The following is a 122,785-nucleotide window of genomic DNA, read 5'->3' on the forward strand; positions in this document are numbered from 1 at the left end:
CTCTGAGTGAAAAAATCCGCTGACTGCGACATGAGGAAACTCCTTGGATCCCGTAACCAGGTCACGGTATAGGGACAGTGACTAACTTTAAAAACCCAAAAGGCAGAAAAGCAACAATAACAGTTTAAGTCTCAAGATGTTTTCTAATATTTTGGGACATCATTTTACAGACAACCTTAAACATTACTTATTAGTTACCACTTTGTTGATTCTTGCCAATGTCTGAGATGAATCAGAGGATAATATTGCTTGGAACTGTCTTTATGGATTATTAGTTCATTTTGTATAGATTATATTATAAAGTCATCTTCCATTCCTTGTAGTCATATCAAAAACATGGGCTAGCACAAAGAAAAAAAGAAAAGTGCAAGACGCACTGAAAACACTGACCTGTGCATCTCAATAATAAGAAAAAGAAACTACACAAATGTACAGTAATAACTCCTCGGACTAGCTGCATCTTTTCGTGAGGGTCTCCATGAAAGATGGAGAGGTATTTTGAGCCTTTCTGACACAGCGCAGACATGAGGGGTTAGAAAGCTTGCGGCAAAGCACAAGGCTTTACAATGGATCAGTGCCAAGGTCTTAAAACTATTCAAGTCTTGAGAAAATAAGTTGCCTAGGAAAGCCTTCACAGTCTGAGGCACTTCTTTGGTGGAGTGGGGCTCCTGCTGCTGCTGTTTTCCTTTGTTGTCTTTCTCTTTGCACCCTGTGCAAATACCTTCAGAAACTGGCAGACCACCGACACGATAACTCTGCCCTCTGAGTTGTAGTCCGTGACTCTCCAACAGTTTGTCATCTCAGTGTCTTCTGTCTGATAAACAGCAGAGATGACTCTGGTGACAGTGAGTCCATTGACATCCATTGTGCGGACACAGTTCCTCCCATCTGCCTTCAGCACAGGAATATCCGCCTTCTCTGGATGTAATGGAGTCAGGATCCGAGAATAAAAGCGGGGGCCTACAGGTGGCACCATCATACCAGGTGGTGAGTCAGTAGGAGGAGATGGAATGGTGTTCTCTCTTTGACTCTCCGGCACGTGGGTAAAAGGTATTGTCAGCTGCAGTGAGTCAAAGATAATTCAATTTCAATTCAATTCAATTCAATTTTATTTATATAGCGCCAAATCACAACAAAAGTCGCCTCAAGGCGCTTTATATTGTACAGTAGATAGCACAATAATAAATACAGAGAAAAACCCAACAATCATATGACCCCCTATGAGCAAGCACTTTGGCAACAGTGGGAAGGAAAAACTCCCTTTTAACAGGAAGAAACCTCCGGCAGAACCAGGCTCAGGGAGGAGCGGCCATCTGCTGCGACCGGTTGGGGTGATACCTCTGTATGCAATACTAGGAAACTCCTTGGATCCCGTAACCAGGTCATGGTATAGCGAGAGTATTGGGTTGTTCATGGTGTCCAAATGGCTGGGGTTCAAATGACGGTTCCTCATGTTACTGGACTCACTAGCTCAGCTACAAAAAAATAAAAAGGTTATCTATGTTAATCATGACATAAGGATTTAAATGGCAAGACATGGCTTCATATCATCTTATGCTATTTCCAAATGCAGGCAATGAGAGGCCCATAGCAGAACTCATTGTTTATGAAAAGTGAGAACAATGATTTTTTACTGTGAATGGCTGAATTGCATTTGCGCTTTAAACCAAAGATCACACCAGCAACTTCAAAGTCAAATCCAAACTCAGCTTGTTGGCATGTTGTAAAAACACTAAAGTCCTGCTGATAGAAATCATTTGCAAAATTATCATTTTAGCTGCATGTAATTTAAAAATTTGCAGCTCGCAGTAAAGAACAGCCTTGTGTGTTTTTGGTGACTGTGAACAAAGTTTTTAGGGAGTATATCAAAATTTGTGATAAATGAATAATATTTGTGAATTATGGACATTGTCAATGACATTGTCAGTAAGGCTGCATAGAGTTTAAGTGATGTCTACTCATGACTTCATGTTCAACGCTTAGGATTTCATATTTTTATTTTAGTTAAGTATCAATCTGTTGAAAATAAATCAGCTAAAGTCAGGTGAGATCCTCGAGCCTGCTTATTGCATGTACACACTGTTTCAATTTCTCACCAAGAACTGTATAGACACCGCAATACTAAAGTAAATCTAGCATAATGCACTCAGGTAAATATTACATATTTAATTAGATCAGCACATCGCAGTAGACGAAACTATTTTGCACATGTGTACAAGATCAAATTTGGCCACATATCCGAGGACTCCCTAAGATCCCTCAAAATTAGGCTATATCTTAAAAAAAATAAATTCTATCGTTGTAAACTTAACGAGTGCCTCTGTGAACTCTCACAGCTCCATACAGATTTGTAATCTATTAAATTTATTGTCCTAATTCAGGGCCAGTTGCTAAAACATGTAAACTCGAACCCTCCACATACACCAGGGGTGTCCAAACTTTTTTCACTGAGGGCCACATACATAAAAATATAGGAGGGGCTGGGCCACTTACTAGAAATTAGGTATATAACCTTAACTTTAGTGTATTAAAGTTAGAAAAGTCACTTAAAAGTGGTCAAATATGTTATATTGTTGAATATAATTAAAGACAAAACTGCCTTCATCACAGCTTTCCATAAATGGATCTTTATTGATTTATTCAGAAAAAGCTTTGGTAGCTCATTCTCAGAACAGGAGCCTCAGATTTCTTCTTAGACAGAAGATTTACAGTACAGAGAAAAAACAATAAAGGGGAAAATGGGACGGGTAAATTTCAAGTTTGTTATTTAAGTTATTAGGCTTAGCAACACACCTATTAACGTTCGTTTGAAACTGTTATCAACATTAACAGACTGAACTGGACTTAATAACAGGAGTGCATATAATTTTAGTAAATTATTCTGGTGAGTATCAGCTGCGCTGGGTATGTAAATTGGGCCATCCAGCTGCGGTGCTGATCCGACGCCACTCGTGCCAAAAATCTGGACAAATGTCACTTGATCAAGGACCAAATCTGCATCAGATGAGATCAGCTGACTTTGCGTGTGCGTGGACTGTGCACAGCGGTGTGTACTCTGTGTGTTAACAAGAAAACCGCATATAAGAAAGTGGTGCGCAAAAGCAGGGTAGTGACAGAATTGATGCGCATTATTGATATTTGAAGCATGTGTACCTGCACATGCATGCTTATTAACGCACGGGTACTGTGGAATATATTTTTTACTCACCTAAAGTGCTCGTGCTCTCGTCCACTCCCCGCAAAAAAATTAGCAGCTGTGCGGTTTAATGTTGGCTGACAAGTCTTCAGTGCGTGGCACAACTGTATTTCTGGACATGCTGTTGTTGTTGAAGTCCTGCACTTTTTCCGGGCACATTATTTCGGTGACTTTAACGATGCAGTGTTTTATGAGGTCTCCATCTGAAAAAGGCTTGCCATGTCTTGCGATGAGTTGGGCGACCTCATAGCTGCTATTGTAGCCTTTTCCTGGACCTTTGGAGCATGAAAAAAATACTTTTGCTGACCCTGCAGGAGAGCTACCCTTTGCTTTAATTTCTGCTCTGGCTCAGCACCAGTGTAGGATGCATAGGCCTGATGTTTGGTTTCATAATGATGTCATACATTATACTCTTTCATAACTGTCACAGTTTCAGTGCAGATCAAACAGACACACTTCCGCTTGAATTCTTTGAAGAAATATTCACTATCCCACCGTGCCTGAAATTTCCTGCACTCACTTTCTACCTTTCGCTTCTTTGGTTCTGCCATGTTTAGTAACTTGGGGGTAAATTTCTTCTGTGATTGTCCTTTTTGGTGGAGCAACTGCCTTGATCATCAGTAGCTCCCCTTGGTGTTAAAACTAAGAAGTGCAATACACTCAAGCAAAAGTTGAAGTGCGGGCCATATTCTATTCTATTTATAAAATTACTTGCGGGCCAATTAAAAATGGACAGTGGGCCGCAGTTGGCCCGCAGGCCGGAGTTTGGACACCCCTGACATACACAAACAGGACTCCGGGATGACCACACTGACGTCAGTTGCAGCCTCTTGCTGGTTCAAATGCCTGATGTCGTTTCCATGGCGCGTGCATTAAAAAGAGTTTTCTTTCACTTTAAAGCAATAAAAAGCCAGTCAAAGGTGTATGTGTTTGCTGAAATATTATATTATACTTATTAGCTTACTTAGCTTTACCATAGTGTTCATCAAGTATACGGGTGACACCAAGGAAGAACAGGTACTGCTCACGGCGTAATCCACGGGCGTTCATTTTGGGTTGTTGAATTGCGGTTTTCTTCAAGGTTATAAAACTTTGAAAGTTGCTCGCAAAATGTTTTCACAGCACTTGTAGAAAAATCTCCTGTTAGCGATTGTTGGCTTCTGCTTTTATACCTGCCGCTCAACACGTCATCCTCATCACCTTGACTCCCAGTGTCGCCCAAGCCACGTGGAGTGATAAACATTTATGCTTTATTTATTCAGAATAAGTTTCCTATAATTATCATATTTTTTAAAATAATAATTCTCTTTTAGTTTCCATTTTGATTCATAAGTATTTTAATATTGTATTATTATAATATGTAATGTATTTTTTAATCATTAATTCATCACTTTATAAACAATAAGTATCAATAACTGAAATTCTTAACGAAAATTCATCATGTTAGTTAAGTCTGCTTTTTTGTTCAAATTAAATGACAGTCCCTCAATTTTTTAAAAATTAAAGAAAAAAAATCATCTTCATGGGGAAAAAAATAATTGAACGACTAAAAAATGAATGTATAAACAAACAAAACGTGTACAATAAAGTTGGTGTACTGTCAAATACGCAGGTTGGATAAAGATGTTTCGGTTTTTCTTCCCCGTTGTAGTTGTAAAGAGTGAAACTTACTTGAAATGTGTTACAAACGCTTGTGTGTTTTATGCGCAAGTTTTGGGGACTCTGACCACACTTTAAACTATTTTGCAAACGCAAATTTCAAACTTGAATAAATAGCGATCCGTTGCGCTTTTACAATAGCCTTTAAATATTGGCATTTAAACTAAATAAACTGCTGCGTTTATAATGCACCAGCTTCATACATTTTTATTGACATTTCTCTCCGTAAATGTTGTAGAGTCAAATAAAAGTCAAAATAAAGTAACTCTCTCCACCGCACCAAACTCTCTTTATCCACTATAGCCTTATAAAATCAGAGAGCTGTGACATTATTATTCTTATTATACTGTGACAGTACCAGAATAACGTGAAGAGTATAGAGAAGGATAGAAAAAACAGCTCATAATCCAAAGCATATACTACACTATCTGTCAAATAAGATGGAAGCAATGTTATAGCGTAGGACTGCCTGCAGTGGAATCAGGTCACTGGTTCCCCTTAAGTGATGTGACTGCTGATATAAGAGCAGCAGGATGAATTCAGACGTGTGCAGTACACCATTAAAATCTCTGCTCATATTCAGAGATTTGGCTGATTGGACTGCATTTAACAGTGCAACTCCATAAGGACCCAAAATGTACTGCAAAAACAACTCAAAATATCCTAAGGCAAAGAAATGGGATAGTCTTAAATGTTCAAAGCAATCACATGATCTGAGGCCAACACTCAAAAAAAAAAATTTCTTTAGTTTACCTAATACAGTTGTGTCAAAAATTTCCACTAAGCTGAGTTTTGTTCTAAATAATTCCAAATGAGTATTAAGATGCCATGAATTGATTTATGTGTCCAGAGTGTGCTTTTTCTGAACTACAAATTTGAAAATTTCCAGCGCTGGATGAATAATAATTCATCCATATAATAATAATAAAAATAATAATAATAACTGATCTCACGCTCAGAAAAGAGAGCTGGCCACCTTCTTTTGAAATCGACAATGGAAGGCTTGTCTTCAATCACCTCATCAGGAATATCCTCATGAAATATCCTCATGACACACCAACCAGGGTCCTGGTTGGTATGTCGCCGGGGTTGTGGGCGGGTGGGTGTATGAGGGCTCAGCCCTGGCGCTGGGTGCCGCCGGTGCATCAAGCCACCTGAGGGGCTTTTCAACTGGTGGGGGAGGCTGTTACATCTTTGCATGAGGTCTCCTCTCTCCAGGAACTCACTCTGCAGGTGGGGGAGAGATATAGGAGAGGTGGAGGAAGAACTCAGCCTGGGTGTCTATTGTCTTGTGTAGTCTGAGAGATAAGTGGATGATGGGGTAGGTGCAGTTTTCTCTGTGGTGGGTTCGGGTTGGTTGCCCCGGGCTCTGTGGGGCCGGGCAGCACTGCTGAACTGGGCCCTGGTCCGGATGGGCCTGGGCCCACTTGCCCTGGTGGGTTCCAGAGTATGGGGGTGCCTACTGGGGTCAGCGGGGGAGCTGCCCCTCCCTTCCTTCCCTCCCCATCTTCAGCTGCCTCCCTCTTCCCGCTGCACCACAATCACCCACACATGCAGGGCCTTGGGGTGAAGGTGTGTCACCAGGGTGCAGGGGAGGCATCCCCCCCCTCTGTCCCCTTCTGGCTGCCTGTGCCTCAATTTTATCCCACAACTTAGACATTCACATTACTCACACTCTCATAACACATACATATAGGACATTGGGGATGGGCACGCTACACGGCATCCAGAAGACCATCAGGGTGTACAACCTCACCTCTTGCGCCGTTGCCCACCTCTCAATTTTAAATACATGTTTACATTGAGGGGTATCGGGAGGGGCTATGCACTTACCTGCTGCTCTCTGGCAGATAGCTCCATGCCCTCCTGGGTTTTAAATGCACCTTAGAACACACATGCATCAACACTACATATGAGCAGGCAGAGGGAGATTTGGAGTCTTCACACACCCCCGTTCTCTGTTGCCTGTTGGGGCGGGGGGAGGAGGAGTTTGCCATCCGACTGGGGTCTGGAATGTGGGGCCTCCCTGCTGCTGCGGAGTCGGAGCGGTCTGCTTCTCTCCACCCCAGGGAAGAGGGTAACACTACCTGGGTCTGGGTGCAGTTTCCCCCTCTAGGGGCAAGGGTACCTAGACCTGGGGCTTAGAGTACGCTTGGGGAGTGTGATTGTGTGTACAGTGTCTATTTATGTCTGTCTCCACGTTGGGTGAGTGCTGAGTAATTGCATATGAGAGCATGAGGGTGGGAATGGATGTTCGTATCTGTGTGTGCCTGTATGTCTGTGTCTATATGTCAGGTCGGGTATCAGACGCCACCTCTCTAGGGACATCTAAGGCCGTCCAAGGTATGGAGGCCTACCTCCCCCCGCCATTCCCCCTGCCAGTGGCAGATGCCCTCAGACATCGGTGCATTGGTGGTTCTTTTGTGTCCGGGGATGGGCATTCAGGTACACACTGGCTCACTCCTGGTGGTTGCTTGTCGGGGCCTGGAGCCTGGGGCTTACTTGGGCCCCTTCGGGGGGTGGGGTGCCCTCGGCCTCTGGGCCTGGGGCTCGGTCACTCTGGCACAGCTGGCTGCCGGCGGAGCTCATGGGCACGTCACTGCAACCCCCCCTGGCTTCTGCTCCGCGGCTGCTGAGTGATCCCTCATTTGGGGCTCTCCTCAGCTCTTTCTGGGATAGTGGCGCGGCTGCCCCTCTGTTGGTCTTCCTTGGTCTCTTGTGTTCTGAGGGCCTCTGGACGTCTGGAGCCTGGATCTCCTCCATACCTGCTTCATGCCCTGGAGGACGGGGCTATGGCTCCCCACACCCTCTAGCAGATCATTACATGAAGGAAAATTTTGAATACAAGCACGCTCATGCTCACAGGTATACACACGGGTGCTCACAGACACAAACTACACCCTTTTTGGCTCCTACCTCAAAGCACACTGTGCGCTGTCGATCCTACGTGCTGCACAATAATATTCAATATTTAGTATTTACTGTTATATTCACATAGATTATCGCGATGATGTTGTTTACTATATTGCTCTCTTCTTTTGCTTGTTTTCTCTTTTTTCTTTCTCAACAGGTGATCCAGGTGATTGATATATGTATTTTTTGTCTGTTTGTTTTGTTTTTGTTTTTTGCCCTTTATCACCGTTCCTCTTCCCCGCTGTTTTTCTTTCCCTACCTCTCTTTCTTTCTCCCTTTTCTTTCCCCCAGTCTGATCAACATGTGATCTGCATAGGTGGCCGTGGTTTAACCTGTAGTGCTTCAATAACTAAGATCGTCTAGTCTCTTGTGCTGCACACTCTTTACACTTTCACATTCATGTTACTGAAACTGAAACAAAACAAAAAGACACCATATCATATATTAATTGTTACTTTAAATAATAAGTGATGGCATTTTACTTACCTCTATGTGAGCCTCTAATGAGTTTTAATAATTTATAATCCAGTTTACAAAAGATAACAGGGAAAAACCACTGAACTAAGCTAACATAGACAGATTCAACAACTGACAAAGGAGAGCAGGGTTTTTATATATACACAGAATCTGATTGATGATTAAACCCAGGAAGGTAATGAGACATAGCTAAATCTAATCTACATAATGAGACAGGGGAGGAAGTAAAACTTCAAGCAAGACAGAACTATCAAAGTAAAACATGAACCATAACTGAAACAAGGACATGCTACATGCATGCAACATGGATGAGCTAACAGAGAAAGATGAGACAGAGGGTGGATATAATGAGTGTTAGAGCCAAAGCATGGAAGAACATTTTTGGTAGTATTTGTGTTATAGTGGAACTGAATTGTTGTGGCACATGTTTGATTTATATAGGACGTTCATGGTGGAAATACATGCTGAATGTTTAATTGTATCGGTTAGGATAAACATCATAGGGAGCATGTGTAGTAGCTGTATAGTATGAGCCAGAACAGCATTGGAAATGTGCACTGTAGCAGCAAATAGTTTTTTTATGACCGTGACATTGTGATACTGTAGATTTGTTTGTATGTGTGAGTCAGAAATAAACCTGGAAGCTCACACGAAGAAGTGGAGGAATTATTTTTGAAAACTTGGAACAGAAGTTCACAACTACAATGACCATAATACTTCACACAAAACACAGTAAACCCAGTAACAGTATAACAGAGAAACAATGTCACAACAGAATGATGAAAAATAAAAACAATAATCCAAAACTTTAAACACTGGATCAGAAAACCTAAGCAGAAACAGAGTCCCACCTGAAAACAGAAGATCAAATACAGGAAGCGTGACACTTAAGGTCCGGTTTTGACACCGGCAAGTGTTGTGTGTAAAACCACACCTGATATCATGGTGGCTGTGGCTCAGGAGCTACAGCAGGATGCCTACGAATCAGAAGGTTGGCTATTCACTCCCTGTCTTCCCCAGTCTGCATGCCAAAATACCCTTGGGCAAGATACTAACCCCAAGTTGCCCAATGAATCCATCCAGCTAATGTTAGATAGAAAGCACTTACATAGTGAAAGCATAGAAAAGAGTGCTGGTGTGAGTGAGTGAATGAGGCAAGTTGTATAAAAGCGCTATATAAGAACCAGTCCATTTACCATATGGTTCAGCTCAGTGTCGCATGACACAAACAGCTGATTATTTCTACGAATTATAGCAAAATGGCAACAATGAAATCATTGTGAGATCTGTGAAACACACATTCAGCTTATTCTCTGCTTGTGTTGATTTCACATTTAGTTTTGTTGTTTTGATAAAGCAAGGGCGAATGTAGTTCTAGAGGGGCTCAGCCCCAAATCATAATGTATAATGTCATTTATACAGTGCCTTATAATTTATAATTATGGAATATACTACTTTCAAATGTAGTGAGCTCTTTTCACATTTTCAGTAGAATGTTACCTTGAAAAGCAACTTAAATAGTTGGATGACGTACTGCAGTGTCAAAGAATTATTCAGAATGAATAATCACATTATATTCAATATAATATACCAGTTATAGGGTGGACACTTTAGTTATCAAAGTCAAAGGCTCAATCATGTTAGCCAGGATTTTCAAAGTTAAGAACAACTTGTGAGGAGAAAGGAGAAACACGCACAACATATTTTCAGTCTCTTAAGCACATGGAGGCAGTCCACCAAATTGTTAAGCACTTAAAGTAGCACTAGAAGTGGAAAATCACACTGCCAAGAAGCAGACTGGTAAGAGAGCTGCTTTTACATTAAAGTTGTTTAATTCGTAGAAACCCTCCTTTTATTGTGCAGACAAAGCATAGAGCATCACCATGTATCCTAAGTGGAGAATAGATTTGTAGTCGGTGACGTCAGTGCAGTTGCAACTATCCTGTTTACTCCATGTGTTTACTCCATGTTTAGAGTGATATGAATCCTGTCGAGAGTTTATGGGATTATTACCATCTTGCCCTATAGTTCTAAATGTTTAATAAACACTGAAGCCAGATTCGACCAGAACAGGAATAAAAATGAAATAGAAAGCAACCAAACTTTTATTTAGGCGATTAATGGCAGTGCCTCTGTTTGAGCGCATTGTAACATCGAGATATCAAGAACACCTGACAGAAAAAACTGTTACTAAAATACATTATGATTACTAGTACTATTGCTTTAATTATTTTTAGGGGTACTGTGATGAAATTTAGAGATGCTTGAGCACCACCAACAGCATCTAAACTAGCCTATGCTCAAGAGTTTCATCACTAGATGGAAAACGTGTTCAGAGACTTAGTAAAAAAACACACACACACACACACAATGCAGGCAAACAGAGAAGAATATGGAGCAAAGCACAAACAGAGACAGCAGCAGCGCCCCCTGCAGTTTTTTGTGTGAAGAAAAGCTTACAGCACCTGGTATTCCCAGGCGGTCTCCCATCCAAGTACTGACCAGGCCCGACCCTGCTTGGCTTCCGAGATCAGACGAGATCGGGCGTGTTCAGGGTGGTATGGCCGTAAGCGACAGTGGTGACGACAAACACCCCTTTTATTACTGCTTCAGCAGCACTTCTCTGAATTATCTTGTAGATTGCCTCCAAACAGTATGGTTTTTACTTAAATAAACGCGGTGATTTTAACAGCCAGCTGCACATTATTCTGATCTAAGATCAGTGATGTGTTACTGTAAACAGCTTTCTATGCTGAAGCTAAAGCTGAAGTGAAAGGTTTATCGTAGGAATAAGTGTTTCATCACTGGATGGAAAACGTGATCAGAGACTTAGTAAAACACACACACACACACTCTCACACCCATGATGCTGATTACTTAAACCCTGAACTGTCCTTCCTTCATAACAGAGGCGATCTACAAGATAATTCAGAGAAGTGCTGCTTAAGTATTAATAAAAGGGGTGTTTGTCGCCTTCACTATCGCTTACGGCCATACCACCCTGAACACGCCCGATCTTGTCTGATCTCGGAAGCTAAGCAGGGTCAGGCCTGGTCAGTACTTGGTTGGGAAACCGCCTGGGAATACCAGGTGCTGTAAGCTTTCTCACTTAAACACACAGGGAGGGGGCGCTGCTCCTGTTCCTGTTTGTGTGAAACCACAAATTGCAGAAAACATAAACCGTTTCTTTAAAAAGATATAATAGCTTGTCATTTATTAAGTAAATGACATAGACCCATGTCTGAGCCCAAACTGTGCCAGCAACATATCCTCCACACCATTACACCAGCAGTCTAAACCGTTGAGACGCAGGATGGATTCATGCATTCATGTTGTTTCTGATCCTACTATCTGAATGTTGCAGAAGACGTTTTTCCAGTTGTCTGTTGTCCAGTTTTGTTGATCCTGTGAGAATTGTAACCCCAGTTTCCTGTTTTTAGCTGACATGAGTGGCACCTGGTGTGGTCTTCTGCTGCTGTAGCCCATCTGCTTCAAGTTTCAACGTACTGCATTCAGAGATGCTCTTCTGCATACCTTCATTGGAACAAGTGGTTATTTGAGTTACTGTTGTATTCCTATCAGCTAGGAGTCTGACCATTCGTGCCCATGTCTATGTGCCTAAATGCACTGAGTTGATTGGCTGATTAGACATTTGCAATAAACATTTGAAGAAGAGGTGTACTTAATAAAGCATCCGCTGTGTATGAGGTTACTAACACAAATACGTTTAAATGTTGTTTTTAGATACAATGACTTTGCTTGAATGCAGCTGTTTAAAAAAGTACTGAGGTCTGATATGCTGTTTTTTGTGTCTGGATTTGACAGAAATGAATTTTACAAGGTATAAATGGAAATTTTGCACACATAATTTAACAAACTAGTTTATGAGGTTTATCAAATTTTATTCATCACAACTTTGCTGATAAAAATGTAAAAAGAAGACATGAGGTTGATGTGGAAACACTTGAACAGGCAGCAGGGCTGTCACAGAATATCCTCAGCATTTTTGAAATGTTATTTACTGTACATCACAATGAATATCCACCTAAAGTGACTTAATACTCATTTTATCCTGAAGTCTCGAAGTCCAGGACAGGAATCGGGTTTTTCTGATTTTGTATCTGATTTAAGAACTGTGAATTTAATATTTGATTCGGAGTATAATCACAAGGGCTTTGGCATAACCGCAACACTGAAGATGAGGATCATTAAGGAGCGAGTGGGTTCGAGCCACATTCACAAAAAATAAAACATTAACACATTGTAGCAGGTAACACACTGCGACACTCATACTGCAGACAAACAGACGACAGAGATAAAAACAAAGCAAACGATTGAATGCTACACTCTACTAATCATCACGGTGATTAAAAAATAGCAAAAACAAAATAAAACTAGAGAAAATGAACAGACATGGTGTTTGATCTTTTAAAAAGTACGTCATAATATTGTTTTTCTTTTACATACCAGGTGAGCTTTTTAGCCCCTCGCTCATGGAGAAAACCGATTGAGGGTTTTGGGGCCGGCGACATTAAAAAATAACATTAAGGATTCAAGTAAATAAAGGTGAAAAGAAAACAGAGCAATGATGTTCAACATGTGCCACACCGCGAGATTTCTTGGACAATGACGGCTTAAAGTTCTTCTCGTCGATCGCCTTGTCCTCGTCTTTGTTTTGGAGCTCGGGTGGCGACCGTGAATCCTCCGTGTCAGCGAGGGAAGACTGATAGAAGTATTTAAAAATGAAGGAAAACGACTACAAAACGACACTACAACAATAAATTAATGCAAAAAAGTATGGCCCGAGCACGTGACAAGACTTTTTTTCTTTTTCTCATGGTTGGTTTGTTTCATTCTCACCGTAATCCCACACTGAATAGAAAGATCTTTCATAAAAAGTTATAAAATAAATAAGCACTCTTTCCCTTTGAGTTTCGAGTAGAAAAAAGTTGCAGGCCCGAGAGGAGAAAGAGCGATGAGATTTCATTGATTACTTGCAGTAATATCTCTGCCCTTCGTCTTCTTTGGCCTTTGTGATCACAAGCACACGCACATACACGCATACATGTTGGTGGGTCACTGAGGCCCACGTAGACTGGACAGTGTAACGAGTGGTGCTGGTCCTCAGTATACCCAGTTCACTGGGACCCACTGGGGTTCACTGCACAGTTTGTCCACGTCTGCCTGTAACGTCTCGAAGGCCTTATCCAGGTTGTCGTTAACGATGGTCAGGTCAAAGTAGTGGCAATAAGCCCTCTGGATGCGGGCGCTCTCATCCACCGTCTTCCTCAGATCCACATCCTGCAGAAACATGAAGGACAGGTCAGTTCTGGGGATAAATACAAGTTGTATGCATGAGTGTCAGGATTCCAGCACATAACAGTGAAGACCAGGACAGGCGGACAAATGATGAGTGTATGGATATTTACAGTCATGGTAAAAAGAAACTAGACCCTCTGTCAGTTCTAAGGTTTTACCTTTCAGGTCACAGTAAAAGATAACCTGGTCAAAAACAAAATATAACACAACAGACTGTGTCATTATTTATTTTACAAAAACTAAGCCAAAAATGCAGAAACAGTGTGCGACAAAGACAAAAACTACACCCTTACTTCTTCCATATTAGCAGTAATGTGCAGCTGTCAATCAATTCAAAATCGCCTGATTAACTGATGATCAACAAATGTAAGGACCTCCATAAAGGCAGGACTTTTGCCAGCTTGCTGGTCTGGAGCATTCAAGTGGAAAGCATTCATGACAGTTGCCAGTCTTCCCAGGAATGAACTTCCAAACACATTCACCTCAATGTCAGACCGTTTAATGTTCAAAGTGAGTGTTAAAAAAAAGCCAAGAGCTATATCTCAGGCTCTACAGGCCTCAGCACAATAACTGTGAAAGTTCATGATGATTCAATTAGAAAAAAAACCCAACTTGTTTAGAAGGGTTTCCAGGAGAAACGCTCTCCTCTCTAAAAAGAAAATGGCAGCAATGCTTAAGTTTAAAAAGTTGCATCTGAACAAACCACAAAACATCTGGAAAAATGTCCTTTGGAGAGATGAAACCAAAGTGGAGACGTTTGGCCATAACACACAGCACCGCATTTGGACAAAACCAAACACAGCATATCAGCACAAACACTTTCATATGAACTGCCAAGCACTGTGTTTGAGGCGTGATGATATGCAGCCAGAGGAAATGAGCACCTTGCAGTCATAGAGTTGACCATGAACTCCTCTGTATACCAAACTCTACTAGAGCCACATATGAAGCTATCTGTCCAACAGCTAAAACTTGGGTCATGCAACAGGACAATGATCCCAAACAAAGCAGCAAATCTACAACAGAATGACTGAATAAGAAAAGAATCAAGGTGCTGCAATGGGCCAGTCAAAGTTTTAGACATCAGATTGATTCAAATGGTTTGGTGGGAGCTTCCGAGAACAAAGGAGTTCAAACAACGTTGTAAAAAAAAGTAGAGTAAAATTCCTCCTCAACGATGTGCGAGACTACTGAAGTCATACTTCAAGTTATTGCTGCTAAAGGTGCTTCTACTAAATCAAGGGGTGTACGTTACTTTTAACACAACGCTTCTGCATTTTGGCTTTAAGAACATAGCATAATATGTTGTATGCTGTTGTTCATCTCAGATTTTTAAAAAAATAATTTTAAGACACAGGTAGTTCTTATTATGTTCTGATATGTACAATGATAGAGATGATAGATGGTGTACTTTATTTTCACCACGACTTTATGTAATTTAAGGTACTTTTAGAAGGATTTTCTTTGACCAGCAAGTAACATGATCTGCCTCCAGGCAGTGTTTTGGCCACAGGGTCATTCAAATCGGCATACCTATATTTAGCCACCCTGTTAGTAAGGCCCACATAGAAAGCATATGAGGGTGATTTAACCTTAAAAGTGTTAAAAGCATTAATAAAACCAGGGGGAGAATAAAATCAAATGCCTTAAACAACGACAGGCAAACTTATTCCCTTCAGGACACCAGTTAACACCAGACCCTTTCTTTTCAAATGTCTTTAGTGTGTCTTTTATCTCAGTACATCAGTCATAGTGTTTGTGATTGACTACAGTTGACTTAAAATATTGTAGAGTTATCCCCATGATATGTAAGTGAGGGCTCAAATGTCAAAAAACAGTGACAGATTAAAAAAGAAAAAAAGGCTCATTTTAGCATCTAGTTAGCCGCTCAAAGCTAGCTTTAGCTTGTGTTAGCGAGCATAACACGATAATCTGTTTATTCACATTCCTCTGTAATTCATCTGTAATATGTATAGTTTCAAAAACTTCCTCAGTTAATTTACCTTTCTTAATTTAGCTTTCTTAAAAAAATATAGTAGCCACATTTGGATTTTTTCTTATAGAGGGCAAAGCTGCTGCACACTTATGTTTTCCCATTATCCCTGGTATCTGGAGGAATAATGAGAACAAGTTATTGTCTGTATCAGTTTTTCAGTTCGGTAGCTTTAAAAAACTGTGTTCTATGTTATTTCCCTATAAAGAACCAACCAGATTTGAGGTATTTTTTAGTTTTCTGCCAACAGACAGAACAGATAAGCAGTCAACTTCACATAATAGGACTTTAGTGCTGAGCCACTGGGTTCTGCTTTTATGCATAAGGATCAGTTCTTTCTTTCTATTTGTGGCTAATGTAAGCATATCACTGTGTATGCGTGTGTGTGTGTGTGAGAGAGAGAGAGCACGGTTGTTTGTGTGTGTTTGGTTCATCCCATTGTTACGCATGGGTGTTGTTAACCTACCGTGAGTTGCTTAGTTGTGAGGCCTGCATCCACCACAGCTTTGTGCATGGCCTTAAGAGTATCAAAATCCGGTGCTGCGATGAACACCACATAAGGCATGAACTCTGCTGTTTTCAGTACCTTCAGAGCCTGAAGAGAGACACGGATGTTTTCATTATTATTTTCATTATTTCATTAAATAATAATTGTCAACCTACAGAGGGCTGAATTCAAAGACACCCCAAAAATCAAAGTGAAAAAAATGACACATTTTGGCAAAATTTCATTGCAGCAATTGTTTGTATGCATGCCTCTCAGCGTTGGGGCATGCTTCTTATGAGAGACTGGATGGTGTCCTTGGGGGGTCTCCCCCCAGATCTGGAACAAGGACCTGGCCCTGGGGGAGTTGGATGGACAGAAACATAATATCCCAGAGTTCTTCTCTTCCAGGAACTGCCTGCATATTCTTTGCACATGAGGTTGGGCATTCTCGTGCACCAGGAGGAACCCAGGACCCACCGCATCAGCCTAGGGTCTGACAATGGGTCCAAGGATTTCATCCTGATAACTAATGGCAGTGGTGGACGTGCCAATTCTGGTATTCTACAGGTAACGCCAATCAGACTCCAAGGTGCAGGGCAGTGAATATAGAGACCACTAGAGGCGTTGGGCTTTCAGTCCACCCTCATGAAGTCTGTTTCTGATTAAAGATATTCACACCAGTGTCCTGCTGGAGGCAATTTTGTAGCTCCAGCAGTGCTCATCCTTCTTGCACAAAGAGGCCAATACCGATCCTACTGACTAAAGGTTGATGGGTTAAGGACCTTCCTCAGGCCTCACCAGCTCTCCTAGAGTAACTGCCCGACTGCTGGAATCTCCGACTGCTGCTTTTGAGACAGTGCTTGGAGACACAGCAAACCTTCTGGTAGGGGCATGTGTTGATGTGCCATCTCAAGGAGTTGGACCTTCTGTCCAACCTCTATGGGGCCCAAGTATTATCTCATAATACCAGTAGTGACACTGGGCTTAGCCAAATGGAAAACTAGTGAAAAAACAATCAGGAAACATCAAATACTGCCTCTGCTACTTAACTGATCAGATCAGTATCATAGAAGTTTAATTGACTTGATGCTATACTGCTATACTGATTATTGTGTTCCTTTAAGTGCTGTTGGGTAGCATATTTTTTTAAATCCTTTAACACAAGGTTATTGTAGTTTAAAAGTAAAACTAGATGTGAAATTACAATTGAAAACCACACTGTCTCATGAGGCTTTGGTGCATCTGTTCAATAAGACTTGGCAAGTCTGACTCTGATATATGATGTAATTTCTGAACTTCCAAAATTATGTTCCCCTGACAAACATCCACCAATATTAGATTAATTAAAAAGACTAAATCGAAAAGTGGAACTAATAAAAACTCAACTGAAAGTAAATTTTCTGAAACAATGCAAACTCAACTGAAACAAACAATTCAGCTCTGGAAACTAAATGAAATCAAATTGGGATGAAAGGAAAACCCAAAATGAGCTAAAAAACAAAAAACTAATTAGAAAATACAAAACCATAACTCTGCTCCAAACTCCACCTAACAAAACTCTCCAATGTTCTCACTGAAAGTCAAACACAGTGAGTAAATGCTGCACTCTCATACCTGCGGGTTGACATCCAGGATGCAGGTGCGTCCCATTGCGACCACCTCGTGAATGCTATCAATCTTTGTGCCGTACAGGTTGCCGTCGTACTCGCCGTGCTCCAGGAAGCGGCCGGCCTTCACATCAGCCTCCATCTCTGTCCTTGAGGTAAAGTGGTAGGAGTTGCCGCCTAGCTCCTCATCACGGGGTCTCCGTGACGTGTCTGACAGAAGACATGATTCAGGTAAATGTTGCACTGTTGTAGCAAAATTTGAGAAAAGCGGTTAGAAACCCAAGTGTGGCGTACATGGTATAGTGGTGCCAAAACGCGTGGGATAGAGGACCATCAGTCGGTTCTTGAGGCTGCGTCGGCCCACTCCTTGGGCGCCTATCAGAACCAGCGTCTTCCTCTGGAAAGGAGGAACCTTTGCCACTTCCTCATAGATCTGCAGCTCGTGCCTATCGAACTCTGTTCAAAGACATTTCAAAGCTGTTAGCCACTTGTAGAGAAAGACAATGAAGACATTAACCAAACATCTAGACCATGAAGAATATTCTGACCTGCGTTCTTGGCTGTTAGATACATCATCTTCTTCTTCTTTTTTCCAGCCAAGGTGCCACAAAGAATTCCTGCAAGACAAATATGCACGTTTATATCTTTGCTGTTACAGGATTTGGCCAGATGGGGGCAAGCATGCACTGAAAATACTAACTACCCATGATTTTTTTCTTTTTTTTGCCATCAATCAGCTAAAAGCTTTAGAAGTGATAGAGGTCTGGCAGTAAACCAGTTCACAGGCCACTCCATCCCTTCAAAAACAGCCTCGGCTTAAGAGAGACATTAAGAACTTGGGTGAGTTTTAGCTCAGGAATCTTTCACAGAGTGTTTACACAAACGTCTGGCATCACTGCCAAGAAGTATAGGTAGGGTACTCACCTGATCCATCCAAGTCTCTGGGAACGAAAGCTTTCCTCTTCTCCTCCAAGAACTGACTGGGGATCAGACCCGTGGCACCACCCACTACGTGACATGCCTGGCGCGGATCAGTTCAGAGTTAAGTTTAGAAAATTGAAAGTTCAAAATTCAGTCAAAGACAGTCTGTGAAGGAAGGCTCACCTGCCACCAGTTGGGATCTTCTCTGTTTACAATCTGAAGGATATCACCTTTCTTGAAGGCCATACCTGCCTCTCGACAAGGGATCAAGCTGTCATTGGCGGGGTCATAGTCAAAGTATGGCCGGACATACACCTGTGAGGAACAGAGGAACGGGTGTGAGCTCCTGAAGCGCTTAAATTAGGATTCAAGAGGAAGACGGGCGTTCACAAAACAACAAGAAAGACAAAGCAGCTTTAGCTCAGCATGGTTTCTCACACGTCGGCATGGTGACGGCAGCTCTTTCACACCCATTACGGCCCGTTTCCCACAGCCGCAGCCGACACAGCTCTTCATGCTGCGTCAACACGCTGCACGGGCTTTTGCTAGAAAGGGTAAGTGCTTTGGCCAGAGCATTAGATTAAACAAGCAGCCAGAGGAAGCAATAAAACAAGCCAGTGAAATATACTGTGCAGCGCGCTCTGAGCCACAGAGCAGGAAGTGATTTCGCATTACGTCTCATTCACTTTTACTGCTCTTCATTCAGTTTATAAGCATTTCCAGGTTTATGTGTTCCAAGATTCAAAATATATATATATATATGTTTTCTTTACTCAGAAGACATAACTGGAGCATGTCTGAGGGGAACTGTACAACAGCGTCACACACTACTGTACTCTGCATGTCAGAGAGCATGAAATTACTCCGAACACATGCGCGTGTATTTGGAGTGCGTGCATGACACAGAAACTGCTAGTGTGACCTAGATAGCATCTGGAGTGTTATTAATAGGACTCCCAGAGTTCAAATTCCTGCGCGAGGGATTGTGGGAAGGCCGTAGGACATATCGTCAGGACGGTGCCACCACCCAACATCTGTCACCGGTTACATAAGCAGGAGAGTGCGTGCCTGCGCTCACCTGTGGAGGAGCAGGAGCGTCTCTGTAGCTCGGGAGTATTTTCAAGGTGATCCCTCCGCTGCAGTCTTTGAGCATCTCCTGGAGCTCAGTGGGATTATTGCCAACGTCTTTCCCGTTTACTTCCTTAATGATGTCGCCCACGTGGAGCAGACCCTGTCTGTCAATCATGCCTCCGTGAAGGATTCTCGCGATCACCAAGTCGTCTTTCTCCACACGAAATGTCACACCCTGAGAGGAAGAAGAGGGAGAGGGGTGTTTTATTACCTCTGATTCCTGCGCACACACACACTCACCCCCTCCCTGCGCCTGGAGCCTCTGCCAGAGGTTTCTTCCTGTTAAAAGGGAGTTTTTTCTTCCCACTGTCACCAAGTGCTGACTCGTAGGGGGGGGGGTCGTCTGATTCTTGGGGTTTCTGCTAAGCCTCACCCCTGTTAATTTTAGTAACCTATCGACCATGTTTGTAGTGCTGGCAGCTTTTGGAGCATTTTAAATTGAATTATCAAACAAATAATGTGGCACATTCATGCAAACACATTCAGTCAGCATCCAGTCTCCTCTCACCAGTGGCTCCCCGGCCTTCTTTCGAATGCCAATCATGCGCACGGCATCGGCCTGCATAAGAGCGCTGTTCACCGCTGCGTCATTGGCTGTCTCAGTCGGGGGCGGGGCTTCGTAGCATTTTGAGGCCACCATGTCATGAGCCTCTAAAAGAGACTGAGAGAAAGAAAAAAAGGAGAAGGTAGGAGAGTGCTAAGGCTTAACTACAGCTTATTGTAGAGGAAGAAGCACAATTATACTTTCGCAAAAGAAAAGATGACACATGAGTTCCATTCCCTCAGTAGTTTTATTGTAAATGTCACTTGTGACCACAATGGAAATTTAGGCTTCCTCACAGTAATATTAACAAAACTGTGACTTGATGTTTCAAGTGAAAAGAAAAGCTCTGTTGGCAGACGTTATAACAGTGAAACGGGACAATTATATCTCCAAACAACCAACCAGCATATTAATAATTTAGGTGCAGCTTAAAAAGCAATCATCTAATGGATAAAATCCCAAATATGGATAACCACCCAAATCTAATCACTCAATGTCTGATTCGTGAGTATCCCTCCAACAGCTTTCATTCAAGTTGCTTTTTTCCCACAGATATTACTGGTTCCAAATCACCACCAACCGCTCACTGGTGAAGAATACAAAAAGTCTGTAAAATCAAACACTCAATTTGTGATGTAATATCTGTTTTCCTTTTCCCACCTAGCCTGCTTTCACCCCTCCGCCCTCCGTATCTCTATCGCTCAGTAGGTCAACAGAGTCTTATCTTTCAGCTTACGGCACAAAGAGCTCTGATTGGTGCAGGGGCTTCGCTCGGCTCAGAAATCTACCTCCTATTGGCCCTGCCTGCATAAAGCCCCTGCTAAGTTCAGGCACAGAGGTTAGTGTTCTACTGATGCATGAGCGCAGGCTCCAAAACATCTGATCTGTGCCACTGTAGCTAGTGTCAAAACATTTAGAGTACGGCAAACTGTTCAGATGAAAAACAGTCCCCATTTCACACACATGTGCAGTAACATTACAACAGCTACTGCTAATAAAAAAGTAGAATAAGGTGGAAAAAAGTGTGCATTCAATAATTATATGGAATGATTGCATTTAAAAGGCTGTATTCTTTTCAAGCTAACCACTTTTTTTCAGGTAGCATCAAGAAATGAATGTTGATGCAGAAATAGAAAACAGGATGAAAACATGCAATGTGCCACTCAACAAATGTATGGAGGGTCAATATATAACAGCTAAATGAAGAAATGTAGAGTAGAGAGAGGCCATAACAGGACATTTAGCAATGAAGCAGAAGAGTCAGCAAAGCCAAAACCAATATGAGAGGATACAATTTTTAAGAACTATTTAAACAGCAGCGCTTTAGATAAAACACAAGTCTTATTCCTCATGAGGCCCACAGGGAGACACTGTTCCCAGATTCAGAGTCAATATTCGCTTTGCTTTTAAGAGACAGTGAAAGTTTTATTGCTGCCAACAGAGAGCAGCAACACCAGAATTTATGTATCGATTATGACATAACGTTATAAGTACAGTGCTGTAAAACAGCATCTGGTTTATCATAGTGTTTTAGGGTTGCCACATATTACCTCACAAGCTAAGTTATTAATCAGTGCTTGTGTTAACGGCGTCTGTTCTGCGTTACCTAACTGTGCTCGCTCTTGCTCTGGCTCACCTGGAAGTGCGGCTCCTGGAGGATCCGAGACAGCTCAGCCGCGCTGTCGTCTTTAACCTTGAGGTTGTTGATGTCGCCCAGGATCTCTGTCACCAGCTCGACGTTATTGTCCTGCACCGCTTCCAGCTTCACTTCCTCCAGCTGCTCTTGAGCCTGGGTGAGACAAAGAAGCTCATGAAAAGTGGAAAGACGGCGGTTGCCTTTCATAACCTTCCTGGTTTTGTTGGTATTTATTTGGATGTGCAAAGACTGAATGACAGAAAGTGAGATTTGCTCAGTAGCCGTGATTGTCGATATGACATGATGCTCTACAGGGAGCATTTGAAAAAGCACAACATGACAAGACCCTGTTGGAGGAGCTACAGCTGTGATTAAACTAAACTCAGTGCACACTAGACTTCAAACAGCAGTGAAGGCGTGTCCGTATGTGCATGCACTGTCAATAAAAAAGGCACAAAAATGCAAAGCTGCACAATTTTCTTACAGTCATTATGCATTAGGTCTGATGCACAAAGCACTGTGTGTTAGTCAAAACCTTACTGTACTTCAGTGCCTCAGCCAGAGCAAGCAAAGCATTGCTGGGAGCAACGTGTGGGGGAGCTTGGAGCTGGCTAGTGGTTTGTCTGCTCACTGCTGCTTGCCCTGAGCTATGTGTGTGTGCTACCTTAGCCAAGGAGCGTACAATGGGACTTTCCATGATGCCGCGCAGGAAGAGCAGGTCGATGTCTTTGGCTCCGGCAGAGGTGGGCAGCTCACCCACATTATCCAACACCTGCTGCATGGCTGGACGGAGGGACGAGAAACAAAGATCCAGGGAAACAGAGACACAGAGAGAGAGAAAAGCCGAGTTAGCCAGGCCTGAAAGTCATTCAGAGTGTAAACATCCATGACACTGTTGAAGGCAAAGCAACAGCAAAAAGAGATCTGCTCACACTCCAGTGTAAAAGAAGACCCAAATGTTTCAGATGCAGTGAATGGGCATGCTTTCACTCAGTTTAAACTCCACAGCCAGGATAACATCTGGATCTAATCTGGGATGCTTTTGGTACTAATTACAGCACCGAAAATGATATGTGGCCTAGACAGCATAAGATGGGCCCAATATGGTAAGTGCAGTGTGTGCCCAAAAGTCACAAGCTAGGCTTGAAACATGTTACAGCAAGTATTATCTGGGCCAGCTTTCACCCAAATGTCACAACACAGCTGGCAAATGGTCTATGAGTCAAGGCCACCAGTCTTACCCTGAGTCAGAGCTGTCAGTCAAGAGCAGATTTGGCCAACAGAGACTATGTATTGTTCTCTGGGAGAGTTTTGGATACACATACTTTGTATACACAGACAAGCACCCCAGAATATTAAGCCTGGTCTGCTCAGAGTGTGCACAGTTGTGTATATTCACTTTAAAAAAGCTTAACTTTAAAGCTTCAAAGTGCTTTTTTTTCCAGATTCCCTCAAGGCCCTAAACATTCAACTAAAGGCTCCTGGATTCGGATGCAGTCAGTCTCTATGCTGTTAACATAAACACAGACAGGGAGAGGTGTGGACTGTAGGTATCAGCTAGCTAACGCCCTAATGCCAGGGTCTTAAAGCCAATCTAAGCACATTTTAGCCATTTAAAGCCCTGGAAATGTATGTGTATGTGCGTGTCATTTTACACCTATGTGGGTAATAACTATGTCCGGTCAGCACTTGTGTACAGTTGATTCACTCTATGATTTCACTCTGCGTTTTGCTTCACTAACCCATTATTACTCTTAAACCCCGAGACATGTTCCATGTCATCAAGTCGAGCTGTAGTCTATGACTTCAGCCTCCTCTTTAGAATAAAGTGCCCCATACCAAATTGCTGCTTTGAAAATACAGATTATGAAATGCTGACGTCTATATATTATATTTTTGGTAAGGTTTGCAATCTGGCATGTATACTGATTAAAAAATATTGGACATTTAGCTTTTATTTAAAAGAAACAGTAACAAAAAGATGAAAAATAGAGAAAGAAAGGAATAGAAGTCGTATTGGACTGAGGAGCCGCTCAGGACATTTATACAAATGCGATATGACCCTTTACCGCTTGACCACAGCACAGCTCTGCTGACGTGCACTTTGAAAGTGTTTAATCAGCTTTTCCTTATGTAAAAGAGGCACAAGCATTAAAAGTTTGGAACGCATTTTAACCAAGATAAATTGCAGCATCACACCATGTGGGAGAGTTGTAAAATATTACCGAAAAAAGTAGCATCTCTTGTGTAACACACGTTTCCTTCTGGTTGCTGATTTTTATCCAAATGAATGCCTCTCTGTGATTTAGATCTCAGTTTAATCACAGCTTAAAGTCTGCTTTCTCTGGTTTGCTGCACTGAAACAGTCACAGTTCAACTCAAGCTCTACAGCGTCTGATAACCAGAGGAGCGCAGGGAGACTGCATAAACAACAGGCTCAGTGCAAAACAGACCTTAAATATTTATGATCCTCTTTAAGAAGGACAAATAGGAGGGAAGAAGGTTAAAAACAGCACTGCAGACAATCAAACCTGTATATCAATGAAGCTTTGTGTATTTAAGGCACAACAGCACACTCTAAAACTCAGTATGGACATGTGGACACAATAATTTATTTCTTCTGGGGGAACCACGCACACATCTTCCACAGGGCAACGGTCATTTCGGGAAAAGGCGTATACACACAAACGCAGACACACACAGACAAGACGAATATGGAAACTTAACACTGCCGTGGCACAACTAACTTTTGAACTGTATGCAATAAATAAAGCTACGTTTACTGCAAAACATGAACATATCCGGAGTAAAAGCCTCAAGCATACACACAATAACACACAGCTGAAACCTTTTGTATATCCCGGTGTCGTCTTCATTGACCTTTACCTACTTACTGCATCCCTGACAACAGGAACCCTTACTCGTCCACGCTTCTGTGCATATTACCTGTTAAAACTTCTGTCCAGTAAAACTTGGGAAATGAACTAAAGCCTTCAAACTAAAGTCTACATAATCTTTTGAAATATGACACAGAGATCCAAACGCTGTGGCCTAAAGGAGTTGTTAAAGCTGAGAGAATACAGCACCAAACAGTTGTTTTTTTCCAGATGATTTATTCACATATAATGAATCACTCTCTTTTACCTCCTTGTAATTCCTCCCTCTGTGGCACTTTTGTCTGCAACATCTAACCACTGCCTTGGTATGCACACCTACGAGCACGACGTGCACTGAATGCAGATGCAGAGATCACTGCTCTGTTTCTCAAGGAATGAAATCCCAGGAGAAAGAAAAAACCTTGCAACTTGTATTAAACATGGTATCATTATTTTATTTTATTTTAGCTTGTGAGATGACTGTCAGAGAAGCAACTCCACTGACACATCATCCATAACAAAATATATCTTAAGGTCTGTTTTTTCCTTTTTCAGAAGTGCAGTGCAGTTCCTGGGACTCTCACAGCTAAAGCTGCTGTAAAGCAGCGCTTCTTAACCGCTCGACTGGATCCCAAAGGTAGGCTGAAATACTGCTGTTTACCTAAACTACTTTAAACATAATTACACTTGATTATACTGTGTCAGCTGTAACAGCAAAGCGCTAACTGGGAGGACTGAGAGCATGTTTAAACTGCTTAGGAAAGAATCAGGGATATCTGAAATGCTAACTTAAAGTAATACATAATATAAATGACTGAATTAGTTGGCTTTTACTTGATAAACTGTTGAAAAGAGAACTGAATAAAATGATGTGTGTTAAATATTGTTAGCTGGTTTTAGCTAGCTAAATGTTAGCTAACTAAATGTTAGCTAAAACGGACAATGGATTTAAATAATTAACTGAAACTTATAACTGCAAGTAAAACTGGCTAATTTAGGTTCAAATTCATGTATTAATCAAAGTAGAACTGAATAAAAGTAAAATAAAGTAGTTCTAAAATGAATTAATAAAGAGTGAGTAATTATTGGTTGCAACAAATAACTGCTAAAAGATTTGGATAAATGTTCCAATAGTATTAGAAATGGAAAAATTGTTATATTTATATATATATATATATTCTTCATCTAAACTAGCACTGGTTTAAAAGAGAGCCTGTTTTTTTTGTAGACGGATAACAATACCACTATATTTATGATTTAAAAATTCTACTTTTTTTTTTATATATCGGGCAAAATTTTTTCTTCTTCAGACATATGAAACACTTGTTGTGTGCAGTTATTATTTACTTTTTACCCTCTGCCTGAATCTGTGCCAATAGACTGGTTGTTGTGGTTTTCAAATATGTGCTGTCAACAGGGAAGTTGCAGAGTGCTCTCTCGTGGGCAAACTGTGCAACCTCGTCGCTCACAGTTTTTGTATTTGACACTTTACTTGGTTATTTTTTTTAATCTTCATTTATAAATGATGATGATATCGGCCCACTGATAATTCGATCACAGCACAGGATACCGTTGATTAACGTATGACAGAATAGTAAATACATTAGTGTTACCTTGCCTGTCTGGTAGCGACCAATCATCAGCTGCATTAAATGCACATTAACAAACTGCTGTCCTGTGTGGACGAGGCTTTATTTATTCACATCTGAAACATGGCTTGGTATCCATCACAGGGGACTCAAGCAAATCTGACACAACTGCGGGGACATAAATGTTGGGAACTGTTGTTCTAAAGGTGAAAAAACCATTGGAGTTACCCATCTAAAGCCTTCCATCTTAAATAAAAGATAACAATATCCCACTATTCAAACCAATATTTGAAAGCTCCCATCTTCCTCCTACTGTCCTCACCTCCAGATGTTTCTGCTCCCTGGGTGGATCTTACAGCCGGGGGCCCCTCCACGGCATGCTGTCCCAGGGGTGTCACCTCCTCCTCTTCCCGTACCCCATTGGGACAGGAATCCTCCATTGCTGTGACCATCGCCAAGCTCTGCTTCTTCCTCCCTGTTGCCACAAGTATGCTAAGGCTAACCACGAGTAAACCACCAGTAGCTCTGCCAATATGTCTTCTGTCTTGTCTTTTCTGGCACTGCTGACCCTCCACACTTCAAAAAAAATGCAGAAAGGGGAGAAAGGAGCAAGAGAGACAGAGGGGATTGAGGGCGAATAATGAGAGAAGAGACACAAAGACAGCGACAGTAGAATGGGATTAATATCAGAGGATATTAAGAGACGAGGAATGATAGGGGAGTGAAGAGAAGTAGGAAAGCTGAAGGAAGATATTTTTTTTTAAAAAGAAAGGAAAAGAGGCTGATGGTTGGACGAGTTTGCAAAGACAGGCGTGAAATGAGACAAAGAGAGGCAGAAAGATGGATCACACTCACAGATGTGGACATGCATTCAGTGCCTGCTAGTTCCCTCCCTGTACTCTGACTTTAATACCTTCTCATACTACCACCCCCGCCTCTTTTGATAACACACATAAACACACACACACATAATCCCACGATCCTCCTCTACCAGGTCTGCTTGAGTACCCCTCCTCTTGTATCCTTGACCCCACCCAAAGTCAAGTTAACCCTCTTGTCTAGACAAAGGCACACACACTCACACACACTAGTTGAATGTGTCATTATGTAAGTAATCTTACATAAGTGCTACTAAAGAGGGCCTGACCCTGCATTCCCATTCTTGTCCTCCTTCTTGCTCCCATTCACACTTATTCTGCTCAAAGCCAGAAACTCTCAGTTTGTGCACACTGTGCTCGCACGAATTCCCTCAGTGGTCGTCCAGCTCTTTGATTCTTCCTCAGCCCAACGGGAGCTTTTTCTCTTTAATTTTTTGCTTCCCCCCCTCAAATGAATGTGCCTCTCACCACCTTACATCTCATTAAATGAGTAGACTCGAGGTGCTGACAGGATTATGCACATTTTTTTGGACTGCAGTTTTTCTTGTTTCTGCCTTTAGCCTAAGTACGTCTGCACAAGCTGCTGGCTGCATGACTGTTTCTTAACAGAAATATTATCTTAATAACCGTTCGATCCTCTGTGTCTTGATTTATATTGAGGATAATAAGTAACATTTCACAAAGAATACTTTAACACATCACAGCAAGGCTCTCTTGCAAATAAAAGGCAAGTTATGTTGCTATCCTTACCAAGAACTCTTTGAGGCTATGCAGCATAAAGTTGCTAAGAGCTAAATAAAAGCTCATAATCATAAAGTTCCTATAGATTTCAATGTTAAAAGGCTCAACTTTGAATAGAAATAGCATGTTATCACCCTGGTACAGCTCACATGTTTAAATTACATGCTTTAAAGTGAATACTAAAGGGCACTCTAAGGCAGTTGATAAGTTTATATAGGGATAAAATTAGGAACTGAGCAGAATTCAGTTCACCTTAATGGTGCGGCCCCCAACAACAGTCGGGGGTTCCTCATGTGGCCCCTTGGAAAAATTAATTGCTTACCCCTGATTTAAAGTATTGGCTCTTCCTTTTCTTCAGTAAGTACTTGTAAAAACCTATTTTTTATCAGGTAAAATTAGCATTCTGTTTAATATCACAAGAAATCTCGCTGATGAACATGGTTAAGCAGTGCTAGCATTAGCAGATGCGACATGATGTGATACAAAACACATTATTGTCTCCATATTTTGGAAGTTCTCCCTTATTATTATTATCTGTCATCTAATTATGACTTGGTTTAAAGACAAACAAAGAGACAAACAGCTGCCTGACCATGTCAGCACACTCCAATTAGACCATTTTTGTAGGAGGCCAGCCTATGGGCCATTACTCTATGAATAATAACATAAAAATTATAATCACTATAAATACATTGTGCGCACAAATGTAACTTAGATGTTATGATAACAGCGAGCAAACATTGGCTGATTGCTCTGATGCGTTTAGCTCTAGCATGATGTTACGTAAAAGATTAGCATCAACCACACAAGAACCACACAACTTATAATATCATGTCAGCAGTGACACTACTGTAAAGTACTGCAACTAGCCAACCCTACACTGCTGTATTCAAGACTACTTAACTGGATTGCAGAGAGCAGCTACAAGCAGGTCAATCGTGCCTGTATAACACATGTGACGATGTGCTTTGGTCACCATGTAAAGGAGCACTGACTAGCTGACTAATGACAGACATTCCCATTTTTACAGCTATGCAAGAAACAACAGTCAGCTTGAGACCCCCTGAATCAGTGCAACCATGGCGCTCTATAAGATGCATAGGATATGCTGTGATTTAGCCTGAGATTCAAATCCCCATTTCTGTATCAAGACCAAAATCATGGAAGCAAAAACGAGAATAATCTAGAACAAGCTCCTCCCACTGCCCCCATCAGGCTCCTCCCAGAGCGTCACAGCTGTGCAAGAAGCAAATCTGTAGGCTTTAATCCACCCCGCCTCTCCCTCCACCCCATCCTCAGCAATACCAGTCAACCCCTCCCCCAACTCAGGACGCGGGATTTTAATCCTGCCACGAAAGCACTGGATTACAGAATCTCTCTCTCTCGCTCTTTCGCCATATCTGGTGTTCAAACATGTCCATAGGGCTGAAGTATGCTACATAGCTGTGCTTGGCAAGGGCTGACATGGCCTTTAGCGACACACTGCAACACACTGGCACCAACTCTGAGTGCAGAGGGAAGCAAGAGATTTTCCCTTTGGCCATCAGTGCAGTGTCACAGCACATTTCTCCAACTGAACTACAGGCACTCGACACGGCTGATCGCACACGCAAGGTTTTTTCTCTAAAACGTCGATCTAATTGCTCGTCTTTAGAAAGTAAGGCAGCGACTGCCGACTTCACACAGAATTTAACTGAGGCAGAGCAGCTGCATGAGAAGAACTAAAGCACCATGCCATAAGAAAGCACCCTAGGAAGACTGCACAGACTTAAAAAACAAACAAACAACTGATCCACAAGCGCCAGCTCTGTAATGAGCAAAGCAAGACTGTGCAATAAATTATTAAAGCAATTGTTCTATTATTCAGAAATGAGCAAATTTGTGTATATATAAAAGAATTCATGCTGGTACTTTAAAAGGCGAAGAAAGAGAGAAGCTTTTGCGTATTCTATCGAAAACACAATGACATCTAATAATAGCCAGTAATGCAAAAGCTGTACTTTCTGCCAGTCACAGTCAGGTAAGATTTAGGGACGCTAAACAAATATATACAGAGTTTGGTTATATAAAACTGAGGCTTTAATCCCACGCTTTTAGTTTAACATCAGCGTGGCCCTTTCAAGTACAGAGGAAGTGCTGTCAAAAGTGAAATCCACACGGGTACATAAGCACACATACACACACACACCTACAAGAAAACCAGCTGCTTCCTTACTTATTTAAAAGTAAATCTTTAAAAGTAAAGATTTTCTGACCAACACAGTTCTGCTTCAAAGGCTGGCAGGTCTCCCAGCGAACCGACAAAATCATGTCAGCATGCAAGAAAAAAAACATTTCAACATCTCCGGTGGGTTGAGAAAGTTGTGTTTACCTATGCCAGTCGGTGTAGCCCAAGCCCAGTCCTATTGGCTGCTCATCAGTCAACTGTGAAGACCTGAAAAGACAGGAGAAGGGGTGGGAGATGTGTGAAAGTTTGTGAGGATCATCCGTATGAGCCATGAATATTCAGTCCTGTTTGCTTTGCTGCTCGCCAGTTTTCATCATTCCTCACATAAACTCACTTGAGGATTCAGATACACAGTCGTGCTTACCAGTCCCACCCAGTAACTCCTGTCTCCCTGTGAATTATCACTTGTATCTGTCTATGTCATCCCTTCCTCTCGTGGGATGCCTTTAGACAGAAATCCCTGACAATTTATTGTCCTTAGCTATTCAGCAATGCCCGCATCATCAGCTGGCATTGTGTGGGAAATGGCCACTATTCTCTGAAAGTAATGACGAAGCGGTATGCATTCACACCCAGGAAACCTCTCTTCTCATTTTGACTTGCAAACCCATCTGAGTCTCATGCAGAGGTTTGCCAGCATCTGAGGTGTCGTATTACAGATTTTTCTGTCTCAGCGTGCTGTTGCACACTGTAATGTAGGTACAGTCATTCTTTCACTGTTTGTCCAGCACAGTTTATATTCTGAGAAAGAAACCGTAGAGAAGAAAAGATGGATTGTTGCTAAAGCCGTGCATTTCTCACTTTTAAATTGTATCTTTGAGGACTTTGTTACTAGCAGCCTGTCACAAAAATGCATAATTTGTTCACATTTCTTTAATCGAATCTATGGGGAAAAGGGGGCGGACCTAACAAAACAATTTAAAGAAGATAAACAGTATCTGAAAGTCATGTCCTTAAGAAACAGAGGAAAATACAGTAAAGACAGTCTCAGTGGAAGGATGGCTGTCAAGGAGCCCTTCTTAAGGAAGGGAAACATGGAGAAAATGCTGAGGTATGCAAATTAAACAAGAACTGGACTGAAAATCAGTGGCAACAGGTCTGATGGTGGAGGGACTCCAAATGGGAAATTTATGGTTCAAATCTTCATCAATAGGTACGAAGCAGGTCAAGAGAAAGGCACAACAGTGAGTGTCTGCAGCCATCTGTAAAACATGGTGCATGGTGCAGACTCTATCATGGTTTTGGGCTGCATTTCAACCAGTAGTATTGGGAATATTGCCAAAATTGATGAAATTATGAAGCAGAAAAGTACCGGCAGATTTTGATCCACCATACAAACCTTCTGGAAAGAGTCTCATTGGCAACAGCTTATGTTTCAGCATGACCGTAAAAGCATACGTGGACAGAAAAACAAACAATGGCACACTGTCAGTCATGGATTGAGCTCTGCAGAGTGTGAACCATAGCATTATTGAAGCAGTGTGGGATCATCTTGTTATAGAACAAAACAAAAAGCAGCCAGGGAAGATCCAAACATCCAAAGAAGAGTTTTGAATGTCCTTCAAGAAGCCTGGAGAACTATTCCTGAAGACTACTTAAAGAAAATACAAAAGGATAAGAGAGTTCAGGCTGTGTTGAAGAATGAAGTTGGTCAGACCATATTAAGTTGTTAGAATTGTACAAACCCTGTTTTTGTCTTATATCCTACATTCCCACCTACTTTGAAGGACTCTCTAAGCACACGAGGTATTCAGAACATGGGTGTTTTAAGTCTGCTGATGACTTTCATATATGAAGGAAAATGTTTTATCCTGTTTCCATTGTCAAGAATGAACCTTCAGGTCTAAGTAGTCAGAATTAGCTTTATACACACACAAAGAGGATTTTTGCATCAGCCACATAAAAGCCATTTCAAACACCACATCCTCGCTTCTTTTTCTTTTCTGTCTAAACTGTGAATGCAGGCAGAAAGCACTGCTCCTTCCAGCAACATGCCCTGCCCGCTGTACAATATTTAATTATGTCTAATAAAACTGCAAAGTCTAGCAGAGTTAAACCCATTCACGCTGCCCCTAAGAGCCATTGTGAAATGGACCATTACAAAATGCAAGCCAGCATAAAGAAGAAAAACCTGCTTTGAAATGCTGTTATTCCATATAACTGATAGCTATATTTAACCACAAAACAACAGATTACAATTCACTGCATTCGGCCTCTTTCACGTTCCCTTTATTTTTCTCACCTCAAGCAGTCAAGGCTTTCGATAGTCTAATAAAAGTTGAAAGTTATGTCTGCTTACTTATTATGAGAAAGGATCTAGAAGACCTCTCAAATCAAGAAAGTAATCTTCTTTTATATACTCCCCTAACACACACATCGCACGTACATCTTGGCCTTAAGCTGCTCCCTAGGTAACAAATACCCTCCTGCAAAATTACACTACACAAAATTGCCAGAGCTAACTGGTCACCTACTATTACAAGAGGGAGAGTACAGGGGTCAGTTCATTATACAACACAGATTAAAATCAGGTTCTGCACGCTCATTGGAAGTGAAAGATATCCCCTGGAAGAATGTTAATAGAGGCAAAGTCACCAGTCAGTTCCTCGCCTAATCATCCGCATCAAGGGGCAGGGAGCCAAGATGGACCAATCGAAGGGGCCAAATGAGGAGGGAGGAGCAAAGAAACAGAGCCCTATGATAAATCATTTGGCTGATATCGGACCTTTCCAGATATTTCAGTATTGGTATATGTTGGAAAACCTTTTTTTTTGTTTAATATTATGCAGAAGAAAATGCAAAGGAGCCGTTGTGAAATAATGCTGATTAAAGCAGATCGAGCGCTACTGTTCACAGTACTTCCAGGATTGTCTGCAACACAGAGTAGAAACACAAAGCAGTAGAGTCTTCATGGTAAGTTGGACTGGTAGTTATTTAGCACTCACCACTTCATATACACATCCATACAGTGCCTTAGAGAATGCACTATCTGTATTAATATTATATCTGCCCCCCTAAAAACTAAACTATTAGACGGGAAGAAACAAAAAACAGCAAGGGTCACAATCTGGCCTTTCGAGGAGTGTGTAAAAGGGAGTGAGAGAATGTCAGACGAACGGAGGAGGAGAGAGATTTAGAGCATGACAATAAGGACCAGATAAAAGGCACATTAGGAGTCTTGAAGAAAAAGAGAAAGAACAATCCTTTAAAGATTAGACAGGGTTGTGGGAAAAGCCTCTCAAGTCTTGGGAAGTTCAGAGGAGGAGAGAGAAAACATGAGAGTCTAGAGAGAGAACAGAGAAGAGTGGTTGCTGAACGCCCTTTCACTTTTTCTAGAACCTACCAAATAACCTTGTCTAGCTATAAGCACAGGAATGCAAAAAATCTTTTGTAATTAAAGGTCCATAAAAATCTGATGGATATTTGCTTAGCTTATTTTTTCTGCACAAACCTCCTCAGTGACCAGGTTGATGTGTCTTATGTTGAATTTATGGTTCCACAAATGTGTCTGTTTGCATATGTTGAAGTCAGAAGTTCACACGCACTCATCATGGGCATGAATATCATGATAAATTCAGGCTTTTAATGATTTCTTTAAACTGTTTTTTTTTTTAAGGTGTATTGTTTGTACAGAATACATCTTTAATGACTTTTAAGCAAAAACAAGAAGAATTGGCTGCACATGTTTGGATTTATTTTGGTTTTTCTCTAATCCAAACAGGGCCTAAAGTATCCAGTCAGGCTCGAATATATATACATACACTACTATTAATATTTGGTTTAATGCTCCTTAGCAAGTTGGACCGTAATAAGAGGCTTTTTGTAGCCATCAACAAGCTTCTGAATTAATTCTGGCTGGATATTTGACCACTTTTATTGGCAGAATTGGTAGAGATGAATTACCAGACTGCATTTGCCTGCAGGGACCCTATGGGGAGGGGTTTTAAGCAATGCAAACATGTTTCTGTGCAATTGTTCAAAATCCCAATTTAACAGTGCTTGGATGATGCTGTGCATCGGGTGAATGCTGACTGGTTGAATAGTGGACAGCAACGGGGAAGGGTGTGACATCAGAGTTCATAAAAAATGGGAGAAATATAAAAAACAAAAACAAAAAACATTAAAAAAAAATCACAAATACAGCATGAAAAGTACAGACAGTGGCTGCCAGTGGACACTTTTCTTTGGTGCACTTCAGCTCTTTGTATGTTATAACTTTCCTCTTCTCTTTGGCTAGCTAGGGTCAACAACAGCACAAGCAAGAGTAGCCCACAGACTGGTTATACAACTTATTTTTGACACTACCCCCATCTAAAAACAGATGCTCTCTACAGGTAGAAGGACAGCCAACACGCTAACCCCGCTGAACCATAATTTCCGCTTTTCACTCAACATGTCCTGTGCTCAGAACTCCTCTGATGTCTCAACACCTCTGCAGTCTGATCCTCTTTTCCAACTCTCAGGACGGAAAATCACAGAAAATGGTGATTTGCATTCCTGGCTGCCATTGGCTGGTTAGTATGAAAGAACGAGCCCTCCAAGTTCCTCCCCGTTGCCAAGCACTCAGATGATGGACGGCTCATGGAAGAGGGATTATGGGGAGGATCAGAGGGTTTGTTCTTGTACAAAACATCACTGTCGCTTCACTCATGTAAACATGCGTGCGTGTGCATGTGCATATGCATGCTATTAAAGGCGCAGGCGAACATCAGCGGGATGTGTGGTTTTAATTCCTCCAGTTCTGGTCACGCTAGCAGGAAATCTGCACTCTACCCGAGACCTGCTGTGTGGGAGTGAGCACATTTTGCAAGTTTATAGTCTACGGTGAACAGTGCTACGCCCCTTGGGATTGTGAAGCACAAATGCACACTCAGAACCTGCCCCATAAGGCATCCATCCCGTGAGAACTATTCAGCTGATGTTTGTATATTCTGTCCACCCCTATTCTGTATCCTCCTGTGCCCCAGGCTCTGTGGAGAACAGGGCTCTGAGAGCAGCCGTCACTCTTAGTTCCTCTCAGTGACTTGAGAATCACAAAAGAGGCCAGTGAGCTCTGTCCTGCCTTCAGGTCAAGATGTCACTTCACTGGCTGGTTCCAGGGGAAATTTACAGGGCAATTTGTAAACTTCCTTTAACCCTGAGCTGCAGTGGCAGACTCATAAGAACAGTGTGTATTTGAAAATGTACATGAGTGTGTAATAACTGGCTATTCATACAACCACTCCAATCACATAGCCATCCCCATGCTGTCGTGCCTCTCACCCATCACCTTCTGCCTCCAGACAAACCCTATGTAGGTCACTCCAGCTGCTCAATAAGAGGATTACACTGCGACCCCCTAAGATGGCTATCTTAGCAGATCGATGTATGCTTAATTTTTTTTAATCATAACCATGTTTCCCAAACAGTCATCACTTTATGACTGCAGCTGCAGGAAGTTGATTAAGCCACCTCAATTTCTCCCGATCCACCTCTACGATGAGCAAACCGCTCCATCCTTCTGCTGATTCACACTTGCCTCTGCTCATCACCTGATGCTCAAATCACCACCATTTTCAAGGCAATAAATTTCTGCACTGGAGCGATTTCCACACATCACCAAGAAATGACCTCAATTTCCTCTCTGGTGAGGTTCCAGCTGGTGGGATGTCTGCGCTTTGCCTCACAGCTTGGGAGGATATAATTACACAGCTCGTCAGAAACTCTCAGCGCCCAGCGCGCATCATCTTAATAACGAGTACCCTCCTGACATAATCTAACCCGCCACATGGCCATGCCTGCGTCTTTGCAGCCTTTCCGCCTTCCCAGCCTCCTGCTAGTGATCGTTAGTGTTAAGGAGGAGAGAGGGAGGGGATGGAGCGGGGAGAGGTGATGCAACAGTGCTTAAAAATGACAGCAAAAGTTTAAAGATGAGAAATCTGATGAGTGGTGTGGGATGGTAAAAAGGGGAGAAGAGATAAGGAAAATGAAGGATTTTGTCTTATTTCATATTTGGATTTTTTAAATTATTTTTTGCCAAATACTGCAATCAGATTTAGCCTCCGTCTAAAACTACAGCCTGCAGTATCCTGCTAGCTGAGCCTCCTCCAGGAAATGGACCGAGACTTTGATCTGGTATGCGCTAACGATGGCCTTACATCATCTCAATGCAAATAAGCTTCCAGAAAGAAAAAATGAGGAAGCTGTTGATCTTAGATATTTATTCTATCATCTTCCCTATTTTCATCACTTAGTTTTTGTGGAGTTTGTAAAGGAGATTCAACCTTTTATTTACTAATTTCAGCAAGAAAGACGTGTAAAACCAGGCCGTCTTCTTTGGCAAACGGTTTGTAGTGGCATGCTTCTTAAGGCCTCTGTGATGGATAAAATCTGGTGAATCAGCAGTATAGGCTGCAGCAAAAACTGCCAGACATTCGCCTGGCAGCGATTCTGACACAAGGTTCTTTTCAAAATAATGTTCCTCTGCGCTTGAGGCTTAGTTTGGTGTTCGCAGAGATGCCGTTTGCTCATGATAACAGTTACTATGGCGTCAGTTACACGTTAACAACAGGGAGGTGCAGCCTGGTGGAGGGCAGGGAGGGATTATTATGTAGATGACAGCTTTCTCATACATGTGTTGTTCATAGCTGGGAGGTCTGAGTCACTCCACTTTCCCCAGTCCATTGCTCTACATCTCTACCCTCCCTCCCATCTCCCACACATGATAATTAATAATAGAAACGACGAAGCTTCGGAGGGTTGGATTTGGGGTTCAGTGTGCCTCACTGACCGGGGGCATGTTAACTTGAAATTCCTTGAAGTTCCTCCTCCAAGATGACACAAGGGGGAAATGCATAGCCGGGCTGAGAAGTCTTACTTCAGCAGAACAATAAAGGTCATCCTGAATCATGACTCAGAAGTCTTAAAGGACATCACCAGCAGCTACTACAGACTTGCTCTGATGTACTTAACTAACTCAGTCTCCTTCCTTTCCTCCTTTTGTTTACACTAAGAGAGTCACTAAATCTGATTAGATCATTGACATGAACAGAGAAACACCCATAAGCGCCTGTTAAGATGCAACAAGATACATCTATTCCTCTCAGGGGTCTGCATAGCCTGTGTAGCACCTCTCTCTGGACAGATCCACAATGATGTTGTGTATGTGCATGGGCTTCCCCCGTCACGTGCACGATGCTAAACTGCTTATAAAGCTTGCCAAGTGACCCTGTGCTGTGCTCCTCTGAGCAAGGAAGTCTCCCTGGTTTTATGTTTCGATTAAGTGGCAGCATAAAGTGGTTCTGACATCATGTAAGGACATTATTATGGGATGGTGCACTCATTCATTTCCAGTGGAGGACAGAAAATAAAAATCAATGCAGTCGTCTAGCTGTACCTCTGGTTGGCCAGTTTGTGCCAAGCCAAGGGTCTCATGTGTTTTCATTCATCTTTAGCTCACAGTTCAGGTTGTGCTGATGCTCGCTGGTAAAGTTTTTGTCTAGTCAACAAAATAAAAGAAATAAAAGAGTTTTAATTTGGTCTGATGACAGAGTAAAAAATCTTTCTTTCTCGCTCTCTGTCCTTTCCTTGAGCCCACCCTCCTTTGCTGGTGGATGTTGCAGTCAGTCACACTGGGACGTACGCGTGTTCCAGCCTTCTCATCCTGTCAGCGCTACAACCCGCAGCTCTTTCCTCTTATCTTCCTGGAAACGGCACCGCGCGGATCTGGCGCACGGATCCGCGCGCTCGAACAAGTGTGCCACATCCCGTGCCAAACGCCTGAGCCGCTTTGGCTGACCGGACAACCGTGCGCTCAACCATCTCGCCACACGTGCGGCCATTTTTTTGTTACCCATCCGAGCCATTGTGGCGTAAGCACACTTACGACTACAACCCATCCCATGTATTCCTCTTCACGATAGGCAGGGGTAAAGGGGGGAGGAAAGGACGCGTCCGGGTCCACAGTAAGCGCCCACAGCGAGCTGTTACGTGTCGGAGTGGAGCTTGTTCTGACAGGCAGAGGGGACGAACCTCTCCTTCTTCTGTCAAACTCCACTGCTGTACCTCAAACACACACACGGCTAAGTGTCTTTGTCTCCCATTTATAGTGCCAGTTGATGAATGAATTCCCAACATCGGATATGATCACGAGCAGTGACTTACCTGTGGATGGCGCGTGCGACTTCGCGGTAGTCCGCCGATCGTCACGGTTGGACATTCAGACCCCCCTCAGCTGTCTGTCCCGGTCCCGCAGCAGACTACCAGAGCACACGACGTCAATCAAACCGACACGCCCGGCCTCCTCCCTGACGTCATGACACACAGACCAATGAAAGCTGCGGCCCGGCCCTCGCTGAAGTGGAAACAATGTAGATAGTATTTTCTTTTCGCCACATTGTGATGCGCTCATCCATTCACGTATGGATATTACGTGAGGCAAGTCCAGCTCAGACTGTGCGGGCATCGCATTTCTAACGTAATGCGCGTTATGTAGTAGAAAATAACTAGAGATGGCCGGTGCCATCCTGCTGACCTTCATTTCGCTATTTTTTTTAAAGGAAAGCACAGCTGCCTTGCGCCCTACAGGTGTGCGCCGCATTTATTCATCATTTTGTCTTTGCACGGAAAATACGAGTGAGAGAAAGCAGGGCGTATATTTAACGTCTTCACTCTGAGGCCTGCTGCTAACTGGTGAAAAACTAGTTTTGAAATGTTGAGCAACCACTCTGAACTGAACTCACTAGCTGGTCCTGTTTGAACAGTCCCCCCTCCCCTCCTTCGGTGTATTTCAGAGGATTGCGTGTCGCAATTGCTGTGCCTCTTCACGACTTAATTTGTACTCTCAGATCTGATTGGGTGTCAGGCTGTGGCACCTAACCGCTCGGATAATTGCAATAATGCTCCTGGAAATTACCCCCCCCCCCGGGTAGTTTGAGATGATGTACTTATATTTGCGGCCACGAGAGAGCGCCATTAGCCATTCAATTTTGAATTCAAACGTTTTCTGCGACCGTGTTTCCTGAGCTGTGCGTGCTTAACTCGGTTTAACTCGCTTCCCTGCACAATTACCCTGTCTCATAAAGCTTCACCAGATGCTACAGTAACTAGGAGGCAAGGTGTGGCATAGCAAGTCCGAACCCGATCTCTTCATGGGTGACAAACAGTTTCTGATGATCAGCTTTGAAAACAAGCCCTCATTAAAGCCCTCTGATTACTTTTTGCAAATAATATACAACACTGTCATCGTGTCACCCGTCAAACAGATACCAGGGAATGCCTTTGTTCAAACAGTGAATCTTTAATAGCACAAATATACAATACAATCAGCAGACCCCCCCTCCTCCACTTTACGATCATGTTGCACAGATGACGACTCAGAATAAAGTATTTACAGTTTTATGGCACAGACTTCAAGCAGTGTTGGGTGTGGCTGATGCGTAAGGAAGAGGGGTTGGATATATACGTTGCGGCTCATGGAGGCGAAAGGAGGGCAGAGGCGTGGTGTTCGTTTGGTGTAGGAGGTAAGTGACGGACGTGTAGAGGTCAGAATGTCAGCGCTGGCGGGACAGCAGTGAGCGAGACGAGAGTGATGGCAGCATCACCACATTGATGGGTCATATCTGGAGACACGGAGAAAGAGAGAGACAGAGAGGTGTAAAGATCGAGATACAAAAACAACGAGAGAAAAGTTGCGCCTTTAAACGCATACCTTGACTGTGGAAGCGTGTCTGTGCTTTCCTTCAGCAGCAGCTCTGAGACCAGTGTGTCCAGAATCTCAGGACTGGATCTCTTCCCATACCTGGAGCAGAGAGAGATGGAAAGAAGGAATTAAAAAGGGCGTGCTTAAAAATAAATAACAATAAATATAATTTTCTTTGTCCAACAAGAGCGAACAACTCTAAGTCATATCTCGCTGTGTCCTTGAGTCATATGTCCAGTCATGAGCTGAGTGAAATCTGTGCAGAATCAGACCCAGCAGGCTCAGATAGGAGTTCCATCGCAGGTGGTCACATTTGCCTCAAAAGATAAGCCGTGACGGCGCATTTGTCTCTCTGGGTGGCTGAACGCCTGCAGAGGTATCCAGCCCACTGACAGCTGAAAGCCAAGACCAGCGGGTGACTTGCCACTGCACGGTGACAGTCTGGACTTTCTTTTCTTTTTCTTTCTTTCTTTCTTTCTTTAAAAAAAAAAAAAAAAAAAAAAATCAGTGGTAAATGGGCAGCAGGCGATCTCTGCTCTGTCACAAGAGAGAACGAATAATCTACAAGACCTGCAAGGTTCAGATAACTCCAACAAGTAAAATTCCACCGGACTGCCAGCTTATAGCCTCCTGGCTTTAAATGACATGACAAACACTGTCAGAAAAAGACAGTTCTTTACTGATCAGTTTGACCAGTTGGAAGATACCAGAGAAAGAGAAAGAGAAGAAAAAAAGACGTGTTATTGCCTTTACCCGTGTAACTTGTGGCATTTCAGCCCAGGGTATAACAAAGTTTTGAGATAAAATAAAATAGTCCCACTAAAATAGATTTATTAGGGAAATATAAAAAAATATAAAACCAATGCGCCTGATAGCATCAATCAGTGCACGGAAATGTCATAAATATTAACAACAGAATACAATAGAACAGTGTGGGCAGCATTTGAGGAGGAAAAAAATAATGAGTAAAAAATAAGTACTCTGTTCTATTCTATTCTATTGGGAGGTTTAATTAGTCCGCCCACCTCTGTCTTGTAATGAGGTTGATGTAATGTCTCAGGGCTGAGTAGTACTTGGCCAGCTCCTCCGCAGGGGCGTCCTCCCCGGGGTTCTCTGGTTTCACTGGGTATGCCTCCGTCAAGGCGCCCAAGCAGACCAGCGCCCACAGCAGGAACCCCAGAGTCCCCAGCCAGCTTACCAAGTTAGGATGCATCTGGCAGAGTGAAGTACAGAACAGTTAACTAACATCAGTGGACACCTGTTATGCTGTACTGTAAATTTCCGGGATTTGTCATTTATTCTGGATAAATTTCTTTCTGAAAACAAACAAAGCAAAAAACAAAATACTGCAAACAAGGTTAGTATTCCAGAAACCAGGACTTTCATGGCATACCCAGTAGATACGCATTAGAAGTGCTACGGATAGACTTTAAACAGCTGAAATAATATCATGTCAATCTAATATTTACATACTTACTTTCCCCAAGGGTTAGAGCGAGATCTGCGCGTTGTCCTGTGGCGTCTCTTTTTCTCTTCTGAGCGCTTGGTGCGCGCGGCGGTTTATATGTGTGCGCCAGACGCGCTGCAGAAAAGCGCGTCAGAGCAGCGCTATCTTTGCCTTTCTTCGCGTGAACGTCACCGCTGATGCTGTCATTAGCGCGAGTGTTTTTTTATATTGAGTATTTGAAGCTCTTCCCATTAGTTTAATAGATGCAAAAGAACAATGGAAAGTAGAAACAGAGTGCGTTAATAAACCTGGTTTCAAATGAGAACAAGCAGGTTTAGGGATGGTTTTTCCAGACTTTAGCCAACCCTGCTGATAGTACGCTGGCATTTTAGAATCCAAACCAATTAAGACAAGTTATTTCTATGAAGGAGCATAACATAATTATTGCTCCAGGATAATTAAATTCTAAAAGGTCCACAGCAAGTGCACAGTTAAGCATCTAATGGACAATTTTCCTATTGGAAATATGCTTGGATTATCTTGACTTGTTATTAATGTAACAATATTTTTATTGCACACACACACACACACACACACACACACACACAGCTGCATTCAAACACACACTGTCACACAGACAGGCTGATACACACGTCAGCTCCTCTGTGGAGGAAGAAGGTAAACAATTTCACAATCAAGTAGTGATTCTTCTACATAATGAGATCAATAATCCCATTTGAAGTCACAAAAGAGTGGCAGTAATGCAACACTGTGGGCGAACTTCAAATGATTCCTCTATAGAAGGCCTCCTCAGCAAAAGAAGCTCCTGTGACGGCGCCCTCGGCTGATCTGGAATAAAAAGACCTCAAACCGACTCACATGTGCATGAGCGCCGTTTGACTGAATCAGTCCACTAATTTCATTTTGCCGTTCATTCCCTCAGATGGAATGAGAGACTGTGACTCTCGACGTGAACAAAAGCCCTAAATGTGAATGTCGCGACACGTCAGCCAAAGAAGAGCCCAATCTCCAAGGAACCCACTTAATAAGAAAACCCAAATAGCACTTCAAATGAATCTGTATCACCAAGTGCTTCATTTACCTCCCATTCATAATCCTTTTGTATACCAGCCCGCAGCCATATAATCTGTCAAAATCAGTATTCTTCAGCAGTGCTGCTTTTTTAAGTTGCGCAGAGGATGCGTTAAGAGGTTTTTGTGTAACAGGATGCTAAGAGGGGAGATGAGGGATGGGGCACAAGTGAGAGAGTGTGGAGCACAGAGTCATGACCAAATTGTCATGATCGCAGGCAGGAATGAAAACTTTCAGTCCTCCTCAGGGGATGCGTGCGCGCAAAGAGAGCACTTCATCAGGTATAACGGCGTTTTCAAGGAAACAGCTTGCACATATACGTAGGTGTCTGACTTGTGTGAGTGGAGCAGATGTCTAAAGCACTCTCACAAAGTTGAGAGGTCAAATAGTGTCTGCTTGATTAAAAAGGCGGGGGGTGGGCTTTTAAGTTTTTGACCCGATAATGGCACTAGATAAAACGTTAAAGGAACTAAAACATCTCACCGCTAATGGTGGCACTAAAGGAAAAAGCCAGGGCATCACCTTGGTAGAGATTAGTCATCTAGGATTCGTGCATGCCTGAGAAAAAGTTTGCTGATCCATCCAGCAGGTGTTTAGAAAGTGTACAGCTCTGAAGAGAAAACTTAGGCTTCCTGGTGATGCTTACAGATAAAGTCATGGGATCACTCATCCACTGGGAAGCATGACTGTGTGATCATGAATTCACTGGATGCAATATTGTTGGTGCTCTTTCAGTCTGCACCAAAGTGAATTACAGCCAATCAGTACATTTCCATACGAAGATGTGGAACATTCCTAAGCAGCATTTGCTCCTGTACTATATTGTACTTTTACAGGTCACTGGGGTCATACCTGCTGCTGTTGTACCCTGGACAGGGTGTAGTTATTTGTATGGTTTTTACTTTACAGAGAAATATTTGGGCTTCAGGTGACATTTTTCTATTTTATTCTCTTATTTCATAATGATGTACATGGGCTTCCATTAGTTTAGCTTTTTGATTTATTCAGAACAGGACTGGCATTTGTAAAGCATTTCTTAGTCTTGTTTGGCCCTTAGAAAGGTACATATAGTTACCTTTAGGTCCAGTCAAGGGGGAACATTCATGTGAATTGTTCCTCTAGGGACAGAAATTGACTTTTAGTGTGGCTTATATTTTTGAGAGCATTAAACAGCAACTCAAAAATGTTCCTGCTTCACAGCTTCTCATGATAACCTATGCAGGCCTAAACTTTGAACCCAAAGAACTTCCTTTGAGGCAGTGGATGAATCCCAAACTAAATATGCCTGTCAGACAGTGGATTAGGAGACACATGCAGACAAATCGGTGTCTTTAGGGATACCTTAGAACTTTTGAAACAGCACGCATCCTTGCCAGCAAGAGTCAAAGAGCCTTTAGACATATAGAAAAAGAAGCTCAGTAGATAAACTCAGGGAAAATATAACAAGTGGCAAATAGCACACCACTACATGAAGTCCCCCTCTGCTTGATTGAAAGCTTGATGGAAATGCAATGCAGTTTAAGCGAATCAGAGATATTAATTCTGAGAAAACTCTGCAGCGCAATCCACACTGGAGAGGTTTGATGGGTGTAAAAGGGCGTTACTGTAAATCACTGTTTGAATTTGCATTCTTCTTCCTGTAAACAAGTCTGTTGCTGCACTATGTGGCATGTTGCTTTATCTCCATGAAAGCAGGCATGGCAGCTTTTTTTATTTTTTAAAGCCAATTACACATAGACTGCTTCTGTAGAAATAACCATTTTTGTCAAAAGTATTTATTAATACACCGGTGAAAATAGTCCCCAACAAATGCACTTAGTCCTGCTTGAAGTTTTCTACTAGATATCCTTTTTAAAAAAAAAGAAAAAAAAAAAGGCCTAAATCTTTAATTCATTGTTTAAAGACTGATGAACATATTTTTTTTAACAGTAAGAACTATATATAACACCACCAGCCTTATCATTTTACATCTAAGGTGAGACACGGGATAAAAAATAGTCAGCTAACAAGTATGCAGTTGGGAGACATTTTCCCAGTGACATCTTTGCTTATTTGCGGCTTCTTTCTTACTGCACATACAGAGGATTAGTCTGTGCTTGGGGTTATAACAGTCTCATCCAGTGTTCTGTTCATTAAATATTTACATCATGATCTATAATTAAAAAAGCTCTGACAACCAGGTCAGATATTGGAGGAAATCTGCTGAATTTCTGTACATCACAAAAGAGGAAGAGGACGAGGGCACCGTTCTTCAAACTCAGGGGGAGAAAAATGGTTAAGTGACAGGGCTAATAGAGTTCAGGGGAAATGTGACCATTCATTTATGTTAGCATCACCACTAATAATATCAGTGCTATTAGAAAGATGGCTAACAATCAGCCTAATACAGTCCCAGTTATGCTGGCTAATTAGACAAATTAAAAAAATACCTGCAATTAATTTAACAATGATGTATCAATGCAGCACCTTTAAGGTAACCGCTGCAGAAAATAATTTAATGAAGAGCTGGCGTTATCAGAAATCGGCTCTGTGGAGACCGACTCCTTCAGAGAGCAAGCTGTTTAAATGCAAATTTGTTTTCTCCTCCTCTCATCAGCCTCCTGGTTTGTACAATAAGTTCTCTCCCGGGATTTGTAGAGATGAAAAGGCTCGTAATTTTCGGCTGCTCTGAATGACACTTTTCAAATTTACAGTGTGTATGGGCGCACAAGGAAACGGTGACAAGCAGGCTCTGTGCGTCGTCTCTGTCAGGCAGTTGCATGCAAACAGGCCAAATCCCATTGCAGCTTTGTGCTTTCTTTGGCTATAAACGCCATTTTTACATGCAACTCTGACATCTAAATTGCTGCTTTTGACTACACTATTGTGCAATGGTGACTTGTGGTAAGCAAGCACTACTATTACTTAGATAGGGCACGGCAGCTCCCGGTTTAGCTGCAAACTGAAGGTGATTTGAGCGCCATTGCAGAGGATTGTGGTTTGTCATCGATTAAATAAACCAAGGCACTGGATTAGCGAGTTTAAGTCTGATTGTTGCTTGTATAGCTGTGCTTCATTATAATAACAATTGACTTACATTAGGTGACATTTAAGTTAACAATAGTTTTACAGAAAGATTTCTGCTGATGGCTAACAAACTTCATAGAAGCATATCCTCAAATGGTTCTTCTTTGTCTTGGCTTTGACATTAACTGACAGTCTTTGTAGGCAATTATGCAACATCTCAGAGAAACTTAAGCTTCTCCTCTACTTTCAGATCACAGAAAATACAATACTGACAACCCTCATAGAGGAAACATTAATTCCTTCTTCTGTTTATTCATTTCTTCTTCTCCTTATTAAACTCCCACTGCTTTAAGAGTCAAACTGCTTTCACTTATTTTAATTTACCTGTCTTAACCTTGTCTGTCAGCGCTCCTTGCTGTCTCCTCTGATCTGTGTGAGTATGCGTCTGTATCTGTATGGGTGTTTGCAAGTGTGTCTCATCTGCTTCTGGGGTGAAAGCAGCACCAGTGTCACGTCAAGAGAAGCATCATATAAGGTCTTTTGAGAGACAGATGAACAGAAGGTCACGCTAGCAAGCTGTGACAGGTTGGTTCGGCTCAGGTGTGCAGGTGGGAGTCCTGAGCTTTTATATTAGGAAACCTGATGAAACCCGTAACACGTCAAAGGGCCCTAAACTTTAGTTTAATAAATGTTGCGACCTATGTAAGACCACAGCGGTCTGTGTGCGTCACTGTTATGTCTGCTGTCACATTAAATTGAATTTATCTGAATTATTTTGGCGAGGTTTTAATTTTTGTTTGAGTGGCAGAGTGACAAAAAATAACCTTAAACAACAATTAAAATGGATTCTTTCAATTCTTTTCAAACTTATGTATTTAAACACAAGACACACAATCAAATGAATGACGTCACAATTTCCAAATCATGACTATTTAACATATTAGCATGTCTACTGAATACATTGACAGTACTTTTCCATCCATTTATTATACTGTAGCTGTAAATATATGTTAAAATATATTACCAACTTATTAGATACCATATAGAAGACGCCTGGTAATAGTGTGTAAACAATGCATTAGCAGGCATTTGAAAGCATCAAGAGAATGTGCTGCATTCATGACGTTCACATTCACTGTCAATCAGCCACTGACTGCGCCTCGATACTTATTTTGTACATTAAAAGCATCTGCAGATTTAATGTTATTATTAGGGTAGCATAATGCATGGTTAGGCTACTGTGAATACAGATGTTCACACTAAAACAGTGGGAATTTTTTACAACAAGTGCAATATTATAATTAAAACTAGTTATAAAGAGGTTTAAGTTGTAAGTGCTGTTTCTTGCATAATTTATTCATACTTAGGATTAATGATACACAATAGTACTGCAGTAAGAGGCTTAAAATTGGGCTAAGTCTTGAGACAAGGGAGATATTATTCTCATCTAGGCTAAATGTTTTGACCTCTTATAATGGCAAACGTGTAATGTGCTTTAAAATGAACTGCTGCGGGAAACATGCTTGTTTCCTTTGTTGCTTCTTAAATAGGGAGACGCCACTGCTGTCTATTAAATGTAAATCCATGTAAAGCTAGGCTGGTTAGCTTTGCTTAGTCTCCGTTCAAAGGCAGCAAATCCACTAAAGCTCACTAATTAACCCATTATATGTCATTTGTTTAATTAAGGAGTGTTTTACTGTACATGCAGAGGTTGAGCTGAGCACAAACACACAAGCACAGGACCACAGAGAGGGTCACTGCACTTGTTGCACTAGCCAGTGTACAGCTAACGTTTAACATGGTTGTTACATTGGTTGTTTAAGACGATTACAAATGGCCAAAGGTTGGATTCACACCAATAACAAGGTCAAGAAACATTTTGCAAGAGAAAATACAATCACTAGTAATTCGTCAGTGTCAGATAGGTGTTTTTCAGTCTTCCTAGTTTTTATGCTAAGCTAATTAGCTGATGCAAGGCAACCCTATACTTAACAGAGCGCTCTGAGGATAAGTGGGACATTTATTTAAATGGGACTATGAAATTTCATGCTGTAATTTTATGTACTGTTGTAAATATGTATTTGGTTTTTGGAGGAGATTGTCGTACATTTTCTGATGGTTTATTAAATGTATTATTGTTTTTGTCTGACCTGCCAGGGAGTACAGACGAAAAGTAGCTTTTTGCCTTTCTGGCATATTTACTTTACACTGTCCCTTTTAAATAAATAAATTCATATAAATATGTATATATATATATATATATATATATATATACATAGAGAGAGAGAGAGAGAGAGAGAGAGAGAGAGAGAGAGAGATACATATATATATATATATATATAGAGAGAGAGAGAGAGAGAGAGAGAGAGAGAGAGAGATATATATATAGAGAGAGAGAGAGAGAGATATATATATATATATATATATATATATATACATATACATAGGCATCAGTTAAGTTGTCAAAATCTGCTGCTAGGCTTTTAACATGCAGCTAAAGGAGTAACTACATTACATCAGTCTGTGCAGTCCTTTAGTAGTTAATTGTTAGTTTTAGAATTGATTTCAAGATTTTACTGCTGCTTTTTTAAGTGCTACAGGTTCAGACTCCAGCCTATATCTGTGAGATGCTGACAAAGGCTCATTTATTCACTAAAAGTCTCAGAGCATTTGAAGTTCAGGCCCCACAGATCTGGAATATTCTGGAGGCAGATCTCAGGTGGGCAAACTCTGTAACCTCTTTCAAATCTGATTTTTTAAAACTGCATTTTTGTTGCTTTTATTATTATTAGGCACTTTGTAACTTTTATTTACTTTTATTAAGTGCTATATAAACACAAACAGTGTAAAGTCAATGGATTTTCTTTTTGTGTGTGTATAATTTACCTGACTTTAAGAGAAAAAAGAGCTACAGTTTTGTGGAAACTCTCACTCAAGAGAAAAGACAAGAGTGAGTCTACAGCAAACCTTAGGCTCTGTCCTGCCTTGACAGCTATAATTTTAGATATTTTATATTTTGGGTCTCTTGTTACTTTACATTGTCACTGAAAAACAAATTTATAAACATTATTGTGGAAACCCTACTGTCCTTTGTCATTGACTTATAGCTTTCATGGTATCCTAGCGTTTATAAGTGCCTCATTGCTAGGTTGAATCAATAACAGCAACACTAGTAGCACTAATTCGTCTCTATCATGGGCTATGTTGTGTATTTGTTTAAACTCATATGAACTCCATCAGTGTTCATATATTTATGAATGAGTGTGTGGGTGTGCGTAGCTGCTTGTGTTTAAACACGTGCTAGCCAAACAATCATTAGCTATACAATCCCTTTGTGTCTGTTATCACAGTGTCTTACGAAAAAGCAAAATCCATTTCTGTCACCTCACTCGCCACCCCCCTCCCGAGTCTGTCGACACAGGAGGAGATCGAAGCACAGCATCTATGAAGTCAGTTTCCCACTGTTTCTACCACAAAAGAGAGGAAACACACACATCTATGCCTTAGATTCATGAAATTCTGATATTTTTCCTCTTAGACATGACTCTGTAAGTAAGAGCAGAAAAAAAGCTCTTCAGATTCTTTTGGTAATCAGGAGAGGATTCATGGAAAAAGACTTGCCTGCCACACTGAAAGTCTTGGGTTGAAGATGTTAGAAAATAATTTAGTAATCAGATTATTAATGAGTAACTAAAATGGTAAACTAGGGAACTATAGATCTCACTAGATATCCATAAACATAATATCATACTAATAATACTGTATGTTTGTGTAGTAGTAGGTCTACATTAAATTGGACTCTCACATTACAACCATTAGATTTGGTGAGAGTAAATTGTCACATACTAGATAAGGAGGACCATTATGTTAATCATTTACTCATGAATTATATATTGTTTAAAATTATATAAATATAATTAATATGTAATTGAACACTGTAAATCTTGTTTGTGCATTGTGGATGTAAAAGTGGAACAAGTGAAAATCATTTTCATGCTCTGTATTGGAAGTGAACTGCACTGTACCCTTTAAATAAATAAACAAACTGAAATTGAAATACTTATGTTATGATTTAGCATTTTCCTCTTCAGTCTTGGGCAGCCAGAAGGCCCTGGCTGGCCAGTGGCCTTTCTGCGTGAGAATTGCATGAGCTTGCCATGACATCAGTGCATGGTTTCTCTTTCCACCCACAGTCCAAAGTGTAAATGTAAGCATGAAAGGCTGTCTGTCTCTATACATAGCTGTGTCAGCTGGGATACTCTCTGCCCCCTCCCCTCCCAACCCTTAACTGAACAAGTGATTAAGAAAACGGATCTATTTACTCTTCTCATGGCTTTGCTTTAACGTCTCACAATAACGGATTAAACTATACAGCTTTGTAACTGATAAATGCTCCACTATAACCATTAAAGTAAATGCAAACAGTATAGTTACAAAACCATAAACTGTGTGTGAAAGGTAGAAGTAGCCCCTGGTCTGTAACATGAAGCCACTTTGAAAATGCTTTAAACCTGCATTTTTACTAATGGCCAGCAGGGGGCAACTCTTCTGTTACAAAAATCCTGGTTATGTGGAGTCTATGAGAAAATCACCTTACTGCTCATTTGATTTGTGTTCAGTAAGCATCTCGTAATGAGTTTATAGTCCCAATCACTAGTTTAAAATCTTCCACAACATGATGTGATATTCATTGAGTAAATGTAAAGTAAAACAGGTAATAAAGCAGGTCATTTGTGCCAACATGCCAACTACTAGTATGATTGCCAAGATGCTAATGTATAGGTGTGCCCTTACATCCTGCAGTTTCTCAGCCAGATCTTGACAGTATTTGTTGCTTTTATTACCTCTGGTCACCTCTGGTTTTCTGAAAGTCAACACAGAAAGAGCCAAGACGCAACCTTGGATATACACACACATTTATTCAATTTATGTCACAAAGCCATGATTTTAGCTAATAAATAGCAGTACACACAAACATATAGGCTGTCTTCCTCCTTTTATCCTCAACTGATTGTGGCAGATAGCTGCCCTTCCTAAGCCTGGTTCTGCCAGAGATTTTTTCCTGCTAAAAGTGCAGGTCATGCACTTTCTATGCAGCAAGTTGATAAATAAGAAATATCCATTGCAATAATTTGAAAACATGCCACATTAATTAATTTGCCCAAACGTTTTGTACAGTACTGTTTTACACCCTCTGTAAAGTGGTTATAATAGAGGTTCTCTGAGTTCTTAGCAGCATTTTGGGAATTCTTTTCAAAATTGTAGTTTCCCTAGATTCTGAGCATGTAAGTGGTTTTTTTTTATGATTTGTCAGAACCTATCTGTTGTTTTTCTCTGTGCCTCTACATGAATATTTTTTACCCCTCTGTCTGTGGGGAAATTGCAGGAAGAGTTCTTTGCCTCCAGTTAATTCAGTCTTTGCTTACGATAACTGTCACTGGGGTAATTAAGTGTCTTCTTGCGCAGTAATTGCCAATTTAATCTTCCGTTCTTGTCTCTTGATTTGTTGCGTCGAATCTGTCAGTCAAGCAGGGCGTGGTTTCCATGGGGATGAGTCAAGTGTAGTAGTCATTCCCCTCAACAGGTTTCTGAACTAAATTACCTGTGGCCTCCTTAACGGGGTTGCTATGGAAAGGCAATTACACTAAATAGTAATTGTGCCAGACTAATTCGTCAGGCCTTTACCTCTTAAATTAATAGGTTTTTCAACCCTTGCTCTGTCTCCCCCCATCCCACTCTGCGATAAGCAAACACTATAAAAAGGTTAAGTTTTTCTAAGAATGCTTGATTCTCTTCTAAGTAGCAAAGGAGAAACACGATTAATATTTTGAAGTGTGTATACAGCTGTGATTGGTTGCATGCATGCTTTATTCAGCCTGATACCATGGGCATTGTAGATACTCTGAATCTGAAGTTTCAGCTTTGAGATTTCAGATTCCTCTTGGTTCCTTTTTAAACACTCGCCTGCTGAGACCCAGGTGCATCCATGTCGTCCTTCGAGCACAGACCAACGTCCTTTCCCCCACGACCACCTGCTCAGCTCACTAACTCGCACAAACACATGCCGAGTTCCCTCAGGTAATGCCAACATTACAACACAGGTGACTTGAAATTCACTGGGCACCACCAATGTGGATGCTGATCCAGTTTGACTTGCGATCATCAGAGTGGGAACATCTGTGTGGGAGTAAATCCTCATTTGGAGCCTCATTAATTGTGTTTCTCAGTTGAAGATGTTTGAAAGTAGGCTGTCAGTGAAGAATACATGACCCGCTTCTATCGTCATTCACTGGATGGATTAAATCAACTCTCATCATTCCTGATCTACCGTGAGGAATGGGATTAATCAATCGGAGACAGTACATCTATCTGCAAATTAAAAACTGCGCTCATCAGTGAGCACGTAGCGCCGTGGTTCTGCTGTTATTTTAGTGACATGTTGAGTGGGTGGCTTCTTTGAAACAAGAAAACGTCAGTCATAAATGGCTCACATGCGTAAACTGACCAGTTTAATAAATAAATGTTAGAGTGACTATTAATTGCCATAAGAATTTTAGGAATTAAACTTTAAAGATCACTAGTTCACAGAAAAAAATTTATTTCTGGAAGTGGAAAACATTCAAGATAACTTCCAATCTTCCCAGAAGTGAACATCACAGGAAATTCACCCCAAGGTCTGACCATGCGATGCTCAGAAAAATTGTAAAAGAAAATCCAAGTGCTCCATCTCAGACTCTACGGGTGTCAATTAGATCCTAAAATTCATGACGATAATCTTTGGCCTTTGTGTCACTTTGGAGAAAACCAAACACACCTACTGTCAGCACGGTGGTGGAGGGATGATGACTTTGGCTTGTTTTGCAGCCACGGGACCTTGGCAGCTTGTTATCACTGAGTCGAACATGAACTCCTCTGTATACTAAAAAGGCCATAGCTAAAGAAAAGGGAAAATGATCCCAAGCACAGCTGCAAAACTAAAACAGAATGTAGGGCTGCTCAATTAATCGAATTTTAATCTAAATTACGATCTGGGCTGTCAACGATCATTAAAAACGACTGAGTCGATTATTAGCACCTCCCTCGTGCTTTACTCTCGCGCTGCTCCGTGTGGTAAAACGAGCGCACCTCTCTGCGACTTGAACTCGCATCACAACAATTAAGAGGACCCGAGGGAAGCTCGGAAAGCTAAGCAGAAGTTATTTGGAGAGGATAATGGCTGCTGAAGAAAGAATGCTGTTGGTTGAAAAGAGAGGTAAAACGACTTCAGTGGTGTGGAAACATTACAGGTTCGCGGGGTCAGACGTGGATCAAGTAGTGTGTAAACTTTGCTACGGTGTCGTAGCTGCACCACAGAGCAACACTACAAATTTATTCAATCATTTGAAGACCGCTCACAAAGTGACATACGATCAAACAATAAAGGAGCAGCAACTTTAGTTGACATACCTCAATGTCAGTTTGATGCATTTGTGCATTGTGTGGCTACACAGCTTGCCTTGATGTTTGGTTATTTGTATGCATAAATATTATGCAGTATTTTGAAGTTCACTAAACATAGATGTTTACATTTTTCATTTATTTTTTATATTGCAAACATTTGCACTGTTATCAGTATTTGCACACTATTTTATATTATTTTTTGACAATCTCTAAAGCCATTATTCAATACATTGTTATTGTTAAATAAATATCGTCAAATAATCGAGATCTCAATTTCAGTGAAAATAATCGTGATTATCATTTTTGCCATAATCGAGCAGCCCTAACAGAATGACTGGGGAAAAAAAAGAGTCAAGATCAGGGGTCTCCAATTCCAGGCCTCGAGGGCCCGTGTCCTGCAGGTTTTAGATGTGTCCTTGGTTGAGAGGCCTGGTAACGAACCAATCATGTGACTCAGGTGTGTTGACCCACGGTTATATCTAAAACCTGCAGGACGCTGGCCCTCGAGGCCTGGAGTTGGAGACCCCTGGTCAAGATCCTGCAGCAGTCCAGTAAAAAGTTCAGGTCTGAACCTGAGTGAAATGCTATGGACCTTGAAAGAGCTATGTATATACAAATGCCCATAAACCTCCTTGAGCTGAAGCAACATTGTAAGGCACAATGTGAGAGACCAACGAAGACATACAGAAAACAATGACCTTAAGTTCTTCAAACAAAGAAGAACAACCCATGGGAAAACTTTCTTTTTCACATGACTATAAATTGGCTTTCCTGTTATGACAGCTGGCATAGGTTTTAGGCCCCCATGACCCTGAATAGGATAACTGGAAGAAGATAGATGGGTGGAAAGATTTAGGAAAAAAGATAGCTGGTGAACAGGTTCCAATACTTAGAAAATGTTATGATGGTGATTGAGTAAAACTCAAAATGATAGCTGAGCAGGCTTTAATTTAGTCTTATATTTTTCATCTTTGGATTGCTGTTACAAATGCCTTCAGTCTCTCACTCGTGTAGTTGATGAGTGGCTCTTGAGAAAGCTGCCAGGGCTGCTTGATTATGGAAAAAACAAAACAAAACTTAATAGCACTTATTTTGCCCACTGCTGAGATCACAGTTGTTTAATACAATTACACACAGACTTCAGGAAAACTGTAGTCTTATATACTTAAAAAAGGAAGGTTGACCTTTGAATTAATTTGAGTTTAATCAACTTTAATAATAATTCAACTGAAGATGACTAAATAAATAATTTTGAAATGAAATACACTTTCCACATCATGGTGGGGAGTGAGTCTGTGGCAAAATTAAAGTAATGGGATCTACAAATGAGAGGAAATATGAGAGAATTAATGCGAAACAGAATGTGGCCCAATGATCGTCTTATCTTGATTATCTTGTTTTAACAATCATAAGAAGCTTAAACTGTAACTGAAATTAAAATTTGCAACCCACGGTCTGCTTGTTCTGCACAGCCCTGTTTTGAAAAGACACACACGGGCTCAGGGTGAACTACACACACACAGACACACGTTACCTCTTTTCAGGACAGTAACTTCATGAACACTTGCACATGATGCATCTAACTGACATCTGTCAATGCTACAAAACCCTGGGTCACATCCTTCCTGAATGAGCACTGCATTATACAACACATCCTATCTTAATTTTTACCATCAATGTCACACTTGTGAGTTTCAGCAGAGACACCAAATAAAAAGGACCTTGGTTTATGCATCATGGCAGCACAAACAGCATTATAGAACAGACAACATCTACTTGATAAAGTATTGTCTTCTTAAAAGTTCACAAAAACAGTGTGTCAAAATCTGGATCATCGTAATAATGCTGCCAGTGGCTCCCCCACTCAGCTCTTTGACTGAACCAATATACTGTATTGTCAGTAATTGTTCAGTTGCATGGTGGGATTTAGTCACAGCTTTTGCTGACAGCTGATTATATCACTTTGTCACGACACTGACAAAGACATACTTTTCAGTGAAAGCTGAAATGATTTCACTTTGAACCAAGCTGCTTGTTCTTCAACTCTGGAAAAGGCATACAGAGGCAGTTAAGGCCAATGACATTTTTTTTTGACGGTAGTCTTGCTTCTGCACAGTGCCATGGTAGATTTTAAATCAAACAATAGACATGTTTGGCTTATTTCAGGGGGTTTAGCAAAAGTAGCGCATCAACTGATTGTGAATTACAGCCATAGTATATGCAGAGAAATGGGGGTGTGGCTGTATGTAGATAGTATGCAGATTTCAGGCTGCAAATATGAGCCTGTGGATTCATTAACCTACACATAGTAAGTGGTTTACACATTCACCTAATAAGCAGAAAATCCCTGGTTCAATCCCAAGGGGAGACGCAAATCCCTTCAGAAAGGCCAACCTACATTAAAAAAATCTGCCAAATCAAACATGCAAGCTATCCCTGTGGCGACCCCTTGTGAATAAGACTGCATCTTAAACTAGCTTTCTACAGGACTATACTGTGTGCACAGATGCAGCCAAATATTGCAAAACTGGAACAGCATGTCAATGTGCAAATGGATAATGACCCAAAGAATACTGCAAGAGCAACCGAAGAGTTTCACAACGCACAGAAATGGGATATTCTTCAATGGCTAAGCCAGTCATCCAATCTGAGCCCAACAGAGCGTGTTTTATAGTTTCTGAAGACCAAACTCAAAGCACATACACCCGAAAGCAGCAACAGAAGGTCGCTGAGCATCTCATGCAGGAAAGAGAGCATTTGATGATCTCCATGGCTTCTAGACTTCAGGCAGTCACTGACTGCACAGGATTTTCACAGAAGTATTAAAAACAACCTATTTCAAATTATGCTGGTTTATCCAATTACGCCTCTGTAAATGGGGGATAGTGTATAAAAATGGCTGTAATTCTTACAATGCTTACTCGCTGCCTGCAATCCACATACAATCCGCATATTGCCACACCCCATTTCACTATACGGCTGTAATTCTTAATCCGTCAGTGCAGGACTTTTGTTAAACCCTTGAGTTAAAACTTCATTCTTTTATCTAAAATCTCCCTAAAATGACAAAAACTTCAGCAGTGTCCAAATATGTATGTATTGAGTATTTGATATTCATTATCCTATTGATACACACAAACCGATGTTGCATTTTATTGTTTGTTGGTCCCTCTCTTACAGAGAGCAAACCTTGATGCTTTAGCTGATGTTTGGTTGGTCTTTAATGCTGAGCAGCTCTGCTGAGGGCTTTCATTTTTGTCTTGATCTAAAAAAAAATACAGCAGAGATTATGGAAATCATGTATGGAAGGAGGTGTCATTGCAAAATATATGCAAAATGATGGCGTAATCAGCCCACTGCATAAAGTTTGAATCTTTTTACACACTGTACTAAAATCAAAAGAAAGACATATATTTTTGTGTCTACACAGCTTTACTCCAAATCGAGTCCGGGACAAATCGAGGTGATAACCACACACAGTCTTTACTCTACACTTTTCACTTTTCATGAACAAATCGCAGCACTGCAGGTTTCTTCATTTCAACACTGACACTCCACTGCTCTTTGCTGCCCTCCTATGTGCTTTAATGGAACTAACAGTACATACAGTTGAATGCATCCAAAAACACCTTAGCAAAGGCTGGATCACCAAATCACTCACTCTATAATTCAAAGAGCCTGAGATGAAAAAGGGCTTTAATGGTCTTAGTGCTTATAGGGTGTTGGTGTCGCTGTGTGAGCGACACCAAACCATACATGTGTAAAAATGAATCTCTACTTTTGCTTCCCTTGGAAGAAAGACAAAAAGGTTATATGCAGTGATAGTCTTACCTGAGCCACTGATTTCCAAAGCTAGGTAACCATCAATCAAGGAGCTGAACCCTGTCAGCCCACCCATGGCAGCATAAGGGACATCCCTGCCCACAGGCTGACCCCGTGCCTCCCTCTCCAGCCTTGTCTCAACCTGCCAAGAAGATAGAACAAACACAATAAAGTTTTATTTGAAATTATGCAGAGTAATGGAAATCTAGATCTAGCATCTGCTTCTTTTACAAGAAGAAAACATGTTTGATGTTTGAGTTGTCTTACCAGGGTCTGGTGTTCAGAGCTGGGCTGGCCACACCCACAGGTGTAGGGACTCTGGAATCCAGAACAGGAATTGCCTGATAGAACAGTCATTAGAAACAAGAGTCCACATAGGTGCTGGAGTTCACACTGTGTGGAGTAAACCTCTAATACAGTTTTAGAATGTAGTGATTTCAGACTCACAAGACTTGCACAAGTGGCCTGCTGCTTCACTGTGATGTTGAGGTAAGTGTTTACACCTGCAGCGCACGGGGTTCGGTCCAAGCCGAGGAACATACTCGTAGGCAGGGCAGCAGCATCCCTTGACTCTGCATGGTAAGGCCAGGGGTCGCTCAGAGGGAACCACTTCCCAGTCTGTTTTATGTTGCTTGTACCTGGATTACATTACATTACTTAGCATGTGCAAGAGAGAAGGATGTCTGAGTGTGTCAGGTATAAAGGAATGTGTTACCTATGTGCACAGAAGCACTGTGTTTCTGGGCCAATCAGCTTACAGTCAATACCCCCAGGCACTCCATAGCTCACATATAACCGGTTTTTAAGCCGCTGAGAAAACATCTTCTTCCTGTATTCCTCATATTGCCCTGGAGTGAAGAGCTTTTCTCCATCATCATCACCCACAATCCTTCAGAAGACGAACCACCAATAGGAATAATATTACATACAGTTAAATCTATTTATATTCCTTGTTTTCCTATAATACAAGCTTATCTAATTGTAATAGCATTGTCGCTAGGTTAACTTTGGCAAAAGCTGTCACGTGACGGTGACTGAAAAACCAAAACCATCAGTCAAAAGACACTCGCCAAACAAACCTTCTGTATTCCCAGTAGTCATCAACCGCTTTTAAAGCCGATTGATCGAGACCTATTCTCTCCATGTTGTTAGAGGGTTTAACTTGTAGCTGTAGCTCGCTGTCCTTGCACAGTAGCTACTCTTTGTGTTTACCACCAGTTTTAAAATTGCCATGGAGATGGTTTTAGACTTCCCTCTAACGGGCGCAGGGTGAACTACACACACGCGCACACAAAGCAACGACGGATTTGTGGCTTGCTATCGCCGTGAACATTACACTATGCCATATGATTTTTTTTACTGAATATACTTATTATTACTTGAACGTTTCCCCTTATACAATACTCGTAGATAAACGAAAATAATTAAATAAAATATTTGGTTAAGGCGATACGCCACGATAAGTAGGGTATGAATACATTTCCCATAATTCAATAGCACTGACGCACGCCCGAGACGTCTGGTGGAACCATGACATTCAGCGCAGTTGCATGCTTGGAATTTAGCTGCCGACTTTTGCATGCAGAGACCTCGTCGGTTTTTAAAGGCTGTGTCGGAAGGCGGCGGAATGACTTTGAGCCGGAAAAGACACCTTCACGCGAAGTTCGGTAGCTAACTTTTCGTTAACGGAAACAAAGGGAGGGGGCCGTTCACAACACAGCAACAACAGCCCCGGGTTGCCAAACAACAAGCATCATTCAGTGTCAGCCACCGGTAGCCGCTGGAGCTCACAGTCGCCTCGTCACTGCCTATCTGCAGCCTGCAAATTTCCGCTTCAGTTCAAGAAAGTACCCAGATAACACGGTGTGTTTAAATGTGTGTTTTTTGAAAGGTTTTGGGACACGAAAAAGGTTTACCTTCCTTTTTTCACCGTTGACGGTATGGTTTGAGTGCTGGCGAGCAGAAATGTCGAGCTAACGTGAAATACTGATGGAGTTGGAAACCGCTTCAGTGACTGTTAAGTAGTTAAAAACAAATGTCCCGAAATGCCTACACGAAACGGAATACACGTGTGGTTTGGATTCGTTTTCAGTGCTGGGTTGGATAAACATGTTTATTTTATCTTATGTTAGGAGATAAATGTAATGACAATTTCAGTAAGTTCTGTTTTTTGTAAAACCCACGCACTGTTGACAGTTCGGTATTGCGCACCTGTCGCCTAATTGAACCATTCGCTGACCCTGCCAGTTGTTTGCCTCTGCAGATGACGTGTGACAGCTGTTGTGGTCAATATTTAACTTCTGGGGTAGATGTTTTTGGCTGATAAGGAGTCCGATAAGCCATGCGCCCGATTAGGCACGCTGTAACACGCTGTGTTAAACAGACCTCTAACCAGGTGGAAGATTATTTGTCTGAAACGCTTGTGTTTCCATTAAACTATGGTCAGGTCATGACAAGAGTCTCACTTCCTGACTTACTTATACCATTACTTTAAGAATTTTTTTCCTAGTTGAGTTTATATTTGCTGATGACTGGTCTTGGCCAGGTCACAGAAAGGACATGTTTGCGTGTATGAGAAGCGTCACTTAACAGATTGTGTTACCCATCTTTTCATAATTTATCTGCTCAATCACCATCTCCTCTCCAGCCTAAAAAAGAAGTGACACTCCCTCACCCAAGAGATTTTTCAGAAAATGAACCTGGTGACAAAGTTGTGAAAGCTGAGAAAATGTTGACTAATGTGCTTTGACTGTGCACAGTGCGCTTGCAGATTATTTGTCACCATTGTGCCCATTGTGGAGGTGGGATTGGGGCATGAATGCCCTCTGTCTGTTTCTCTCTCCCCTATTTGGAGCTGCAAAGTAGGTACCGTGAAATCTAAACTAGTAATCAGGTTTCTGGGCTAAGAGGGCTGAAAGAAATTTGTAGCTTAGTATTTGTAACCCAAAGCAGTAAAAGGGGGGAAAATGTCACTAGTAACAACCATTTCAGGAAGCCTTGCTTTTAATGATAAGATAGATCTGATAATTCACATGAGGTTGTACTTTCATTAACTCATCCAGAAATACTCATTCTGCGTTAAAAACAGTGTGAGCCCTTACAAATTAGTTTAGAGGAGGAACAAAAATGAGACTGCAATGGGTTTAAGTTTTTTTCTTTTAGTCATGACATTGCAGCACTGTAAAAAAACAAAACAAAAATCCATCTCATCCTTATTAGGGTCGTGGGGGGCTGGAGGCTATTCCAGCTACCATAGGGCATGAGATGGTGTACACCCTGGGGAGGTCGCCAGTCTGAAGCAAGGCTAACACACAGAAAGAGAGAGAGAGAGAATCAGTCACACTCACATTCACACCTATGTATAATTTAGAATCACCAATTAACCTTATCCCACTAACTGCATGTCTTTGGATTGTGGGAGGGAGTTTTGCTGCAATGTTTAAAGTAATTGTTTTGTTAGACTTTTCATTGCATCCCTAATGTAAGCATGTTTTTCCCTCTATGTTAATGTTATTAATTCTTTCTGTTGTCTTCTTCTTCTTGTTCTTTTTTTGTTTGTTTGTTTTTTGTTGTTGTTTTTTTTTTTTTAAAGCATTTTCAGCCATGTCTGCTGATCCGCTACCTAAACACCCAGTCTGCATTGGTGATTTGTTCTCACACATCTTGCAACCCAAGCACCTTTCCAAACACCCCTGAGTGCTGATGTCTGTGGCTACACTTCTTGACTTCTGCTGTTACTCCAGACTTCTTCATATCCCCTCATGATGAGCAGGATGTGCAGCAGACTTTGACAGCTTTGACCTCTGTGTGAATAAGGACAGCAGAAAAATTTTCCTGCAGGAACTGCTACGTTGTCAAGCTGATTGTTTAAAAATTCAAAGACCTCAAGGCCTTCAGCCTCAGACCGGGCATTCATAGCCACCTTTCCCCTTCACCACAGTACCATGCTGGCTGCACTCCTGCGTAGGAACATGTCTCAGAAGCTGAGTATGCTACTCCTGGCATTCGGCCTGGCATGGGGACTTATGCTCCTGAGGTACACTGTGCAGCAGCCTCGCCATCAGAGCAGTGCAGAGTTGCGTGAGAAGATACTGGAGCTAAGCCGGCGATATGTCAAAGTGCTGACAGAAGAGAACCAGAATGCACCAGGTGGGCCACAGGGAACCTCCATGGCAGGATATGGTAAGAATTTTAGAAAAATTCAGAAGTGGTGCAATATTACCGTACTTTTTAAATGGAAAGTATGGTGATATTGCACCACACTTTACTAACACCTACGTGACAATTGTGTCTCATAGTTGCAAGAAAAGCAGCCTCAAGGACTGATTTTTTTTTTTTTTTTTTTTTTTCCCCCCCTTCTGTCTTTTTCTCTGTACTGTACTCAAACAGCTGACCTGAAGAGGACTATAGCTGTGTTACTGGATGACATTCTGACACGACTTGTAAAACTGGAGGGGAAAATTGAACTGGTGGTCAATTCCTCCTCTACAAACACCTCACACACAGCAGGGGGTCTGCTTGCATCTGCTCCTGTAGCCCTGCAGAAAGCTGTGAAGCAGCAGGAGAAACCTAGAAGTCACCCAGGGACATCTCGCCTTCATCCACACATACCTAATAGGGCCCGACCACATTAAGAAGGCCATATATTGTTTGTTTGTTTTTTTTAAATAAGCACACCAAGTTTTACATCTCTTATTGCTAATGAAGCAACATCAGATAAATAAAGAGCTGCAGGGATTCTTATGGATGCCCGGAAGCTTAAGTTGTGGGATGTGTCTCAGAAATATTCATCCAACTCAGAAGAAAGAGGACCTCTTTAGTCTCTCAATGCTGATATTTATTTCATTTTTTTGTACCAATACTTCCAGCACATCTTTTTCTTGTTTTGTATTTCCATTGCTGAAACTATTATGCCTATTTTTTCAAATGTAAGGTGACTGTTTAAGTATATGCCAAAAGCAGATGCTTGAAACTGTTCCTGAATTCCAAATGCTTAATCATAAAACCAGCTTAAAATGCTCCCATTGCCAACAATTTACAGTACTACTTCAACATATCAAAATGCTGTACATGTATGATAGCTTAGAATAGAGTTTTAGTTTTTTGCTGCCACGATTGCAGCAAAAAACACTAAAGAACTTGAAGATTCTTCCTTTAGCTTACCGCTAATGAGGTTTTAAGGCTAAATTAACTAGGTAGTTTTCTTGTAACAAAAAATCCAAAGAATATTATTTGCACTCCATGTGAAGGCAATATAAATGTGTATGTGCTGTTGCTGTGAGGCGTATGGAAAATATCATGGGATGATACCTATTTGCCGCTGTAAATTTGTGTGAGAGTGTGTGCTTGTTCTGTCTCACTTCAAATCCAGTAGCTCAAAGAGACTGAATGTATATGCAGTGAGTTTTTAGCCCACTAATGCTGTTAGGATAACTGACTCACTGCTTACACATATTCATGGTGCACTGTGATTATAGAAATCTTTTAAAATTAAATCATCTGCATTGGACCTGTGCTCCTAGCATAGTTAACACTGGTTTGTCCATCAAGAAAGAAAAACTTTAACTTGCTGGTCATTATGCTGGATTTGCAACATTTTTATCAACATTTCTTCCTTTTTTTGGCGGGAGGGGGATTATACAAAACACAGCATGAGTGGCAGAATAAAAGTGAGGAAAAATAACGCAGTTAAAGCAGCTTTGTTTCAGCTTAACAGTATGTGGGGGTCACAGGACTAAATAATCCAGCTGTGGCATGACTTTAATTTGCTACATGATGCAATGAAGTAAAAATGAAAAGATGGTGACCTGATGGGAGATGGCTTTACTCATACAACCCTATTTTCAAAAAAAAAAAAACAAACCCAAACTGTAAAATAACAGATTTTTTTTTTTTTTTTTTTAATTTTAAGCAGTAGCAGCATGCTTCCCAGAAAGCCTAGTCCAACACTAAAAGAAAAATGCAGTTTAGTCCAGGACTAGGTATAATGCATGTCTGGGGATCTTTATTTAAATACAACAAAAAGAGTACTACTGTTCATGTTTTTATTGAGAAGTAGAATAACAACTTCACCACCTTCCAAGGTGCATGCAGAAGGCAAGAAGACACAACTCCAGGAGCATAATATAGAAAACAACTTTATTGCTAACCCATGGACTTTATTTTATGACCTCAAGTTAAAGTGTCACACTGCAGGAATAAAGTTGCTTAATATTTCTCAACTGCAGCTGGACGTTTGTCTTTCTTGTAACTTGTATTTGGTGGAGCTTTTTTTCTTTTCTTTTTTTGGAAATGGGGTTGTAAAGTGTGATTTAGACTTCTGCGGAAAATCTGGCATAACTGATTTTGCATCCGGGAACTCCTAATCCCTACACCGCAACTTTCGACGCCATTCAAGTCGTTGACCTGTAGTTACGTTTGTTGGGAGGAGTACGTCAGGTTATACAGAAGGTTCCGGCGTAAGGTTAAAATGGGGTTCCGATTATGGTGTGCATCTGACGCAGAAGTGTAATTCACCTGCAAATCAGCCTCATGAGTTTAAAAAAAAAAATCACCAGTAAGTTTGTGTCCTGTCCTCTGACATAAAGAGTAGCACAGCACTGAAATACAAAGCAGGTCCTCGTTGAACATTTAAATGTTTTTTTTTTGTTTTTAATCATCTTTGTTCACATGACTGTAGCCTCTACTCTGCCTCCAACGATCTTAACTCTTACTCTCTACAATGAGAAATTTTGCTCTCCTTGACAATAAATTGCTTTATCCTGTGTGGCGGCGTTGCTTTGTACTAAAACATCTAAATGTTTCTCCGTGCCACTAATGATCCGTGAAAGAACATTACAACTTCTCCGTGTGTTCGCCATGTTTTTTTAATGTCGAAAGGGGGGGCGTGGGAGATGACGTCAGATCCTGCGGCTCATAAACATATCAGCAACCTACGTTACGCGCCATCTTCTAGCTACCGACCAGAAAATATACGTAGCATATAAACCCACTTGCTTATTTTTTGTCCAAATAACCGCTTTTATTAGCTATACCGAGCAATGAGTGACCTTGAGGAAGGAAACTATGAAGGGCGGGTAAGTAGTTCCCGTCGAATGATATCGGTGACACCTTCCTTTCTTCCCTTTCTCTTCCGTGTGGCTTTCAGTAAAGAACATTGTTAGGATACACTAACTACTAGCCAATGGTAATGTGTGCTAACTCTAAATAACCTGCAACGCTTTATCTGCTTGCGTTACAGTTTTCAAAGAGGCAGAGAAATGCCTCAAGTTAACGGAAGCAAACTATGCTAATACCTGTTTTAATGTGAAAGGTTAATGCTCTGCTAGCAAGACTGTTTCTAACAGGCGCTAGCTAGCAAGCTAGTTGGCTTAAAATAATAACCAGTGTTAAAACACTGATGTGTGCAAATTGGCTTCATGCAGTGTCAGTTTAATTGAGTGAAGCTGACTCATTCGTTAATGAAAGGAATCACAAGTTATCTCCTACGTTATGCCAGCGTCCTTTTGTGCGCATAGCTTTGCACACTCAGGGGGTCTTTTTTTGTTGTGTTTTTTTTGTCTGTAGTACTGCATTGTGTCAGTGTATGAGGGTTAGTCCTAAGCCACTCTTCGTTCTCAGCGTTCATTCTCTGGTTTATCAGGTTGAAACATTGCTAGAACATTCATTTAAGCTCTTTTTATTCCCACATATGTTAGATTGTTCTGCTCATTTGCATAATTTCTGGATTATTCAAACCTAATGAAGCAGCACTGTAAATGTAATGATGCATTCAGTTTTCCTTTTCATTTCATTCACGATATTCTCCTTTGCTAAAACACTCTGATCTTAATTTCATTGAATGTTCTTTTTTCATTAAGGTTATTGAACCTGAAGGATTTGAAGAGTTTTATCCAAGAATGATGAAGAAAATTTTCAAGATAAAAGAAGGCTAATGAAAACATATACAGAACAGAACATAGAGCTGGAAAGGGAGGAAGTGTACCGGAAGAATGGTGTCAGATAGACGCGCTTGCAGTGTAATGGCTAAAATGAAACAGACCTGGAATCAGAAAATGAGAAAACTGAAAAAAGAAGAATGAAGAAGGATAGAAATCCTCAGAGAAGGGAGTAGCGTGTAAAGAATCTGGAAGAATGAATGTGTCCCTAGGTTAAGTAAATATATTGTTTGTGTCAAAATGTCTTTTCTTTATCATGCTCCGTTTGTGTAACATAAGAAAATGCATGTTTTTTTTCCCCCGTTTTAATAGTCCAGGTGAACATGTACATTTTTTAAATATATATATTTTAGTAATATGCCACACAGAGGTTCATTTATTGAAATTACATGATTACTAACCCTTTTTCCCGCAGTATATAGGCTGTACATTTTAGATAAGTGTACTCTGTGTGATACTTCCATTATATTTGACTACTTATTGTGATTTGTAGAAATAAAAAAAATAAATTTTGAATGAGTAAAGGTTGTTAACATACTGCTATGGCAATAGGCGTCACGCTCCCCATCTAAATCGGATCGTGGGAGTCCAGCTCGGGTCAAGTCGGAGAGCAGGTCTGGCTCTCCGAGCCCATCCCGGGTCTCCAAACACTCCGAGTCCAGATCACGCTCTCAGTCAAAATCCAGGTAAGATCTGCCCTTTTGCCCCCGCCTTCCCAAAACACACACATACACACACTCTGATTATCCTAAATTTTGCCATTTTCTCTTCTGTTGAATTCACTACTTCTTCTTCATTTTTAGATCTCGTTCTAGACGGCACTCAAACCGCCGGTACAGCCGTTCACGCTCTCGGTCCTATTCCCACCGGAGGAAGTCCCGTTCTCGTTCCTACAGCCCTGAATACCGGCGCAGGAAGAGCCAGAGCACGTCCCCTATGTCAAACCGGCGCCGTCACACCGGCAGTAGGGTAAGTGTAACTGAAGGTATTGTAGGTTATGGAAGGAAAGGTAAAGAACGTATACATTCACAATCAGATTTGTAAAGACTGGGTTATTGTGCATCATAGCTAGTAAGTAGTGAGGACATGAATATATATACTGCACGATATACTGCGGGGGGGGGGCGGCGGTTATTTTTAAAGGAGGCCATGCCTGTAAGTGAATTTCACACCACATTTCACTCAACACATGACACGTTTTTATTTAGTGCACCTACATGTTTTCAGAGGCTTCAGGCTAATCTCAACAAAACAGTTTTGTCATTTTGGTTTATTTTTTCAATATGTTATGTTTGTTTGTTTGCTTGTTTGTTTGTTTTAAATTGTTATTATTATTATTGTTATTATTACAACTGTTTTAACAGGAAGTGTTTAATTAAAAGTCTTTACAGTCCAGAGAAGTGTTCCCATGGTATTATGTTATGATAATGTGTTGTTGTGTAAAATATGTTGTATGTTATCGGTTGATTGTGGTAAATGCGGTGGGAATCCGCTTTGACATGACATTTAATAACCCCTTTGATAAACCTTCCCTCCCTTTCATTATATCAACAGAGCCATGACTTCACAAAAGAAGCATACAGTCATGGCGGTGGTGCTGATGTTAGGGTATGTGGACCTTCTGACATATTTTGGGGGGAAAAGTAATGTTGTGTGTGGGTCAAAGTTACCACTCTCATTGCAGTGTTGCATGAGGTATAAAGGCATAAATAATCATTGTGAAATTTTTAAAAACGCAAATAACTTGATGTATGTGGACACTGTGGCTGGTTTGCAACCAGCGTCACCTTTATTATCTACAGTAAGTATTAGGTCACCTAATGAATCAAGTTATATTTTGAAACTCCAGTGGAAAAGAGGCCTCAACTAACATTTAAGTACTTAAAAAATGCTGCCACTATTTCTTTGCTGCATGTTTATTTTGTTGCTCCAGTAATTGATGATTTCTGATGTGTGTGCAGTTCTAATGCATATAAAGTACAATGTGCTATATGTGTTTTACAATGACAATAATTTTTGAGCAGACCAAATGATATGCTAAGTGCCCCACCTTTTTAAAAAGTTACTTTAAAGATTCAAATGTAAAATACAGGTAAAGTAAAAACATCAGTAAAAATATATTGTATATATTAATGCCATATGCACTAAAAGAAATGTTTCAGTGGTTCCTCATCTGCTGACATGTTCTTGCAGCACCATGTTTAACTAGCTTTCTTAAACTCAATATTTGTAGGGCACAGCTGCTTTATGTGGGCCATATAATAATGCAAAACAGAGGAAGCATGAGGCAAGTGAAAAGATTTTATAGCACGTGTATATACATAGCTCTCCCTGTGACATATTTTTGAAAGCAGTTTAAGGGGTTATTAAAGCTGTCATAGTTTACCCACTGAGAATTTATTGTGCTACTGTTTCAACATCTTTTGTTTGTACAAACATAAGTTATATGGATTATTTCCTTCGAAGCAACTCAATAACTGCCTCAGTTAGAAACCAAAAGTCACAATGTGAGAGCATGTATCCAGTGTAGGTGAAACAGTATTTTGTCCATAAGCTGCAAAACTGATCCAAAGCAACCATTAAGCATCAGATGCATCAGTTATAAATTAATTGATTTAATGTGTTTTATTAGTGATTATTTTCTGTGCTGGGTTTTGGGGAAAGACATTTTTCTAGCTTCTGTGCATTAAGTATGTAAAGTGATCCTGTGTGTATGTGGTGGAGGGTGAGGGGGGCATCATAAATTCATTAAATATATTCTGTATGCAAACCATTACATGGGTAGATGTGGTAAGCTACGCCATCAACTCTTACCCCTATCGCTGACCTTTCCAGGCGAACCCTGATCCGAGCACGTGTTTGGGGGTGTTTGGTTTGAGCCTGTACACGACTGAGCGTGACCTGAGAGAGGTGTTTTCACGCTACGGTCCTTTGGCTGGAGTCAACGTGGTGTACGACCAGCGCACAGGTCGCTCCCGTGGATTTGCCTTTGTTTACTTTGAGAGGCTTGAAGACTCTAAAGAGGTATGGAAAATATTTTGGGTGTTATTTATGGATCAGATGCCCAGTGGTCTTCAGACTTGATGCAAGCAACTTATTTTTATTGTAACTTCACACATCTGGAGTCAAATTATTTATTCCCCAAAGTTGGCTAGAATGAAAAGTGACGAAACTAAATAAAGGAACATGTGGTGTATTTGTATAGTGTGTGTGTATATAGTTTTTACTCTTTGGTACTTTTATTTTTAATTTATCCACTTTAATAAATATTTTTTGAATGAGTATTTTATAACTATGGAAACGTGTTTCTGCCATGGAGAAAAAATAGTTATTCTTTTTTTTTTTTTGCATATGTCACAATTTCAGGTTATTCGCTCAGTTTTTGTTTTTTTTATTACAAAATTTTAAATCTTTAAAATTTTTATTTAGATATCTGACTGAAAAAGTTTGAAATATATCTCAATTTTGAGTTAAGAATGGAAATGATTTATTTTTTTTAAATTGTCGGCAGAAATAGGCTTCTGTACGTATCCATGTAAGTCGATCGGCATTATTTTTTCATTCTCTCTATCTAAACGCTGCACGTTCTGTTAATCCCAGTGTGCAGAAATTGGTTGCAGTTCAGTCAGAGGTACAGCAGGGGTTGCCCGAGAGATGGCCCTCAATGAATAGCAGCTAAACAGTTAAAATAATTACCTGTATGCAGGCGCTTTGGTCTGTTAAGAATTTAAAACAGGATGCACTCACTTGTTGGCAGTCCTTTAAATACACCTAGATGTGCGAAGCGCCATTAAACCACATAAGAAACATGCACGTGCGCATCTGGAGAAGCTGCTTGTGACTTCTGTCAGGAAGCTGGTGGGAGAAATTCTCCGCTTCTTCTAAATTCATGCTAGAAATCAAAAAGCCTTCAAGCAAAATGTAAAATGTAAACCCTTGCCTGTCATCTCAGCTCGTTATATCAACAAACATTATGAAAATTGCCAGAAGAAAAAATGTTTACCCCCTAAAATGAAAATAGTTTTGGCTACAGTTCCCAATGTTTCTGGACTATTTCAGTTACCCCAGTGAAACCCAAAGTCCAGAAAGAGGGAGTTCTCCATTTTTGTTACCAGTTGTTTAGATTTGCTTCTTCAGAGAGTTTTTTTTTTTTTCCTCAAAGATTGGGTGTGATTACTTGGATATGCCACTAGGTGTCAGCCTTTCCTTAAATTCTCTCACCACCCAATCATGGGGTCTAATATAGATGGTTTCAGTGTGCAATATTGGTGGCTCTTCATTATTTAAATAAATTTTTACCAAAGAGCTTACAGTGGTCTGATAATATCTTTGTCTTCTCCTCCCTTTTGTGTTCCCAGGCAATGGAGCGAGCCAATGGCATGGAGCTGGATGGGAGGCGCATCAGAGTGGATTATTCCATTACTAAACGTCCCCATACCCCTACGCCAGGAATCTACATGGGCCGACCTACACAGTAAGATCAGCATTTGTGTCAAATCTTAGATACCTGTTCCCTTAACCTACTGCATGACACTGGAGCTCCATTTAAAATCTCCATGAAGCTTAAATGCACCTCTGAGCCATACTGAATAAATGCAGTATTGTCTGTGCTTAACATGGTGCTTTTTTCCCCCCTCAAGTTTCTCAGAAGTCATTTTACTTTTTTTTAATGTATTTATTTTTTAAATTAATTATTTTAATTTTTATTTTTACAGCAATGGTGGTGGTGGTGGGGGTGGGGGTGGTGGCAGCAGCAGAAGGGGAAGAGAGTCATATTATGACCGCGGTTATGACCGCTACGACAGATATGACGAGTACGACTACAGATATAGGTGAGCGCTAATTTTTCTGAGTACAAAGTGTTGTAGTATCATGTGGTAGAAGACGCATTTCAAGTTCCTTGTGTCTTTTTGCAGTCGCAGGCGCTCTCCATCGCCGTACTACAGTCGATACAGGTCTCGCTCACGGTCTCGCTCCTACAGCCCACGTAAGTGTGAAGAGAAATGGCGCACAAAAAGATGGTTATTGCACTTGTTCGAACACATCTCTGTGTCTAAATCTCTGGTGAAATGATGGTCAGTGTTTTTGCACTTCAGACTTCAGCCGTTTATTAACACAAATGTTTGTTGTTTCTTGTCTTTTCCAGGACGTTACTGAGTTGCTTCTTTCAACATTCAGCATCCCTCCAATAACTGATGGGTGTGTGTGTGTGTTTGCGTGTGGTACATCAAAGTGTTTCAGTGGGAAACATTTTGATTAAGCATGTCTATATCAGCAGAACTCTTGAGTTTTAAAGTAGTTCTTGTTTACATGAAATAGATGTCTTAATTTTTAGACCTTTGGATGCATCCGTGTTGAGTTTGAGCACAGAAATCAGCACCTGTGGCTTACTCTTGCCTCATTATTAGACCTCCATCTTTCCTTCCTCCATCTTTTCTTCCTCCTTCATTTTCTGGAGCTCGGATCGCCGTGTTTTGCTCACTTATGGTTGATCAGATTTGTTGTACTCATCACTGTTAACTTTGTACTCAAGATGGGGAAAGAAAAAAGTGACACCTGATTTTGCAGCCTGTATTAATGATGCACTCTGTGTGTATAAATGTAACAAATTAATGCGAGTGTTAATTTTGACACTAAATAACTTTAATGGTAACTAAATCAGGTGGTTAAAATGAAGTGTTACCAACATCAGAAGTTCATTTTTTTTTTTTTTCCCCAGTCAAGAAGTCATTGTTTAAGTTTTCAGAGAGTTTTAATATCATGTTTTGCAATTTGTTTTATTTTTATTGTTGTTTCTTTGTATGGAAAATACAAATTTATGAAAACCGCGAAAGGTTTGTAAGGTGTTTTTCTGACTTAATGTGCATGAAATTGAAGTTGGGATTTAGTTGTACGGGTGGGAGTGAATGCTGTAAGTTGAGTGGGTGAGGTGGGAAAGCAAGAGATTCACAGAACAAGATTAATTCCAAGGTGGTGTGCACGATAAGATAATATCGACACAAACTTAAAGTCGCCTGCTGTATTCTTGTGTTGAAACTACAGTGTATCCTCAATATACATTCAGTTTACTTTCATTAAGACGACACCAAGGAAAATAAACACAAGAGCTTTTAGCAAGACTTTTATTAGACTGAGTAAATAAAATACAAAGTTCACATGGAGGGTTAATACATTAAAATGCGTTAACTTGTTCACCGTTGTGACAGTGGATATTACATTATGAAAAGGTGACAGAACATGATTAGATTTGTTTTGCATACAATGGTGTTACCAGCTACAGGTACAACAACCCTGCGGAATGCATGAAACCACCATGATCACTCACTCTGTCCCCCACAAAGACAGCTAAAATTTGAACAGATTGAGAGGAAATGGGATTTTGACACAGCGGATAATCACAAAAGTAAACCTGAAGGAATGAAGGGTCCTTTATCTGTAGACCATGGGACCAATAACAAGGCACTTCATTCAAATGGGGTTAATAATCACTGCTGACATGTCATGGGGCCCCTCAGAGTTATGCATTCATTCCTAGTCATTCACATAATTCTTATGATTTCAAGGTAACTACTAGCTCGAAGGACACAAGGGTCAAAAACTCAACACTTTATCGTCGTCTATATCATCTCTAAGTGTGGACGAGCATTTACTTTCACATTTTCATGAGTGAACTTGCACTCATATGTACACTTGTTCCTATAAACATTTGATTGATGAAGCAAATTACACAGTTATTGTTTCCTGATCTGAGTCCTGTGGTAGCTAAATTAGCGTTCAGCGTAGAGAGCAGGTGCAGGGAAACCAGAGAATCCAGGACATTTTCTAGATTGTATAGTTACATGTGCAGTTATGTTTTGTTTTTTTTTAGTCACTGAAATTGTGCTATGACACAGGTGTCATGGCAGGGGGTCGAGAACCAGTAGGAAACATGATGTTTAAGGGTTAGCGAGATATTATTGGGATTCCATAAATTACACCTATATACCTAGCTTCAGAGTAACATAGTGTGTTTAGACGAAGAATTAAAAAGATCCACTACACTGATTTTTTTGAGAGAAAGATAACTAAATCATTGCAGTGCACTGATTCTACATAAAATGTAGAACTTTCTGAATTTTCCATGAACCTTCACGCATACTTTAACTGTTTCATTTTTATAAAACTGAACCAAACAAGACCAAGGTTTACACCAGGTGCAACCTGTAGCTTTAACATGCCTTTGTGATTAGATTAAAACTGGGAGGAGACACTTGCAGCGTACAGGACACCGTCTGAAGGTTAAGAGGCAGCAGGAACACTGATGGGGGTACTTCTGAATTCTTCGCATTTAACCAATAAGCTTGGGCTTCTACTTGGAATAACATACATTAACAGTGGTTGATTACCTAAAAATTTCTATTTTTCTGTTAGCTCTGTTCTTAAGGAAATTGGGGTCTTTATAAATACAGCCGGACTCTTTTAATTGTTTTCATTTGGACTGTTATCTCAAATTCTTAATCTTAGTCAGCAGATGCTTTCTAAAATTACATTTCTGAAAGTTAAATTCATTTTTCTATTCATACTTTAAAGAGATTTCCACAAATTCAGCAGATAAACAACTCTTTATTACACCATAAGTGTATTTTATTGCTTTACAAACTCTAATCTAATTTGTATTAACATGTTAAAATAATTAAATAGCCATTTAAAAACATTTAAATGTTTTGCATGCATCTATACCTGACTGCTAAACCCAAGTGGCAATCCACGCACTAATTAAAACGTTAATTATTATCTTTAACATTTAAAAGCTAGATGGTTGAAGAAAATGTCCATAAACTATTTGTGTTTTTTTAAACACTTAAATTAATGAACAAAAATATTCAAAGTCACAGATGATCATCACAGCACTTTATTTTAAATATTCAATATCCACATGCTTTTAAATCACACCTGCATTTCTAATCAGAGGAAACGGACAACTGACTCTGCTTAAGATTCAGCAAATCACGCACTTTCTCGCACAACAAACACAAACCCAGTGCAAAATTGCAAAGTGTTAAAACTCCAAAGAACAGCAAATCATGTTTCCATCTTCTTTCAGAAAACAAGTCATTGAAGAAATTGATTGCTTTTTGGGGGGGTTGGCGTTAAGGGAGGAATTTTTCTCAACACGTATCACACTGTAACTAATCAATCAAGGTGCTGAAACCAGTAAACAACAGCTGCCAGAGGGGAAGGTTTCCTATAAGAGAGACAAAGCCACATGCTAAAGCATGGCCGTTCAGTATAGCTGCAATGTATACCAAAGTCTGCAAATGTTCATGTGACTCTGCGTGAAAACTTTTCATCCTTCATCAACATGTGCTGCTAACCTACACAAAGGCTCCACAACAATAGACCAAAAAAAAAATGCAGTCAGCTCCAGATAACATAAAACACAAAACTCAACAAATGTTTATGACGTCAAAGTGCATTTTTGTTAATTGGGTGTTAAATTTTTAAAAAGAGAGGAAAAAAAGAAGAAGAAATAAGAATTTGTAATTACAGCTGCTACAGACGCCATGCTTTGTGGGGTGTTCACTAAGCTCAGAATATAACCAAATGATCAGCTACTTGGTAAATATTTTAATTACAAAAATAGATAAATTAATAAAGGAACAGTTGCTGCCAACTGAAACCAAACAATCGTGTGACGGCAGCTACGTTTGGTTGCTTTTTAAACCTCCCCTCCTTTTCCAGCAAAAAAAAAACAAAGGGATGATTATTTCATTTAAAACATCAGCATATATAAGCAGTCCTATCATCTACTGATGGCATAGGAAGAAGAAACTTTTCCACACAAATTCCCAGGATTTAAGTTGTGTCTGGGGGGTGAAAAGGGTGTATAAGACGAGAAAGCGAGAAAAAAGCTAGGGCAGATTCTTTACTGGGATTATTCGTCTTTTTAAAAAAACATAACAGAGATATTATCTGGAATATTTGCTATTTTGCCAGCAGGCTATGGCTATCCCCATTTAACTGCTACAAGAAATATTCCTTGGCATGTGCTTTAGGGGGGCACAAACCGCCATTTTCTAATGAGATGAAGGGTGTCATCTCAAAGCAGAATCTGTGGAATAAACATGCCCTTTTTTAAGGGTTTTTTGGAGCCTGCATGAAAGCACTTGATGACAATAGAAAACACATGTATGGAGCAGAAAAATGAAAAAAATAAAAACGCAGTTGCATTAACGTCGTTAAGGACATTGTTTGCTTTTAGTTAATGATACTGTAAGGCTCTAGATTCTTCTCAACATGGCGTTCACCACAGTCTTCCCTGACTCTTGTCCGAAGCGGTCAGCAACTGGATTAAATGGTTAAAACTCACGTGGAACGACAATGTTGTTAAAGATGCGAATCGCCTCGCAACAAATAAATAAATAAATAAAAACATAATAAAGCAATCTCACCGGAAAACAGAATCCTTGATTCTCTGTAGCCTAAATAGGATTGTGAAAGAGCCTTGCGCTTGGCGACGTAGACTATATCTTGGAGCGAGGCCAGCAGCTCAAAGTTGGGCTATAAGCTCTCTCTTTAAAAAAAAAAACCTAAACAATCTCCCTCCCTTCTTTCCCTCCTTGACTTTCCCTCTAGAAATATCCTAGACTATGTTTAAACAGATCGATTTTGTCAGTTCTTTTCCTACACCGACATTAACCGCAGAAAATCTTCCCACATAGGATGCAGTCTAGTCTGAAACTTTATGTCAGTTTTGCCCCCTATGGAATTTGTCCATAGCGAGGAGCCCTGAAGCTGGGGGCGGGGAGACTTTCTGTACATTCCTCAGCGATACATTCACTACTCCTCTTGCAGAGCCTGCAGCCACACACACACACACAGACACACACACACACGCGGGCTGCAGCCATGCATCGGCTCATTTAAACCGACAGAGACTGGAGAGCAACTTAACATGACTGCTGTCTCTATACGTTCAGCCTGTGAGACTACCAGCTCGGAGACACTGCCCAGCTGGCAGAGCTGGCATTCACACAGAGCCCCATCCGTGTGCGTTTCGTTATTTCACGAGGAGTGGAAATGGTTAACGACTAATAAACGGGGTTTTAAAAAATTGTATGAGCTTAACTAGGCCGACGGAAAGCGCCCTGGTTTTAAATAACCCTCATATAGATCCATACAGGAGAAAGACTACAGAGATCTAAGCACTCACTAATAAGTTAATAAGAAACTTTTCGGGGAGCAGGTCTTGTAACAAATTATGAAACGATTAAAAGTCGATAGAAAGTTGCTCTAAAGTTGAATTTTAAACCCTATTTCACGCCTTTATCACTTAACCTATTTAAGGGTTGCCCTATAAATCCAAATACAACATAAAGTTCTCGGAAAGTTTTAAAGAGGGTATTTTTTTAAACGCAAAGCGCTTCGGATTTAATCACTGGCGTGTTTCGTTACATCTTCATGCTTCAAGCCATGACAAAAGCCAAACTGGGCAAACATGGGGAGAAATGCATGATTGGCGCGCTGATTCATATAGAATAGTCGAGCCGGGGAGCCAATGAATGAGCGCGTTGAGGCCGAGCCAGCAGGAGTAGTACGGAGCAGGTTTGCGGCTCTCCGATTGGACAGCCTTCTCGACCAATCAGACAGCTCGGTGTGTTTGTTCAGCAGCAGAGGAGTAGACCCACCGAGACAGCAATGGCCCCGGTCTGTGAGCCAGTGGCTGAAGGGCCAACACTCCCTTTGTAACCTGCTTTACATGAACACGCACACCTTGGCCTGTTCATTAGCAGACGCTTCAGAGACACGGTGCTATCACCTCAGCTCCAGAGAAAAGCTTTTGTTCCCTTCTTTTTTGTAATGCCACTTGCAGGGCTGCAGAGACGACTACACCCACTCACGTTTCTAACTCTTTCTTAAAATACTTTTCAAAACAAGATGGCCACAAGTCAAACATGGGCTTACAATGAGTTAAAATAAAAGAATAAGATTAAAAAAAACCATGCATTTAAAGGAGAATGAGATGAAAGTTACTGCTATTATGTAACTTTTTTGTAGTTGACATTGTTGCTCTCTGGCTACTTCTAACTAACCCGTCACGCCGATTCATCTAACACAATTTTATGAATGAAAGCGTGCCCTCCTGTATCCCCACACACGATCCTGAAAAGAAAATAGATCCATGCAGCACATATCTAAAGTATACTGTGTCACGTCTCCTGAACACGTGATGAAGTTTAAGCCTCGCTTTAAAGGTGCTGGGTTTAAAGCTGAACTTTAACATTATAATGCAGACAGATGCATTTGGGTGCCAGCTTGTTTGGTGCATAAATCTGAAACTAATGCTATAAAATGAATGCTAAAAGTTTTCTACTAGCTCTTCTCTCAAACTGCTTTAAAGGGGCACGGATTCAATTTTATGGTCATTTTGGCAGCCACTGCGGCTGAATTATGCTCTCCGTATATTGCAGTAACGTTCAGGAACACTGCAAACTATAGCCTGCACAAAGGCAGAATTTATTGTGGTACTTGACTGTACATGTGCTTATAAATTTACGCTTTGGGGGATCATTAGTGTTTTGAAACTTTGTGCCCTGACAATATATCATCTTATTGACATCGCCAGGCATTGATTAATCTGCCAATTAGTCCTGTGTATGCAGAAATGACCTGTGGAGCGACCCGTTCGTAAACTGTCGACCTCTGCCTATGGTTTACAAAAGATCTTACAGACAGTTGTGTAATGTTTTAAGACACGTATTCCACACGTGATTGAACTGGGCTTTGCTTTACATAGTACGCTAGGGGCACATTGGTGTGGGAGACCCCTCCCTCTTTCAGTAAATTCAAATCCATGCTGGGGTATAGCAGAGAGGATTCGCCATGTGTGATTCGCTCCACATGGCCAACGCTTCGTAGTTGTGCCAAACAGCCCAAAAGACGACAAAACAAATGGCGTGGCAGCACTCATTTCGCCCAAAGATACCCTCTCGACGTGACCAAGAGCAAATGGGGCCTGCTGTTGGACTTTGAGTTGTGGATCAGAGAGGGCATGACTCCACTCTTTGCAGAAGATGGATACCGTCATGGAGAGTAGTAGCCTACGTGTCATTCCCACAATGCGTGAGGGCCCAAGGAGTTTCACAGGACCTTTCCCCACTCCCCACTCAAAATACGTACAACTGAATGCGCTCTATATGCAATTTAACAATATGGTGTCAAAAAAAAAATCATTTATGAGTGTCCCCACCCCCTTTTCCATCCGCTATGTCGCCAATGCAGCGCACTTAGCACAGCCGTGCGCACAAGCCCCCGCAATATCAGCGTCTCCCTGCTATGGGCGTGCGTGCGCGCACCGCCGTTTTTACTATTCCTCATTCGACCAATGAGAGTCGAGGCTGTGCAGAGAAAGGCACACGAGTGTGATTCTAGTAAAGATACACTAGTTTCTCACGGAATCCCTTTACGCACAAAGCTCGCCAGGTTTTTTCCCAACACCAATCCACTCTTCCCCTCCTTTTTTTCTTCACTCCCCTTTGCTGTCCCCACCCCAGATTCCCGTGCAATTTTCCCCAATCCCAAACACTTAATTGAGCAATTGGGATTCCTCACGTGTGGGCTGATTTGTAGTTTGAACACGTGGCTCATTCAAAAAAGCCGGAATAGCTGAGGATTTTTTTTTTCTCTCCCCCCTTCTTCTTCTTCTTATTCTAGGCTCTAGACTTAGAGGCGGGCGCCAGCCTTACCGTGTGTGACATTCTCTGTCTCTTTGCCAAGGGGTTTGGAGGAAGACACAAAGTAGTTTCTCCTCCTTTTCACCCAGCCCGCCATCGTTCGGAGACACGAGATTAATAATTGAGCATTTATTTATTGCGCGATAGAGACAGAGGGGCGAGGGAGCGCAAACGCACTGTGAGGCTGCCAGTTTAAATCTATCTGTGGCTTGAACGACCGGGAAGCACGCCACAGCCACTCCGTAGTAGTAAAGGCGATTTAGGCTACTCCAAACACTGCACATCCGCGAGAGCAAATAACTATCTCTCCCTCAGCGTAAAGATTGTCCCTTTCGGCGCAGAACATGAATAAGCTATACATTGGCAACGTAAGCGCAGAGGCGAGCGAGGAGGACTTCGAAACTATCTTTGAGCAGTGGAAGATTCCGCACAGTGGTCCATTTCTTGTCAAAACTGGCTATGCGTTTGTGGATTGCCCGGACGAGAAGGCAGCAATGAAGGCCATCGATGTTCTTTCAGGTGAGATAATCTGGGGCAAAAAGGTGCCATTAGGAAATTCTCCCAAACTGCTGCAATTGTGTGAAGATTGCCTTACTTCTGGTGGTGGGGGGGGGGACCCTATGAGAAATGCATGTAGTCCTGTAGGGTGGGGGTGTATCCAAGCGTTTCTTTCTCTCACACAACCTTTACTTGGCCTTTTGACACCGTGGGGCTCACACAAATGGCTTCCCCCAGGTTTGAGTTAAATTCTGCCCTTGTAATTTGACTGAGTGTAGCTTGGTAAAATGCTAGAGTAAACACAATCCTCAGTGTAAGCAATGCACGTTATGTGCCGTTCAGGGCAGCGAGCGGGGCTGTGGAAGCCGTGAAGTGAACCCTTATTGTGAGCTCTATCACACAGCCCCAGCTTGGCACGATTGAAGAGTAATGTGTCGCCGCTTTCACCAGTTTCTACTGGAACTTGCACTCTTCTCCAGGTTTCAAAATACAGGCCTTCTCCAACAGCCTCCACTCGCTACACTGTGAAGCCATTTCGTCCATGCTGACACACCAGGTGGTTTAATTGTGTTGGCCAAATGTAGGCCAACTAACTCAGGCAGGCACACCACATTTAGCCTTTTTTGTACATTAATCACCCCAACCCTTCACGGCTTGTTGTCTAATTTCAAGTTAAGCATGCACCTACAGAACACGTAACAGCTGAGCTAAACTCGTTCACTATTTTACGAATAGTGCTAATGTCAGGCTCATTTGTCCTCGTGCTACCAGTGGCTCACACACTTTGAACAATTTGTGCTCCTATGCGAGAAATATCCAGCTCGCAGTCATGCCTATGTGTGCTTCTCTGGATTTTTAGTGGTAAACATTAACTCCTGTTTTCTCAGCAGTATGCAGGCCTACACGAGAGGTCATGTGGTTAATGAAATTAACGTTGCTGTGTTTTGATAATCTAAATTTCTCTTTTCTTTTTAAGGTAAAGTTGAACTTCACGGAAAAGTTCTTGAAGTGGAGCACTCGGTCCCTAAACGTCAAAGGTACGTGGGTTTTTTATTAAATAGTGCTTGGTTAAACTCGTAGAAGCCCCACATATATTTTTAAATCAGTCACCCTCTCTTCCTCGTCTTTTTTTTTTTTTACTTTGACCTCGTGTGTGTGTGTGTGTGTGTGCGCGAGAGAGTGTGTTTTAATAATGCTGCATGTGTGTTTGTTGCCAAGCGTTACATATTTATTTTAGTTAAAATACGTACGCCCATCATTTTCCCCCCCTTATTTTTTCCCTGAATGCTCTTTGGGGTCAAATAAAAGGGGCGTATGGCGGTCTATTCCTTCCTCTCGCCATGACTGAGGGAGTGCTCCCAAAACCGTCGTGCATTTGAGTTAAACCATCTCATGGCTGTCTTCTCCTCGCTTGCTCCATTCACTCTTGTGTTTTTTAGTGTATACGTGCAGTTCTTGGCGATATTAAAGCGCAAAGCTCAGGGCGAGTACTAAAGCCCCGAGTGTGCAGGCTGAAATGTGTGCTGAGTGAGTGCAGGCTGGATTTGAGGCGTACAGGCCTTGTGAAGTCGTCCATTTGAGAAGGATCTGCCCGTCATTCTCCCTTGCTTGCCCTGCGCTTCCGCCCTCTTCAGCACATTGTGCTGCTGTTGCATGAGATGGACTCCAAACGCGAGTGGAATGGGAGGTTTGGGACCCAAGTCACGAAAACCCTTGGTTTCAGAGTTAGACGCCCGTAGACACACTGGGCGGTTCGGTGTATGATTTCCAAAGGTGCACAATATATTTTTTTGTGTGGTCCTCGGAATATGTGCAGTGGACTTAAACATAGGGGCGATTTTTGACATGGTGTGCGTATTTTTATATTATTTGGTGGCGATGCTGTTTGGTGAAAAATAAGCATTTTCTTGAATTAAATTGCTTTTGCTTGATGATGGTTGCGGCAATTTCTGACTAGTATTGCAGGTTTGCATTGTTTGTTCTCAACGTTTAACTGTGATCTGCTCTTATGTAAAGAAATGGGTCACACTTGAAATCACAAAGTCCTGCTGGAACACGTAGGCATTAAAAAAAAAAAAAAAAAAAAACTGCTCCCCGTAACTTGTATGTATTTAAAAAAGCATTTTGGTTATAAAATGGAGCAAACGCAGAATTCGCGAGACCTTTACATGAAATGTATTTTCCACGTGGACATCATAGAAGCATTTCCTGGTGGGCTGTTGGTCTAAATTGTAGCTTGGTTAAATAAACCAGGTGTACTTAAATGAGAATTTGCGTCAGATCTTCAGACGTCCCCTCTAAACGCTGTGGTGATTGTTTTTGTGCACACCGTAGAGTTTGCGCCACATTTCAGAAGGGTAAAAAACGTGCCCTTCCTTTACAACATGGAACGCAGTCAATGGGAACAGTATTCTGAGTATAAGCTACACACGCACACACCCAACACACACACGGACACTGGGGCCCCTCTTTGCATTCCAGCTTGCAAATATGAACTGGGGGGCTTGGCCAATCACCTTTGAACCTATTAGGAAGGGGGAAGTGCTAGAGCAGACGAGGATCAAGGTGGGGTGGCTATAGTTTGGAGTTCATACAGATTCCACTGAATACGATGACATGGTTTGTGGGGATGTGGTATTTTTATAATTTCAAGCGAACCAGGTTGGGGCCCAATTATAATTATTATTATTTTTTTTTTTTTTGGTGCGTATTCCCATGGCTCTATCACGCGTGTGACCAAAATAGCACCAAAATGATGATCTATGCATTTGGTATAACATTGGGTTTGTCTTAGGGAGTCTTAAAAAAATGGACTGTACGCATTAACAGAATAACGCAACGTAATTATTCAATTGGAAACGCATTTTCTGCACATACACGGCGCTCTTGGTTATTTAACTTTGAGTTAATTTATGAACGTTTGCTTCTTACGTTGCGTGACCTTTTTCTAAAATAAAATATTGTGTTAAAGTCTCTTGAAGGAAAAAAATCCGCCATTTTAAAGATAACATTCACTCATTCTCGCCAATATCTCCTTTATACGATTGTTCTGTGGAAAGCGTGTAATTTTTCTTCAGCTTAAAAATTCAGTTATGTAAAGCTCTGACTTAGTTTCATATTTTTTTGTTTGTGTACGTATATATTTTAAAAATAATAAATACATGATTTTAAAAATCTCCTATGATGCAATTGCACCACAGGTAAACCCAAACTGAGGTGGTGTATAGGGTTGAATTCTACTCTCTACTTGGATATTTTTTTTTAATTTATTTTTTTTTCAACAACGTAAAAAAAATGCAGCTTGCCCATCCCCACGTGCACATATGCGTCACATGTACAGGAAGAAAGAAAATGGCATGGTTGTAAGGGGGTGGTGGCCCCACACATGTATGCGTGTGTGTTTGAGAGGAAGACGGACATTAAACACGCGTGTCTAAATGTACACAACTTCCTTTAAAGTCAGTTCTTTAGTAACATTTTAGTCCTGGTAATTTTGTTTCTAAGGCTGGGTTTAAATTGTAAATTAAATTGGGACAGTACTCAAACTTCTCATGGTTGCTTATAGAAATCACTCCTAGTGTAAGAATTCTCAGTCACAGGGTCAGCATGGGGCCCCACCTGCACCCCCCCCCCTCCAAAAAAAAAAAAAAGGCGAGTTGGGGTGCCAGAGAATTATGAATGTGGCCCCTTGTTTTACTTGGACTGCAGGCAAATGCTAACTCTCCCTCAGTCTAGACTGAAATCAGACTGGCATTGTACTTTTAGCTTGTTCTTAAACCTGTTCTGTGAGATCTGGAGGTAAAGACATCAGTGCGTAATGGCTTTTTGCATATGGCAAGCTCTAACTGTTCAACTCTGCAACTGCCAAGAATTTCAACATATCCAAATGCATTAATGTAGTTTATTGGGTGCACGGTTTGCATGCACGTAAGGCCTGTGAAGGCAGTGGAAACCAGACTGTGTGGAGTTCAGTCATTCAGAACCTCTGCCTTCTGAATAAGCAGTGGCTGTGGATGGGCGTTGAGCACAGACCTCGTGTGTTTCTCTCTGTCAACAATGGTGTTGACGTAGAGTGCTTCATTATGGGGGGATGATTGAGGCAAAGAAATGGAGATGACTACAGGTATCATGCAGCATTATTCTGCTCAACTTGTGAATGCTGTTGTAGTATACATTTGCATGCTTGTGTATACGTGTCTATTGAAACCACCTGTATGCACGGTCTCCCATCAGGAGGCCACAGGTCTCAGCTGGGCTCCAAGAATGGGGACGAATGTTGGTCCGTTTTGAAAGTAAATAAGGTGCTCGGCCGCCTCCTGGCCATCACATGACGAGCCAACCCTAGTCACTCTTGGCCCTCCCTCCTTTCCTCCCCCTCCCACTTTTAACCCTGCTCTACATGTTCCTGTCAGTGGACTTGTCCGTGTCCATGGCAACGGGGCCCCACCCCCACGGGGCAGAGAGGGCCCTTGTTACCCTTGCTTGAAACTGGGCTATCCCCCCCAATACCACACCCCACTCACACAGCCTCACACACACCCACCCCTCCCCAAATCAAAGACTGGGACTGGGGAATGTATACCACCCACAACCCCCCACCCCACCACATACCCTGGCTGACTTCTTGTGTGTGTGTGTGTGTGTGTGTGTGTGTGTGTGTGTGTGTGTGTGTGTGTGTGTGTGTGGGTATAGGTTAATCCGACTGGAAGTGCTTTGTGCATTTGCACATTTCGCATGGCGTTCCCACCGCAATGCAGAGCATACCAAATGTGTGGGGAGATGCTGCAAGATCAGCCAGGAATGGCACAGTGGGCCGGAAAGGGCTGAAATTCCTGGTGGGAGTTATTTGGGAAGTTTTCTTTACAATTTGCCCATTTAGAGTTAAGTAGTTTCTTTAATGCGTGGTACTAAATATATTGTACACCTATAAGTGTGACTGGAGTCCTAGTGGCTAAGCTGAGTAATTTCAGCTTTATGGCCCTTGTTGTACACATGCAGTACAATTTTTAGTGTGCGCACATGCATGTATGGAAAGTTTCAAAATTGTGTAGTACATCTTGATCCTAAAAATTAAGTTCACTGCGTGAAAGGGGAGTTCATAAATGCTGCATGTTGAAAGGTGCCATCTTGCGCAAACTACCCCACTGTTAATGGTCTTGTTGTTGTTGTTTGTTTGTTTTTTTTAAATCCATCCTGTACATGCTGAGGAGCTCAGGGACATTTAAGAGAAAAGGGGGTGAAAATATGTAGTAAAATTCTAGACTTTACACACGGGGCAAAAATGTGCACACAACGTAACGCTAAACTGGCTGCATGGAACAATGTGTGTATAATGTGCGATGTGCATGTAAAGCCGATGTGGAACTGGTCTGGGGTCAAGGTTTCATTCCACGTCGTGTGTGTGTGTGTGCATGCCTCAGCTCAAAGCCATATGTACGCCTTTTCTTTAGGGGGTGGGGGGTGTGTGTGTGTGTGTGTGTGTGTGTCAACAGGCAGCGGACTTTGGAGTGGCCTTTACTTTTCTCACATTTTTACACAACATGCAGACAGACCCTTATGAAACTTAGAGTAACTGATCCAGAAGGCCTACTGTCTGCATGACCTCCACACATAACCACTACACTTATGCAGCTGTAAACATAATGAAAGTGGGAATCATAAAGCAATAATTTTCTGTCTCAATTATTCCTTCCTATGCAACAATGCAAAACTCAACTGTTTGTCTCCACTTGCTTCTGCTGCATGCACACTCTGAGCAAGCACACTTTTTTTTTTTTTCACTCTTCCTATGTAATGTGATGTAGCAAGCGGAGATTTCCTTTAGAGCTTCTGAGAGGCACACGCACTGCCAGTTCCCCTTCCCCATTTTTTTTTTCTTTTTTTTTTCTTTTTTTTTTTTTAAATACAACAGCTGGTTAAAACTTTTGGTTTAAAAAAAACAAACAAAAAACCAACAACAACAAAACACTGGGTCTGAGCCTTGCAGTTGTTAAAACCTCATGATTCAGTACTATAGGATGCATGCTAGAGTCAGGTTGCGTAGACGAGACATTTTAATACATTATTCTCAATCTTTTTTTCCCCTTTCCCCCTCAGCTTTCTTCTTACTACCACCATCTGTTGGCTTTACTTTTTTTTTTTTTTCCTTGTCCCCTTCTTCCCCTTGTCACTCTTTGCACTCTGTAACACAGCTGATAATTAGGGAGAAGGGCGTGGTGTACGTGAGTGTGCGTGTGTTACATTAATTTGAATTTGGGGAAACTTGAAACTAAACTAGCCCACTTTTTTTTTTTTTTTTTTTTTTTTTTTTTTTTCTCTATTTCATGCAGGCTGTTTCAGTACACCTGAGTTTAGAGTGGAATTAAAGACCTTCTGTCAGTGTCCAGCTTACTGAGAAATAAGTCCTTTTTTTTTTTTTTGCTTTTTAAAACCCCCCAAAACAAAACACAAATCCCTTCTGTATTATCCTTAGTATTGTCACTTATTAACTAGCTTTTGCTTTCTCTTCTCCTGTCTTTTGTCCCATCTACCTTCACTTTCTTTATCCATTCACCCCTCACCCTCTTCCCCTCTTGTTCCCTCTCCAGGAGCTGTAAGCTGCAGATCAGGAACATCCCGCCTCACATGCAGTGGGAGGTGAGTGCTAACAGGCTGCTAACCGCTTCCAGGGCGGGGCACCATGGGGCAGCCCAACTGGGCTCTCATTTAGTGGCCTCTGCAGTTACCTTGCCTCCTTTTGGGTTTCAATTGAGCATGCACTTGATGATTAGTTTGACTTTGGCTGCTGTAGCTTAGCGCAACATACTGACCGTATCGGTGGGTGAGGAGGGTGGGGGGACTCTAATGTCACTAGGCAGTTGACAGTCAGGATTAGAAGAGATTTTAATTTGTGTTTATTAAATTTTCACTACCTTTGAGTGTTGTGGTGTTTTGGCTTTTTAGGGGAAAAAAAAGATTTAATGAGGGTAGACTCTCCAGATGATACACTCCTGCCTGAGCAGGAGAGTATGTTCGTAGCACTGGTTCTACATGTGTTTGCTGCTCGCAGAGACTTGTAAAACAAAAAAGCTGCTTGCTGATGTTTTTAAATGGGGAAACGTGAGTTGATTGTTTCGCCATGGTGTCCTTCACCACTGATCACATGGGCTAGTTTGTGTGTGTGACGAGGCTTTCACTTTCAATGTGTGTTCTTGCACAAAAAAAGTGGAAATGAATTAAAAATAAATCAGTGTTGTCTGAAGGGTTGTGAAAGATTCATGCAACCCATGGGTTGACCTGGCTTCAAGTCCTCCTTTGGTGTATGGCACTGCATATCATTTTTTTTTTTTTTTTTCCTTTAAATTGTCATTTTACTTGTGAATTTTTCTTTGTCTAAAGCATACAATGCATGTGGGTATTGGTAGTTTTATTTGCTACAGATATCGGTACCTGACATTGAGAAAGGTGGCTAAATAAAATCAGCCCTTGCTCAATTGTATGCAGACCACTGCAACAGATACATTTGTAATGCTTTTGTCGGGTTTGTGAGATAGTTAGCGGTGCAGGCTCACATGGAAGTGAGGTGGATCTTAATTTGCTGGACACATTTTACGCAATGCACAATTTGAGGCTTATTACGCTGTTGCATTAAACTGTACAAAATACTGTTTGTTTTAAACATTCTCTGAAATAACAGTTCATGACTTAGTGTTTGCTATTCAGCTCCAAAATGACAGCTGCTACATAAAGTAGTATTTAACAGGGTGTATTATTTGGCTTGATTTTTGAGTCTCAGAGTGTACCTTGATATATTAGGCACCCCCTCCAAAAAAAACCAAACACATTTTCTCTTAGTTCTGTAAATTCTTCAGAAAACTGATTTTAAATTTTACAAAACTGTTCTCAGATGTATAAGTTCATGAGGTTAAGAAGTGAGCATTCTGATAGGTTTAAACCTAAGCTGACGTAATTAATTTGCACAAAAGCTACACGTGAAATGGGGGGTGGGATGAATACCAATAGAAATGTTGAGCTTTGACATGGTCAGGACTTCAAGGCCGTTGCCTGATTAGTAGGGGAAAGAAATAGTCTGTGTTGAGCAACAGTCATGTGTGTGTCATGCGTAGCACCTCTTTTTCTTTTTTCTTTTTCTTTTTTTTTCTCTTCCCTGCATTTGTAGGCATTTAAAAAGACACACTGGTGTCTCCTCCACGTTCTTACACACTAATCTGCTGGGCACACCTAAAAGATTTTTGTGAGCTTAAATTGAAAAATTTTGAACTTTGGCAGTGATTTTCTTTTTAAAGCTTTGAAAATGTTGCAATTTATCCAAAGTCAAAATTACGCACTTGCATGTGGAATGTGGCAGCTTTAACACAGCTTTACGTGACTCTCTTCCCCCAGCTACATCACCTCCACTGCAGAGGTTTAGCTGTCTTGGCGTGTGCTTGCACTGCAATTTATATTTAAAAAAAAATAAAAAAATAAAAACCTGCTTTGTAAAGACCATGGAAGCCAAACAAGAGAATTCTCATGTTCAATTGCGCAATTGTTCCACACTGTTCTGAACTACAAGAGTGTAAAGGTTAATGCATGACTTTAGATTTCAGCCTGCTTCAGTCCGTATGATCAAATGGCTACGGACACGCTCAGGGTGTTGGGGTTTTTTTTTTTTGTTTGTTTTTTGTGTAAGTAATGGTGGGCTCGCTTTGCCTACGCATGTCCCTTAACTCCAGCTCCAGATACACCCATGTTCCTAGTATGTAGCGAGGCAGCTTTCTGCTTTCTCTAAAGGTGACATGGAGATTTCTTTCCCCTCAAAAGCGAGGGGGGAGGTGGTTTAGAATGGAGCAACTGAATAGAAAGAGGTCTTTTGATGCAAAGGCCTTGTATGTATCTTATCAGGTAGATAAGACAAACGGGTCATATTTTGTGTGTGTAAAAACCTTCCAGCTAGAGAATGGTGGCGAGAGTAGCGGCGTGTTCACGAGCTGTAGTGAGTGGGTGGGCCTGGACTGTTTCCCCTTCCCTTTCATGTGCGCTGATTCACAGAATGTGTAGCATGAATTTACACCCCTCCCCCAGCTGCTGCTGCTGCTGCTTCCTGCTGGAATGTACCCCACCCTTTCCTGAATGGCCTGGATTCCCATTGGCCAGACTCTGTAGATGGACAGGCAGAGTAGCCAGCCAGCAGCCAGTAACTCCTGGTTTCAGGGAACTCGTATCAGTGCTGGAGCAGCCAATGATGGAGAGTGGAGATGGCAAAGAGGCGGGAGGCCGTCTGGTTGGTGGGTTGGTAGGGTTGGGGTGCAGGGTGGGACAGATGGGGATGTGGTCCTGTTGGCTAAAAAGTGGGGTTGAGCTCCTGAGGGTGTGGCCATCGGTTCAAGCATGGTGGAGGTCTTAGCTCAGATGGGAGCCAGCTCGTTCCCCCCCTCCTCTTCTCGCTCACATTTGCTCACATTTGATCACATCTATGAAACGAAGTCTCGTGATTTGAGCGGATTGCTAGCTTGGTGGGGTTTTCTGTTATGTGCATATGCTAAGGTTTCTCCCAACGCACCTCTTCTATGTGTGGATTCAACATGCTGATGATCTTAATCTGGTGTATTTGCCACTATTCAAATAAATCCCACAAACAAGTCCTTCATTATGCAATTTGTGCTTTTGTCTGCTGTTTACAGCGTTTCTAAGATTTTTCTATTTAAAATGTTACTTCTGTTTTATAAAAATAATCAATTAAAAATAAAGAATGAAAGACACCAGCTTCCCACAGGGAGTGTCATAATTTGGGTTGACAAGCTTTTACAAGAAGCAGCAAATTTTATCAGTGTAACTCATCTTTGAACTTGGGTTCAGAAATGGAGTATGTCCTGGCAGGGGGCTAGGCCTGTTCTTCTGCATGATCTTCTTCTGTTCACCAGTGGGTTCAGATCAAATCCTTTAGACACTATGTACTCATTTTTATTTATTCATTTTATTTTATTTTTCTTCCCTCTCCCCTCAGGTTTTGGATGGTATGCTTGCTCAGTATGGTGCAGTACAGAGCTGTGAACAAGGTAAATATACTGTTGATTAAGCTTCGTGTTACAAGACACACCCTGCACTGAAATCAGTTTTTCCAAATCCTTCCTTACTGTACAATTGTTTTCAAGTAAATGCTTTATTAGCTTCCTAATGAAATTTTAGAGTAACCCAGGTTGGTCAACTTTCACCGTCATTGTTGGATTTGTGCTGACTTTGTGTATTCTCACAGTAAACACTGATACAGAGACTGCAGTTGTCAATGTTCGGTATGCTACCAAGGACCAGGCTAGGCTGTGAGTACGCGCACACACAGTATTCACGTCATTAACCTCTATCTCATCTGTCTTGATGCCTCTGACATGAATCTGCTCAAGCTTTCCCATTTTTATTCCCCACATTGTGTTTGACACCACATCAACTTCCTCTGTCAAATGTTCTTACAGTGCACCTGATTTCCTCCTTCCAACACCCAATCTAGTTTAATTTGACATGCAATGATAACTGGCGCTTTGTGTGTGTTGGAGATGGAGGGGGTTAAATTAGCCATCTGGTGCCCCCTGGTGTACATGTATCATACTACTCTGCAAGAGGTGGTTGGAAGAGTCTCTTGGAATAATTGATCAGTTCATTAAAAATCTAAATCCTTGAGGCTAATGAGGGAGATGTGTGAATGCTGACATAGGATAACTGAAAGGTGGCGTTTGGCCAGATCCCCAGTACCTGCTGGGAATGTTGGGTTTGGACCTTGTTCATAAGACACAAATCAATTTGCATTAAAGCCTCTTTGTTTAAATTTCCCTACCTGTTTTTTGGTTTCCTCAATTAATGAAGAGTCAAACTTGAAGCTTTGTAGGTTTTTTTACTCAATGTCTGCAAGCCTTCCTTTGCTCTTAAATTAAACGTTCGGTAGCAATCGAGAGGTTTACATGCTGACATCTTTAATTCTTTTCAGGGCAATGGAGAAGCTGAATGGATCTATGATGGAGAACTCTACCTTGAAAGTGTCCTATATCCCAGATGAGACAGCGACACCAGAGGGTCCTCCAGCAGGGGGCCGGAGAGGCTTTAATGCCCGCGGACCCCCTCGGTCTGGCTCTCCGGGTTTGGGCGCCCGGCCTAAAGTGCAGTCAGACATCCCGCTACGCATGCTGGTTCCCACGCAGTTTGTAGGGGCAATCATTGGCAAGGAGGGTGCCACTATCCGCAACATCACCAAACAGACCCACTCAAAGTACGTACACGGAGGTCAGGAATTATACTCGGCATCGCATGTCAGCGGTGTCCTCCTTTCCTTTTCTGCACTGCTGGCCGTTATGATGCGATATGATGAGCGCCTTTTCTTTGTGTCAGGATTGACATCCACAGAAAAGAGAACGCAGGTGCTGCAGAGAAACCCATCACTATTCACTCAACCCCTGATGGCTGTTCGAACGCTTGCAAAACCATCATGGACATCATGCAGAAGGAAGCCCTTGACACAAAGTTGTGAGTTTATAACAAAATAACTAAATGTGTACCTTAGTTCAGTTTTGTCACCTATTAACCTTTGGCTGAATCTACTGTTACACTGAACTAAAATGAGGGTATAACTGCAACTGTGATGCTGTTATTTATAATTTTATAAATAAATCACTTTGACAAATCGTATCAAAGCTGCTTCATAAAAACAGCTTTCTGCATCCCTGTAATGGCTCACATTTTTAACTACTTACGAGTTCAGACGTCATATCTTGGCTTTGCATAAAATATATCAGCCCTGTCTGTTTGCAGCATGTAGGAAAAGTAATAGAACTGATTGTATCAGATTTTGTTTTTCATTTGACTTCGCAACCCCTTTTTCCCACAGTACTGAGGAGATCCCACTAAAGATCCTTGCACACAACAGCTTTGTGGGAAGATTAATAGGTAAAGAAGGACGCAACCTGAAGAAAATTGAGCAGGAAACGGGGACCAAGATCACAATCTCACCGTAAGTTGCAAAGAGTTCATTGAAGCTCTACCTATTAATAGTTTGCAGTCTGTGCAGTCGGTTTATAAAAGTAGCGTGGCATACATTTTAATGTTGTACTTCTGTGGTCTATACACTTTGAGAACAAAAGAAGTTCTAATGCACCTCCAACCTTCTTTATTCTGTCCAGTCTTCAGGACCTAACCCTGTACAACCCAGAACGGACCATCACAGTAAAGGGCTCCATTGAGGCATGTGCAAAAGCTGAGGAGGAAGTGATGAAGAAGATCAGGGAATCCTATGAGAGTGACATGGCTGCTATGAACGTAAGCAATTTAAAAAAAAAAAAAAAAATGAATAAATAAAATTTGAATGAATCACTTTTCCAAAGGGGAAATCTGAAGTAACTTTGTTCCAGTAAATATAAATGTGACCGGTTTCTTTAAAAGTGACGTAGATGGTCTGTTAATGTTCTTGGCTTTCAAGTACACTGGCCAGACATGGCCGTTAAAGAGGCCCCGGGTGGGGGAGGTGGGGATTTTCTGGCAGGTCTTAGAGCCACCAGGATACTTTCTGTGATTAGGTTTACATAAAATCAAGAAATCAGATAACAAATTAATCTGGTAAGGAACTTGAACAGTGACGTTTACATGTACGGGAGTGATCTGGAACTACCACGGTGTAATGGCACTCTTCTATCCTCAGTTTTCTTGTAAAGATATGTGTACCTTTTTAGTGTTTTATTATTTATGTATTAAGTCTTCAATACAAAAGACACCTTCACATGTCAGGTATTGTGAAATCACTAGAAAGGAATATTCTTTTTGCTACTCCAGTGGCTGTGGGTGAAGAGGGAATTTTGCTTAGTTTCCTAGCAGAGCTCACTGACCCCCAATATGTCTGTGGAAATCATAACAGCTCCAGGAAATTCCCTTGAATGCTAAGGAAAGGTGCATCACTGCTTCCTTTTAGCATGGGATCAGCTGGACCTGCCTTTTTCTGAAAGGAAGAGCAGGAAATCCCATCTCACGATTCAAACGTTACACATTTAAACCATTCATGAAAGAAAACTGTCAGCGTAACTGGGAAGAGGTACGGGTCATGTAAATGTAAACTAATAGGTCATGGCAATAATATGGGAAAACGCACTTGATATTTTGAGCCTTCGCCAACAGGTTTTTAAACCACAGGTGACTCTTACACTGCTGTGATTGATTTGTTTTTTAAATCTGCTTGTAAAGTTGCCTTCCATGATCTCATTAATTATACATTTATTCCAGTTAAGCTCTGTACATGAAGACTGAGCTATATCAAAATAATACCAATAAGTGAAGTCAATCTTTTAGCACACTGATACAGATTTTTTTTTTTTTTTTTTTTTTTTTTTCTTCCCTTCATATCTTTCCTTGGCCTTTTGATATTTTCCATCAAAATTGGGGAGGGGAAAACCCCACAAACGCTGCAAAATTGTGGCGAGGGACTGTACCATTAAAGTCTGTCTTCTCAGCTGTTGAAACTGAGTTTACAAGGAATGTGAAAACAGCCTGTGAGAAGCTTGAGAAGCTGCACTGTGTGATTGTTTACCAAGTGGACAATGCCTCATTTGAGATTTTCTGACTGTCCTAGAAAATATGCTTCAGGCTCACAATTTGATTCATTTTGCTTGTCCGGGCTTTGCAAAAGTCCCAGCTGAAGTCGAGCTGTTTTTGCTTCGGGAGTTGATGTTTAATTCAGAAAATTGTTAGATTTTTTTTTTTTTTTTTTTTTTAATTTTCTTCACCTAAAATGGTGCATGTGCAGACACGAATATGATTTGATGGCAGCTGTCGTTTGAGGTCTTTACTTGTCCAGTTCAGTAGTACAAATTCTGTGATGTAGCGTGGTTAATTGTCCAGTGCATCTTTTAGCTAGTGAGTGGGCGTGATGTGTGCTGCCTCCAGGCTGCAAGGAGCATTTCCAGTAGTGCAGGCACATCTAAAGGAGACTGTTTCCTGTTGTGAGAAATTAAACTTAAAGCTTGAGGGTTTTTTTTTTTTTTGTTTTGTTTTTTTTGTTTTTTTCCCCCCCCCTTTGTCCAGAGATCATGTGTGATAGCAGTGTTGGTTAGATAATCCATGTGGTGGTGATGTGAAAGCATGCAATGTGAGATGTGAATTGCTAATAGAGCTGTCCTTTCTTTGCAGCTCCAATCCAACTTGATTCCAGGCTTGAATCTGAATGCTTTAGGTTTGTTCCCCACTACAGCACCAGGCATGGGTCCCTCCATGTCCAGTATCACACCTCCTGGAGCCCATGGTGGATCCTCATCATTTGGAGTAAGTGAGACACTCTTGCAGATATGTGCCTACTGCATACACTACATTACACAAATCCAGGGCAGCCATGTTTAATTGTTACACTTGGTGTGCTGGTTCCTTGGGTCAGGTTAGTGAAATCTGTTAGAGTAGAGAGTTCGTCTTTAGCCACTCGGTATCATGTTTGTTTTTTCCCCTTTAGTGCAGTCCTTATGGGGGTGAAGGGCCATTTTGGGCTCCTATGCTGTCAGCGAGCAGCCAGTCCCTTGCTGTAAGTTGCCCATCCCCAAAGTGCTTTGCACGGCTTGTGGCTGCTTGCTGTGGGGTTTTGTTTTGGGTTTATTTATTTTTAAGGGGGGTTGCATCCAGTTTGTCCTCTTGTGACATTTAGGCAGCTCCTAGTGTGTTTGTGACGTGAATAGGGAGGCTGTCTGTCTCTGATCAGTTTTAGGAGATTTTCTGCAAAATGACATTTGAGTTGTCGGGGAAGGTGAAGGTTTGAACGGCAAGTAAAAGATCCTCTGCATCAACAGCCCTTCTCCACATTTTGTAGCCTGCCAAAGCAACTTGTTAGTGTGCCCTCAGCTGGCACATGGACTGGAAAATTGGACTCGCTCCAAAATCAACAAGTACTACTTCTTCTGTTTTGTTTTTTCTTTTTGGGGGGGGTGGGGGGACAATGCAACCACCTCCCTTTCGAGATCTTGAGTCAGCCGCACTAGAGACCGGTGATTTCCTGGTCCAGTTTGCATTAAGGCTCCATAGTGTAATAGCTAAACGGCTTCATATTTAAACATTACTGTCCACTTGATAGTTTTTGGTTTTTTTCCTTAGATGGAACTTGTTAATTTTTGCTAACAGTAAACCTTTGCATGCAGCCAACTGGGACTATAGCTTCTGTAAGCAGAATCGGTGTGTGACTCTGTTTGCCAACTGTTTTAACACTAATCTGAGCACGCAGCACGTTCCCAAAAACACCCAACGATTTTGGGAACATGCTGATCAGTAATGAGTAGGAACCCCACTGGACATAACGGTAGCATCTGCGTTTACCGCTGCGGGGGTGGACATGCCTCTTCTGATCAACCAGTGATCTCAAGCAGAGGGTGTAAGCACCGATGACACTTAATGAGTTTAACAGCTTCCACAAGATCGACTGTTGGCATTTGCGCATTGGTGTTTGAAAGTTGAGCAAATGTTCTGGGGGGGGGGGCGTCTGTGCGTGCGATCTTCTCCCAGTCGCAGTAGTACTAAGCTGTTTATATCCAGCAGGGACACCCAGAATCGGAGACTGTTCACCTGTTCATTCCTGCACTTGCAGTGGGCGCCATCATTGGAAAACAGGGTCAACACATCAAACAGCTGTCACACTTTGCCGGAGCCTCAATCAAGGTGAGTGATTGACAGGAGGGTAGAGACTCTGAATGTCAATGATAACATTTTGATGCTAGCGGTCTTCCCGTTTTCATTTGATTGATGGGAACTGGAGCATAAGTGAAGTTGTGTTTTTTTTTGTTTTTTTTTTCTTTTTTCTTAATGACCTCTTTCAGATCGCCCCTGCAGAAGGAATGGATGCCAAGCAGAGGATGGTTATCATTGTCGGACCACCAGAGGCTCAGTTTAAGGTGTTGCACGTTCACAGCCAAATGAATGCATTAAACTCATGCTAAGATTAAAAATTATGTCACTTAATTTAATCATAGCAGAAGTTTGCATTTAACTTGATTTTATTTATTCACATGTTAGTGGTGCAGAAGTATTACTGAAAGAAGTTTTACCTAATTCAGCAGGATTAACCTGTGCTTGAACACATCTGACTGCAGGCTCAGTGTCGAATCTTTGGCAAGTTAAAAGAAGAGAATTTCTTTGGACCTAAGGAAGAGGTGAAGCTGGAGGCGCATATCAAGGTTCCCGCCTTTGCTGCTGGACGAGTTATTGGGAAGGGCGGGAAAACGGTAATCTAGATTCTTTCATGCCTGAACTGCATTCAGTTTATATTTTTGTCCCTAATAAATGTTTTGAGTTTTTAATTTTGATCTGTGTGTCTGCAGGTAAACGAACTGCAGAACTTGACCTGTGCAGAAGTGGTGGTGCCCCGAGACCAGACGCCTGACGAGAACGACCAGGTTATAGTAAAGATCAGCGGACACTTCTTTGCATGCCAGGTGACTTGCATTAAAGAAAAGTGCTCTGGGCATGTTTTTCTGACACTGAATAAACTGCTATTAATTCTTTGCCTTTCACTGTAGCCATACAGTTAATTTCCTTTTATAACAAGAACAATGTTATGCACACTGAGATGCTTCCAAAATTGATTTAAAAAAAAAAATACATTTGGCTATTTGTCTAACATTTTGCACAGGAGGTCAGCATTCTAAGGGTGGATTCCGTGGCATCCTTGTACACTTCATTTGATGCTTAACACTGCAGTTTTAGCTTAATACTTGTTCCTCTTGTCACCTAGCTGGCCCAGAGGAAGATTCAGGAGATCCTAGCCCAGGTGAGGAGGCAGCAGCAGCAACAACAGCAGCAGCAGCTTAAGCCTACATCTGGACCCCAAGCTCCAATGCCACGCAGGAAATAAACATCCAGCGGACCTGGAGGAACGGTGACCGAATCTGCCAGAAGACTCGTCAGAAGGACAGATGCAGCAGAGTCCAGGAGGGGGAGAAGACGATGACGGCAGTGGGTCCTAATGCTCATCTCAGGGGTTAAAGGTTGTTGGAGCCCAACCAAACATCCTCCCCTCCTTGTCTTACTTGGGACTGCGCGGCTGATTTAAAAAAACAAAAAAAAGGAAGGAAAAAACAAAAAAAGAGAGACCCTGCGCCTCTAAAAGCTCCACCCACTCCGCCTCTCTGCATCTCTGCGAGAATGTACTCCTGAGGGCTCCCACCGTCGTCACCTGCCCTCACAAGTGCACAACCCTCAACCGCTCTACTCCTCCCCCAAAGGATGTGTTTAAACTTGTATTTTTTTTCTTTTTACACTAGAAACACAAAGAAGAAATAAGGACCCCCGCCCCCTTCCTATCACCGCCTTGGTGTTGTACTTTAAACATGACAAGATGTTTTGGTTGACTTCAGATTTAGTGAACACCTGGTATATATTTTTTTTTTTTTTTTTTTTTTCTTGACATTTAATTGGTTGGTGAAGCTTATGAGTTTTCTCTGGAAAGGAAAAAGGCATTGCTATCAAGGTCCTGTTTGGATCAGCTGAAAGATTTATTTGGGGAGGGGGTGCGGGGGGTTGGTTCAGATTGTGTGGGCGATGTTTAAGGAGGGGGGGGGGGTTGTTTTAGGACAGGACCCCTGAAAGGGTGAATTATATGGGGCGTCCTGCCCTTGTGATAAGTGGCATTTTATAAATTGGGATGCATTTTACAGATAGACCTATAAACAAAAAGAATTATATTAAAAAAAAAAATATATATATATATCTATCTATATATATATATTTAGAGTTGAGGGCAGCGCCACGACTGACACGGGGAAATGGTGCCGAACTGCTGCTGCCCAGGAAAACCAATTAAATATGCATTTTTACTTAACTACCTCAGGATCTAGTACCTCAGAAGAGAAAAGATATTATATATATATGAAAAAAAATTGTTCCTTTCTTTTTTTATTTTGCTTTGTGGTATTTTGTATACTTTATAAAGCTGATAGTCTTTGAACATTTTTATTTTTTTAAGAAAATTTAAAATTTTGGTCAGCTGCCAACTGACCTTGCCTTCAACTCTGGTGCTTTAGGTGGCATTGTACATGTGTATGTGTGACTTAAGATGACCCTGTACATAAAGTCTGTTTGTACATAGCGGCCCCGGAGCAAGAGTTGGCGCCCCCTCAGCTGGCGGCTGACAGAAGTATAGAGAAAATCGCCTCAGTTTTTCCCCTGAGGGTCCACCATCTTCAGAAAGAAAGAAGTGCAAAACAACTACGACATGCAAATAATGCCAACCGTACATAACTGCAGCAATGCCATTTATTTTTTTTTTTCGGGGGGGGAATTACCATAGTTAATGATAATGGTACTTTAATTTGTCAAAATTTCCTTTCACCTTCCTATTGAGGGCTGTGGTCAGGGTGCTGCAGAGAATACTGTAATGGGGTCCTTCCTGTAGCTGCCCTCAAGTCAGCAGAGCATCTGTTTGTGGTCTGTTCTGTTCCCAGGCCTCCTGCCACCTTTGTTGGCGAGTGTCTTAGCGAGGTCCAAGCCCCCACTAGGTTTAATTTCATATAGAGCGAGCTTTGTCATTTCAGAGTGGCCCTTGTAGCAAGGCCATCAAGTCGACGTCTTTCACTGCATGGTGAGGGTAGGGGGAGTCACACTGATAGATGCAAACGTAACTTTTTTTTAAGTTTCAAGGAAAATGATTTAAACAAAAGGATGTTCTCTGTAACCTGCAAATGTACTTGATGTTTCATTTAGTTATCCTTACAGGGAATAACAAGCCAGGATAGGCACACACCATACTGAGTGAACCCTGACTTAGGGCGTTTATTTAAAAAAAGAAGAAAAAAAAAAAAAAAAAGGAAAGGAATCCAAAAACGTAAAGATACAATTTTCATTTTTTTCCATGCCGAATGTAAATACGTTGATTGTGGTAAAAGTGCTTGAGTGTATCCATGCTTCCACAGTAGAACGCCGTCTACCTCAGCTGAGGGGGCGGGGGGTTGTTGTGGCACTAGGCACCCAGCCCTGCCCCCACTGAGCGCCAGCGCGCACTGATACCTCAGTCCCCCGAACACTTTCTACTTGGGCGCGCCTTCCTAACACCGTGCTTAACTGAGGGGCACAAGTGATACTTTAAAAAAAACAAACAAAAAAAGTCCCTAACATCTCCCATCTCCCCGCTCCCCTCCCTGCCAACCCACCCTTCCCACAACTTCCCCCTTTCTCCAGTTTATTTTTGATCTACCTCTTTAGAAATGTATTTGAAGTAGAGGCATTCTTCTATTTGTTAGAATTTAACCCTTCTCCACACCTTTATGCTCCCCTCCCCCAGATAAGATTAAAAACTAAGATCATGAATTCTTTAGAATTGAGAAGAATCAAGTGATCAATTTTTTTTTTCCAGTGTTTATAAATATATATACATGTCTTTAATTGAAATCCTCAAAACAATAGTTATTTCCTTCTGCTCTCTATTTTTGGTGGTGTGGCTTCCATGTGAACTTCTGCTTGAAGTTTTCTTTTTGCATTCAGTAGCTAAAACAAGACAATACAGATTTTTTCTCTTTTGATAAAGGGCCTGCCTATTGTTTCTGATTTGTAAGACTTCAAAATGGATAAGTCCTGTATTTTTCTTTTTTCTTTTCTTTTCTTCCCCTTTTGTCTTTCTCAGATGCTACACTCACTGATTCGGTAGCTGTTTTGTTCTGTTAGCATTTCTTGGCTGTGTAACGTGGAACATCCTCCTTGGTATGGGACAGACGAGGGACCGGGCCTGAATTTTTGTAAAAGTGATCAAACTTCAGCTTGATATTCTCTCTTCACCTCTGCAACAATGCTTGTGCCCCTTCACCTCCCCCTCACACACAGCTCCACTTGTCAAATGCCTCTAAATAAAGAAGAAAAATGGAGAAAAACATTTGACACAAATGCATTTTCTTCTAAGATAAATGGGATGCTTTAACTTCTGCAGTCAAGTATGCTATTACAAAGTGTTTGGGAACCCCAACTAGAAAAGTCCTGAGGTGCATGGTGTGTAAAAGTTAGCCTCTGCTGACTCTGTAGCTGGAGTTTTTCAGACCTGCTCATGGTCTGGGTTTCCATGACGGAGCAGATCCTGAGGATGTTAGGTCCTTGGTTAAACTGGATATGTGACAAATGGCCTTTATAATCGGGTTGACTGACCCTGTCAAACATTGTCTTTATTTATCACAATAGGTTAAAGAGAAAAACAGACTCACCTGCTCTGTTCTATGAAAAACACTAAAAGAAGCTGTGGGAAGTTGCTTGTAAGAAAAGGAAAACCAAACATTGGTGGTCTTTGCTGAAACCTCAGGACAATCTTGTTTTTGACCAACTTGATTAGGTGATCATCACAATATGAGCACCTCTATAAAAGCAGATGTCTTGGCAGTGTGCTATTCAGGTGTGTGATAACACAATGCCACAATTTTCTCAGGAGTGAGGTCCGGGCAAATTCACCCCAAGGTCAGAGCACGTAATGCCCACAGGCCTCCAGAATTGGAGCCATGTCCTATACTCTCGAGGCCTCAGCAAAATTGGAGACGCACTGATCAACTATGATTTGTTTGGAAGGGTTCCCAGGAGAGTCTCTAAGAGCATTACCCCATGGCTTAGGTTTGTAAAGTTGCCTCTGAAACAATGTTTAGACATAATACGCAGCGCTACATTTAGCAGAAACCAAACGGTGTATTCACACAGGCTCATGCCAACTGTCCAGGTCTGTGGCAGAGGGGTAACGATTTGGGCTAACTTTGCAGCCACAGGACCTGGGCACTTTGAAGTGAAGTGGTGATCATGAATTCCTCTGTATACCGAAGTATCCTAAAGTGAAATGTGAGTTAAGTCGTGCAACAGGACAATGATGCCATGGATGGCACAAAATCTAGAACAGACTCGTTAAAGAGAACATGTTGCAATGGCCCAGTCAGCACCTGAATCACAGGGTGTACTTTTCACAGGGATGCAGAGAGTCCTGTGAAAACATTTTCCACACGAATGAAGTCGTGTATGAACTCGATACAAGTTCCACATGTATTGAGTTGACGATGCCCAAAATTCCAAAGCAACATACATTAGGTAGTGCTGCATTAGAGAAATATTTAAAGTCACTTGGTAAACTTTGCAAAAGGACTAAAAAATGTTTAACAGTATTAAAAACTTTAAATTTAACAATTTGCCTCTGTGCAGTTTATTGTACTGTACAGTAAAAGCATTAAGTATGTTGTGTGAACTACCTGCTTTGAAATCGGCGTCGTGTGACTTGATTGCATTTGATTTGCAGTGTTTGTTTTGATCACAATAATATACAGGATTGTTGGGTTACAGGAAAGTGGTGACTTCATTGCTTGTTTTAAAAGCCCCAAACTATAGTGCTAATGGTTAAAATCTAGTTTTTCACTAAACCATGAATTTTCTGCAGTTAATGTGATTGTGTGGAAACAGTCTAGATTAAAAAAAATGTTACTGCACAACAAATTAAGAGAACACGAAAATAACTTTAGTTACTGACACAGACTCTGATTTGCTGAGAACAAAATGACCGTCAGCGGACACAATCATCACTCCTTTGTGATTCAAAATCACACCAAAAATCAGTTCATCTAACACCCCCCACCCCCCACCCCAAAAAACCCAGTTAAATTCAATTTTTTCCCAGCTCTATACAAAGACAGATTCCAGTGTCTTCAAAACAGAAGTGGTTAGTTCACAGCCTTTATTTAGTGACAGACTTATTTATTAGCCTTTCATCCTCTGAATTCCTTGATTATGGCTGTTTAAATCTTGGAGTTAAAGAAATTCCATTTTAACTTATTTGAGGAAAAGCATGCATGTATCACTACTAGTAGGATTTTTACCCGTACATTAATATACAGTTTTCTAAAGCAATCCATGACAAATGGTACAAAAGCATTTTTCATCAAAAACAGCCATTGCTTGAGCCTAATTCATTTTTATAGCAGCTACTACACCCTATGTTGCAATCAAAATGAGTGCCTCAATCACACATTCAACAGCCTCTTCAGTAGAAAATCATCACACCAATCAGCAGCTGCTGTAGCATTAGCAGTTTTCTGGAGCACCATCAAACAATTAAAACAAGCAAAATATTAGTTTCTTTTACAAATATGGTATTCCTGCTATTTTTTTGCACTTTAATGATTAAACTTTTGATTAGATTCATATCTGACAATCACATGCTTTAGGTGTTTTTTTTTTAAATTTTATTTTATTTTAAGTGATGATGCAGCTCAACAAAGCCTACAGGGGGGGTGTCTCAGTCAGAAGGTGACGGCTCTCCTCACTGGAGGGGAAGAGTGCCTCCTTCAGGCGAATCATGTGACCTCCAACCCCAGCATGGGCATCCTCCACCAGTGACCTGCGAATGGGCCGGTACACCTTGTAACGCCTGGAAGAAAGATGCAGGACATAAAAATATGACGGGAGGGTAATGACTCTCTAACTGGATGTGAGCGGCAAGAGTTGGAAAAAGAATATGAGGTGTTTTACGAGCAGGGTAGTAATCAACTTAAAGTTCAGTGAGAATCAAAGTGGCTTTGTGTGCATGTGTAAATGCTTTTTAATGTGGCAGTAAAAGCCAAAGTTGTGCATTAAAATCTTTCTGCATCATATATTCGGGTCTTCACACATTTACTGAAGGAATGCTGCTGCATCTGAAGACTACTCACTTGTAGACCACATAGGCAATGAATGCAAAAATGGCCCCCAGAACAGCGCTTGAGGAGAGAACGACTTCGGCAGTGCGAGAGGTTGTGGACACTGATGGGTACAAAGGGCAGTGAAGAGAGTGTAAAACGGACCCAAAACTACAACACACCAGACAAGTTTCTACAAGGCTGATTTCAAGAACACGCATACAAAAATATCCTGTTGTATGTGTTTGTGTAGCTAACCAGGTGTGTCCTGGGACTTGTTTATGGTGATGGTGGTGCTGGTGAGGGCCAAGCTGCTGGAGTTCTCCAAAGTGATGTTCACACAGTAGGTGCCCGGTTCCAGAAATCTTCGCCTCAGATGCACTTTGCACTCCGAGAGCGGCGGCACATTGTTGCACATGATGTTGCGTACCTGAGTGCAGCTAGGGTCTGACACGATGGTACAGGCTGAAGTGGGGATGCTGCGGATAAGGGATGAAGGATATATCAAATAAACCTGTTTCTTTATCTAAAATGTATAGGTTTTTTGGGGGATGGGGAGTGCCATTGTACCTAAGTGACTAAATTGGATGTGCAGGGAGAAGATGATTTACTCATCAAAAATAAAGTTGATAAACTCCAAAGGTTACTGTGATTTCCTCTTTGAATGTTTAAAAAATATCTACAGTATTTTTTTTTTACATAAATTTAAACAAAGTAAATAAATGCATACCTGCCCAGACATTTCACCAGGAAGTTGATGTCAGTGTTGGTCACTCTGTGGGCTGACACTTCCAAAATCCGACTGCTTGGCAGGGTATTCAGTGGGTGCTTGGACTCTGTGGGGAACAGATTAATTTTGTGGGTTTTGGATGTGTAATCCTCTTCCCCCTAAATAATAATATGATGAAGGAACCAGTCAAAGAATCATAGCACAGGGTTGCTTGAATACAAGTTTGTAGAGAGAAACTGGACCGTAACAATCAGGATTTAATGCAGTTTAAATGGAAGAGTGTTTCCTTTTCATTGTCAGGGGTGGTTACTCCACACAAGTACAAGTCCCATCCCTAAGTCCATAGTTCGTGATGAAAGAAGCAATTCTGGGATGAAATGTGGGCTGGTTTCCTGTATGTTACTGTGATAAATGTGACAAAATGGTTTTTGTTGGAAAACTTTTAAAATCATATCCACTTTAGTTTTTTAAACTGCTGCACCATGGCTTCTGTACAATGGCTCATGAAAAAGACTCAGTGGTATACAACATAACATGAAGGATCCCGCACACTCCCACCTACCAACGATAGTGATATTGCCTGTGAAGGTCCCGTAGGCGTAGCGGAAACACTGGTTGCTGTTGCGACGCCTGGTGCGGAGCCACAGCGGGGTGGTGGGTCGGATTCTGGGGCAACAGTGGAAGGGAGGGGCTCTGTGGTGGGGAGACCCGTGGAAACGAAAGAGGAGGTGGTCGAGGGCAGGCTGGTGCTGGGCGGCACTGTAATATGAAGCAAATGGACTCTGCATAGTGATGCACGCTGGTATTTTAACTTCCTCACATGATATGATTCAGCCTCTGCATTCGATATTCCTACATAATCACAATCATAATACACATTTAGCTGTAAAAGCCTCACCCTGTGTGGTCTCCATCTTGGTTGTAATTGCGTGAGTAACAAGTGGAGTTGTAGGAGCCTCTGAGGAAAAGACACAGGAGACACATGTTTTTCCATTAGCACTGATTCCCCGTCTTTTTGTTATTTTTTTTTAAACGGATACTTGTCTGTGTAGGTTCTCAGTGACGTCATGGTAGTCCTTCGAGCTTTAAAAAACTTTTTTAAAGTTACTTGAAGATGTATAAATACCTGAGACTCTCCATCTTTGGTTTTAGATCTGAAGAAGCCTCTTGGATGAGAGGTGAAACTTAAAGAAGTGCAGTCACCTTCTTTTTAAGCTCCTAAGAAACTATAGGCACTTGCAGATAATGATTCTGTCTTTTAAAGTTTTACATGTATTTTTTGTTTTTACATTCTTTATAACATAACTGTTTAAGTGGCAGTTGCTTCATATCCCCAGAGTGAAGAGAGATAACTTATTTTGTGTGGCTCACATTTCCCTTTTTAAAGTTTCTATTTTGGCATTCCCATTATATTAATTAAAAAAGACTGAAAGACATGCAGATATGGTATAAGAATAGACTGTATATAAAATAAGCCATAGTCTCAAGGTCTGAAAAGTTAATCCAAAGCAGAGACGCAGTTTTTCTAATGGCCAGCAGGGGGCAGCTCCTCTTGGTTGCAAGAAGATATCTAATTGTATAGACGCCTTTGAGAAAATGACCCAATTTTCATTTTATTGATGACTTCAGTGAAAACGTTCCTCATTAGTTTATGGTCTCAATTGCTTGTTTAACATCTTAATCAATATTATACATTTTCTCCTCTTTTTCCCCAATTGCAGAGAAATTGATGGCAAAGCAAAGAGATGATGATGACAAAGACTTGTCTGTTATATAAGTGTGCAGTATCCTCAGGTTCTCAGTCAGAGCTACCCCTCTGGTTTCAAAACACCAAGATGGTGACAGATGACAGTGTGCTTGCTATGTCCATCTGGTTATAAGGTTTGTATAAAAATTTAACAAGTCTTCAGATAATACTTCGCTTGTTTTGTCATGTCTATATCTTTGTGACTGCTTGTGACAGAACCTGTGGATGTGGTCGAGGTCGGGGTGTTGGCAGGAGGTGGACATTCAACTGGAAACGCTGCCTCGACCACCAGCTTCACAGTCATGGTCCCCAGCTTACTGTAGGCGTGCATGGTCACGTTGCGATGCGTTACCAGCTGATTGCCGTCTCGAAAATCCCAGATGTAGTCAATGGAGGCAGCAGTTTTCAGGTAGCCGCTGGGGTCATGGAGGTGGACTTTGAAAACCACATCCACACCACGGATGAAGATATTCTCAGATTGGTTGACTGCACCCTTCTGAGAGATGTCGACTGCCACTGGAATCTTATCTAAGGGAGTGCGTAAGAATAATGATGTATTAGGTTTCTGCCTGTTTGTATCTCTGTTTGGCTGAAAAATGTAGACAGATGAAACTGTACAAGCAGAATATTTGTTGTTCCCACCTGTGACAAAGAAGACGGTGTTGTCGGTAGAGAGGGGGCTGTACTTCCTGCGCTCGCGTTTCCTGTAGACCATGACTTCCATGACCTCTGCCCCCAGAGGGATGTTGGTGGTATTGATGGTCACACTGGAGGAAGAGCCATCACACGTCTCATAGTACTGGCCTGGGACAAAAAGAAGAGACAAACTGAGTTGGTTTAGATGTTCTTCTTTTTCCTTTTGTATCCTGTGTACATGCATACTTGTAAACTTGTATCTCACCCATTGTGTGCCAAACATAGACGTAGCTCTTTCGTCTCCAGTCATTGCTCTGAGGGAAGGGTCTCCCGTCTGGGAACACGTTGCATTTTGCCTTGTCTATACACTTTCCAAAGCCATAATCATCCAACCAGGAAGTCCAGTTGTACACGTAGCCAGAGCGAACCTGCCCATTGGCTGTTCGACAGAAAATAAAGTGATGGAAAAGCTTTAATTTTTAAAAAATAAAGATGAACTGATTTTCCATGATAAATCTGTTCAGCGACTACACATGCTCTTAATGGAACAGCTGGTAGCTACAAATGCTAAGATAACTATACTATGATAAATAAAGACAATGAATAGCCAGGTCCATTGAGCTGCAATTTGACTATTTTAGTGTTTATCAGCAGCTTGTTCTGGTTTGTTTCTTAAGGGCGAGCCTGCTTTAAATCTTTCCCTCATAATGACGTGTTTTGACATCTCAATATGTATCGATAAACGTGTGGTTTGATGACCATCAGATTATGTTCCAGATTTTTTCAAGACTAGTCCTAATAAGCTGTATAGGCAGAGACAACCTGAAATATGACAGAAACTACACAGCTCACAAAAGAGCTTCCAGGGTTACTCCTACTGGGCGTCCAAGGGGAAAAGAGTTAAGCATGCTAGTGCATCATCTTTATTGCCATCTTTTTGCAATAGTGTACAATTTAATTTGCTCTTTGGTGGGCTTACATAAATCAACCACAACATTTAAACCACCTGCCAACTGTGCTGGTGTCTCTCATGTGGATAAAACTGCTCTGACCCATCAAGTACAGACCATTTGGTTTACTGCTCGTGATCAGTCTTTTCACTTCATCTGTCAGTGGTTATAATGTTGTGGCTGATCAGTGTATATGGCCCCATGATGCTTTGTGGTGGTGTGATGCTATGTGTGTGGAGGTTCATGGCCTGGCCCGGCCTGGCTTTCTTGGCAGCACCTGACGCCTCCAGCTCCGTACCATCCTCACAGTGCTCATCCCAGATCAGGTTCCCATTGGCATCCTCCTTCTGGCAGGGAGGATACTCCAGCTTTGCAGTGAAGGTGACGCAAGAGCCATTCAGAGCTGGACTGTCACTGGTCAAACGGACTTTGGGTTTACCTGCAGAGAGGTGGACTTTCCAGGTGAATGACCCGAAATACCTAAGCAAATGTTTCAAAGGTGAAAAAAAACACACCCAGAAAACAAATTACCCACCTCTGTGGTGCATAAAATCATTTAACTTTATGTTTAGTGGTGGGTAGATGTAATCATCCCATGGGTTGGTGTCGGGATCCCAGCCAGGGATCGGTGGGATTGGAAATGGAAACTTCCCTGATAATGAGTGCTTGTGTGGGAATACATCCCTGTATGCTGGGAAGAGATAAAGCAGAGAGACAAGGACAGGGAACCTTAAAATGTATTTTGGTTTGACGTGAGTCCCTCACTAAAGAGCTTCTGTCATTTACTTGAATCCATTTAGAGGTTAGATGTTTCTTTCCTTACTTGTGAAAAGAGAAACCTACTTGGATTTCATTAGGCTCCTTTAAAATGTAATTAAATGTTAAGTAACAGTGTAGCCCCCAAATCCTGCATAATGACCAAAATCATGTTTATTTCTTGACATGGAAAAATCTGCTTCCAGGACCTGGTTTCCACCTTTAGTAAAAATATTTTACTAAAAGCTCCCATTGACTGAAATGATGAAATGATTGAGGGCTGTACAACAGACTACATTTAACTCTGGAGATTAAAAGCCACAATTTCATAAAAAAGGAGGAACGTGTTTGGAACGTTAGGCATAAATAAAATGTTTATTGTTATACATAAAAGATATTAAAAAAAATATCTGTCCCTGGATTTATACATTTTTAGTAAGATGACCTAGTTTTTGATCTTTCATCTTCACATTCTTATATAGATTTTTTTTATTCGGATCTCCACGCCCTTGTTTTCTGCTTTCTCGTCATTTAGCCTGAGTGACATATTTTTCAGCGCAAAAACAAATTCAATCGGTAATCTGGTTAAAGGCGAAGAAAAAAACGATCCAAACATCTGGAACATCTGTACGCAAACAGAAATTTATTCAGCCAAAAGAGCGCATGGCGTGAAAAAAAGAGAGGGGAAAAAAGGTGATTTTAAATTTGCATTTATTAGAAATTAATGTCACATTTGCTTTTATTGATGATACCGGAGGAAAAAGATTGTTAAAACTGCAGGAGGCTTCTTTTTACGGGATTCCATCTGGTTATGATAACAAATTAGAGAAAGCTACGATTTCTCCGTTTTTTCTGGATGTGGAGAATTGTCTGTTTGTGGAGTGAGTAGCAGTCTGAACGGAGCACACGCCTTAATCAGTCTCATGGGACTCTGACTGTAGAGAGCTGATGGCAGGACGAGTTAAATAAATAAATGAATAAACAAACAACCCTAGGAGATAAACATCAAACACCAAAATTATTCTTTTTTTATCACCAACAAAATACAACAAAATATCTTTTAGACAGAACTTGTATTATAATAATCGCGTGATTTGAAGGCGACAGTTTCAATTCACGTAAAGACATTAAATTAAAAATCTGAAATCAATAAACCCACGTTTTTAAACCACAGCCACAACTCTTTCACTTCAAACTATTCCAAAGTAGCGCCACTTACTTTTGCGTCCATCAGCTTGATAAAGAAAGCAGGCACAAGCCAGGAGGGAAACACACTGCCAGGCTTTCATTTTCACGGGTCCGTGGGGGGTAAAACCAGTCGTCTCTGGAGCTTTGAGCACCCACGAATAGTGTCTCTGTGCGCCGACACAGCTTGTCCCTCTTTCTCCTCGTCCGGATTTCCCAGTACTTCCCCTCCGTTTGTCCCGCTGTCCACTAATTTAAAGTGGCTCCGCTGAGCGCACAAACATGTGATGTTTCCTAACGAGACGCATCTCATCACTCATTAGTCCCTCGGACTCAGGAAACTCATGAGAGACGAGACGCGCGCGGAGTGCACCGTGCGCATGCTCATCCTCTTCTTTCTCTCCCATTTGACAAAAAGTTCAGTGACTTTTAATCTGCTCAATCTTTCATACTCTTGCGTTTTTTAGAACAGTGTGATTCCCTTTCGTGTTAAGCTGTTTATTTTATTTTATTTTTTCCAGTTTATCATTTCTGTTTTTTTAAATTTTTTTTATGTAGTCGATTTTTTAACTGTTAATTAACATGGCAGCACATTGTCCACAATAAATATGTTTTAATTATCTCGTTTTTTGTCCCTTCTTTGTTCTCAAATTTGAGAAGTTTTATTAATTTAATTAAATAATTAAATTGTGATCAAATAACAATGTTTTTCTTAAATATATAAAAAGAGGGTTTTGTGTGTGGGGGGGCGGAGGGGGGTCATAATTTTAAGAATTACGTATTTTTAACAATGATGAGCAGAAGATGAGTGGCTAAGCTTAAAATTGTTACATAAAGGGTTGAAACATGGGTTGAGCTCGTGCCTGATTTAGTCGGATCATGTAACTATGTAATTACATTAGGCAGCCTGGATATCTTCTTATAATATTATATTTTCCTTAAGTTCTGCCACGGAAGTCCGATAACAGATAAAGTCCCCGAGTGAGAGCTGTGCACACATGACTGAATTATTTGACACGGTGAATCTGAATCATGCTGAGACACCTCACTCTGCGCGTGGAGGTTGCGCCACAGATGAACCCTAAAAAAGCAGAAGGGAAGCGTAATGCTCCTTCTGCGTCGTGTTCGCTTTCGACACCATCCACCATGTGATGAAAGTCACTGTTCACGGCAGGTCTGCTCCTGCAGCTGCTGTCACAAGAAAGTTTGGAAAAGGGTTACAAAGGGATCCTCGCGTGCAAACAGATTTCTTAAAACTGGGTTCAAAAGTCAGCAGTCTGAACGAACAAACAGCTCACGCGGAATATTTCTAGCAATGATACTAATGGACAAAATACTGAAAATAAAGCACTTATTTGTCTCCATTTAAATAAATAAAAGGAGAAACAAAAGAGAATGAGCTTGAATAAATTGTGTGTCCTTGCTGGGTCGTGTGATTTCAAGCATAGAAAAGCAAAGCAATGTCAGCAGACAAGGTTTCTAAATAATTACGGTTTAAAAAAAATACAATAAACAAACAAATAAATAGAAACAAAAAACTTAGATCTAAAAGTAGCTCCAGTTCGGGATGCTGATTCTGATACCCGCCCCCCAGGCTGGTGTGGTCGCCTGCAATTTTGCGAATTTTAATCGGTTCAGATGTTGGGAGAGCTCCAATAGTGCCCTCCTTTAAAGCTCTGAGACCTGCTTTGCATTTTTTAGATATCGAGCTTCAGGTGTGACAGAATCTGTTGGCATTCCAGGGAAATCTGTGTTTTAATTAATTAATTAATTAATTTGAATAAATAAAAGAGGAAGAAAGTCATCGTGGCGGTTAATTGCTGTCACATGTCAGAATAAAGCCACCAGACACTCAGCCGGCTGGAAAAGCTGCATTGATAAATGAAACACTGATGACCACTGATCAAGACCACGAGATCTGACGGAAGCTGTTGAAGAAAACATTCTTAGAGCAGATGTTTAAAAACGGTACGTAACATGTTATATTTCTTTGATCCAACATGCTTTGTTTTGAAATCCTGAAATTAATATTTGTGCTTTTTTTTTTTGTACACTTGTTGTGTTAAAATTCTCACAGAGAAGCACATTTAATACGACTTTTCTTAAAATGACACTACAGTGCGGATCCTTAGATTCTTCTTCTTCTTTTTTAATCAACCACCCATTGAAGTAGGGAAAACATCCATTACCTGCAATACCGACTTTCTCCAGTAGAGGGAAGCACCCCTCCGCAGCTTCTCATGCAGCCTGTTACTAAACCCCATTCCTCTCGAATCAGATCAACTCTTGATCATTTCCAGAGTTCAGTAAAACGTTACTGAACACTGAAAATTAAGTGTTTATTCTGATTCTGCATAAGTTGTTTTCATTGTTAATTAACATCCTGATTAGTTTCTACATTCATTCAAGTCCTTTGCTATAAACAAATCAATTTTAGTGAAATTTTGAAATGTTTTTATTGGCCTTAAGTTCAAACCCCCGACAAATTCAGCTTATTTACAGAAGATGGTAAAGCTGGAACACGTTAATTATCGACGGTTCAACTTTTAAAAGTAACCCAAATGTGTATTATTTGTCCAGCCGGCACAAAAATATGTCTCTGTCTGCTTCTATGCAGCCCAGAGAATAAAAAGTGCTCCAGGTTGTAAAAGACAGAAATATGATTGAAAAACAAGCCAACTGTGCAGCCAGCAGTCCCTTTATTCTCCCCCCTCCCTTCCTCTTTCTCTCTCACTGTCGTGCCGTCTCATTTACAGCTCTGGCTTCTAGCTGGTGGACTGGATGGAGGAATGCAGAAACATTCCTGGGAATGTGGACAGGATCTTCAATGTGTCTGTGCGCGCTCGCGCGTGTGCGTGTGATCCTTTGGTGTTTGCGCGCTTGTCTGAAAACGTGCTGGCGGTGGAAACTTTAATTCGGCGTGTGTTTTGGCCGCACAGTGGAACATATGAGACTGTTCACTGCGCAGAGCTGGAGCTACACAGAGACATTCTTTCTTTTCCAACCCTGAGGCGCGTAAACACATTCCCACCAGAACACTGGAGTCGGGACCCGGTCACCGCTCTTTCTCATCTTCTATTTCTCTCTCTCCCCCCCCCCCCCTTTTTGGCCTTTCAACTTGTCAGCCTGTCTCTCCAGGTGCCCTGTCCCTGTTCTGTAAACTATAATCATAATTATCAGAAGGCACGATGCCTTGTTATCCAGGGGAGGGGAGGTGTCTTTGTGTGGTCTATAACACACTAATTAAGCCTGCAATGGAGCTTTAAGAGAGCCACTGCCACCAGGACAGTGAACTGGTCTCGCAGTGCAGCCGACCTAAGCTCTAAAAGCTCCTCAGGCTTTCCTGCCAGCTTGTATGGAGGTCTTTCTCGCAGATGTTAGCCACAGAACGAGAGAAGCTGCCATGGCGCAGAAGACGCAGAAGGGTTTGTGATGTGCACAGTCTGACCTTCTAATGCCTTCGTCATAATGTATTAGGAAATTATTAGTCTTTAGTTTTTGCCAATTTTCCACTCAAACCTTCACATGATATATGGGCATGCTCCGAGTGTTTTTCTTTTTCTTCAGCAGTTCAGTTTTGTGGTGTGGGAAATTCCATTCACAGAATACCAAAAACAAGTTTATGACAACACACAAGCATGCACATTTCCACTTGTCGAAAAAGAAAACAGTAAAATAAACACGCGGACCCAAGTCCTTCGGTCTTTACTTTCTTTAAGACTGGCTGCCAAGATCTCCACAGAGAACCAAGGAGATCGAAGCCGTGAACGCCACGCTTCCCGGCACCAACAGACGGTCATGGGACCCGGAGGCCCGAAGCCAGCTGGCCGGAGGAAGCGTCTTTGATGTGTGACGCCCGGAGGGAGACGCCTGCTACAAGCAGACTCTCACACACAGACGGGAGGAAATGTAAAAACATTGTGTCTTTCCACTGCAGTGCGGACTTATTTATAACTGAGCGTACCAGCTAGTAAAAATGTGTTTTGAAATCGCTAACTATGGCTTTTACCACTTAATTTAGAGTATTTTAGGATTCCCCACAAGGCGTTTCAGGAATAATAAGATGACAAGATGACAATACTAATACGGCTTCTGAGCCAAGTAGACTTCCTAAACTTTAAACATTGTATTTTTATTGTGATGGAAAGTGAAAAGCAATAAGTGTACTACTCTGTGCGTTCTGGAGAATTTTCTTAATTATAATTTTTCTAAAATTATCTTTTAATCCCTCTTGTTATGAAGTAGAGACTGACCACGAAGACCTGAGCAGGTTGAGTAACAGGTGGATACAGGAAGTGACCACCTTTACATGATTTACATGACGTAAAATATATTGCACAGGCTCTAGGACCGCGGGAGGAGCTGGATGAAAGACAAAGTCAGCGAAACTCCATCATCTCAAAGTTGAGAACTTGTCTCAAACCTGCTCTGTATGTCACTCTTGTCCCAGCTCTGGTACTCAATGAATGCACCTCTACTCTTCTTCAGGAGATTCATGTGCGATCCATTTATTTCTTGAATCATTCTAGTCGAGTTGCATCACGCTGATGAAATGCAGTGCTCGTCAAGATGAAGCAAAACAAACACATCTGCAATTCAGAACAGCATCGGGCCGCCTTCTGAGCACAGTCTCACGCCTCCTGCGCCGTCACTCAGCATGAGGCGGAGGAGCGCCGTCCGGAGGAGGATGCTCTGCCTCTGGCTGCTGCTCATCGGATTCGCCCTGGTTGCGCTGGCGCTCTCGGATCTCTTTAATCGGGACAGCGACCGCAATCTTCACAAACCCGGCCCTCCCCTTCAGCCCCTCCAGCGGATCCCCAGTCCTCTGCATCTAGAGGTCATCGTGGACTCCCACGACCCTGCTTTGGAGCTAGGCGCCGATTTGACTCCTCTGAAATCTCTGCAAGAAGACCAGCTGTTATTCGTCCCATCCATACATGGCACCAAGAGCTCACCACAGAAAAAGCGGAGTTACAAGATGCTCCTTCCCGGAGCAAGTAAAGATACCACCGTACGCGGGCCACCTACGCACGGTGAAATGGGGAAAGCAGTGCGCCTTCATCTGGAGGGTTTGGAGAGGGATATGGAGCTCAGGGCTTTGCAGCAGTACGGTTTCAATGAGGTAGTGAGCGAAAGGATTTCTCTGCATCGCAGGCTGCCAGAGGCGCGCCATCCAAAGTGAGTGAACAAAGCGCACGATTGAAAATATAAACCAAAAGTTATCCCATACTGGAGTGTTAGTGTTAAAAGTTAGTGTAGTTGTTACTGCTTTCACAATTTGTCCCCCTCCCATCAAACAGGTGTTTGGGGGTGGAACACATCGAGTCTCTGCCATCGGCCAGTGTTGTTATCTGTTTTAATGACGAGGCTTGGTCCACTCTCCTACGCACAGTACACAGCGTCCTTGACACTGCACCTAAACAGTATCTGCAGGAGGTCCTGCTGGTGGACGACCTAAGTCAACAGGGTGAACATATCCATCCATCCATCCATCCATCCATCCATCCATCCATCCATCCATCCATCCATTCAGTGTGCTGACAGCTTGTTCCGCCTTTTCTCTGTGCTCCTCCTAGGCCACCTGAAGACTGGGCTGAGCGAGTACGTGTCTCATCTGGATGGAGTGCGTTTGATTCGCAGCACCAAACGCCTCGGGGTTGGAGGTTGCCGGACATTAGGTGCTGCCAGGGCTGTTGGGGAGGTGGTGGTGTTCATGGACTCCCACTGTGAATGCCAAAAGGGCTGGCTGGAACCGCTGTTGGAGAGAATAGCCCTGGACAGGTACTTTTTTTAATTATTCCAATTAAAAATCAATTTTGATATTTTACGGTGAGAAAGCTCCTGTTAGTATGCTGCATACTGACAGTATTCCAAATGCAAGTTCTTAAATGGCTGACATGTCAAAATATAAACAGGTACTGTGCCAGATTTTTGTACTTTCTCTAATGAGTTCAGCCTTTGGACAGAAACACTTGTGAGGAGTGAGGAGATGAAGGGTTCAGACTTATCATTCGCCCTTACTCATTAGCAAAGCAGGGCGATGCATGAGGTGTATGTGTGTGTATCGAGCACTGAGCTCCCATGATTTGGCTCTCGTCTAATGTCTCAGGCTGCCTGCAGCGTGGCTCTAATTAGACTAGGTAATTAGGCTGAGGGCTCAGGCTTGGAATCTGCAACCATTCGGCTCTCTCAGCCACATGTTTGACCCCTCTCCCATTTTTTTCTCAATTCCCCTTTTGATCTTTTCATTTCCTTAAAGCATCACACCACACATGGTCATTTGGCATGGATATTTCAAACAGCACACATGGGGAGCCAAAACATTCCCCGACAAAGGACAGTACATGTTTCTGAACTTTCTGTGACACAGCCGGCGTTTGCAATTACAAACACATGCATACTGAAAGGAAAACGCAGTGTCTATTTTACCTAGATGTGCACAGATTAGTAAATGTAAATGTAGTCAAGCAGTTATTAGCTATAACTTGACTAGTAATGGCATGCTTTACATCCAAAGCAGTCTCACTCACCACACTTAATAAATGCAAATAAAAAGAGCTGCTGAGATCCAGAATGTGGTGTCTTCTTAGGACCAGAGTGGTGTCCCCCATCATGGATGTGATAGACTGGCAGACCTTTCGGTACAATGCCACCCAGTGGCCAGTTAGGGGGGTGTTCGACTGGAGACTTGACTTCTTTTGGGAATCAATTCCAGAGTTGCAAGACAAAGAACCAGAGATGGCTGTCCAACCTCTGCAGTAAGTGTACAACTGTTAAGGGGTGCAAGTTAGATTTAATGAGTTCTTATTTGCGTGATAACAATGCTAAATGAACCATATTAAGAAAGACGGATCAGATATAATTTTACACGGTATGTGTAAGTGCATAACTGACCTTTGCATTTGAAAAATCTAGAAAATATGACAAATTAGAATACAGAAATATAAAAACTGAGGACCATACATGTGGATCTGTTTGTCCTTGTGTTGCAAACCCAGACTTTAACACCCTGAAGTCCATTATGTCACTCTACTCTAGAGATACCAACACATCCGTGCAGTTCTTTTTAAAAAAAAATGATGCTGGTTCTGATTGTGACAGGAGCCCAGCGTTAGGAGGTGGAGTTGTGGCTATCGACCGACATTTCTTCCAGAGCGTGGGAACCTATGACCCTGGGATGGTGCTATGGGGTGCAGAGCAAATTGAGCTGTCAATCCGGGTAAAGGAAAACTCATTTGATGTCAACTTTCCTGCTAAATCCTCCAGTGCACATACACACACCAGACAGAGAGATGACAGACTGCGTTTGCTTTTTATTTTAAGCCATGTAAGGTATTTTAGCGATACTTCGCCTGAGTGATTTGGTTGCCTTCTGTTAGTGCTTTAGGAATGCTGTGCTGTGAGATGATGCCTTTTGCAAATGGAAATTTCAGCTTGGATAGTGGTCTGGGAATGTCCTGGCCCACTGATGAATGTACGAGTGTGACAGCAAAAATGTTATAAATCAACTTGTCTGCCTGGGATGACCATTAAAATATGAAACAATATGACTAACAAACAGGGAATTAAAAAAAAAGAAACACAGAAAACAATTATAATCTTTATTACTGAAATACTTTAACATTCTTATAGGTGTGGTCATGCGGCGGCTCCATGGAGGTGGTACCTTGCTCCCGCGTGGGCCACCTCATTCGCCACCACCTGCCGTATCGCTTCCCAGATCAGGACTTGCTTCAGAGGAACAAGATCCGGATTGCTGAAACCTGGATGGACACGTACAAGAAAATCTACTACAGAAGGGACACGCTTGCTCATTTCATCAGACAGGTGTTTGTGTGTATGTGTGTGTGCGTGTGTGAGTCAACACATCTGGTCAAGAGATTGTCTGGTGAGTGTGCACCACAGACAGAAAAATGAAACTTTCTTTCTTTGTCCAGTCCGAAAGCCCGAACATCACGGAGCGTCTGCGGCTGAAGAGGAGTCTGGGCTGTAGGAACTTTCACTGGTTCCTAACTACAGTCTACCCACAGCTTTATATCCCCCAGGACAGAACTGCACTGTCAGGAGAGGTATCACAAGCTCTCACATGCTCATACATGCACACGAATATATGAACAAGTTGTGTATGGATGGACTGTGAGGCATCATGTCTGTATCTGCTTGCAGCTGTACAGTGTTGGTACTGGCAGATGTGCAGACTATCCCCAAGGTCGGGGACTGCAGAGTGGGGCTATGGATGTGGCACCATGCACTGGGACAGGTAGCCAGGTAACCATGATTACAGATTACTTGATGATGAACAACAGATAAGTGAGACATCAGTGAAGCTGATCTCTTGCTGTTGTAGCACTGTGATCTAAACTCTGAGGGTGAAGTGCGATGGGGTCCCACGGGGACTTTGTGTTTGGATACTGAGGGAGAGAGGGCGGTCCTCTCTCCTTGCACCAGCCACCGACCGACCCCCGGCAGACTCCAGTGGAAATTCATAAAGGCAAGATGAAGAATTGAGTGACAGACAGTTTTTTATGACTACCCGGGGCATTTAGCTGACTCTCTGCATATGTTTTCCACTTTTCCACAGCTGAGCGGCCAGCTCGTTCACCAACTGTCTCAGTTATGTCTGGAGGCTGTAAAAGAGGAAGGCGACAACAAGCGCAGCACAGGAGGTCTCTTCCTGCGCCAGTGCACCCACCACCCCAGACAACAGTGGCACTTTGAACAACTAGTGGCTCCCAAAGGTGCCTGATAGAGGGACTAGCATTAACAAGATATAAATCCCAGGCAAATCTATCATCATATCACATATTTGTAGTGTCATACATATTACACACACACACACACACGTGTATTTTGCAACTTTTTGCTCCTGTTTTAAGGTTTGCAATTATCATTACCTGTATTAACTAATGAAAATGTCAGTTTCAGTACCTGTTGTCTTTATGAATATTTCATCATATACATTATTATAAAAACTGTATATTAAATTATTTTTTGCGTCAGTAAATGGTTCCATGAATTTGTGATCTGGTTGTGTACATTTCTAAAATATTTTAACAGCAGACAAAACGCCACTACAGCTCTGAATTCAGGACAGGGTCTCGACAGTTTTGCCATTATGCCGGCCTTCACGTACACCGAATCTAAGCTAAAACTACAAAGAGTTTATTTTCTTATATCAGGAAGAGCAGAGGTGTTATGATAACATTAAAATGGCTGCATCTTGTTGAAGTGTCCAAACTGCTGAAAGAGTGTGCGCAGCATGCACAGTGTCTGGATATTATATATCAACAGTCAACAGCAGAGGGAGCCATAAGCCTTCAAAATCATTTCTAAAAGCCAAACTCCTTATTTTGTTAAACACAAATAGCACCCCCCCCCCCCCCCCCCCCCCCCCCCCCCCTCCATGCTAGTCATTTATTATAATATATATAACATGTTCTTTTATGCATTTCTGTCATTAGGGCTAACCTAATGGATGTGACAGTGATGTCCATCCGTCTGAGAGAAGTGGATTTGCTCTACAATAGGCAAATTTGGTTTTGTTTCCAGGTATTAACTCACAGTCTGATAAACCAGAGTGAAGATTTTATTTAGGCCATGGAGCTTAAGAATAGGATGGACTCTAAACCGGTTCTCAGTGTCTCTCTCTTGGCCTCAAGGCAATGACTTCTAATAACCCCCGATACTCAGCCTCAGAATAATGCTCTTCTTAACCCATGGTCCACTTAGCCCAGTGAACTTCACAGCACCTACTGAGTAAGAAAATAAATAAAATCATATGGTAACCTCTTAGTATGTCTTCTTTAGTTATGCACCTACTGAGCTGTTGCAAAGGAAGTGCAACATATTTCTGCTGCAGTGGGTTTTCGGAGATGGGCTAGGGCTATAGTGTGGAAGCTGTTTGCTTCTCTACAGCTGCTGTTGATCCAAAATGGTCAAACATGCATGGCTGTATTTACTTCCCATAAAAAAAAATACAAAAAAATAATAATATGTGTGCTTTCTATAGCTGTTGTGCTTACACTTTAGCATACATCTATATATTTTTTTGTATTTTAAAATGATCATTATCCGTCTATCGATCTAGCCAATAATATTTTTTAAATGTTATTATTTAATTGTTTTGTTTTTGTGAAGCAGTGGTTAGCCCAGTCCATTGGCTGCAAGAAGGTCCTGGGTTCGAGTCCAGTCTGGTCTTTTCTGTGTGGACTCTGCATGGGTTCCTCCAGGTCCTCTCCCGAAGACAAACATGGGGTCAGGTTAACTGGTGATGGTTTGAATTTGAACATGAATGGCTGTCTGTCTCTGTGTGATAGATTGGTGACCTGCCCAGGGTGTTCTCCCAGGGAACAATCAAGTATCAGTACCCACTTCTTTTTTGATACAGAGTACTGATACTTGGTACTTTGAATTTCACTTCAATTACTTGAGAAAGTCTAATTTACCAGCTGGGCTAACTCTTGTGATGACCTCTCCACAGACACAGCAACTGCATGCATTCACAATCAGAAAGCGTTTGACCTACATGAGAGCAGCACCAGGTAAAAAGCCTTTGCTGTCCAAACACAACATTAGAGCAAAGCTACAGTTTGCCATTGAATGGAAAGGCAATGACAGAGTCATAGTAAACATGCTTTGTGCACACCAAAGACACCTTTAAGGGACACAGTATTATAAGTGAATTACATGCAAGAAAACCCCTCCACCATTCTTTAACTAAATTATCATGAAATGGACGAGACGTAAGACTTTCAGCCAATGTTTTGCTTCCATTAACTACACTAACTACTGATGCCAAGGGTATACTTACTTTCTCTGCTTCCTCTTAGTGTGTGTCTCCTTTTTTGTTAATAAATGACTGAAAAAGCTAGTTTTCCTTATGGCTTTGTAGTGATGTAATCAGTAAGGAGGAGATCTTTACTGGTCTAAAAATAGCTTAATAAAAGAAGAAGAAAAGAATGAGATGTACTTACCTTTCCACATGATAAATAAATATTGTTAACCCTGTTGAGGTCTATGAGAAGTGTCCCTAATAACAGTCTTCTTTCAGTTAGAAAGTGTTTTTATCCAATGATTTCAAAGACCTTCCATAAGAGAAGCACACACAGTAACCACAGACTGCCACACATGTAGGACGTGCTGGTGGGGGACTGGGTGATCCTGGTGTTGACTTTATTACTGGGCAAGCCTGATGAATGGTTCATCATAGCTCTAATCCATTTCCACTGCAGCATAAGATGTGAAAAAAAATCCTAGCATTATATTGTTGTATTATTACTATTATAAGTTGTTTGTGCAATAAAATTTTACACAATAAAATTGAAATTCTCCTTCTCCGGAGGACTCTTCTTATCCTCCTCTGATGCTGTATGTGACCTTTTCCCTCCCCTCTGTCTTCCTTACACAGCGTCTTCCATCTCTTCTACACGCTGAGGTGAGTGTGATGGATACAGTAGACTCCCACATCAAACGCTGATTGCTGCTGGGCATGTCACAATCTCAGCAGCCTCTTTGTTTCTGCTATGTTTTTTTTTTTAAGCACACACACACACACACACACACACACACACACAGATACACACATAGCAGCGAACCTGCGTGACTCAGATGGATCTCAGCTGCTGCAATGGAGGAAGCTGTGGTCTCTTTATGAAGATCTATGGGGCTATTTCACCCAGGACCAGGGTGGCTCTACTGTACTGTGCAACCCTCAAAGAGCCTTGGGTCTTCTTTACAGAGACACTGTTGTTTCCAGTGATTCGTAATGCGCAATTAGGTTGATGTGGATGGGCCTCAGGAGCGGGGCTGACACAAAGCAAAGATTAAGTGCATTAAAATGTGACAAAAACTGGGCTTGTGACACCAATTAAGGTCAAAGACAAAAACAGCTTTTGAATGTATCATTTAGAAAGTTTGCGTGAGACACAAACACTTTTTACTCACACCCTGTAGATTCAGTTTCACAGCAATACCTATATAATTGTACCATTCTAAATCCTGGAAACTGCTGGTTCTTAAAACACTTTCAAAAATGATCCTAATTAGAAGAAAAACAATTGTTGTAGTCTTCCTTATTCGCCCTACATTGTTTCAAGTGCACAAGTCCAGTTTTCCACACAGACAAGTGTTATGGAACCTCCCCTCCATGTGCATACTTGCAAAGCTGGAATGATGGAAGAGAGCGGGCATTAGTGACAAAAGATGTGTTTATTAAGTTGGACACAACATAAAAGGTGGAGGTTTGTTGCAAAGCGGCTTGCAGTGTTTTCTTACATAGGCAGACTAAAACAGCTGAAAATAGCATGCCCTATATGAGAGTATCCCAGTTGCATCAGCTGAGCCATCAGCTAATCTGCTGACTGTGGCTGAGGTACACAGAACTAGCAATGCACTCAATTTTATCTCATCTGAAGATGCGTTTTTGGTCATCTGGTGAATACAGGTCAAAAATTCATTCTCTTTTAGTTCTGCCTCTGGTCTGTACTCCTGAGAGAAAAACCTCAACTGACTGCTGCAAGAAACAGCTTTCACATTGTTTTCACATTGTCATTTAATACACAGTTTTTCTAGTAAAAAAATAGTGTATTAGTCATATTAAAGCCCAGAGCTGTCATCCGAGCAAAAGCGTTACTCCAAATAAAGAAGGAAAAAATGTGTGATAAATGGTTGTGAATACACAGGGGTGGAGGATTTTGAGAAAAGTGATAATTCACTGATTTGAAAAACAGGCTCCTAAACAACAGAAGACCTGCTTTAAAATCTGATTCGACGCCACAGTAGACAAATTATGGAACTGTCTATCTATACATACATTCTAACCACCACACCAGTGTGCTATATATCTTAGCACTGTTGCCTCAAGAAGGTAATGGGTTCAAATCCACCGCCTGGCCTTTCTGTGTCGAGTTTGCATGCTCCCCTGTGTATGTGTGGGTCCTTTCTTCCTCCCAACACAGTCCTGAAAAATGCAGTTAGTGGGGTTAGGTTAACTGGTGATGCTAAATTGCTCGAAAGTGTGAATGTTTGTGAGATAGATAGATAGATAGATCGATAGATAGATCGATCGATCGATCTATACACAGGGGTGGAGGATTTTTAAAAAAAATGTTATATATATATCTATATATCTATATCTATATATATATATCTATATATATCTATATCTATATCTATATCTATCTCTCTCTCTCTCTATATATATATGTATATGATGTGATATGCCAAAATTACTTCAAATACCAGCCCTGAAAAACACCTAATAATAGGTATAGTTACTTTAAGGTGACAAACAAATGCCCAGAAAACTAATTAGGACTCAGAGCTAAGAAACCCATGCTGAGACAAGAGCCTTATTATTTATCCTACCAGTTTAATGTTTCAGCTGGCATCTCAGGCTATGAAATAGTCTCAGCTTGGATGGCTAAAAAAGGAAAACCGCAGGTATCTTTTTTTTTTTAAATGTTAATTTTGGCTAGTTATCCTTAACAAAAAACACAACCACACAAAAGAATCTAAAGGCACTCCACATATGGCTGTCTGACAGTTTTAAAGTGCTTCAAAGGATAAAATGCTCCTAGGCATTACATTTACCGACAGACTAAAGCTTTCTTCGTTCTCACTTAAATGTCTAAACATTTTTGACCAGACTTTTCAACAAGGACCCTTTCGCCGCACGAGGGAAGACCACAATTTACTAAGAGCTCTTCATGCTGATGATCCTTCTATCTTACATTTAAAAATGCCAGACTACTGCTGGACAGGTGAGCGGCAAAAGAGGTAATTTAGCAGCCATCTCCTCTCCTCCGCTGATGGGCCCAGAAGCAACCATTAATCTCTACATCTCACATGCTCATTGTTCCGCTGCTACCCCGACCACCACTTATACTGTAGCACCCAGAGGAGCAGCTCAGACTCATTTATCAAACACAAAGATGAAACCGCCCCTCCCCGCTTTACCCAAATCCAAATATAAGTATTTGGTTGTGCAACAGCAGCCACCATCTCAGAGTGGAACAGATAAATGTAAAGCTCTTGTACAGAGAGCCTCTCCATTTACATGTGTATGTGTGCTCTTATAGAGGCCCAAGCAACAAAAAGGCAGCACCACACACAAACACACACACGCGCAAGTCAAAGAATGACACACAACAATGAGATACAAACATAATGTGTTCTTCATTTGGCAGCCTAGCTTTTTTTTTTTTTTTTTTTTTCAGATAAAGCTCTGTAAGGCTTGAATGAAAAGACCAAACCATAACCATCTGGCACATTTATACATATCTCCATTATGACTGCTGAGACGAAAGGGGAGAAATGAACTTTTCTTTTTTTCCTGTTACCTGTTTTTCATTAGTTCTCACCTCCCGCACAGTGATGGGGTGTTTGAGTGCTGAAATCTGGGGTGAGGGACAAGTGAAGTGGCTCTTTTAACTGGGATAAAGTGCTCATTTGAATGGAAGAGTGAATGTGTGCGTGCACACCCACGCTGTATTTCTGTGTGTGTTTTCCGATGAAAAGGGTGGGCAGGGATGAATAGTTGCTGTATTTGGGTCAGGGCCATCATCAAACAATGTGAATCGAGTGGATAGAAAACACACACTCGCACTCACACACGCACATATACACACACACAGCAATAGAGAGGATATTAAACACAAAGTTCATTGTATAGTAAGTTTAAAAATGAAGAACCAGGTATTAAATCAGTGCACGTAGAACCTCTTTTAACTCCTTTTTTAAAGCATTTCTTTAGAGCCATTTCCTATTCCATCCATCCCTCTAAATAAAACCCAACTTTCATTGAAAATTGTAACTAAAAGGAGAAAGACGAAAGGAAGGATGCAAAGCAGGAAGCCAGATGGGCCTCAGTTTGCTAATGACAGATAAAGTGGAAAAGCGGTGAATAAAAGATGAGTTTTCCTAGCAGGTGGATAAAACGATGCATAAATAGTCAGAGGATTGTCTGCACACCATTAAATATGGATGGGTCTCCAAGACCCTGGGCTAAATGACAGCATTCCCACAGATGTGCCGGAGGTGCTACTAAGTACACAAGTAATAGTTCACAGTGCAAACACACCACCGCTTACCGGCTTGTCTGGTACGGGAAAAACATGACATTTTCTGGTGGGGAGGGGAGCGTTTTGACCCAACATCTTTGTTTTGATTCTAAAAATGCTTCGCCCATCAACACACATCTCAACATGATGGCTCTGGTGTCTCCATCATCTCCACTGAGTGTGTTTCTGATTCAGATAGATCCAGTATTCCCCAGAAAAAACACTTCCTAAGATATACAAAACCAAGCAAACACACTGGAGCGGCACCTCACCAGGTAAGAGCAGCTGGATCTTTGAACAGGTGTGTCAGCGTGATCCCCGGCACGCATACTTGCTCAGTTTTCACCCCCAGCCTACGTCACTGGTGGGACCCAGTGGTTTCACTTCAGATGAAGCGTTACACAGCTAACAAAGGGCGAACACACGAGTACAAAAAGAAAAGGTACATTAGTATTACAAACAAATCAAAGTACCTCGTGTTGCATAACAGAAATCCTGTCTCTAAGTCCAGGAACAAAACATATTAGCTGCAGATTAAATAAAGCAGAAAATAATAAGATTATCTCAAATACATGATCATAAAAAGGTGTCAAATGATTCGCAAAGTCCTAATATTTTTCATTGTGGGCCATACAACAAAACATATTTTAGTAGTTTTGATGCAACCTTGTTGTTGTTGGTTTTTTTTGCTGTTCTTGCTTTTTTTTTGTTTCAATCACGTTCCTTAGGGAATGAATCCTATTCATTTCGGAGATTCTGTGAACTTCTTTGTTGTCCTGCCATGAGGTTGAGGAGCTAAGCTCAAGCACTCATGGCAGATCAGCTGATCTCCTTCCACACATCCGATGAATTTAAATAGTCTGCAAGCTACTTTGCAGTCCCACCTTCTCCACTTTCTGCTATATCTGACTTGATATGGATCATTTTGTTACTGATGTCTGCTCAGTAGTGTATTGGGATTATGCTGCTGTCCTTTCCTCTCTCCTTTATGCACTTAGAAGGACGAGAAGGCCCCAGAACAAAGTCATGCCGTCAGATACAAATTACTGTAGATGGACGTAACAGTACAACTGTGATGATGATTCACATCATCACAGTTGTACTTGGACAAGGCTAAGCACCAACATTTCAGTACTGTCATGTGTTGTTCATGTCAATATTTGGTACATTTTCAACACAGTCTGAACTCTATTGGGAAGCCGTCTCTTAATTTCTTTAAGTAGTCTTCAGGAATAGTTCTCCGGGCTTCTTGAAGGACATCCAAAGCCCTTATTTGGATGTTGGAAGCCTTTTGTT

General features: G+C 41.5%; 8 protein-coding genes, 1 long non-coding RNA gene and 2 other non-coding genes across 20 annotated transcripts; 6 read left to right on the forward strand and 5 right to left on the reverse strand.

Annotated features, from left to right (window-relative positions):
- Positions 1 to 10,698: 10,698 nt before the first annotated feature.
- LOC112843709 (5S ribosomal RNA) lies at positions 10,699 to 10,817 on the reverse strand. Its single transcript, XR_003216176.1, has one exon. It is a non-coding gene; the product is annotated as a 5S ribosomal RNA (ribosomal RNA).
- Positions 10,818 to 11,228: 411 nt separating this feature from the next.
- On the forward strand, positions 11,229 to 11,347 carry LOC112843635 (5S ribosomal RNA). Its single transcript, XR_003216109.1, has one exon. It is a non-coding gene; the product is annotated as a 5S ribosomal RNA (ribosomal RNA).
- A 783-nt stretch (positions 11,348 to 12,130) lies between these two features.
- Positions 12,131 to 38,492, reverse strand: pals2b (protein associated with LIN7 2, MAGUK p55 family member b). Of its 4 annotated transcripts, none has more exons than XM_005453799.4 (14): positions 38,337 to 38,492; positions 30,339 to 30,401; positions 26,671 to 26,924; positions 22,566 to 22,666; positions 21,884 to 22,036; positions 20,212 to 20,364; positions 19,651 to 19,878; positions 18,756 to 18,887; positions 18,576 to 18,672; positions 18,200 to 18,268; positions 17,946 to 18,107; positions 17,659 to 17,861; positions 16,024 to 16,152; positions 12,131 to 13,546 (listed from the first exon to the last, which is right to left on the reverse strand). In XM_005453799.4, the coding sequence occupies exons 3-14, from the start codon at positions 26,798 to 26,800 to the stop codon at positions 13,370 to 13,372; spliced, it is 1,734 nt and encodes a 577-aa protein (XP_005453856.1). In that variant the 5' UTR covers positions 26,801 to 26,924; positions 30,339 to 30,401; positions 38,337 to 38,492; the 3' UTR covers positions 12,131 to 13,369. The 4 variants fall into 4 exon arrangements, with proteins under 4 accessions (XP_005453856.1, XP_005453855.1, XP_019206200.1 ...); XM_005453798.4 differs by having other exon boundaries at positions 22,548 to 22,666; XM_019350655.2 differs by lacking the exon at positions 26,671 to 26,924.
- Positions 22,678 to 26,813, forward strand: LOC102079968 (uncharacterized). Its single transcript, XR_266404.4, has 3 exons — positions 22,678 to 25,202; positions 25,315 to 25,396; positions 26,677 to 26,813. It is a non-coding gene; the product is annotated as an uncharacterized LOC102079968 (long non-coding RNA).
- Positions 38,493 to 39,451: 959 nt separating the features above from the next.
- npy (neuropeptide Y) lies at positions 39,452 to 41,496 on the reverse strand. The gene is made up of 4 exons (XM_003448854.5): positions 41,351 to 41,496; positions 40,899 to 41,086; positions 39,883 to 39,972; positions 39,452 to 39,793 (listed from the first exon to the last, which is right to left on the reverse strand). Exons 2-4 carry the CDS (start codon positions 41,084 to 41,086, stop codon positions 39,772 to 39,774), a joined length of 300 nt encoding a protein of 99 aa, XP_003448902.1. The 5' UTR covers positions 41,351 to 41,496; the 3' UTR covers positions 39,452 to 39,771.
- Positions 40,952 to 58,018, reverse strand: fam221a (family with sequence similarity 221 member A). Of its 2 annotated transcripts, none has more exons than XM_025902158.1 (6): positions 57,760 to 58,018; positions 57,396 to 57,569; positions 57,128 to 57,318; positions 56,948 to 57,021; positions 56,690 to 56,822; positions 40,952 to 41,086 (listed from the first exon to the last, which is right to left on the reverse strand). In XM_025902158.1, the coding sequence occupies exons 1-6, from the start codon at positions 57,822 to 57,824 to the stop codon at positions 41,076 to 41,078; spliced, it is 648 nt and encodes a 215-aa protein (XP_025757943.1). In that variant the 5' UTR covers positions 57,825 to 58,018; the 3' UTR covers positions 40,952 to 41,075. The 2 variants fall into 2 exon arrangements, with proteins under 2 accessions (XP_025757943.1, XP_003448903.1); XM_003448855.5 differs by lacking the exon at positions 40,952 to 41,086 and adding an exon at positions 54,646 to 56,123.
- Positions 58,019 to 58,181: 163 nt separating this feature from the next.
- Positions 58,182 to 63,444, forward strand: ccdc126 (coiled-coil domain containing 126). Its single transcript, XM_013273571.3, has 3 exons — positions 58,182 to 58,543; positions 60,273 to 60,862; positions 61,070 to 63,444. Exons 2-3 carry the CDS (start codon positions 60,625 to 60,627, stop codon positions 61,312 to 61,314), a joined length of 483 nt encoding a protein of 160 aa, XP_013129025.1. The 5' UTR covers positions 58,182 to 58,543; positions 60,273 to 60,624; the 3' UTR covers positions 61,315 to 63,444.
- Positions 63,445 to 63,570: 126 nt separating this feature from the next.
- Positions 63,571 to 70,450, forward strand: tra2a (transformer 2 alpha homolog). Of its 4 annotated transcripts, none has more exons than XM_025902156.1 (9): positions 63,571 to 63,756; positions 64,540 to 65,303; positions 65,421 to 65,586; positions 66,172 to 66,225; positions 67,453 to 67,641; positions 68,976 to 69,091; positions 69,333 to 69,449; positions 69,534 to 69,604; positions 69,764 to 70,450. In XM_025902156.1, the coding sequence occupies exons 3-9, from the start codon at positions 65,554 to 65,556 to the stop codon at positions 69,772 to 69,774; spliced, it is 591 nt and encodes a 196-aa protein (XP_025757941.1). In that variant the 5' UTR covers positions 63,571 to 63,756; positions 64,540 to 65,303; positions 65,421 to 65,553; the 3' UTR covers positions 69,775 to 70,450. The 4 variants fall into 4 exon arrangements, with proteins under 4 accessions (XP_025757941.1, XP_003448905.2, XP_005453857.1 ...); XM_003448857.5 differs by having other exon boundaries at positions 63,572 to 63,756; positions 65,170 to 65,303; XM_005453800.4 differs by lacking the exon at positions 63,571 to 63,756 and adding an exon at positions 63,769 to 63,866 and having other exon boundaries at positions 65,170 to 65,303.
- Positions 70,451 to 77,080: 6,630 nt separating this feature from the next.
- igf2bp3 (insulin-like growth factor 2 mRNA binding protein 3) lies at positions 77,081 to 96,620 on the forward strand. 3 transcript variants are annotated; one of them, XM_005453801.4, is made up of 15 exons: positions 77,081 to 77,849; positions 78,805 to 78,865; positions 84,416 to 84,464; positions 87,814 to 87,865; positions 88,063 to 88,126; positions 88,786 to 89,064; positions 89,184 to 89,318; positions 89,680 to 89,802; positions 89,972 to 90,107; positions 91,965 to 92,096; positions 93,345 to 93,467; positions 93,626 to 93,700; positions 93,899 to 94,030; positions 94,127 to 94,240; positions 94,540 to 96,620. In XM_005453801.4, exons 1-15 carry the CDS (start codon positions 77,675 to 77,677, stop codon positions 94,657 to 94,659), a joined length of 1,770 nt encoding a protein of 589 aa, XP_005453858.1. In that variant the 5' UTR covers positions 77,081 to 77,674; the 3' UTR covers positions 94,660 to 96,620. The 3 variants fall into 3 exon arrangements, with proteins under 3 accessions (XP_005453858.1, XP_003448942.1, XP_005453861.1); XM_003448894.5 differs by having other exon boundaries at positions 77,082 to 77,849; positions 93,348 to 93,467; XM_005453804.4 differs by lacking the exon at positions 77,081 to 77,849 and adding an exon at positions 78,565 to 78,689.
- A 758-nt stretch (positions 96,621 to 97,378) lies between these two features.
- Positions 97,379 to 106,753, reverse strand: gpnmb (glycoprotein (transmembrane) nmb). The gene is made up of 12 exons (XM_019350323.2): positions 106,465 to 106,753; positions 105,025 to 105,180; positions 104,788 to 104,928; positions 103,805 to 103,978; positions 103,546 to 103,707; positions 103,074 to 103,431; positions 102,055 to 102,114; positions 101,719 to 101,915; positions 101,157 to 101,262; positions 100,685 to 100,905; positions 100,460 to 100,550; positions 97,379 to 100,179 (listed from the first exon to the last, which is right to left on the reverse strand). Exons 1-12 carry the CDS (start codon positions 106,532 to 106,534, stop codon positions 100,032 to 100,034), a joined length of 1,884 nt encoding a protein of 627 aa, XP_019205868.1. The 5' UTR covers positions 106,535 to 106,753; the 3' UTR covers positions 97,379 to 100,031.
- Positions 106,754 to 110,612: 3,859 nt separating this feature from the next.
- Positions 110,613 to 115,519, forward strand: LOC100703000 (polypeptide N-acetylgalactosaminyltransferase 15). The gene is made up of 10 exons (XM_003448896.5): positions 110,613 to 111,608; positions 111,731 to 111,897; positions 112,007 to 112,211; positions 113,021 to 113,188; positions 113,532 to 113,649; positions 114,063 to 114,257; positions 114,368 to 114,499; positions 114,597 to 114,698; positions 114,778 to 114,921; positions 115,012 to 115,519. Exons 1-10 carry the CDS (start codon positions 111,088 to 111,090, stop codon positions 115,174 to 115,176), a joined length of 1,917 nt encoding a protein of 638 aa, XP_003448944.2. The 5' UTR covers positions 110,613 to 111,087; the 3' UTR covers positions 115,177 to 115,519.
- Positions 115,520 to 122,785: the final 7,266 nt, after the last annotated feature.

The sequence above is a fragment of the Oreochromis niloticus genome, linkage group LG22, assembly GCF_001858045.2.
Source record: "Oreochromis niloticus isolate F11D_XX linkage group LG22, O_niloticus_UMD_NMBU, whole genome shotgun sequence".
NCBI classification, from domain to species: Eukaryota; Metazoa; Chordata; class Actinopteri; order Cichliformes; family Cichlidae; genus Oreochromis; species Oreochromis niloticus.

Coding starts and splice junctions, on each gene's coding strand:
- gpnmb (XM_019350323.2), bottom strand. CDS start 106,534: ATGAAAGCCTGGCAGTGTGTTTCCCTCCTGGCTTGTGCCTGCTTTCTT. Junction 103,708..103,804: donor CTATGTTTGGCACACAATGG/GTGAGATACAAG, acceptor TTTTTGTCCCAG/GCCAGTACTATGAGACGTGT. Junction 101,263..101,718: donor AGGCAATATCACTATCGTTG/GTAGGTGGGAGT, acceptor TGTTCCCCACAG/AGTCCAAGCACCCACTGAAT.
- tra2a (XM_003448857.5), top strand. CDS start 63,721: ATGAGTGACCTTGAGGAAGGAAACTATGAAGGGCGG. Junction 66,226..67,452: donor GCGGTGGTGCTGATGTTAGG/GTATGTGGACCT, acceptor TGACCTTTCCAG/GCGAACCCTGATCCGAGCAC. Junction 67,642..68,975: donor GGCTTGAAGACTCTAAAGAG/GTATGGAAAATA, acceptor TTGTGTTCCCAG/GCAATGGAGCGAGCCAATGG.
- npy (XM_003448854.5), bottom strand. CDS start 41,086: ATGCATCCTAACTTGGTAAGCTGGCTGGGGACTCTGGGGTTCCTGCTG. Junction 39,973..40,898: donor AACCTCATTACAAGACAGAG/GTGGGCGGACTA, acceptor TCTCTGCTCCAG/GTATGGGAAGAGATCCAGTC. Junction 39,794..39,882: donor GACACGCTTCCACAGTCAAG/GTATGCGTTTAA, acceptor CCGTGTCTCCAG/ATATGACCCATCAATGTGGT.
- fam221a (XM_003448855.5), bottom strand. CDS start 57,824: ATGGAGAGAATAGGTCTCGATCAATCGGCTTTAAAAGCGGTTGATGAC. Junction 57,570..57,759: donor GACTACTGGGAATACAGAAG/GTTTGTTTGGCG, acceptor CGTCTTCTGAAG/GATTGTGGGTGATGATGATG. Junction 57,022..57,127: donor AGGCCACTTGTGCAAGTCTT/GTGAGTCTGAAA, acceptor CTGTTCTATCAG/GCAATTCCTGTTCTGGATTC.
- igf2bp3 (XM_005453801.4), top strand. CDS start 77,675: ATGAATAAGCTATACATTGGCAACGTAAGCGCAGAGGCGAGCGAGGAG. Junction 77,850..78,804: donor GGCCATCGATGTTCTTTCAG/GTGAGATAATCT, acceptor TTTCTTTTTAAG/GTAAAGTTGAACTTCACGGA. Junction 93,701..93,898: donor CACCAGAGGCTCAGTTTAAG/GTGTTGCACGTT, acceptor ATCTGACTGCAG/GCTCAGTGTCGAATCTTTGG.
- pals2b (XM_005453798.4), bottom strand. CDS start 26,800: ATGGTCACAGCAATGGAGGATTCCTGTCCCAATGGGGTACGGGAAGAG. Junction 18,888..19,650: donor ACGCTCCTGCTCCTCCACAG/GTGAGCGCAGGC, acceptor TGTTCCTCACAG/GTGTATGTCCGGCCATACTT. Junction 18,673..18,755: donor AAGATCCCAACTGGTGGCAG/GTGAGCCTTCCT, acceptor GATCCGCGCCAG/GCATGTCACGTAGTGGGTGG.
- ccdc126 (XM_013273571.3), top strand. CDS start 60,625: ATGCTGGCTGCACTCCTGCGTAGGAACATGTCTCAGAAGCTGAGTATG. Junction 60,863..61,069: donor AACCTCCATGGCAGGATATG/GTAAGAATTTTA, acceptor GTACTCAAACAG/CTGACCTGAAGAGGACTATA.
- LOC100703000 (XM_003448896.5), top strand. CDS start 111,088: ATGAGGCGGAGGAGCGCCGTCCGGAGGAGGATGCTCTGCCTCTGGCTG. Junction 111,609..111,730: donor CCAGAGGCGCGCCATCCAAA/GTGAGTGAACAA, acceptor CCCATCAAACAG/GTGTTTGGGGGTGGAACACA. Junction 113,650..114,062: donor AAATTGAGCTGTCAATCCGG/GTAAAGGAAAAC, acceptor ACATTCTTATAG/GTGTGGTCATGCGGCGGCTC.